This window comes from Astyanax mexicanus, chromosome 24 (genome assembly GCF_023375975.1).
Source record: "Astyanax mexicanus isolate ESR-SI-001 chromosome 24, AstMex3_surface, whole genome shotgun sequence".
NCBI classification, from domain to species: domain Eukaryota; kingdom Metazoa; phylum Chordata; class Actinopteri; order Characiformes; family Acestrorhamphidae; genus Astyanax; species Astyanax mexicanus.
This window is the reverse complement of record NC_064431.1, coordinates 4316885-4447500: the sequence shown is the minus strand read 5'-3', so window position 1 is coordinate 4447500 and position 130616 is coordinate 4316885. Positions and strand designations below refer to the sequence as shown.

The 130616-nt window shown below is 37.9% G+C and overlaps 3 protein-coding genes across 4 annotated transcripts; 1 reads left to right on the top strand and 2 right to left on the bottom strand.

The window, feature by feature from the left end:
* Positions 1-3721: 3721 nt before the first annotated feature.
* LOC103029183 (serine-rich adhesin for platelets) lies at positions 3722-26461 on the bottom strand. Its single transcript, XM_049471986.1, has 11 exons — positions 26070-26461; positions 19780-23532; positions 12418-17454; positions 11619-11740; positions 10064-10128; positions 9752-9951; positions 9485-9650; positions 8112-8279; positions 6708-6781; positions 6505-6605; positions 3722-4263 (listed from the first exon to the last, which is right to left on the bottom strand). The coding sequence occupies exons 1-11, from the start codon at positions 26173-26175 to the stop codon at positions 4222-4224; spliced, it is 9834 nt and encodes a 3277-aa protein (XP_049327943.1). The 5' UTR covers positions 26176-26461; the 3' UTR covers positions 3722-4221.
* A 7698-nt stretch (positions 26462-34159) lies between these two features.
* mrps16 (mitochondrial ribosomal protein S16) lies at positions 34160-37744 on the bottom strand. Its single transcript, XM_022682269.2, has 4 exons — positions 37525-37744; positions 37304-37333; positions 35675-35935; positions 34160-34524 (listed from the first exon to the last, which is right to left on the bottom strand). Exons 2-4 carry the CDS (start codon positions 37314-37316, stop codon positions 34400-34402), a joined length of 399 nt encoding a protein of 132 aa, XP_022537990.1. The 5' UTR covers positions 37317-37333; positions 37525-37744; the 3' UTR covers positions 34160-34399.
* A 15816-nt stretch (positions 37745-53560) lies between these two features.
* Positions 53561-129821, top strand: pax7a (paired box 7a). 2 transcript variants are annotated; one of them, XM_049471639.1, is made up of 9 exons: positions 53561-54289; positions 56308-56543; positions 57108-57237; positions 57865-57993; positions 82232-82431; positions 93475-93640; positions 93750-93946; positions 121047-121296; positions 125509-129821. In XM_049471639.1, the coding sequence occupies exons 1-9, from the start codon at positions 54205-54207 to the stop codon at positions 125622-125624; spliced, it is 1509 nt and encodes a 502-aa protein (XP_049327596.1). In that variant the 5' UTR covers positions 53561-54204; the 3' UTR covers positions 125625-129821. The 2 variants fall into 2 exon arrangements, with proteins under 2 accessions (XP_049327596.1, XP_049327595.1); XM_049471638.1 differs by having other exon boundaries at positions 53562-54289; positions 57108-57252.
* Positions 129822-130616: the final 795 nt, after the last annotated feature.

Here is a 130616-nt window from a genome sequence, read left to right as displayed (position 1 = left end):
TTTTACAGGGTCAGATTTGTTCCCTCTGAAGTACAAAGTCATTCCTAACAGCAATAAGTACAGATTTGTACCATTTAACCTGCAGCCAAAAGATACATTCAGTATACTGTATCACTGCACTAATAAACAATATATATTTTATTTGCACATTTTTTATTTGAAAGCCAGACAATTTTGGATCATCAAGTTTTTGAGCCATATTTAGTTGATGATAATGTTTATAATCTTTATAATCTTTACTGGCATAAAAACCATGGGTACAAAAAAGGACTTTCACTGAAAGGTACTTTTTTGTACCTCAGTATAAGGTACAGCGCCAGCGACAAGCTTTATACTCTTTTCAGTACAAATCTGTACTTACTTTTCTTAGTGTGTAGTCTAGTGTCTCTATGAGCTTTTATACCAATTTTGGCCCTAATCTTAACCTATTCTTCTGCTTAATCCTGCCCATTTATGACTGTATTTGACCCTAATCCCAACCCTGAATCATAAAGTAGTTCTATACTTAATCCTGGTCTAAATTCTAATCTTAATCCTAATGCATTTTTGAGTGAGAATCACCTGTTTTACAGTGAATAGTTTATTCACTGTAACTTACTATAATTATGACATGGCCATATACTAAAATGTCTTTTAGTGTCCAACACATCATACATCACCTATCTTTAGAGCCCATATCTATATATCTATAAGTGTCTTATTTATTATATGTTGATATAATGTATTATTATTTTCCTTAAAAACTACTTAAAACATTTGTCTAGGTTTATGTATCAAAAACAGACATGATTTATTGTACATTACTATTTCCCAATTTGCTATAAAACTGTTCATTGACATTTAAAATCTTTTGACAGATACCATTGTAAAGATAAGAGATAATCAATGTTGTTTATTCATTAATTTATTCATTCATTAATATTAATACTGTGCCTTTAAAGCTGATATGTTTGAATATGCTTTGTTCTGATTGGCTGTCCTACATTAGGTTCAATACTGGTTCAAAAACAGGTCTGGCTCAAACCTCATATCCTCATATGGGGACGTTACATTTCTGCTCCTCTGCACCATGATATTGACCCTTTTGCCTCAAATTGAGACACTACCAATACCATCTAGTGGCCACATGACAATATTACACTGAATTTGTTGAAAACAAGATGGCGGGAATCCCAGTCAAAAGTTTCTACAGCCAGTCCAGACAAAAGAAGGGCCAAGCAAAAATTCTCATTAAATATTATGTTTATTTACTTTACTTTACTTACTGTAAAAAAAAAAAAAAGCTAAAATTTTGTTTTTGGACTAACTGGGTCCTTCTGATCTCAAATGAGATTACTGGGAAAGTCTCCACATGACGAAGTTCAGTTTTTATACTTATTATTTTTTATGTCCTACTAATCTCAAATAGCTAGGAGGTTAAAACCACCAACAGGTGAAGTGAATCATATTGATAAAAGTGATATGTCTGCATATTAGATATATTAGACTACTGATTGGTGGAAACTTCACACTAGACCTCGAGCAGTTTGGACTGTGTGTCTCTCCACTCTTCCTCCAGACTCTGCTCCCTTGATTTACACATGAAATGTAAGATTTACTGATGATCAGTGATGGTTTGAAGAGTCATGTCTGTCATCTGCTGGTGTTGATCCACTGTGTTTTATTATCAAGTCTAAAGTCAGTGCAGTTTTGTTTTCCCACAAAATCTTACAGCACTTCATGCTTCCCCCTGCTACTGACAACTTATATGAAGATGCGGATTTCATTTTCCAGCAGGACTTGGCACACTGCCCACACTGCCAAAAGTACCAATTGGTCTTATATAATATTCAAATTTTCTGAGACACTGATTTTTGGGTTTTCATTGGTTGTAAGCCATAATCATCAACAATAAAAGAAATAAACACTTAAAATTGATCACTATGTGTGTTTAATACATCTATATAATAAATGAGTTTCACATTTTGTTCTGAGCTACTGAAATAAAGTAACTTTTCAATGATATTCGTGATAGTCATGCAAATGTATCTTATGTTAGTACAGACTCTCAATACAAATACGCATCTGAAAACAGGTGTGTCTGACTGATAATGAATTAAATGATTGTTATAATAAACCAGCCTTGAAACATAAACAGTACAGGTCTCATCATCAGTGCAGCAGTGGAGTTTATTTAAAGCTGTTCTCAGATTAACAGAACATTCTGTGCATTTATTCTGTACATTTACTATCATAGAACAAAAGACACATTTATCTGAACTACAGTTTGTACACTATACATATCTAATTGTTTAAAGACACCTGATTATTTTTAGCATTTTATATTTTTTCAGATATATTTCTCTGATGGTGTAGATTTACACTTTGACACTTTAAAAAGTATTGGAACATTGCTGTGAGGAGTCTGACAGAAGTACTGATGAAGGAGGAGCAACACAAGCTATTGATAACGTTTATTGATAAAGTAAATAATAATATTGTTTAACATCATAAAGTTTCTTTGATTTTAACAAATTAAAACCCTCTGGAATATAATCAAGAGGAAGATGGATGATCACAAGCCATCAAACCACCAAACTGAACTGCTTACATTTCTGCACCAGGAGTAAAGCAGCGTATAATTATCCAAAAGCAGTGTGTAAGACTGGTGGAGGAGAACATGATGCCAAGATGCATGAAAACCGTGATTAAAAACAGGGTTATTCCACCAAATATTGATTTCTGAACTTTCAGACTTTTCAAACTTTATGAATATGAATTTGGTTTCTTTGCATTATTTGAGGTCTGAAAGCTCTGCATCTTTTTTTTTATTTTGGCCATTTCTCATTTTCTGCAAATAAATGCTCTAAATGACAATATTTTTATTTGGAATTTGGGAGAAATGTTGTCTGTAGTTTATAGAATTAAACAACAATGTTCATTTTACTCAAACATAAACCTATAAATAGTAACATCAGATAAACTCAAGTGCTCTCTTAAATTCTTCTCTAATTTCTACCTCTACTTTACTGTGATAGAGAGTTTATTAAACAGGTATCTGGAAACTTTTTAACATGCTATGTTTTTGCACTTTTCCATTTCAGTTAATATGAAGATTCTTAAAAAAAAAAAAAAAAAAAAAAACATGCTATTTAGTGATTGGACCATAAGAATCTATTAGCAAATCTATAGTGCCCTCTAGTGATAATATGGTACTACTGCAAAATTGTAATATTAAGCACTAAAATAAACACCATTTTTTTCTTTTTTGTTTTAAGCAGGTAAGAACTGCGTAAACTGCAATTTGTCACTTTATGTGTTATTTAACAAAGTATTTTCATTTGATTGGCACTTCTTCTCCAGTGCATCTCATCTACAATATCTTAATTTTCTACTTTCTGCAGTGAGTCATAACTCATCATTTTGGGAAAGGAGGAAACTGGACCATCCAAGATGCAAAACATCAAAAAAGTATATATGAACCACTTTGAAGCAGAAGCAAATCATTTAAATGACACCTTATATTACACCCGAAACCTATAGACAGATTGTGTAGCCATAGAAGTTACATACAAAAGTAACAGAAGTTAATAGAAAATAAAAAAATAGAGTTTTGTAAAAAATAATAATAATAATAATAATAATAAAATAAGTATATACATTTAAATAAAATTTTGTTTCTGATTAAGTTTTTGATTTACTGAATGCTATTGGGAAATAAAGAGTATTTATACTAAAAATACTAAAACTAACACACATAATCTGGCTATAAAATAGTTTAATACAACTGTATTTAACATCTTCTCTCAAAATTGATGCAGAAAAAAAGCAATCCTGAAGATATGATCAAGCTCATATCTCTCACTTATTCTAAATAATTAATAAATAACATTAAGCTCAACACAATATAACATAACTGTAATTGTAGTACTGTGTATTCTTCAGACAAAAGCAGATTGTGAAACAAAAGTGAGTCAAATTTATTAATGGAGTTAAGGTGCTGAAATAATGACTTTAGTAAAAGTAAAAAAAAGTAAAGTGTAGACGTAGCAGCTCAATCATTTACTTAAATACTGAGTTTGATTTATAATTTACATTCGTAAGTTACAGTTAGTATTTAAGTTAATAGGCTCTGTTTTTATTTAATATAAAACTCGACATTCTGAGGTGTAAGAAGCCACAAAGCACTACTTAAACATTTGAAACTGAAGAAGAAATCCCAGACATTCACTCAAGTGAAAATTAACTTTGGTTAGCTGTGAGTTCTGGTCGTTTTGTGGTCACCTAAAAGAGATCACAAGATAAACAAAAAAAGAACATTTAAAAGTAAATTTTTGCTGCATTTTTATATGTTTTGCAAATGTGTTCTTCAGTTTTTAGCTAGACTTCAGCCATACAACCAGCCTGAACATTTAATTTAATAATAGTGAAGTCAATCAATTTAACGCTTGTGTGGTGTTCATATTTTTGTTACTCGTTTACTTTGTTACTTGTATTTAATTCAGCAAAATTAAGCAATTTTACATTAAAATGCTTTACACATGCTTACTTCATCTAAATTGCAAGCAATATAAACAACTTACATGGTTAATATTTGCCCTTTACCTTTCTTATGTTACATTTCTTTCAAAAAGTGCTACTCTTTTTTTATTAGTTTTTTTAATAAAATGTAAAAGAAAATAAATTAAACTCAAGATATGAGTAGAAAATTTGTTTAGTTTCAAATTTACAAATGAAGCAATGTTTATTAGCCCTTGGCCAAACATACTGTATGTAATATAAATGTGTGTGTGTGTGGGGGGGGGGGGGTTACAGTGTGTGTTTTTTCGAAAATGTGTTTTGATATATGTTTTTCACAAAAAATTAGCCAATGCCAATGAGTTTGAGTTAGAAAAAATATTTTTTTAGTATCATTTGATGAAAAATGACAGACCCGAACACCACACAAGGGTTAAAGTAACGAATTAAATTAATCACAAAATAATTCTGTGATAAATTACACTTCTTTGTCATTAGGACTGAGCTTTTAATAAAGTGTATTCAAATGTGAATAAAAGAATCAGTGTTAGAAACACTGAAGGCCTTATTTTAGTGATCTATAGCGCACTGGTCATGGTATTGTAAGGGCGCAAAAAATACACACCTTGCACGACTCGAAACGTGCAAAGGCATGTGCTAATTCTGTTAATTAATTATGGGTGTGTTTTAAGTGTAACGTGAAATAAACCAATCATTGTGTCACTTGTCATTCCCTTTAAGAGCCAGGTGAGCTCTGGCTTTGGCGCGTTTGTATCTTAACAGCGCGGCGCTTTTGTGTCTCGGCAGTGTCTCGGCAGAGACAGATACTGACCTGTGACCTGTGCGTTCACGCAGTAAAGGTACAGCAGCAGCTCATTTAAGGGAACAGTAATGTTCAGTAATTATTTTATTCTTTATTCTGTTTATTGTCCTTGTAAAAGCTGGATTTGTGACCACAATGCTCCTGCATGGCTAAGATAGGATTGGGCGGCTGACTGTTGACTATTGTCAGGGTTTTAATCAGTCAGTGGAGCAAGTGCATTTTCCACCGCCAAGACAGAAACATGCCAGAAATTTACCTGAACACACCTCACTTCCAGACCACCACGCCCATCAGTGTAGATTTATTCCTGAACTATGACACTATTTTAATTGTATTAATCACAACAATATTCTGTGACTAAATCAAGGATAAAATCATGATATATATATATATATATATATATATATATATATATATATATATATTTTTTTTTTTTTTTTTTTTAATGCTAGTGCTTAACTGTACTTTTAGGAAGGCAGACTAGATCCTTTTTTTACTATATTATATCAGTATAGTTAGTTTTAGTTAGTTAGTTATATCAGTATAGTTAGTTTAGGGTAGTTTTAAGACAGTGAGAGAGAGAAAGAAAGAGAAATAGAGAGAGAAATATATATAGAGAAAGTTAGAAAGACAGAGAAAGATAGAGAGAGAGAAATAGAGAAAAAAAGGGAGAGAAAGAGAAAGATGATTTCACGTTACACCCAAAACACACACATGATTAATTATTTGCAAAAGGTATTATTATTATTATTATTATTATTATTATTATTATTATTATTATTGCTTAGAACTGAAACAAAACTTCTCTTATTTTATATACTTTAGTTTGAACTCAAACACAAAGACAGGGGTTCAGTGTTAAATATCAGTTAATTATAATTACAATAGACAATTACACCCCTGCCTTTTACATATAAAACAATGCACTGTGTAAATATAACTATATTAGTCACTACATGCTATTTGAATCTACGTAGTATGTTAATTAAAATGTACCTGGTTATTCTGAACAATGTTGCCTATTGTTGTTAATTATATCCCTACAGAAATCAGCCCTCACTATAGCCTACAAAATGCAAATTATTTAAAGGTAACTGCACTACACAGCTACAGCTATTCTACAGTTCTCTAAAGCCTGGCCTCTGATGTAAAATGCTAAATATAACCCTCACATCAATACTTACATCTAATGTTGTGTCGACATTCTCAAGATTTGGCCTGAAATCTGCAGCAGAAGTTTTCTCTGTCTCATTTCCTTCTTTATACAGCTGGTATGTCCCATAACCTTAAAAATAATCAGTCAAATAATGTTAGATTTACTGTCTGAAAATTGATTATTAAAAACATACAGTATTTGTGTTGAATAAAAGAGTATAAGGAGATCAACCTGAGCCTCTGAAGTCAAAGAAGACCTCATCAAACATTGACAACCTCTTCAGATTAGACCTGCCAGTCATGGACCTAAAAAAGTGTTGATTTACAATTTAAAATAAAAAAAATGGACACACATTAAATTCAGTGCTATTTCATTATTTTACAATGTTTTAAATCATAGATTAATCCTAAAGTCATTCAAAATCTGAAGAAAAATACAAATGGAATTATTTAGTAAACACAAAAAAATGTTCAACAAACCAGTTTTTTTAAACTTTTTTTTATATATATTATGGCAGTTTTGCACATCTTGGCTGTATTTTCTCAGTTAGTTTATGAGGTAGAATCCCCTGGAAATCAAGCTTTTAGTTAACAGCTGTGTTAAACTGGTCAAGAGTTAACCAATGTGTTTGAGAGCATCAATTGTCCATATTCCAATCCATATTATCAGAAGCAAGAACTACTCAACTAAGTTAAGAAAAGAAGAACTTTCAAAACCATCAAAAACATTATGATGATGAAATTGGCACTCATCAGGACCGAAAGAGCCAGAGTATTCTTTGTTGCAGAGAAGATAAGTTTATCAGAGTTATCAGCCTCAGAAACTACAAGTTTACATCTCCCAAGATAAGAGCACCTAAATGCTTTACAGAGTATTTTGGTTTGTTTAACACTGTTTTTAAGTTACGACATAATTCCTTATGTGTTCCTTCATAGTCTGGATCACTTCACTATTCATTTACTATGTAGAAAAAAATAATAAATAATAATAAAAACATTGCATAAGAAAATATGTCAAAACTGTTGACTGGTAATATATATATTTATAGTTATGTCAAGTACAGAACACTGTTATGTATAAATTTTGAAACTGGTAAACATACATATACAGTATTTAACAACATACTGACATGATTAAAGTCATGTGACAATAAAAAGTATTGTGTATAATGACTTTTGTTGTGTTCCATAAAAGCTAAATAATGCTGCACTGAAGACATGTATAACTGTATATGGATGTAAATTGTTTGTTCACACTGACAATTTGAGCCAGACACTGCCGGTCACAATCATTACCACCCACTGCACTGTCCACTGTGGGTGGTAACGCCTTCTATGACATATCCCTTCAATCTTGTGGATCGAAGAATGTTAAATGAGTGCAGAATTCAGACATGAATGTCATCTTCATCTGACATGCACTACTATTAGGCTTTACACAAACTAGAATGATATTCACACCGCCTTGCCATGAGCACATTGCCCAGTGTTCATCCTCACTTACAAGATAGCATCTCACAACGTATACAGGTGAGGTGTATAAGTATCACAAGCATGCAACTCCTAGATCAGTTTACATTCTGCCAACCCATGACCTTTATCATGCCAGTGTTTACTGTATTTAGTTAAAACATACCATTTCCCCGCATGACGTCTTCGCAGCAGCCAAATTACTATTACCAGAATGAAGAGCAGAAACAGGGCACCCACTAAAGTTCCAAAGAGTACAGCATAAAACCCTGAAGTTCTGCTGTAAAGATCACACCTTGGCCCGTAGTATTCCTCAAAATTACTTGAATAGCATCTGATTGGGAAAAAATAGGATAAAACATTTTTATTTTATTTTAAATGTATTCCTGCCAATACACATGCTCTTTCTTCTTAAATATCATTATTAATTGTGCACTATATTGCCAAAAGTACTAGAGAACACGTCTCCACTGCTCTAGAGTCCAGAGGTGTGTTTTGCACCAGTTCATTCGATGCTTTGCATTGGTGCACTTGGTGATTGGTTGCACAGGTGCTGCATCTTATCCTGGTACCAAGCTGGAATTCACTGGAATCCTGAGAGCGACCTGATCTTTTACTTATGCTTGTAAAAGATTTCAGCATGCATGCGGTCTTGGTTTTATAAATTTGTCGCCATGGAAACGATTCAGTGATTTAGGTCAGGGATGGGCAACTTCCATGATGGAGAGGGCCACATTTTTTTCAGCATGACCATTGGAGGGCCACATGACCTCGCACTTCAAATAATTGAATATGAAAAACGCTACAAATGATTTTCAATAAGAACAAATTTTATATGAATTTATATCTGTATGTTTACAGCACCAACATTTATCAACAACTATTTTCTGCATATTAATGCATTTTAATACGGCAAAAGACAAACCGTTTGCTTAAAAAAAGTGCAAAAAGGAAGTCCTTCATATCAAAGAACAAAAAGTTTGCTTAAAAAACTGATTGCAAATACAGTAGTTCCTCTGTGTAAAATAAGTTCATTATAACAAGTCCTTCATAAGCAACAAGGACAAAACATTTGCTAATAAAAGTGCAAAAGGCATTTGAACTCATTTATAACAAAGAACAAAAAAGATTTAAAAACTGATTGCAAATAGCTCATTCAATAATAGCAGAAAACTAGACCACAGAGGCCCAACATTTATTGAAGCTAATGAGAGAGCTGTGGTTTGGCCTGCTGGCTCACAATGGACTGGATGTCAATGTCAATTTTCGTGGTTGTTTGGCAGCGCCCTCTAGCGGTCAAAAGTAGAATTACGTTTTTTGTTTTTTTGTTTTGTTTTTTTTTTAATTATGAAATTATGAAATTATTTTTGATCTATTCGCGGGCCGCACTGAGTGATGACGAGGGCCGTGTGCGGCCCCCGGGCCGCCAGATGCCCATCCCTGATTTAGGTGGATCGGTGAGTGAACACTTTTGGCAATACAGTGTATTTTATTTATTCAGGTTTGTTATCACCATCAACCTTTGTAAATCATACTTACTCGCACTCTGGTCCATCCTCCCAATTAAAGCACTCCCCATGAAAATTGCAGTAGGAGGGGTCACTTCTGCACAGACCCTCACATACCCACACACCGTCTTCAATGACCAGCGAAAAGTTGGCAAAGTCCAAAGTGCAGTTCAGGTACGGTTTTAATTCTGCAACATCTTTAAAAAAAGATAATAATAAAAAAAAAACAAAGACGTGGGATCTTGTTTTTGGAGCAATCATTTAGAATTAGTATTTAATAACAGAAATGATTAATTACCATTTATTATAGCCTCTGGCATTACAACATCTCCAAAAGAAACATTGGTTTCAAGTTCTTTGCCAAGAATCTCCAATGTATTAGAATCATTAAAGATTTTCCTCAGTTCTTCTTCTAGATTGTTGTTGAGAAAATCAATTTGTGATTGATTGTTGGGATAGATGTATTCCGCACTACTGTTGACGATGACACTTCCTTCCCTGAATAAAACGAATATTAAACAGGTCATGATACCACCTTACATTATGACAAGTAATATACAGATGAAGTAACAGTAGTTTAATAAAAACACACCAGTAAAACATAACCTACCTAAAACTAATAATGTGCACAGCTCTGAAGTTTTGTGGGTTTGCTTTTTTGTAGAAATCATTAAGCTGCAATGCAATAAAAAATAATAGAGGCAGAGTTAGATTAAAAAAATATTAAAATTAGGACGTTTTCACACCTGCATTTCTTTTTTATTCCAGTTTTCACACATAAGTAGGGCACTTAATTTTAGTGATTTATAGCGCATTGTTTTTTTTTAATGCATCGTGTAGCTAAATTTAGGGCGTGTCGGTGTGTGTTTGGTATCGTGAGGGCACCAAAAAGTATAGGGTCACCACACCAGTGGAGAAGATCAGGTTTTTTGTGCATTATTTAGTTAAACACCCCTAGTGAAAAAAAGTAGATTAAAGTATACTAAGCATTACTATGCTATAGTGCACTAAAGTGTTCTTGTAGCCACTTTATTATTAATCAGTATATTTAAAGAGTGATAAAATGGAACAACTTTTTTTGTACTTATTATATACTATATATATTATAAACTTTAATTGTATAAAAAATAATTACAAAATCTTACTTAAATTGTGCTAAAATGTATGTAACTGTACTAAAATGGAACTATTTTAAATATACTTCAGTAACATTTAAACATACTACTTTATGTATGTAACCCCATATTTTAAATATGCTTACAGTAATATTATAATACATTTAAAGAGTATTACAACTGTATCACTATTTATTATACACCAGGTATATTAGAAATGTACTAAAAAAATAATGTTAAATATATTTACATTAGAGTACAAATATGCTTCTTGTTCCTGTCTTTTGTAAGTAGCACACTTCTAGTACTTTTTCTTATTTAAAATTACTTAGTAATAAATAATACTTAGTAATAAATTACTTTTTTAAAAGTTACATGATACATTTTACTTTAAATGAAGTGCTGTTATAGCTGTTTTTATCACATTTGCTTAAAATGTACAAAAGCATATTTGGAAATCAGTATTTTAGAAGTATATTGAATTACATTAAACTAAAAGGGACTATTTTTTAATACACTATATTGTACTTTTTAAAAAAGTATGATCGAATTTTACTTTCAAACATGTGATGAAAGCATAATATTAATGTATGTTTAATATATTTTAAGTAAGTACATAAGTCTGTTAGTATATTTAAAGCATACTTAGACATTTGTCAATATGTTTTAAGTAAAATTAAGCATATATATATATATATTTCATTTAATCAGGGATTACTTCTAATGAGATTTATATCAAACTTTATCAGCAATGTATTATATTTTTCTGAAACAGTAATCTGACCTCAGTTTCTCTCCCTATTTAAATACATAGGATACTGTTTTTGCATGACTGAAAATAGCTGCCTGGCTGTGTTGCAAAGATGAGCAGAATGAAATGACTTTGCTAAAAGGACTTTGGTATTTTAACTGTGTGAAAACAAATAAAACCAAAAGCGAAAAAAAAAAACACTTCAGACTTTGACCAGTGGAACTGATGTGAAAACGCCATTAGAGACAGATCAAAGTTGTATTAATGTAATGCAAACTTTACTGTTTTTCCATACATACCACGGGCATTAAAGTGCTAATCAAGCTTTTGGATTCCGGGGAAGTCAAATTTTCATAGGCAGAAGTGTAATTCTTTTCTATCTTTAGAGAAACAGTTGCATTCCTGACCAGACTTGTCCCAGCTGTAATGAGATTTTTAAAGTTATAAGTGTGTCAAATGTTCATTAGTAAATACAGCTGTTGTACAATGAAACTGAAACACCTGGTTTTAGACCACAGTAATTTATTGTGGTGACGGACAGTTCTGGTGGAAACAGGAGAGTTGAGGTGCACATTGAATTCTGCGTGATTTGATCAGCCGTGGTTTTATGTTTTTTGGATACAATCCGGGTTAGCACCCGAACATCCCTTTCAGATAGCTTCCTCTTACAGCATCCACAGTTAATCTTGTTGGATGTGGTTGGTTCTTCTTGGTGGTATGCTGACATTACCCTGGATACCGTGGCTCTTGATGCATCACAAAGACTTGCTGTCTTGGTCACAGATGCGACAGCAAGACGTGCACCAACAATTTGTCCTCTTTTGAACTCTGGTATGTCACCCATAATGTTGTGTGCATTGCAATATTTAGAGCAGAACTGTGCTCTTACCCTGCTAATTGAACCTTCACACTCTGCTCTTACTGATGCAATGTGCAACTAATGAAGATTGGCCACCAGGCTGCTCCAAATTAGCCATGAAACCTCCCACACTAAAATGACAGGTGTTTCAGTTTCATTGTCAAACCCCTGTAGATAGATAAAGAATACCAATACTACAACTTGCCCAATAATAAACAATCATTCTGAGGTGTACTTACACAATATCACTGTTGCAATGTTGCAGGAACCGCCAGAAGTGAAATTAATGCAATTACTTGGCGTAGTTTCACTCATTAATATGGAAGTATAGGAACTGGTAGTTGGAAGAGATATGGTTGATTTCACTTGAGTGGAAGAGGAGAGTGTCATTTGAGTCACTTTACCAGTGGAAGAGGAATGTAAAGTGGTAAAAGCAGCAGGAGATTTTGAAGACTGATTCGTAAATCCAATGGATGGTTGAGTTGTTAGAGTAGAAGACTGTTTAGTTGTTGTATTCCCAGAAGGTGTCAACATTTCAGTGGTTGGTCTGGACGATATTGTTGCATTTGTGAAAGAAGACGTTGTTTCTGATGTCTGGGTTGGCTTTTCTGTTAAATTTGTAGTCAGTGTTGGGTTTGTAACTGTTGATGAAAGTGTCTCCTTCGTTGTGGGTTCTAGATGAGTAGTAGAAGTAGATTTGGTAAATTCGAAGGAAGGTTGACTCGTTGATGTAGCAACCTTTTCAGTGCTTTTCATTTGAGACTGTGTCACTATTTCAGAAGTAGATCCTGAAAATAATGTTGCATTTGTGGTAGAAGACGTTTTTTCTGCTGTGGTGATAGATGACGTTTGGATTGGTTTTCCAGTTGAATTTGTTACTGATGTTGGGTTGGTTGGGATTGTTGAGGAAGGTGTCTCCTTTGTTGTGTGGTCTGGATGAGTTGGAGCAGTAGATGTAGCAGGTGAAATGAAGTGAGTGGGTTGAGTGGAATGAGAGGCTTCAGTTGTGGAGAAGACAGTGGCTTGTGTGGGTGTTGATGATGTAGGGATAAATGAACTTGCAAATGTTGAAGTTTCTGTTAATTTTGTAGTCAATGATGTGGTTTCTGTGGCGTTTTGGGTTGTGATAGATGTTAAGGTTGTGGTTGAGTTGGTTGATGATAATAAAGTTGGCTTTTCAGCTGTGGTAGAACCTTCAGATTGGGTAGTATTTAAAGTTTCAGTTGTTAAGCTTACTGATGTTGAGAAAGGAGATGATGTTGAATTTGCTTCTTGAGTTGAGAGAACCAGAGGACTCTGTGTAGGTTCTTCTGTTGTAGTTATTGTCACAGATGTTTGTAATGGGTTTGCTGTGGTTGTCATCTCCACTGTAGAGCTAAATTCAGTTGTTAATGTTGAAGAACCAGCTTCAATTGAGACAGTAGATTCTGATGATTGTTGACTTGTCCCACTTGTACGTTCTGACGTTTCTCTTGAAGTATGTTCTGTTGAGCCTACAGTGGTAGAACTTTCAGATTGAGTAGTTATTGAGGTATCAGTTGTTAAGGTTGCTGATGTTGGGAAAGAAGATTTTGAAAGCATTTCTTCAGTTGAGGGAACTAGAGGACTCTGTGTAGGTTCTTCTGTTGTAGTTATTGTCACAAATGTTTGTAATGGGTTTGCTGTGGTTGTCATCTCCACTGTAGAGCTAAATTCAGTTGTTAATGTTGAAGAACCAGCTTCAATTGAGACAGTAGATTCTGATGATTGTTGACTTGTCCCACTTGTACGTTCTGACGTTTCTCTAGAAGTATGTTCTGTTGAGCCCACAGTGGTAGAACTTTCAGATTCAGTATTAGGTGATGTAACAAGTATTGGGTTTGATATAGTAGATGTTAAGGTTGTTGTTGAGTTGCTAGATGGTAATGAAATTGGCTTTTCAGACGTGATAGGACTTTCAGATTCAGATGATGTAGTTGGGCTTATCAATGTGGCCGATGTTAAGAATATTGTTGACTCACTTGATGGTGATGAAAGGGACTCAGCCGTTGGGTAGGACGACACTGAAACTGGAGTTTCAGTTGTAGTATGTTCTATTGAGCTTGCAGTGGTAGGACCTTCAGATTGAGTAGTGATTGTGGTTTCAGTTGTTAAGTTTGTTGATGTCATTCCTGTTGTAGACCTCAGTTCAGTTGTTGAGACTGAAGAACTGGCTTCATCTGATAAAGTAGATTCTGAGTATTGTAGACTTGACCCACTTGTAAGTTCTGAAGTTTCTGAGGATTGTCTAGTTATTTCTGTTGATTTGAGTTCAGTTACAGAACTTTCTGTTGAGCCCACAGTGGTAGAACCTTCAGATTCAGTATTAGTTGATGTAATAAGTATTGGTCTTGATGTGGTAGATGTTAGGGTTGTTGTTGAGTTAGTTGGCGGTAATGAAATTGACTTTTCAGATGTGGTAGAACCTTCAGATTGGGTTGGATTTAAAGTGTCAGTTGTTAAACTTGTTGATGTTGAGACAGGAGATGGTGTTGAAAGTGCTTCTTCAGTTGAGAGGACCAGAGGAGTTTGTGTTGGTTCTTCCTTTGTAGATATTGGCACAGATGATTTTAGTGGGGTTTCTGGTGTTGATGTAATTTCTGCTGTGGAACTCAGTTCAGATGTTGACACACTGGTTTCATCTGATACAGTAGATTCTGATGACTGTTGACTTGTCCCACTTGTATGTTCTGAAGTTTCTCTTGAAGTATGTTCTGTTGAGCCTACAGTGGTAGAACTTTCATATTCAGGTGATGTAGTGGGGCTTATCAATGTGGCCGATGTTAAGAATATTGTTGAGTCACTTGATGGTGATAAAAGAGACTCAGACGTTGGGTAGGACAACACTGAAACTGGAGTTTCAGTTGTAGTATGTTCTATTGAGCTTGCAGTGGTAGGACCTTCAGATTGAGTAGTGATTGTGGTTTCTGTTGTTAAGTTTGTTGATGTCATTCCTGTTGTAGACCTCAGTTCAGTTGTTGATGCTGAAGAACTGGTTTTATCTGATAAAGTAGATTCTGAGAATTGTCTGGTTATTTCTGTTGATTTGAGTTCAGTTACAGAACTTTCTGGTGAGCCCACAGAGGTAGAACCTATAGATTCAGTATTAGGTGATGTAATAGGAGTCTCTGCTGGTTCTGTTGTAGATACTGTCACAAGTGTTTGTAATGAGGTTTCTGGTGTTGGTGCCATTCCCACTGTGGAGCTAAATTCAGTTCTTAATGTTGAAGAACCAGCTTCAACTGAGACAGTAGATTCTGATGTAGTTAGGCTTATTGAAGTGGCCGATGTTAAGAATATTGTTGAGTCACTTGATGGTGATGAAAGGGACTCAGCTGTTGTAAAGGATGACAATGAAACTGAGGTTTCTGGAGTTTCAATTGTAGTATGTTCTATTGAGCTTGCAGTGGTAGGACCTTCAGATTGAGTAGTGATTGCAGTTTCAGTTGTTAGGATTGTTGATGTCATTCCTGTTGTAGACCTCAGTTCAGTTGTTGATGCTGAAGAACTGGGTTCATCTGATGGTAATGAAACTGGCTTTTCAGCTGTAGTAGAACCATCAGATTGGGTAGGATTTGAAGTGTTATTTGTTGAGCTTGTTGATGTTGAGAAAGCAGAGTGTGTTGAATGCACTTCTTCAGTTGAGACAAACAGAGGAGTCTCTGCTGGTTCAGTTGTAGATTCCAATGGTTGTTGACTTGTCCCACTTGTAAGTTCTGAAGTTTCTCTTGAAGTATGTTCTGTTGAGCCCACAGTGATAGGACCTTCAGACTGAGCAGTGATTGAGCTTTCAGTTGTTAAAGTTGTTGATGTTGAGAAAGATGATGGTGTTGAATTTGCCTCAGTTGAGAAGGGAGTCTGTGTAGGTTTTTCTGTTGTTGGTATTGTTAGAGATGTTTGTAGAGGAGTTTCTGATGTTGATGTAAATCCCACTGTGGTCCTCAGTTCAGTTGTTGACTCTGAAGAACTGGTTTCATCTGAGACAGTGGATTCTGATGATTGGTGGCTTGTCCCACTTGAAATTTCTGAAGTTTGTAAGCCAGATGTACAGTTCATTGTTAAGTCAGTGGCTGAAGATGAATGTGGCTCATCTGTTGTGTAAAATGAACTGCTTTGTGTAAATTCCTGGGTTGTTGAGATGGTGGTATTTGATTCAGTTGCAGGTTCTGTTTTGCTTGCGGAGGTAGTGCCTTCAGATTCAGTACTAGGCGATGTATCAGATGTTAAGCTTATAGATGTTGATAGAGGAGATGATGTTGAATGGTCTTCTTCAGTTGAGAGGATGGAATGTGTTGATGTAAGTTCTGCTGTAGATATTGACAAAGATGTGTGTGATTGGGTTTCTGATGTTGGTGTTAATCCCACTGTGGATCTGACTTCAGTTGTTGACAAGGAAGAGCTGGTGTCATCCAAAGAAGTAGATTCTGACGATTGATAAGTTGTCCCATTTGTAAATTCTGATGTTTCTGAGGATTGTCTAGATGTTTGCATTGTAATGTAATCAGGTGTGGCTGAGGATTCAGGCTCTGATGAAGCAGACATGCTTTGTGTAGTAGATGGATAGGTAATTGTTGAATCAGTTAATGAAGATGAATTTGGCTCATCTGTTGTATAAAATGAACTCTTTGTTGTAAATTCCTGTGGTGAAGAAATGGTGGTATTTGATTCAGTTACAGGTTCTGTTGAGCTTGCATTGGTTGAGTCTTTAGACTCAGTACTAGGTGATGTACCAGACGCTAAGCTTATAGATGTTGAGAGAGGAGATAATGTTGAATGGTCTTCTTCAGTTGAGACGATAGACGGAGTCGATGTAGATTCTTCTGCTGTAGATATTGCCACAGATGTTTGCAATGGGGCTTCTGATGTTGGTGTCAATCCCACTGTGGAGCTGAATTCAGTTGTTGACTCTGAAGAACCAACTTCAGTTGTGACAGATGACTCTGATGATTGGTGGCTTGTCCCACTTGAAAGTTCTGAAGTTTGTGAAGAAGAAGAATAGGTAATTGTTGAGTTAGTTGATGAAGATGAATGTGGCTCAACTGTTGTGTAAAATGAACTGCTTTGTGTGAATTCCTGGGTTGTTGAGATGGTGGGACTTGATTCGGTTACATGTTCAGTTAAGCTTGCAGTGGTTGAGTCTTCAGACTCAGTACTAAGAGATGTATCAGGCGCTACGCTTATAGATGTTGAGAGAGGAGATGATGTTGAATGATCTTCTTCAGTTGAGAGGATTGAAGGTGTTGGAGTAGATTCTTCTGCTGTAGATATTGTCACAGATGTTTGTAGTGGGGTTTCTGAAGTTGGTGTCAATCCCAGTGTAGAGCTCAACTCAGTTGTTGACTCTAAAGAACCAACTTCAGTTGTGATGGATGATTCTGAAGATTGTTGGCTTGTTGCACTTCTCCCAGTTGAGTCAGTGGAGGAAGATGAATGTGGCTCATCTGTTGTGTAAAATGAACTACTTGGTGTAAATTCCTGGTTTGTAGAGATTGTGGGACTTGATTCAGTGACAGGTTCCATTGAGCTTGCAGTGGTAGTGCCTTCAGATTCAGTACTTGGGGATGAATCAGATGCTAAGCTTATAGATGTTGAGAGAGAAGATGATGTTGAATGGTCTTCTTCAGTTGAGAGGATTGAAGGTGTTGGTGTAGATTCTTCGGCTGTAGATATTGACTCAGATGTTTGTGGTGGGGTTTCTGAAGTTGGTGTCAATCCCACTGTGGAGCTGAATTCAGTTGTTGACTCTGAAGAACCAACTTCAGTTGTGAAAGATGACTCTGATGATTGGTGGCTTGTCCTACTTGAAAGTTCTGAAGTTTGTGAAGAAGATGAATAGGTAATTGTTGAGTTAGTTGATGAAGATGAACTTGGCTCATCTGTTGTGTAAAATGAACTGCTTTGTGTGAATTCCTGGGTTGTTGAGATGGTAGGATTTGATTCAGTTGCAGGTTCTGTTTTGCTTGCAGTGTTAGTGCCTTCAGATTCAGTACTAGATGATGAATCAGATGTTAAGCTTATAGATGTTGAGAGAGGAGATGATGTTGAATGGTCTTCTTCAGTTGAGAGGATTGAATGTGTCGATGTAGATTCTTCTGCTGTAGATATTGTCACAGATGTTTGTGGTGAGGTTTCTGAAGTTGGTGTCAATCCCACTGTGGAGCTGGAATCTGTTGTTGACTCTGAGAAACTAGCTTCAGTTGTGATGGATGATTCTGAAGATTGTTGGCTTGTCCCAGTTGATGAAAATGAACTTGGATCATCTGTTGTGTAAAATGAACTACTAGGTGTAATTTCCTGGTTTGTTGAGATAGTGAGACTTGATTCAGTTACATGTTCAGTTGATCTTGCAGTGGTTGAGTCTTTAGATTCAGTACTAGGCGATGTACCAGATACTAAGCTTATAGATGTTGAGAGAGGAGATGATGTTGAATGGTCTTCTTCAGTTGAGAGGATTGGAGGTGTCGGTGTAGATTCTTCTGCTGTAGATATTGTCACAGATGTTTGTAGTGGGGTTTCTGAAGTTGGTGTCAATCCCACTGTGTAGCTGAATTCAGTTGTTGACTGTGAAGAATTAACTTCAGTTGTGACAGTTGACTCAGAGGATTGGTGGCTTGTCCTACTTGAAATTTCTGAAGTTTGTAAACCAGATGTATACTTCACTGTTGAGTCAGTTGATGAAGATGAACTTGGATCATCTGTTGTGTAAAATGAACTACTTGGTGTAAATTCCTGGTTTGTAGAGATTGTGGGACTTGATTCAGTGACAGGTTCCGTTGAGCTTGCAGTGGTAGTGCCTTCAGATTCAGTACTTGGGGATGAATCAGATGCTAAGCTTATAGATGTTGAGAGAGAAGATGATGTTGAATGGTCTTCTTCAGTTGAGAGGATTGAAGGTGTTGGTGTAGATTCTTCGGCTGTAGATATTGACTCAGATGTTTGTGGTGGGGTTTCTGAAGTTGGTGTCAATCCCACTGTGGAGCTGAATTCAGTTGTTGACCCTGAAGAACTGGTTTTATCTGAGAAAGTCGATTCTGAAGATTGTTTGCTTGTCCCACTTGAAAGTTCTGAAGTGTGTTCAGTAGATGTATAGGTAATTGTTGAGTCAGTAGATGAAGATGAACGTGGTTCATCTGTTGTGTAAAATGAACTACTTTGTGTAAATTCCTGGTTTGTAGAGATTGTGGGACTTGATTCAGTGACAGGTTCCGTTGAGCTTGCAGTGGTAGTGCCTTCAGATTCAGTACTTGGGGATGAATCAGATGCTAAGCTTATAGATGTTGAGAGAGAAGATGATGGTGAAAGGTTTTCTTTAGTTGAGAGGATTGAAGGTGTTGGAGTAGATTCTTCGGCTGTAGATATTGACTCAGATGTTTGTGGTGGGGTTTTTGAAGTTGGTTTCAATCCCACTGTGGAGCTGAATTCAGTTGTTGACTCTGAAGAACCAACTTCAGTTGTGACAGATGACTCTGATGATTGGTGGCTTGTCCTACTTGAAAGTTCTGAAGTTTGTGAAGAAGACGAATAGGTAATTGTTGAGTTAGTTGATGAAGATGAACTTGGCTCATCTGTTGTGTAAAATGTACTGCTTTGTGTGAATTCCTGGGTCGTTGAGATGGTGGGACTTGATTCGGTTACATGTTCAGTTAAGCTTGCAGTGGTTGAGTCTTCAGACTCAGTACTAAGAGATGTATCAGGCGCTACGCTTATAGATGTTGAGAGAGGAGATGATGTTGAATGATCTTCTTCAGTTGAGAGGATTGAAGGTGTTGGAGTAGATTCTTCTGCTGTAGATATTGTCACAGATGTTTGTAGTGGGGTTTCTGAAGTTGGTGTCAATCCCAGTGTAGAGCTCAACTCAGTTGTTGACTCTAAAGAACCAACTTCAGTTGTGATGGATGATTCTGAAGATTGTTGGCTTGTTGCACTTGCCCCAGTTGAGTCAGTGGAGGAAGATGAATGTGGCTCATCTGTTGCGTAAAATGAACTACTTGGTGTAAATTCATGGTTTGTAAAGATTGTGGGACTTGATTCAGTGACAGGTTCCGTTGAGCTTGTAGTCACTGAGTCTTCAGACTCAGTACTAGGTGATGTTCCAGATGCTAAACTTATAGATGTTGAGAGAGAAGATGATGGTGAAAGGTTTTCTTTAGTTGAGAGGATTGAAGGTGTTGGTGTAGATTCTTCTGCTGTAGATATTGTCACAGATGTTTGTAGTGGGGTTTCTGAAGTTGGTGTCAATCCCACTGTGGAGCTGAATTCAGTTGTTGACTCTGAAGAACTGGTATTATCTGAGATAGTCGATTCTGAAGATTGTTTGCTTGTCCCACTTGAAAGTTCTGAAGTTTGTAAAGTAGATGTATGGTCAATTGTTGAGTCAGTTAATGAAGGTGAATGTGGCTCATCTGTTGTGTACAATGAACTACTTTGTGTAATTTCCTGAGTTGTTGAGATGGTGGGACTTGATTCAGTTACAGGTTCAGTTGAGCTTGTAGTCATTGAGTCTTCAGACTCAGTACTAGGTGATGTTCCAGATGCTAAGCTTATAGATGTTGAGAGAGAAGATAATGGTGAAAGGTTTTCTTTAGTTGAGAGGATTGAAGGTGTTGATGTAAATTCTTCTGCTGTAGATATTGTCACAGATGTTTGTAGTGGGGTTTCTGAAGTTGGTGTCAATCCCACTGTGTAGCTGAATTCAGTTGTTGACTCTGAAGAATCAACTTCAGTTGTGACAGTTGACTCAGAGGATTGGTGGCTTGTCCCACTTGAAATTTCTGAAGTTTGCAAACCAGATGTATACTTCACTGTTGAGTCAGTTGATGAAGATGAACTTGGATCATCTGTTGTGTAAAATGAACTACTTGGTGTAAATTCCTGGTTTGTAGAGATTGTGGGACTTGATTCAGTGACAGGTTCCGTTGAGCTTGCAGTGGTAGTGCCTTCAGATTCAGTACTTGGGGATGAATCAGATGCTAAGCTTATAGATGTTGAGAGAGAAGATGATGTTGAATGGTCTTCTTCAGTTGAGAGGATTGAAGGTGTTGGTGTAGATTCTTCGGCTGTAGATATTGACTCAGATGTTTGTGGTGGGGTTTCTGAAGTTGGTGTCAATCCCACTGTGGAGCTGAATTCAGTTGTTGACTCTGAAGAACCAACTTCAGTTGTGACAGATGACTCTGATGATTGGTGGCTTGTCCTACTTGAAAGTTCTGAAGTTTGTGAAGAAGACGAATAGGTAATTGTTGAGTTAGTTGATGAAGATGAACTTGGCTCATCTGTTGTGTAAAATGAACTGCTTTGTGTGAATTCCTGGGTTGTTGAGATGGTAGGATTTGATTCAGTTGCAGGTTCTGTTTTGCTTGCAGTGTTAGTGCCTTCAGATTCAGTACTAGATGATGAATCAGATGTTAAGCTTATAGATGTTGAGAGAGGAGATGATGTTGAATGGTCTTCTTCAGTTGAGAGGATTGAATGTGTCGATGTAGATTCTTCTGCTGTAGATACTGTCACAGATGTTTGTGGTGAGGTTTCTGAAGTTGGTGTCAATCCCACTGTGGAGCTGGAATCTGTTGTTGACTCTGAGAAACCAGCTTCAGTTGTGATGGATGATTCTGAAGATTGTTGGCTTGTCCCAGTTGATGAAAATGAACTTGGATCATCTGTTGTGTAAAATGAACTACTAGGTGTAATTTCCTGGTTTGTTGAGATAGTGAGACTTGATTCAGTTACATGTTCAGTTGATCTTGCAGTGGTTGAGTCTTTAGATTCAGTACTAGGCGATGTACCAGATACTAAGCTTATAGATGTTGAGAGAGGAGATGATGTTGAATGGTCTTCTTCAGTTGAGAGGATTGGAGGTGTCGGTGTAGATTCTTCTGCTGTAGATATTGTCACAGATGTTTGTAGTGGGGTTTCTGAAGTTGGTGTCAATCCCAGTGTAGAGCTCAATTCTGTTGTTGACTCTGAAGAATCAACTTCAGTTGTTACAGTTGACTCAGAGGATTGTTGGTTTGTCCTACTTGAAATTTCTGAAGTTTGTAAAGTAGATGTATAGTAAATTGTTGAGTCAGTTAATGAAGGTGAATGTGGCTCATCTGTTGTGTAAAATGAACTACTTTGTGTAATTCCCTGAGTTGTTGAGATGGTGGTATTTGATTCAGTTACAGGTTCAGTTGAGCTTGCAGTTGTGGTGCCTTCAGATTCAGTACTTGGTGATGATTCAGATGCTAAACCATTTGATGTTGAGAAAGGAGATACTGTCGAATGGTCTTCTTCCGTTGAGAGGATTGAAGGTGTTGGTGTAGATTCTTCTGCTGTAGATATTGTCACAGATGTTTGTGGTGGGGTTTCTGAATTTGGTGTCAATCCCACTGTGGAGCTGAATTCAGTTGTTGACTCTAAAGAACTGGTTTTATCTGAGACAGTCGATTCTGAAGCTTGTTCGCTTGTCCCACTTGAAAGTTCTGAATTTTGTGAAGTAGCTGTATAGATAATTGTTGAGTCAGTGGATGAAGATGGATGTGGCTCATCTGTTGTGTAAAATGAACTACTATGTGTAATTTCCTGGTTTGTAGAGATGGTGGGACTTGATTCGGTTACATGTTCTGTTGAGCTTGCCGTATTTGTGCCTTTAGATTTAGTACTAGGTGATGGATCAGATGCTAAGCTTATAGATGTTGAGAGAGGAGATGATGGTGAATGGTCTTCTTCAGTTGAGAGGATTGAAGGTGTTGGTGTAGATTCTTCTGCTGTAGATATTGTCACAGATGTTTGTAGTGGGGTTTCTGATGTTGGTGTCAATCCCACTGTGGAGCTGAATTCAGTTGTTGACTCTGAAGAACCAACTTCAGTTGTGACAGATGACTCTGATGATTGGTGGCTTGTCTTACTTGAAAGTTCTGAAGTTTGTGAAGACGAATAGGTAATTGTTGAGTTAGTTGATGAAGATGAACTTGGCTCATCTGTTGTGTAAAATGAACTGCTTTGTGTGAATTCATGGTTTGTAAAGATTGTGGGACTTGATTTAGTGACAGGTTCTGTTGAACTTGCACTGGTAGTGCCTTCAGATTCAGTACTTGGGGATGAATCAGATGCTAAGCTTGTAGATGTTGAGAGAGATGATGTTGAATGGTCTTCTTCAGTTGAGAGGATTAAAGGTGTTGGTGTAGATTCTTCTGCTGTAGATATTGTCACAGATGTTTGTAGTGGGGTTTCTGATGTTGGTGTCAATCCCACTGTGGAGCTTAATTCAGTTGTTGACTCTGAGAGAGTTGACGTCTCGTTTTCTTTCAATTCTGAAGTTTGTGTAGTGAAGTTTGTGAAACTTCCTGTTGTTTCAGCTGGTAAGGAAGAGTTTAAGAGTAACATTGAGTGTTAATATGAATGAAACTGGGTAATACTGTGGTTTGGCTTGTCTGGCTTATAAAAACAGTGAGCTTTGTCTGAAAATGCCCAATAGCGTTACTGTACGTTGGATTTTGCCATTTGTTTACCAAATTACCATCACGCAAATGATGCTGATTTCTTGTAAATGCCCTGTAAAATGTGTACATGCATTTTTAATTCTGGGCATTTAAAGCTCACCAGTTACATTCCAATAGAATATATTTTTATTTGTATTCAAAATGGCTTATTTTAAAGGACCTGTGAAAAAGGAAACCTGACATTGGGAAAAAGCTCTTGTTTATAGTCTAGTCATTGAGTATTTTTCTTCTCTTTAATTTATTAACTGTATTATTTGCACTATATGGCACACATAAACTCCTTTAATTTTCCCAAAAATTGACAGTGCACTTTATAATCTGGTGCGTCTTATGTATGAATATAACCAGTCAGGTATTAAGGAGCTCTAAAGCCACTCCACTGAAGTACAGCATTTTAAGGGTGAGTTTTCAGTGAAGTTTCTTCAGCACTGAGGCTATTATTAGCATTAGCCATATTAGCCATTTAAAGGCAAGTAGTCTGCTTGTTTGCCTTGTTAAAACAAGCTACGTAGGACAAGCCGCTAGATGATTATGGCCTGGATTACCGAAACACTCATGGTTTATCAGTGTAGCTCTGTCGGGCAGCATTTACTAGCGCTAAGCGCTGCTAACCACGGCTAACCACGGCTAGGGAAACGTGGAGACACCCTTGTTCCTTCCTAGTGTCACCTAAAATGCGCCTTATAATCTGGTGCACCTTATGTATGAAAATAGACCAGAAAATAGACGTTTATTGATAGTCCACCTTATAATTCATTTTTTTGTTTTATTTTTCTGTCATGGCAATTCCTTTGTTTTAAGAGCAACAATATGTTTTTGCTTAGTTTACTTTTCTTGCCATTGTCGCTTCTGGCATGCTCAAAAAAAGTTTGGAGCCAAATTTCTGTAAAAATGCTTTGTATAAATTTCAATTTCCTATTTTTCATGATAAAATCAAAATTTAAATAACCTAAAATATTACACAGTCAAACAATGATTACATTATTTTCATGCTGTATATCTATCTGTTATCTGATTAAAAAGAAAAGACATTTTAGACTGTAAATTGTTGTACTATTTGCTGTATTACGTGCGTCTACAAATGATGAAGTGGTGTAGAACAAAGTCAAGTGCTTGGATTTTCAAAAATCTGATTATTCCAAGTTATTTTTCATAACTGACGTAGAAATAGGTTCCAGGCATCAGGTAGCATTTTCATAGACATTTCATGTAATAGCTTTGATCTTTGATGTAGCTTTTAGAGGCAGTTATCTCATATCTCACATATCTGATTGCTGCCGTACACCATCAGCATCAAGCATAACATTATAAACACTTCCTCTTTTCTACAGCCATATTTTTCAGTTCCACTGAACAAATAGAAGCACTTTGTAGTTCTATATTAGTTACAGACTGTAGTTTTATATCCATTTCTCTGTATATTTTATTATTATTATCTTTCTTTCACCCTGTTCTTTTCAGCACTGCAGACACATTGATTGATTAGCATGGTTGTAAGGTGGTGGTGTAGGCTATGATGTGTTAGTAGTGCTGTGTGTTGTGCTGATGGCTAGTGACTGAGTGGATCAGATACTGCAGCAGTGCTGCTGGAGTTTTTAAACACTGTGTTAAATCACTCACTGTCCTCCACTCTATTATACACTCCTAACTACAGTTGAAACACCTTGTAGATAAAGTAAAGTTGGCTAGTTGGTGAGTCTCATATGAAGGTGGACCTGGTTTAGAAGTGACATTGAGATGTTTAGGAATTCACTGCAGTGATAACCAATTATAAGTGTATTTTTCTGTAATTATAAATGTACTTATATACCTATAAAGTGCTCCTATATGCTCAGCAGAGCTAAGAAAATTAATAATTGGTATAATTAGACAGAAAATGCTGAATAAAATCCTTCTATGAGAAATCCTTATGGAAGTATAGATATCAATACTAGTGCATCTCCAAAAATTAGAATATTATTGAAAAGTTACTGTATTTCTAATTCAGTTCAAAATGTGAAACTCTCATATTATTATTTTAAGCTATTTATTATGGCTTAAAGCCAGTGAATTTCCATATGTCAATGTCTCTGAAAATGTGAATATTTAATAAGACCAATGGGTACTTTTTTTGTCAGTGTGAGCAGTGTGCCAATTAAGTCCTGCTGGAAAATGAAATCCACATCTCCACAAACGTTATAAGCAGAGGGAAGCATGAAGTGCTGTAAGATTTTCCAGGAAAACAAAACTGCACTGAATTTAGACTTGATAATAAAACACAGTGGATCAACACCAGCAGATGACAGACACGTCTCTCCAAACCATCACTGATCATCAGTAATTTTTACATTTCATTTAGAAAATCAAGGGACCACAATAGTGTATACTATTGTTAAAAAGTGTTAAAAACTTACCCTGAGATGTTATGGTAAATGCTGGTAGCAGAATGAGTACAGTCAGTAGGATGGCAGAAGGAAGCGTTGGTTTATTACCCAGAAGCAGTTCTTCGAAAGTTCCCATGTTGTCTGATAAAAATCAGTCCTTTTGTTGTTTATTCATTCGGGTTTTCCTCCTTTCTGTAAAGTCTGTCTCTGGAAGAACTCTGAGGTGGCTTCACATCTCTGGCACTGACTGGCTCATGATGGAGGGATGAGTATAGTTCTTTCCGCTGTAGCCAGTGTGTCATCAAGTAGTTGGGAAAGGTAATGTTCCCACCTTAAGTAAACCACTATAATTGGAATGAGCACAGAGACACTCACACCCCACTGAAATATTACTATATCAAAGAGTTAATCTATAAACCATTTCAACAATCCAGTGCGGAGTTAGTTTAATACAGTTTGATATAACAAAGAAAGATATAACTGGAGGTGGAAATAGAAAGTAAACTATTTTCAAAAGTGAAAGAAGAACATGAATTTGAACATTTCCCAAAACTAGTCAATTTAGCATCACCATGGACTAAATAAGACACATTGAACATACATAAAAACTAATATTTACATTTAAAATCTAAACAGAGCCTGACTTTTAGGGTATGTTTTAATATTCAATACTTCCTCTCTACTTTAGACCACTAGCATTGGTTTAAGAGTTGCTAACCCCCAATCAGCACATTCATTCCATAATATTCCTGCTGAAAAACTTATCTTCAAGATCAAATTTTGCTAAGATTTGGTGTCTCATTTGGTCTAAACTGGTCTATGATGGTCAATGTGGTTAAAAAGCTGCTCATTCAAGTAAAATGACTAATTATCAAGCTCTAAACCAGCGTATCGAATGTTTTTTTCTTTAATCCTGGTCATTATTGGTCATCCAGCTTGGTGATACTGGTCATGCTGCACAAACAAGCATGATCTAGCTTGGTCATACCTAACCTGTAGATCAGCTTATATCATGGTTCAAGAGCCAAGCTGGTAAACCATCTCAACCAGGTCTTGTGGTGAAAGACACATAAACATATCAACCTTTAAAGCTTTCTAAAAAAATCACTTAGATTTACACATTTAACATGCAGAATTTCTACTCACAGTGTCTCTGCTTAGATGTAGGCGACCAAGTGTTCACATACAGTATATAAAAAAAAATCAGGGAGAATTCTGTAGCACGTTGCCGGCACCACTGTAGTGATTGTGTGTGCCAAATCCAGACACATAATACAGGGCTTTGGCAATTTGCATAATAGCAGACACCCTGGGTAGACGTAACTTCATGGAGATGCATCAAGCTCTATGCATGTAAATGTCCTTCACAAAATGGAAAATATGTTTGTTTTTTATTGCATTGATTTATTTAGCTCACAACTTAACTGACTAGAGTACGTGCTAGATGCTAATTCTGTTGTTAATTATGCAATTTCAAACAGGTGATATGAACAGATGATAGTAACAATAATTTGTTGCAAAATCAGTATCTATGACTATAAGTCTGAGACTTCAAAGAGGAAAGTTGTATAGAGGATCCTCTGCTTGTCAACAAATGGATATGAAAATTATTAACAAAATTATTAAGTGGAATAGGTTTGCATATTTCTACAACTCCCTTGTATAAAGTACATTTCCTTTACAAAGCAGAAAATTTCGGTACCACTTTCAAATAAGACTACCTTTATAAAGGGTTTATAAATGGTTTACAATCAGTTTATAAATGGTTAGTAATAAGGTTGTAAATGGCTTAAAAATCATTAATAATCAGTTATAACACATACTAAGAGAGGGTAACAATGACCTGTTGTTTGCCGTCTATATTGTTGCCCTTTCGATGTATGTGTTATAACTGATTATTAATGATTTTAAGGCATTTACAGCCTAATTACTAACCATTAATAAACTAATTGTAAACCATTTATAAACCCTTTATAAAGGTAGTCTTATTTTAAAGTGGTACCCAAATTTCTTTTATAACCCAATTCACCAAATTTATATTCTAAATAAAATGTTCACGACATAACAGGTTACAATAAACGTCTTATAAAAGTCTTAGCAAGTGAAATGATCTAGTTTTAAAGCAATAAATCTTATTTCTTGCTTTGATAAAAATGTTTTGTTATTATATATTATATTATATATATTATATATTTAAGCATTGTAAATGTACGATTGTTTTATGAATAGTTATCTTATTCAGTCTTACTCAGAATTGTCACCTTATTTCAAGTAATTTAAACTCAAAATAAACACAAAAAGTCACCAGTCAAGTAATTCTAATACTTGTGTAGAAATTTAAGCTAGAAAATATTTAAAATATTTTTGCTTGTTTTGAGTCTTACTTCACTCATTTTGACGCTTCGTCGTTGCTTATTTTAAGAATACTTTACAAGAAAATGTTGCTTACCCCATTGGCAGATTTTTTTGCTTAATTTAAGCATTTATGTCCCAATTTAAATAGATTTTATCTAGTTTTTGCCAATGGATTTTTTGCAGTGTGTGCCAATATCATATTGAAAATAGAGTAGAGAGTAACCCTAGTCATGTTGCATGTTTTCTTGTTTTTTGAAGTAAAAAAATTGGTATAATTCAATTTAACAATGGCAAATTCAGCATAAATAAAAAAGAACCATGGTAGAAAATGGAAAGCATATTTAGATATCCCCCAAAAAAATCTGTTTTGGAAAATGAAGTGTAATGGGATGGAGTGATACAGACTAGTAGCTCTCCAGCCCAGAGGGTTGTTGAACCCAATTGCAAAACAGTTCATCTCAAAGCAGGTAAACCCAAGAAGAAAGAAAAAAAATAAACACACCGCTTCTCACGCGGGATCGAACCTGTGTCGTCAGGGTCTTGCTCCAATACACTACCGCCACACACCCCGGCTAGTGAATTGGGACACAGCCGGGTAAAAAAAAAACCACCTAGCATTTTCTCAGTCAGCTTTATGAGGTAGAGTCACCTGCAATTCAGGCTCTCAGTTAACAGCTGTGCTGAACTCGTCAAGAGTTAATTACTAAAATTTCTTGTCTCTTAATAAAGTGTTTGAGAGCATCAGTTAAAGTAAAGTAGTGAAGAGGTAGAGTTACAGGTATACAGTAAATAGTGAATATTTGAGTCATGTTCTAAACTATATTATGAGAAGCAAGAAATACTTAGTAAACTTAGTAAAGAAAAAACATACTTTAAGAAATGAAGTCACCGCAAGGACCATCAAAAAATATGGTTATGATGGAACTGGCACTCATCAGGATCACCCCAGGAAAGGAAGAGCAAGAGTTTAGTCTGTTGTACAGGATAAGTTCATCAGTTATCAGAGTTACCAGCCTCAGAAACCACAAGTTAACAGCTCCACAGATACGAGCATTTAAATGCTTCACAGAGTATTGGAATATTGAATTTTTTTTTAAACACTTTTAAGTTTCTACATGATTTCTTTGAGCTCCTTTATAGTCTGGATGACTCTGGATGAGTCTAGGAGGTCTTCAGCCCTGTAAAATGTATAAAGTTAATAAATAATTCACAAGGTTCGTGACACTGTGAGTAAAGGAAACCCATGTGTGTCAATACTCTCAGCTTAATTATCTTAATATCAGTCTCATCTCTCATCCTTGTTCCTGAGGTCGTGTCAGGTAACTGTCCGCACCACCACCACAAACTTTCCAACACTGCATTCCCACACTGCTCTATATAACAACTTCCACCATTTCCATAAAGATGCTAAAAGCAGCTCTCTCATGCATGTGAATGCAATGCCCTTTACCACAATCCTGACCCAGGGTTTAAAGGATTTGCATTGTATTTTATTATATAATAGAGAAGGCTCTTCCTGTTAGTTAGAAGAAGTGATGCTTGTTGTATATAAAACAGTGTGTGATTCAGGAATACTGGTAATACAATGAGAAACCAGAACCAACAAATTTCCTGGATTATAACAGCCATATACGTACGCCTCATAATCAACCTATTCATTTGATCCTTATTAGTGACCAAGTGCCCAACCCCCCCCCCCCCCCGCCCAATGCAGCAAATGCAAAAGTACAATATGTACCAACATGTACCAACATGTATACAAATGTGAACTATCACCTGTATTATGAATCTTGCAAATATTACAGCACAGATCTGTTTCTTAGAAATGAATCAATTGATAATAATAATAGTAATAATAATAATAATAATAATAAGAAGAAGAAGAAGAAGAATTAAAAAATAAATTTACAATCCAAATTAGAGCAAGCATGGACTGTATAATAAGGTTACATTAATTAACAGTACTTACTGCAGAACGTCTCTACTTATTACAAATGAACATAAGTTAATCCATTTTGACATTACAAAATCATTTATTATTATGTATAAAATTATGAAAGTATGTAAGTATGTAATGTTGAAAGTATGTAATGTTGAATAATGTCTTTTAATGTCAATGTATTATTAATTCAGTCATTACTTTATAAATTACTGTCATAAACAATGTTATTTGTGACCAAAAAACGTTTTTTTTTTTTTTTTAATTACAGACAATATGAATACAAGATATGTTGTATGTATTGTCCTGCATTGTAGCCCAAAAACACACTTCAATAAAAGTAGGGACAATGACAATTTAGAGCTAGTTTAAAAAAAAACACTTTGCTTTATAAACATTATTGTGATTTTAATCAGTTGATGTCTAGAGGTGATTTATAATAAATAGATAATAAAGTATCTATCTATCTATCTATCTATCTATCTATCTATCTATCTATCTATCTATCTATCTATCTATCTAAGCTCCAGCAGCTGATGGAAAGCTGCATAACTGGGATCCAGACCAGCAATCTCCCGATCATAATGGCGACACTTTGCACTGCCTTACCACTCGGTGCCCCCATGCAATGATGACCCAACAGCAGCATCAGCATTTAGCTTTTCTAAATAAATGTGACGGATGAGTGCCAACAACCTTCCCTTCCCTTTAGGAGTTAAAGTTAAATAAAACAGAAACCACCTGAAATAAAGGAAAGTCCGTGTTTTCTTGACGTTTACCTCGTTAATGTTCTAAATACGGACATTGACTATTCACGTCAAGCTCATAAAAGGAATGATTAAATTGGACAAACACCAAGAGACAATGCCTCGCCTCTGTTTGCTGTATTTATACAGATCTCTATGGAGATCTTGCTTAAGATCAGTGAAACATTTCCTGGTATTTGTTCACTGATTTTATATCAAAGAAAAGGCCAATTGAAGATTAACTGCGGTTATAAAATTCCCTATGCAGTCATGTGGTTGGACCGCAAATCAGAATTTAAGTGTAGGCACCTTAAGTGTAGTGGTCCAGGCAGCTAAGCGCTGCCACTATGATATGATCAGAAGATCACTGGTTCGAATCCTGGTCATGCAGATTGCCATCAGCTGCCGAAGCCCTAAGAGATCACAATTGGCCTTGCTCTCTGGGTGGGTACAGTAGATGGTGCTCTCTCTCCTCATCACTCCTAGGGTGATGTGGATCAGCACAAGGCTGCGTCTGTGAGCTGATGTATCGGAACTGAGTCGCTGCGCTTTCCTCCGAGCGTTAGCACTGTGATGCTACTCGGCAATGCTGCATCAGCAGCAGTTGAAAAAGAAGCGGAGTCTGACGTTTTATACTTCTAAAATACTTATTTCCAAACATATATTATTTTTACATTTTATTTTTAGTGTGTTAAAAACAACTGTTACAGAAGTTCACTTAAAGTGCAGTGTATTATGTAACTTGTAACATGCTAAAAAGTGTAGTACAGTAGATTAAAATATATTTTTATACCCAACAAAAGTATACAAAAAGTGTGCTACTTACAAAAGACAGAAACAAGAAGCATGTTTGTACTCTAATGTAAATATATTTAACATCAATTCTTGTGCATAATAGTGATACAGTTGTAACACTCATTAAATGTATTATAATTTTACTGTAAGCATATTTAAAATATGGGGTTACATATATGAAGTAGTATGTTTAAATGTTACTTAAGTATATTTAAAATAGTTCCATTTTAGTACAGTTAAGTACACTTAGCACATTTTTGGTAACTCTTTTGTACTATTTTTATACAATAAAAGTATAATAAGTACAAAATAAATTGTTCCATTTTAGCACTTTTTAAATATACTGATTTAATAATAATGTGGCTACAAGTACACTTTAGTACTTTAGTATATAATAATGTTTTCTTTCTTTTTTTACAAGGGAATGCTAAAAATAAAGTGGATTTAACCTGAAAACAGGTGGGTTTTCAGAGAAAAGTCTGTATTACCAAACTGTCCGCTGTTCTACAGATACAGTAAAGTCGGGTAGTTGTTTTTCTGAAACCTGATTTGTTGGTGCTTCTCCTGGGGAATCTCTTCAGTAAAACATGTGGGAGGAACATATTTTCATTATGGGAGGGGAGTGGAACTGTTCCTCCACTGTTATGAAAATGTACAGTAGGTAAAATGATAACACAGTCAGATTTACGTTTGGGTCGTATCTGTAATATCAGTGAGTGCCGGTTCAAAACAAGGAAATCAAGCTGGTTGGACAGTCTGCACACACACACACACACACACACACACACACACAGCTGTAGCCGATCTTTTAATGTACCTAGAGCCACTTTCTCTGCTCTGTTTAGCTTTCATGTTTGAGGAACTGATAAGACCATATCAGATGAACTTAGACAAACAATAGATCCTTATTGATTCCATTGCTCTGCCTTCATTCAGCTTCTTTATATATATATATATATATATATACACACACACACTCAGTGTATAAAAGTGATACAGTTGTAATACTAATTAAAAATATATTATAACTTTACTGTAAGCATATTTAAAATATTATGTTACATACATAAAGTAGTATGTTTAAATGTTACTTATGTATATTTAAAATAGCTCCATTTTACTACAGTTACGTACACTTAGCACAACTTAAGTAACAGTTTTGTACTATTTTTATTTCACTAGAGTGGCTGTGCAAAATTGGGGGAAAAATTAGAGAGAGAAAAAAAAAAAAAAATATATATATATATATATATATATATATATATATATATATATATATATATATATATATATATATATATATATATTTTTTTTTTTTTTTTTCCCTCTATTTCTTTTCCCATTTTCTCCATATGTTTGCACAGCCACCCTAGTGAAAAAAAGTAGATGAAATTATAATAAGCATTACGATGCTATAGTGCACTATAGTGTTCTTGTAGCCACATTATTAATCAGTATATTTAAAGAAAACAAAGTGCTAAAATGGAACAACTTTTTTGTACTTATTAAACTTTAATTGTATAAAAATAGTACAAAAGTCCTACTTAAATTGTGCTAAGTGTACTTAACTATCGTAAAATGGAACTATTTTAAATATACTTAAAGTAACATTTATATATATATTTTATTATAAAATACTTAAGTATTTTAAATATGCCTACTGTAAAATTATAACACAGTTAATGAGTATTATTATTTATAACTGCATCACTATTAAACACTGAGTATATTTGGAATGTATTAAGAATTAATGTTAAATATATTTTATTTACATTAGAGTACAAATATGCGTTTTGTTCCTGTTTTTTTGTAGTTAGAACACTTGTAGTATACTTTGTTGGACATAAAAATACATTTAAATATATTGTACTACAATTTGTAGCGTGTTACAAACTTACTTTATTTTTTTTTGACATTTAAATGTTAGTTAACACTGTATTCTATAATTTACTTATATTTATATTTTCTTAATTATAATTACAGAGCATTGAAATGCATTTTAACTGTTTTAATGTAATACCTAAATATATATATATATATATTTTTAATATTTTACCAATGTAGTAATTTGTTTTTAACACACTTTGCTAAAAATGTACAAAAGTCCCAACTTTCTCAGTAATACAACTTTCGTGAGATTTTTTTTTTTTTTATTAATTTTGAAACAAACAGCTTAAAACATGGTGCTAGCACAAGCCTTGCAGAAGCTTTAACTTGCATTAAATTTTAACTTTTAATACAAGAAAAATAGGAAGAATCATGAATAGACAGACTTATTGAGTTAATTAAGTTACTAGTGGTATAAAATATGCTGTTTATTGTCTTTCTGACATTCATTACATTATATAGCAACCGCTCAAAATGCATGTTCAGATCTATGCAAGCACTGGAGAACAAAATCATCCACAGACGTGTATTTAGGTAGTAAGACATGACAGTCTAACATTATTCTGACACCGCAAGAACAGTTCATCTGAGATAATAACCAAAGGCAGGCTGTGCTCAGACACCGGAGAGAATACAGTCTACTGTTCTGCCTGTTTTTCTTCCTCATCTTCTTCTTCTTCTTTCTGTGTTTTAGCTTCAGATTTTATCCTGCGCTCAGCCTCCGTGATGGTCATGGGATGCAGAGGGAAAAATCCAGCCAGCCCTGCAATTTATAAAATTCAGAAATAAGAGACATACATACATTACTTTTACACAAAGATCAATCTCTCAAGTTAGGATGCTTTTACTAGTCTCAAGGTTCAAACATTTGTCAGTTGCACAATATGGACATCTGAGCTTTATTTAAACATTTGCATGATGGAGCTCATATGACTGAACAAATGAAACTAAATAAATGACTAACATAACCATAAGTTGTAAAATGTAATGAACAAAAAATTATTTATTCATTTATTGTAAGGAAAAGGTAAGGTTAGGACACCCTATGCTGTAATAGCTGGTATTTTACCCCCTTTGGCTGAAATAACCTTAACTACACATTTACAATAACTAACTAGCAGTCTTTGAAATCGACTTTCCCACTCCTCCATGCAGGATTCTTTCAGCTGTGTAATGTTTGAGGAGTTTCAAGCATGAAACAGACCAGCTTGCTTCATCTCATTCGCTCGTGATGCTGCCGCCGCCGCTCTCTATAGAGAACAGTGGGAGGCGGAGCGAAAAACGTATATTACGTTTTGAATGTACTGTTAGAGCTCTACAGCACTGTCATTACAGAAAAAAGCTTTTGAAGCCTTATCTGGACAGGATAAGTTTATTAGGGGGTTCTGGGGTCATTTTCTCTTTTATGGGGAGTCTTTTGTAATTTAATTCACATCCGGAATGACCATGTACGTATTTTTCTCAGACGTCCCCTGAAAGAAAAAAAAAAAAAATATATATATATATATATAGGCTGAATTATCTACTGTTTTTCTTGAACTCCGTGGTCCTCTGGTAATTTTATTCCTGTCTGGGTCCACATCTCTGAGTTTCATCTCCTCGCGTTTAATAAAATAGCTTTTTGTCCACTGCCGCGCACCGTAATTACACTTTGGGTGCACGTTTCCACAAAGATCCAGGTAAACACAACAGCTAATGAAAATGGAGGAGCTACTGAACACGATCACATAATGTCATGATGTCATGTGATCGAGAAAGCCAAAAAAACCTCACTGGTCCTCCTGTTTTTTCAATTGCAGTCCAGATGCAGGAGTTTTATCACTGAATAGAAGTGTGAAATATTTTTCAGAGACGTCCCCCTGAGAAGCTAATCCTGTTCATATAGGGCTTAAGCACAAAACTCCAACACTCACCTAAGAGTTTGGCCACAGGTTTGGTGGGATGAGCCCCGCAGCCCATCCAGTACTTGATTCGGTCGAAGTTGAAGCTGACGAGTTTTTCGTTGTAGATGTTTGGGAGGGGATCATATGATCCCAGCTGCTCGATGTATTTGCCATCCCGGGACCGTTTGTTGTAGGCGGCCACTATTCGGTAGAATGGCCTGTTGGTGGCCCCGCCCAGTGCCAGCCGGATGGCCACATGACCTCCATGGTACTTTCTGAGCAGTAATGATGCTGATGTTGTAATCAGCGCACATACACATACAGACACACACTTTAGTAAAAATGGAAAATAAACCTACAAAAATCTACATGCTCAACAAAATTACACCCATTTAACAAATATCCTGCTACAGTTAGATACACAACTTAAAAAATATATATAATATCTATTCTGAAATCTCAGTATGGTGACTCAATACAAAAACACTACACAAGCCCAAATGCCACCAGAGATACAGGATTAAGACACAAGATACAGCTACTACAGAAATACAGTTAAAAAGATATACAATAATCTGTTATATTATTACCTACACACTATAATGAACGATATCTATATCTGTTTAGATATTACCTCTAAAAATCCAGAGCCATTTCTGAATATAGATGCCAAATAAAAAAAAATCAATCTGATGAATTCAGCAAGCAGCTAATTCATGTTTCTTTTTTTTTTGTATTGTGGGCACATGACTAAATATTTTAAGGTTAAAATCCTGATGTAACGAGACTAACAACATTTCATAAGTATTTGAATATTATGTTCTAGAAATACTGTAAAATAATGTTCTACAGTAGAACTATTTATACACAATGTATTTACTTTAAATTTAGAGTACTATCACAACACACTGTCCTGTAGTGATGCTCACAGGACATTCATGCATTAAAGTGAAGGACAGAGTACTGTAAGGAACTTTACACAGCATTTAAAAGGGTCTGTGTTTCACAAACCATCATTTCATTGGTAAATCAAGGGACCAGAGTCTGGAGGAAGAGTGGAGAGACACACAGTCCAAACTGCTCGAGGTCTAGTGTGAAGTTTCCACCAATCAGTGATGTGTTGGGGAGACATGTCTGTCATCTGCTGGTGTTGATCCACTGTGTTTTATTATCAAGTCTAAATTCAGTGCAGTTTTGTTTTCCCACAAAATCTTACAGCTCTTCATGCTTCCCTCTGCTACTGATAACTTTTATAGAGACGGGGATTTCATTTTCCAGCAGGACTTGGCACACTGCCCACACTGCCAAAGGTACCAATTAGTCTTAAATAATATTCAAATTTTCTGAGAGACAGATTTTTGGGTTTTCATTGTCTGTAAGCCATAATCATCAACAATAAAATGAATAAACGCTTAAAATAGATCACTCTGTTTGTTTAATACATCTATATAATATATGAGTTTCACATTTTGAACTGAATTACTGAAATAAAGTATATTTTCTATTCTAATTTTATTTTTTTGAGATGCACCTGTACATTTTTTTACTATTAGTACCTGAATTATGGTTTAAACCTCTGGTGGCATTTCAGGATAAAATGTTTATTCATAAAAAATACGAATTTTGTGCTTTATTATCTAATAGACTGTGAATACTTACACAGATGGACCATAGCTCGTGTTTTCGTATCTGAGGAAATAAAGGTAAGAGGTAAAAAATGATTAGTTTTAGTCTGTATAACACAGAATAACAGAGCAGAGAGAAACTAAACTACAGATTATAGCTGTAAACAGACAGCTCAGCTAAACTAACTACCATCAGTCGGCCCATCAGCTCCAGCTCTCCAGAGTTTTTAGTTCATCTTTTAGATCATTTTTTACCTCAGACTCCAGCAGACCGCATGCAGAAAGAGATCAGGATGTTAAACTGCAGGATTTCTCCGCCAGAAACACGAGCAGCTTCTCGTGAAACTCCGCACACCCCAACAACATGACATTCACAAGGGCGCAGCCATGTTTCTGTAGCCCGGATATTCAACCAGCGCCGCTCCTCAGAGACCCAGCTGCAGTTCCTCACATCAACCACACGAGGGAGACAGAGAGCCGCAGTACAAACCCACACTGCTGGATGGATGGATGGATGGATGGATGGATGGATGGATGGATGGATGGATGGATGGATGGATGGATGGATGGATGGATGATTGAATGGATGGATGAGTGAATAAATGGATAGATTGATGGGTGGATTGATGAGTGAATGGATGGATGGATGGATGGATGGATGGATGGATGAGTGAGTGAACAAATGGATGGATTGATGGGTGGATTGATGAGTGAATAAATGGATGGATTGATGGGTGGCTTGATGAGTGAATGGATGGATGGATTGATTAGTGAATACATGGATGGATGGATGGATGGATGGACGAACTGATAAATGGATGGAGTCATGGATTGATTAATGGATGGATGCATAGGTCGAAAGTCAAATGTATAGAAATGGCTTTGCAGTAGTAAATAAAATCTAATAATATTACAGAATTTATTTATTTCTGTGTTAATTCACAGCCATTCAAAGAAACGTATATATATATATATATATATATATATATATATATATATATATATATACACTCTTTGTTTTCTGTATTCTTAAGGATAAAATATCGAAAAATATATATGCTGTATGTATATTGTTGTAAACATTTACTTGTCATCCAGAAGCTGAACTGAATGCGGTTTGTCACTAGACGGCGCCATCGTACCGCGTTTTAAATCCCCTCTACAAAAGGAACCACTCTCAGAGGTGATTTCACTCTCTTTCCCTTTTTCATTCTTTCCATTTCTCTTCTTTATTTGTGAAACTGGTCCTGTTTAAAACAAACGTGTAAAATATATTATAAAAGAAATATTTACATTCACAATCATTTATTCCCCCTTCCTAATTTTGCTAATGCCACTGGCAGCAACACCAAATTAAAGCCTGACACATCCACCCCCATGCTTCACATTATTATAAAGATCCTTTATTTCTGCAAACCTATTTTTAGCTTCATTTCACAAACGACTTTTATCTTTTTAACTTTGTCAGCCCAGATCTCATCTTGACTTCCACAGTTCCCATGAACTGACATTTCTGTAGAAACTGCAAGCTGGAAACATTTGTCATCTACTTTTTGTAGCCATGTACCTTTTGTGCTTAAATTTAATATCATATAATTATACATAGAGTACACAGGAGTATACATTTGGGGGAAAAAATGAGAGAAAAAAAAAAATATATATATATATTAGCAAATAAATATTAGGTTTAATGGTTTATTGGTGGGCTGTTATATGGTGGTGTGTTAACCCTATTTATATTTTATATTCTTGTAAATTTAATGCCTATTGCATTTTTATTGTTCTTAATGTTTTATTTTTTTTTTTAGGATATTTAAATATTTATATATTACTATTTATATTCTAATGTCTGAATATTTTAAACAGTTGCAGTTACAGTCTTTAAAAGGGTGCACAGTAACTGCATTGTTTTGCTATTATATTATCACTAAATCAGTGGCATAACATGATATAATAATATTTTTTTATCTTAATGCTTTCAGTTTCCTAGACAATGTATTGTCCAAACAAAAGCAGTTATAGCGACTGTGCTAATAATAAATTGTACATATTGCTAATAAAAAAATATTAAAGTGTACATGCTTGCAAATATCACAATTCACCCTGTACATATCGGACTGTCCCATACTTATCCCACATACAGCATTCTGCACCCTGTACTTCCCACACAACTCAGTTATTCTGTCACCTATTGGACTATTTCCTCACTTCCACACACACATTCTAGACATCTGTTCATTTATATAGCATAGTATATTTATATTAACATATTTCTGTGCATTACCTTCAATATGTCAATATGTCTATAGTGTAAGTTATTGTATGTATTGTTATTGTGTTTGTTGTGTATACTATAAAGTTATCTGTATATTCTATTTCAATTTTATTATTCTATTTTATTTTAGACATTGTTCTCTGCACACTACACTCTAAAAAACAGAGGAACAATATGAGTACTTTTTTGTACTCAAAGGTACATTCTTAATAATTGTACTCTCAAAGGTAGAATATTGGTCTTTACAATGTCAGATTTGTTCCCTCTAAAGTACAAAGTCTTTTCTAACAGCAATAAGTACAAATTTGTACAATTTAACCAGACAAAAGGACTGTAATAATAAACAATATATATTTAAATTGCACGTTTTTCATTTGAAAGCCAGACAATTTTGAATCATCAAGTTTTTGAGCCATATTTAGTTGATGATAATGTTTATAATCTTTATAATCTTTACTGGCACGAAAAACATGGCTACAAAAAAGGACTTTCACTGAAAGGTACTTTTTTGTACCTCAAAATAAGGTACAGCCCCAGCGACAAGCTTTATACTCTTTTAAGTACTTCACTCACCTGTACTCCTGTACACCTGTACTCTGTGACCTGACAATAAAAATCATGACTCTTGACCAGTCAGTATGATTACACTGGAATCTGGATCCACATGTAAAGAACAAAACCAGGCCAATGACTTTACACTGACATTTTGAGGAAAATCATGTGATAAATTGAGCGTTCTCTGAGATCCACAGCAAACCAAATGCATCTTACATGGTGAAGCTGCTGAGCAGCATCCTCTGAAACACAGCCATTGACTGCACTTGTGGCTGATGCTCTCGTGATGAACACCCCATGCTCTCTCAGATGCCAAGACTAACAGATCCGGCCCTAATCGCCTGTGACAGCCCGGTTAGGGATGCTCAGATGACCAGATGATGCACCGGAGGACAAAACATTCCTCAGTTATGAACAAGGTCCAGCTCTGATATACAGCGTAAATCAGGAAAACTAAATTTACCTTTTTTTAATTAACTTGGTAACAATTTTTCAATAAGTCTCACAAATAAAAGTACTTACCATAGTATTAAACATTGTTAAATAATTCAGTAACGTTAGTTAAGAGACTATTAAACATTACTAAATTATAAGGCATAAGAATATTGTAAATAATAATGAATTAAGACATTAGATAAAAATAAATTTTATGATTAGCTACTGTCAGTTAATAATTAATTAGGACATTCTGTTAATTAATGTACCCTTATTGTAAAGTATTACCAATAACTTTATAAAAAAATAGCTTAGTACCCTTTTTAAAACATATATGTTGCTCACACACAGTGGCAAATTTACAGTGCTTTACATAAACAAGGCATCAATGTCAGTATAAAATGTCTTTTATGTCACAGCATATTTTAATAGTTTAAATTTCACTTCAAAGAATTTTCACTATTTATTACATTTGAAAAAAAAAAACAGATATTTAGAAAACAAAGCTACAAACAAAACTTAAAACTTTAAATCCAAAGTATCAGCACATTTCTGAAAGTTAGAGAAAACTTACACTTTAAGTAAAAGGAACACTCAAACATGCATCACTCTTTTTATCTCTCTCTCTCACACTCTCACACACTCTTAGGGCTACATTCACACAGGGACAGACAAGGAACACCTGGCAAAGATAACAAGAGGGCTGGGCTATAAATGAAACACAGACAGGGCTAGGTTGGAGACAAGACAGAAACAAAAACAGAGCTATGTGCTAGAAGCAGATGGTAAACAAAAATGGAGCTATAAGAAACTCACAGACAGGCCAAAAAAGGCACAAATATTTGACAAAATGTATTTACCTTTCATGTCCAAAGCAACCTGGTTTAGTAAAATTATTCTTTTAAGCTGTTGAGAAAAACAAATGGTATATTAAACATTATAATAGTTTTTAATGTTTTTCAATGTTTTAAAGATGTTTTATTTATAATTTAGGCCTTTTAATGAATTATTTAGCTATTTTTATCAAAAAATATACTAAAATAAATTAAGCTATTTAAATATGTCCAGGAAATCCCAGCCCACCCTGTCATCTTACTTTAAAATAGTAACTTTGTGACTTAGTGACATCCCTACCTTCATACTGTTTAATGTTCAAGGGACTGCGGATGCTTGCTGCTGCATGTTCAGCATTAATTTATATTAAATATTTATTTTACTTAATATTTCTCAAATATGTGAAGGTAATTAAAAGAACAGTCGCCAAGAACAGTTCAACATGTCTGCAACTCAAGGTTAATAATGTTTCCCTCAAATGCCAATTTTTTTGTAAAATTGTCCATATAAAAAGTGAAAATAAAAAGTAATTAAGTTGGAAGATATGATTTCTGTAAACTCTGAAGTCAAAATAATTCCAATTTTTGAGTCATTTTTTATAAGTTGTGAGGCGCCAAAAACAAAAAGAAAAAAAAACGACACCTTAGGAGATGCAAAACTGAGCTCTAAAATATAATTTGACCTCTGTCTGCAGTAAAATCTCAGACATTTGAGAATTTCACAATCACAGTCACGACAAATTATCACAGGTCCTCCTTTAACCTTCAGGTTAGGAAGACTCGAGTTCCCATCTGCTGTTTTATGGTCATGCAATGTCCAGTTAGCAGACTATAGCGGTAATTGGCCTTTTATGTCAAATCCAATGTAGAATTTCATGCTGAATTTGCCACATCGTGATTTATCCACCATTTTCTGTCCCAAATGTCCATTTAATGTGTCAGATTAATAAAATAACCGTAAGGCCGAGGCAGATTGATGGAGCTTTTGTCCACAATGTCCGTCACTAACAAGATAATGAAGGCTTCCCCTCCGTTTAACCATCTTCAGTTTGATTAGCTAACATTTACCCTGCACACTCTGACTTAGCCCTCAGAAATTAGCCAACGAGCCTGGTGATTTATACAGGAAAAAACAACAACAGAGAGAGAGAGAGAGAGAGAGAGACAGAGAGAGAGACAGAGAGAGAGAGAGAGAGAGAGAGAGAGAGAGAGAATGAGGGAGAGACTGAGAGAGAGACTGAAATAATGAGAGAGAGGCTGAGAGACTGAAAGAGAGAGTGAGAGGGAGAGAGTGTAAGAGAAAGAGGCAGAAAGAAAGAGTCAGAGAGAGAGATATATAGAGAGAGAGAATGAGGGAGAGACTGAGAGAGTAAGAGAGAGACAGACTAAGTGAGAGAGATGGAGAGAAAGAGTAAGTGAGAAAGAGACTGAGAGAGAGAGTACGTCTCAGCTCTACACCATCACAGAAATCAGCTTAAACAGTCTAATCGCAACTCTTCTTAAATAATTACAACTAAAAACACTGCCAATAAAGCTATTTTACATTAAAAAAGAATGAATAAGAAAGAGAATCTAAAAGAGAGAGTGAGAAAGAGAGAGAGAGAGGGTGAATGATAGAGTGAGAGAGGGTTTGTGGTGATTCAGTTTCCATCTGACACTTATCTCGAAGGTTATGAGCAGTGTTATGTAACCACTTGTCCTTAAGTTTAATTTTACGTAATGTTGTATTTAAGGTTATGTAATGTTCATTACTTTTGATTGCGGAGATAAATAGATTTTAACTGTTTTATATAATAACTATAGATCTCTAATAAAATCAACAATGTTAAGACCCTGAGACCAGATTTACAAAAGTGTCTTAATTAAATATTAAATAAATACATTTTCCTCAACTTTTTTTTCTGAAGCATGAAGTTAATATACATAGTTATTCTCTTAAGAACTTTCTTATTTTCATTTTGACCATACACAAGAAAACATGTAACAACTACTGGTATTTTCGAACAAAATGTCCTAAATACTTTTTTAACCTTGAAATAGCCTCACACTTGCTGTTGACCGTACTTCCTAGACAGGAATTAAAGCATAGTGAACCCAGTCCTAAGAGTTCAGAATAGTAGCCCTAAAATAGGCAGTTCAATGAATAAAATAGCTAGAATTAATGTATAATTTAGTGTATTAATAAATAATTCTTAAGAATATTTAGGATTCTTAGGAAGGATTTTTTTTTTTTGAGAATTGCATTTAAAACAATCTTATGAACTTCTCAGTATTTATCTAAATATAAGTCGTTTTTTAAATTCAGCTTATGGTTGGCTCGTCACAAATTTTCTATGGTTTGCTTCACACAAATATTGTCCGATAACAAGAAATATAATAAAAACCAGGAAAACAAGGAATTTTGTGTTTTTAATGTGGATCTCCATGGAAACGTGCACCCAAAGTATAATTACGGTGCGCAGCAGTGGACAAATAGCTATTTTATTAAACATGATGTGATGAAACTCAGAGATGTGCGTTCGGACGGGACTAAAATTACCGGAGGACCACGAAAAGAGTTCAGCGAAAAACAGTAGATAATTCAGCCTGTAATTTTCTCAGAGGACGTCTTAAAAAAAAAAAAAAACACATAAATGGTCGTTCCAGACGGGAATAAAATCCCAGAGAACCCCTATAAAAGAGACAATTACCCCAGGACCTCCTGAAAAACTAACCCCATCCAGATAGGTCTATAGATGCTGCTTAAATATTCATTTACATTTACATTTATGGCATTTCTCTCTTATCCAGAGCAACTTACAACGTTATTCCTATTGCAGAGTTGGGCCAATATAGTGTTAGGAGTTTTGCCCAAGGACTCTTATTGGTGTAGCACAGCATAGTTACCCAGACCAGGAATTTAACCCCAGTCTCCCACATGGATGCTCACAAGGGGCAGGTGGTTGTGTTATGGGTCTTACTGAAACCCAAAGAAGACTTTTAAAAAAAAGTTCTATCTCTAAATGTACCCTAATCAATATAAACACACAAAGTAAACTCCCTCTGAAAAGCTTTACACTTGGACTCTTTTCCTCACATGGACTCGATATCAAATGATCTTTTTAATCTGCTATGGTGCTGAGGCTGTGTTTGCTGAGACTAATCCTGACTAACACTTTCATCCCAGACAGAACAGAGACTTTATTCTCTTCAATTTGTTTTTCACAGTAAAGACCATCCTAACTGATTAACAGCAAAAATGCAGTGAGTCCATCACATGCCATAAAGCCTTAATGTGTCTCACATGAGTCTTTTAATAAAATTTTACTTTTTCTCTATTATCAGAAAGCAATACCGCTGCTCAGACATCCTGGAATAAGGCTTTTGGTCTGCTGTTATATACATCCATCAACCATAATATGACCTGTGTTAAATCTGACATTTTAAACATTAATTTAGAAGGAAACAACTTGTTTTTGTGCAAAGATGTACTGGAATAAAGGCGTCCTGAGCAGAAAATGAAGTCACACTCCCTCTGTGTGTGATGTTCTTTGGTCTTTCTGTTATTTTTTTTCATATGCAGTGTGAACTCTTTAGTTGAATGCAACTGTCCAAATGTTTAAAATATTCTAGGAACTAGTCAGGATTGACATAGTGGGACATGGCGGTTAGCCAACTTGCTAACAGTCAGGCTCAACAGTGAGGGAGCCGTGATGCTATCAGAGACATCATCCAGGGTGCACATAATGCTAGCAGCCAGACTTTAACAGCAGTTTAGAAGATGTGTTGGCACCAGGGACAGTGGTAACTTTCGGTTTTCTTTTTCTGAGGTGGTCCTGATGAGAGCTGCATTTGAAATGTTTTGGATTGAATGTTTATTTTTTTAAGTATTTTTTTTCCTTTACTTTTTTGAGTAGTTCTTGCTTCTCATAATCTGGATTAGAACATTACTTAAATAAAGCTATTTACTGTATACCTGTAACTCTACCTCTTCACTACTTTACAACTGATGCTCTTAAACACATTAAGAGGCAAGAAATTCGAGTAATAAACTCTTGATGAGTTCAGCACAGCTGTTAACTGAAAGCCTGAATTTCAGGAGACTCTACCTCATAAAGCTGCCTGAGAAAATCCAGACAAGATGTGCAAAACTGTCTATTCTAAGCAAGATGTGTCTACTTGAGAGGCATCTATAATATAAAACATATTCTGGTATGTTTAACCCTTTTTTTGTGTATTGAATAATTCTATAGGTTTTTTTCTTCATAGCTTGCGTGACTTTAATATTAATCTACAATACAGAAAGTTTAAAAATAAAGAAAAAACACTGAATTAAAGATGTGCCCAAACTTTTAATGATACTTACCGTGTGTCCAAATATTTATGCACATAGTCTGATGCCCTGATGAGTATTAGAGAAAAGTACCGGCAATACAATAGAATACAACTTTGGCATAGAATGACTTCCTGGAACTATACTGAATGCATGACAGACCATGGTCTAGAGAATATATACATATATATATAAAGCCCCCCAGCGATAAGTTATGTTGCAATTAAATAACTGTGTTCTCTGGCATGATGGTGCTCCATCCAACACTTCTTTTAGGATGATTTGTGGGGTTGAGTTGGGTGAGGTGGTGATAATCCAACATCCTGACCTCACTAATGCTCTTGGAATCAATAAATGCAGTCAAATTCTCACAGCAATGCTCTAAAAACTCTAGTTAAAAGGCTGTCTTTGACGGTTAAGACAGTAAAAGGGAAGCCTGGACTGCTTCAACAAAAGCAGGATTTTTTTTTTTTTAATTTATGAAGAAACAATGAATAAATCAGCAGGTGTTCAACGATATTGCACATTGGCATGACCTGAAGAGGCAGCACTCGTTTACTTTTCGCACATAAAAGCCATTTTTAGTCGGTTAGACAGACGAATTCCTTGAGCTGCAGGGCGGCCTGAGCCAGACAGCGAAGGACAGTCATACTTAATTACAGATAAGAGCTTTTGGCCCCGTGTTTGAGGAGGACACTTAACTCAGCGTGGCCTGCCTACTGGGTCGTGACCGTACGTCCAGACCCCATGTGTGGAGAAAGGTGTTAAAGGTCAGACCGGTTTGATTGCAGAACAGGGAAGAGAGTAGCGGCTTGTTTGATCATTGAAGTAGTGGACAGACACATTTTAGATAAAGTCTTATATTAATTAAAGTTATTTACTTTTGTATGTGTTTCTGTTGTTGGTTCATACTGATCAGACAAAAGCTTAGGCTTGTCACAATAATTACGATATTGACTTATTGTATAACATATAGACATAAGCTAGACAAAGCTCAGCAGGGTTGGAATAGGTTAGCCATAATGCTAACAGCCAGGCTCAGCAGAGTTGGACCAGGTTAGCCGTAATGCTAAAAGCCACTCTCAGCAGAGTTGAACCAGGTTAGCTGTAATGCTAAAAGCCAGGCTCAGCAGAGTTAGACCAGGTTAGCCACAATGCTAAAAGCCAGGCTCAGCAGAGTTGAAGCTGTGATGCTACCAGGGACAGCCACTAGGATCTGCAGGATTAGAGCAGGTATGCCATGATGCTAACAGCTGGCTTCGGCAGGGTTGGAGGCAGGAGAGCCTATTAAATAAGGATATTAAAAAGGATATTTAAACATTGCTAATATTCCCAATTTCCATTTTTTTTAATTCTTTTTGTACTTTTAACAGGGTTGTTATATTGTTATTTTATCTATATTTCAATGGCATAACATGTCTTAAAAGGTCCTGTAAGTTGTCAGGTGGGTGGGGCCTACAAGAGGATTAATATTAGGAGTTTTGCATCCATGACCTTGAAACCAATTGTCCTGCTATACCTGCTTTATACGAGATGTTCTAACTAATGTAAGAATGCGTTGATATATCCAAGTACACAATTCTTTGGCTTTCTACAGTAGTAAATAAACTAGTTTCAAACATAGAATTGGGAAGTTTTCCCTGGCCGATGTTTCTGTCTAAACTGGCTGTAGAAACTTTTGATTGGGATTCCCAACATTTTATTTTTAAATTAACTGAGTATAATGTTGTGATGTGACCACTAGATGGTTTAGGCAGTGTCTCCATATAATGCCAAAGTGTCAACATTTAAAAATGTGTGTTTTTAATACTATGACAGTTTTCCTAAAACCTGATTTAAGCAATGGCAATATAATCTTATCACCAAGTTCCTGCCAATACACAGACCTACTTCACTTACAACACATCAGCTTCAAGAACTTACTATTCACTTGCAGCCTAATGTACATATCCGATCTATTGGCAGGTGCCACTAGAACCAGATAATCAGCGTAATTCGCTACACCAGTCAATGGTTTTGATATTATGGTGGGTGGGTGTAGATCTGGCCTTAGTCATATTGTTTATTATTATTTTTTTGTATTGTTTTTAATTATTTTGGTTAAAAAAAGATAATTATTTTATACTTATTGTTATAAATGACTCTGTATTCTGAGCTGTTATGTGTGTATGAGAGCCAAACATCCATATAGCGATTATAAAGGTGTATCAGCACTTTCAGATGGTGTGATATAATTTAGGGAGAAAAACGGTTCTCGTCTGATTGGATGATTTTTAAGAATTGGCTCATTTTTGTGAAAATTACCATTTAAACCCCCCGCAAGGACTTCAAAAGGGGTAATCAGGAACCCAGCGGGGTCTTAATTCGGGTCAATGGATCTTGATACTGGTTTAATTTCCATGCAATACTGGTCAGAGCAATTACTTATTTTCAGGGAAATTGTGTCTACTCCTCATCGCTACTGGACTGCTTATCACGCTGCAGATCTCTGTATATTTCAGTGCTGGACTGTCTGACTTGTGTGTCTAGGTTTAATGTGAATGTGTGCATGTTTGTTATGATTTTTATATATATTTATAACACAAAATATACTGGAAATTGTGTGGTATTTATTAATAATTCAATTTTAAACATGTTAATTGCTAAATGCTATATACTTTTACTTTTTATTAGATTTTTTTACTGTAGTTTCATGATGAAAATAAAAAGTCAGAAATAATTAATTATGTTAAGCTTTATTGCAAAGCAAAGTTCCTAATATTTTCTTAAAAAAAAAAAGAAGGCATAAAATGACTTCACAATTTACACTTCAATTATGCACAGGAGGATGAATAAAATATTCATGAGGATACTGTAATGCACACACATACTTGCACTGATCCGTGGTGGCATTAATAGTTATCAGATTATAAGTTAAAAAAAATCTTATTAAAGACTATGAGTGTCATTCTGAAAACTGCAACAAGTCCATGCACAAAATTGATATAATTTTAGGGGGCAATAGGTTAACATGTATGATGCATGCTATTGCAGATTTCAGATATGGTGGAGAAAATGGCGATAATCAGATAAGCTACATTTCAATTATATTAAAATTAAAGCTCCTCTTTCATGAGCTTCTAGACTAAAAAATTTGAATTTCTGGTCTTATATGCAAAAACAAAAACAGCTTTTTGGCTTATTCGGTTCAAGCTTACTGCATGGGACCATGGCTCTCAGGTACTTACTGCTAAAAAATAATGTCAGAACCTCACCAAAGCAATGGGCTTTAAGCTTTTCCTGCAGGTGTTTGGGTAGAACTTATGCTTTTTGCTGTACTGGGATGAGCTACCTCAACAAGTAGACTAGATAAATCTGTTAAGGGGTGAGCAAATGTAGGAAGAATTTGAGCCAGTGTTGTTGTAATGGCTAGATGATCGCCAGAACATCACCCAGATGGAGCATGGAGCGGGCAGGTGTTAGTGACTCGTCCAGGGTTAGGGTTAGGCAGGCAGTAGGTATAGATCCCTCTGTCAGATGAGGTCTGCTGGCTGATCTTGCTGTGCGCCCGTTTCCTTTTATGGAGCGGCCCGCGAGGTATTTTAGAAATAGAATGAAAGTTGGCCCGCTGTTAAGCAGGTTTTTATTATAATGTGAGATTCAAAGTTTGAACGCTAGGTGTCAGAAACGGGCCAAAGAGTTTAAAGCGGAGAGGGTGCGCATTTCTAGCGCAGAAAAACGGGGTAAAACAGTCTAAAAGCGGAGAGGGTGCGCATTTTTAGCACAGAAAATTAAGGAGTTTAATATTAAGAGACATCATGAAATTAAACATCAATTTGAAAAATCTTAGTTTACACAACACTGTCAAAGTGTGGCCAGTGACTTCAAATATATTTCTCCTTCTGGCCCCCAACAAAAAAAGTTTGGCCACCCCTGATCTAGCCGCTTGCTAGTCGAGCCAGGCTCTGCATCATAAAGATGTGAATCTCTGACCCGCTCCCTGTCATTAATGAAAGTGTGAAACTTAACAAGCAGAGGCCTTCTGCTACATGACATCTTACACTGCCACACTTGCCGTCCGGATAAAATAATTCTGGTGAGGAAGCAATAACACATTGACATAATTCTCAGCAGATGTGAGCGTGCCTCAGCAAGTTAACAAGAGTCCGCGGGGAGGGCCCACAGCGGCCTCCACAGCAATCTGTGCCTGGTGTGCTGGGCTGGGCTGGGCCGTGGAGATTTGGCAGCAGAGTTTGGGAGTTCAGACGGGGTCCATCCTTGGCTTTACTGACTCAGGAGACAACTGGCACGGTGTAACTTTGAGGAACAGTGTTGCACTTTAATTGGGAGCCGACCTCATGGTCCCTTTTGGATCTTTTGACGTGTAAATTGATTTTTTACTCCTGAAAGAAGGCTTTATTTCTTATGTAAGTGACCCTATGCTTGAATGTCTTAAACTATTAACGTTTATAATTTAAATGTATAATATTTATTTAAATTCCTTTGTACTCAAAAATGCACAACAATTAGAAGTAAACACATTTTAAAAGGCTCCTCCAAAAGCCATATACCAATATTTCTAGTATGTCATAAAGAAGAACAATGTAATCCAGCAAAGATGCTCATTTGAGTATTTAAATAGTTTGAGGAGTTTAAGATGTCAGGGTTCTCAACAGTAAAGAAATGTTAAAAACACTTTTTTAAAATCCATTAAAAATCCTTTTCTGAAGTGTATCTTACTTTTATAGTAGAGTAGTACTCTGCACAGTCTTTGTTTTATTTTAAGCATATATTATACACTTAATCCATAGCAGTAAAATGTCAACGTGTTAATTGAACTCCATTATTAAATCAGTTGTTAAAATAGGGCTGAATTAAATTGTTTTATTGAGATTTTTTCTATTTAAAATGGTGATGCACTGCATTGGCTTGATTCATTTGATTGTACATCATGTTTACATTAATACAATATTAATACACAATACATTAAATCCACGTGTTTAAGGGTTTTAGGCCTATGTATCTATAAATTAAATTTATAAGTAGAATAAACTTTATAAATGTAGAAATGTTGTAGGATAAGAATTTAGTAAATGATCATTATTGGATTACTTACATATGTAAAATAAAGCCTTGGGTGCCCATAATCCTGCTATCGGTTCATTGGTTGTATTTTTTAAAGAACATTTGGTAGGTACTGACCACTGCATACTTTTACATTTGTCCATTTTTTCTACTTCCAACACAGCATCAAAAATTGACACTTGCTAACTAATTGTGTGGAATCCCCGTTTGTTAAAAGGTGCCATTATAGTCAGGTAATGTTATTGTCTTCACTTCACCTGTTAACACATAATAAGGCTGATTGGTATAAATTATTCTTTCAAATGGACTATGTTTAATAAGATATAGATGGTTGTCACATAAATGCTGTGTTTCTTGAATTTAGTCATGGGAAAATTTGATAATATAATAATGTAATGGGCAGACTAATGGACAGTTCATGTATGTCTATTTGGAAGTTTGTCCATTAAAGCTGGTTAACTGATTGAAATGGACTGAACCTGCTGTGTCTTAACCCCAAACCTGTACTTGGATTTACCTGCTGGACTAAGCGTTAAAGCATTGAAGCAGTTTGTGCAAAAGTCTCATTGTTTGATTTGGGAGATTTCTTTAGGAATTGAATTACACAATAACACTGTAGTCCATCTCAAATCAATTAAATGGTCTGGAGCTATTACTGTATACTATAAAAAGAACTGGTGTATTTCTGTTTCACGAAGAGACAAGCTGAGTAATGCTCTTATCTACAGCAACTAAATTAGCTGCAAACAAATAAATAAAGCCATAATGGAATTACAATCTATTACAACTTTGTTATCTTGAACTATATTCATTACAGACACAATGCCATGTTGCAATTTCATGGGCTTTAAAACCAGTATTCGTGCTGTTGTTATTATTGCTGTTGGTATATTTTTGGCAATATCTTAATAATAAATAGTAATAAAAATGCAAGTAAAGAAAGTGGAAACAGAAGACTTTCTGGGTGTTCTACTTTGTCAACTTTTGAACTTTACTTGTAGTGGATTGTGTCTCCACTTTAAAACCCTCAGATGTTAAATAAATCTCTGGGTTGAATTTATTCAATTTATTCATTTTTTTTGGAATATATATTTGATCATTTCGTATATAGCTTAACTATGCAGATTTAATTCAAACTTAATTCAACATTTGTGATTTTACTGTTTGCAAAGGCCAGGCTTTGGAGAGAGTGAGTGTGAAAGAAAGAGAGAGATAGAGAGAGAGGGGAGAGAGAGAGAGAGAGAGAGAGAGACCCTTGGAAAAAGGTAAAAAGGAAGGTTTCTCATGAAAGGCCGCTGTGCTGGGTTTCATTTGCCTGATGCTGGACTTTAATGTGGTGCAGTGCAGATCTTTGACCAAAGCAGGAGCTCTTAAGGGGTCAGGACCATGTGCACGGGCTCAGGGTCTTCCCCCACCAGCGCATCTGCATGTGAAATCGCCATTTCACCCCTGCACACTCCCTAATTGTTGTAAAAAATTATTTGTGAAATTGCTTTCCACCAGGAGAGCTCTCCACGGCCGAGCTGGCACATGGCTTCCTATTCACTAAGGCTCCTACAGAGATCACACACTCACACTGGTATTTTATACAAAGTAAGGACATGAGGCTCATACATATATCCTATATGTATCACATATATTGCCAGAAAATTTAAAACAGCAAAAAGAGAGAACTTGAGAACTTTTTTTAGTGAACGTATTAAAATTTGAGATTTTAGAAGAACAGCGTTAGTGGTTGTAGGTTTAGTTGCAGACTGATCTGTGAACTTCAGCCACCATATGGATTTGTTCAGTTCCACCAACAGCTCACCTTATTCACTTTAATGAAGAATTAATTAAATAGACTATGTTTTGGAGCAGAATTCTAAATGGTGTTCTTCCTAAAAGAGAGATCACTCAAAACAGCAATGTACTTTTTTTTTTTTTTACAAAATAAATTCCTTTTTACTACGTCTAGTTTTCTTTAAATGTTTCGAACAGTATATATATCATAGGCTATATGTAAACAACTTATAGCGGTTATAGCGGCCTTATATATGATAAAAAACAATATGTCCATAGATCAATATGCATGCTAAGTAAATAATTTTCAATCTGTAAAAGGAAATGTGTAACTTACTCATTAAGTAGTAACAAAAATAAAAATAAAATATTGATTAAAAAACGACATAAAATCTCAGTAAACGACATTTTCATTTAATAATAATAATAATAATAATAATAATAATAATAATAATAATAATAATAATAATAATAATAACAACTGTATGGTATACAGATGCGTATTACAAAACATCGGAGACATCTTAAGCACTTCATAAAGAGAGCGCATCTGCACATTTGATAAAATATTACTAAGAAACAATGTATCTAAAATAAAAACGTGCCTCGTTGTATGTTTACTTACCACGAGGTCTATTTCCTGATTTTAGTAAGAGCCCCTACAACAGTCTTCATGTATTTCGTTCAAAATAGTCATATTAAAACACAATATTGTCGCAGTGGAGCAAAAATATCCGTTTTTTCTTTTGCACATTTGGATTTAAGTTAAAATGTGTATGTTCCTTATATTATATTTAAAAATATGTAATGAACTGGACATGTGGAAATTTTGACTTCAATTGACAAAAATGTTAATATTTTGGAGAAATACAAGCACGAGGCAGCTCGACGATATGCTTAATACTATGTCTGGCCAATCAGTTTAATATTTAGTGTTGTGTAAGAGCCTCAGCATATTTGTGTGTGTGTGTGTGTGTGCGTTCCAGGCGTGCCAGTGCATTTTCTGTGTGTGTGTGTGTCAGTGAGTATATATATGCGTGATTAGCGCGCTCTCTGCCGTCCACCTCCAATCACTCATGAATGAAAACGCCATTTAACATTTCCTGCGCTTGGTCTGATTAGGACTGCGTGGGAGGGCAACGAGTCCAGTGTGTGTGTGTTTATGTGTGTGTATGAGAGTGTGTTTCTTCCTCGCTGCTTAATCTCATTGGTCGCCTTTGTCCAGGCCCCGCCTCCTCTCTCTCAAAGCCAATAGCTGCCTCCCCCCCCACCCATATCTTGTTCCAAAGTTGGACCACTTTAACTCCCCCCAGCAATGGGCAAGAGCAGCTACGAGCACTAACACACCCCACACTTACTTACACACACATAAACACAAACACACACACTTAAACAGTTTACACTGCTGTCCTAAAAGCTGTGGTCCCAGTCCCCTCTGCCCTGCACTTTCCACTCCTCCCTGTTTCCCTTTCATCCCAAAAAAGAAAACTCACTTCCCCCTAATTTCCTGGGTGCTGTGTCCACTGCTGTGGCTGGACTTTCGTTTTTAGGCTTCTTTTTGGTGAAAAATCTGGATCTGTTGTTGTTTTTTTTCTTGCGAAGGCGAGACTGGACCTATCCGTGTAACTGCTTTTTTCCTCTCTGGTTCAGTTTATTTTTTTCTTTTTGGAGTAGCTGAAATGGCTACTTTACCAGGAACCGTTCCTCGTATGGTCCGGCCAGCACCGGGTCAGAACTACCCTCGCACCGGATTCCCACTGGAAGGTAACTTTTATGACTTTATATCTTAAAATAGAGTTGACTGTGCTTTTACAAATAGTGTATATAGTTTGTATTTTACATGTAATAATTGTAGATTGTTTAGTAATTTAAAAAGTTTATTAAAAGATCGTAGAGGTGTTTTTTCTTCGAAATCTGCGGGCGCGAACAGAACTATGATTTTTTGGAATTTTATCCTTCTTTTATCCTTCTTATAAACAGAATTATTGAATGAGTTTTCAAAAAAAAAAAAACTCGTAACTTTAAAACAGAAGCAAAAAAACTTTCAGTCGAAAAAAAGTAAATAAAAATATTTTATAATTCTAATTCATTTAGGGCATTTCCGTTATTTCTATCCTGTCTGTTTATCACTAACAGATTAAAATAAAGATCTGCTAGTTTGAAATATGAAAATTTTTTAATGCGCTGCAGTGACGATATATTACATCATAAATTTCGGCCAAAATTCAGTAAATGATGCAATATATTTTATTCACGTGGAAATTATGTCCAGATAAAAATCATGTAAATTCAGCATGGTTATTTTGGCGCGTGTAACATGTAAACAACTTTGCGGCACATTTAAACAGTATTTTAATTACTATCACTTTATGGTTAAAACACTTACACTCACTAACGTTACATTATATTATCCAGCATGTGTCAAACCTTCAGTAGATGAAATCGAATTGTATGACTTCAATTGTTTGAATATTGTATGAATATCAGTGAAACTGAAAGCTGTAAACTATTTTTAAATGTGCATCAATTACGCTTCTAATTAATGTTACATTTCTAAAATAAAAACAATGGATGATTTTATAAGTAGCCTAACCTTTGTTGATAATCCAATAAATAAAGTAATTTGATTCACTTTTATTACATGTCTTTTGAGCATTTTCATTGGCCATATAAATATGCTATAATGTAAAGTACTAAATTCACATAACAGCAGAAAATGGCAAAAATCAAATGAAAAAAAAAAAAAGCTTATTGCATGACAGCGACACTTGGGATTTACTTGTTTTGAAGCCCAAAAACTGTTTAGTAACTGATGAGACATTCAAACATCCAGAGAAAAGAGAGAGAGAGAGAGAGAGAGAGAGAGAGATTCGTGCTTAAGAGTCGCTGAGGAAAAACGCTCCAGCTCACGAATTCTACAACTCAAGCTACGGGATTGACTGAAGAGTCCTGCTGATATAAAACACACAGCTAAGAGATGGCTCAAAGGATCACGCCAATATTTGCTCTGCATGACTACGAATAATCAAGGTGTAAAAGTGCAGCATCTTCAGATGCTCTTGAATGGGTAATGGGAGTGTTGGTGTTGGGGAGGGGGGTCCTGAAGTGTTGTAGAGCTTCACATTATAACACGACGAAGGACAAATCTACCAGGGGAGGGTCTGGCACGAGTCCGTTTGGGGGAAAACACTCTTCACACGAATTTGGTAATGACGGGATATGATTAGATGCTTCTTTGTTTAATGTTATGATGTTTATTTGGTTATAATATGAGCTAAGGGATGTATAGTGGTGAAGGTGCAGATACCACATAACCATAGACTCTTTAAACAGTAGTTTGGAACGGTATATACTGTAAATCCACGACAATGGTTGCCACCTTCACACTTCACCTTCACCTAAGTTTCCTAGAGCTAATGGGTCTTAATATGAGCGGGAATTTGGAAATGATGTCACGACCTTCATAATTACTTGAGTCTGATGCTAAACAGCAAATCAAGCCTGTCACATTGGCCTATAGAGTCTGTAACTGTGACATTTTACAGCAACAGATTATTTAAAAAAAAACTTTAACAAACAAAAAAGCAAATAGACTCAGTTTTCTCAATTATTTTTTTTTATTTTAAGGACTGATAGAATGTTGATATATTTTCTTAGAAATAAGAAGTGAAATTTTGCTTGGTCGACACAAACACACTTTCAAAGGAGTTTAACGTGTGTGTGTGTGTGCGCGTGTGTGTGTGTGTGTGTGTGTGTGTGTGTGTGTGTTTGTCCCGGGACAGTGTCGACACCCTTGGGCCAAGGCCGCGTGAATCAGCTCGGCGGCGTTTTCATCAACGGCAGGCCGCTGCCCAACCACATACGCCACAAGATCGTAGAGATGGCGCACCACGGCATCAGGCCCTGTGTCATCTCCCGCCAGCTGCGCGTGTCCCACGGCTGTGTCTCTAAAATCCTGTGCCGCTACCAAGAAACCGGCTCCATTCGGCCAGGGGCCATCGGGGGAAGTAAGCCTAGGGTGAGTGGACACAGGTTCAGCCTTTTCACCTCAAGGCAGAAGAAACAGCAAAAATCTGCGTCTATATTTGTGTTTTTTATTAGAAATTAGAAATAGATATAAATGACAAAACTGTATGTTTTTTTTTAATATATTCCAAAAACTTACTTCATTTTCAAACTTCAAAAACTTGAAAAGTTGTATTAGTCTTTAGTCTAGACCCATCTCAGGGTATTTTGTTTTGAGACTGATCTTAATCTTAAGTACTTCTTATAAATAAAAATAAATCAAGACATTTAGAGATATTTTTCTGACAACGTTTTCACTGTTTTAATTTGGCAGTGAAGTTTTGTATTTAACAAATCAATACTTTACCCTTTCAGTATACCGTCGTTGTCACGCAAAACGTTGTTTAAAATGTTCAAAATGACAAATTTGCAGAAAAAGGAAAACTTTCGATTCATTTTCAATATAATTGCATATAATATATAAAACTGTTCCTATTCACGCATGCTTAATTAAAATGCATTGCATTTTTCTTTTTTATGTTTTTTTTTTCCAAACGCTGCTGGTTGACCACTGCAGCAGGTGGCCACGCCAGACGTGGAGAAAAGGATCGAGGAATATAAGCGCGAGAACCCGGGAATGTTCAGCTGGGAGATTCGGGACAAGCTGCTGAAGGACGGGGTGTGTGACAGAGGCACGGTTCCTTCAGGTGAGGCCTCATCTGGTAAGCAACCCCCCCTTTTCTTTTTTTTACTGAGACTGCACTGTAACTAAAATTATAGTTTATTTAAAAAAAGATTTGTTAAGCTATGTTATTTAAAGTTCATTAATAATTAAGATGGCGACAGAAGTTTGTGAAACTTGTTAACGGCTGGTCAAAATTTCAGTTAAGTGGCCTTAAAAACAAGAATTAATTTAAATAATTAGTATTTATTTAGATCGCCTAAAATATTGCTTTGATTAAAATCAACTGACTGACATTGAGCTTTAAAGTAAATCCAGTAAATTTGGATTACACATTTGAGGGGCCTTTTGAGTGTGATAATTAAGCTGTAAAAATAAGCATTCTGGTTTTACATTTCTAGAATTGAAACGGCTTTAAAATTTTGTGTCAATTAAGATCAGCTAACAATGTATTCATCAAATAATGGAAAAATAAACTGCTTAAATGCTTAAAATGATGCAGTTATGTAAAAACAATAATGTGTAAAAAATATATATTATTTAGAGTTTGGTACTAGTTTAGACTATGCTAGTGGGTCTCTAAAAGGCAATACTGATTTTAAATATATATAGTTAATTGTTGGTGTGTTTGTCTGTGTGTACCTTATGTTAGTGAGTTCCATTAGTCGGGTTTTGAGAGCGCGCTTTGGGAAGAAGGATGACGATGATGACTGTGATAAGAAAGATGAAGACGGAGAGAAGAAAACGAAGCACAGCATCGACGGGATCCTCGGGGATAAAGGTGAGTGAAATCAGCTGCTGGGGTTTTGATCGTTGGCATGTCGGGTCGTTTTTATGCACCACGTCTGTTGGCTCGTGGGTGCATATGTGCATGTTATTGGAAATATTTACTGGATATTGGGAATACTGGTGTGTATTTTGTGTAATGTCTGGGTATGTAAAGCTTTGGAATTTTATATTATAATAAACAAATATAATCGCCTGTTAGTCTCAGATTTTAGAGCCTATTGGAACGCCCCCCGTCCAGTTAGAGTGAAAGAGCTTTTGAAGAACTTTGATAATGTGAGAACACACACGCTGTAATATGTGCTGTTTACACTGCGGGGTTAATTGGTGGTAAATAGGCAATGGCTGAGTGGTCAGCAGCTCGTTACTCTGTTATTTATGTGGACCTCCTGTAAGACCCCCATCCTCGTAAATTAATTTGTGGAGCTCGTGTTCCCGCGCGCACTCACTCCACTTCATGTTAACGAGTCTCCCGAACACAGCTGGCACAACAGCAGCAAACACATGACATATTCCTTTTAAATTTAGAATATTACAATTATTATTAATGGCAGTGTGTATTTACATTTAATCTAATACAAAATATGAAATATAAGAGTCTCTCTATCTAGTATAATGTATAATGTATACGCGTGTATAATGTATAAAAATCTCTCAGTCTAATAAACAGTCTGTATATTTTAATGTAATGTATAATCAGTTTAATATATTGTGTAAAAAAAGTTAAAAGAGGTCAGTATAAACTGTGATGAACTTCATGTGCTAGAATCGAAAATCACACTTAGGTAAAGCACATTTTATAATACGTATTTGTTTTGTTTTATTATTGTGTAAGTTTTAAATACATAAATAAATGAGCTACTATAACCAAAATATATCTAAGGTATAACTAAAACGTGATCCAAAATGTTTTTTTTTTCTTTTCAAATTTCGATGGGTGTCGATTTTCTTTTTGTAATAATAATATCAGTGTTTTGGCACGTGGTGCAGGCGTGTGTCCTTAGCTTGGCTTGGTTGACCTGTTATATACCTGAGTGATATGCAGTGGAGCTGCAATGTAAAATGTGTTTAAAGCAATGTGTAAAGCAGTGTGTTTGTAAAGAAGTTTGTTTGTGTGCGTGTGTGTGTTTGTGTGTGTTTAATATAGTGTGTTCATTATTGCTGCAAACCTCTGTTAATGCCAGCGCGCGCGTCCAGCTTTAAAGATGCCGCTCAGTTCTTGAAAAGATTCGTTTAAGTTTCCCCTCGATCCAAACGGCACCTAGTAATGTTAAGACTTATTAGTGTGTGTGTGTGTGCGTGTGTGTGAAGGAAGGCTGTAATAGCCCCTGGCTATGGTAGCAAACGCATTTATCCCCCATCAGCCCCGCGCGCTCGCGCTGTGTGAGTGTTGAAGGGGTTTTAAGGCCGATTAAAGCGGAGCTCTTTATTTCTCTCCACTTTCATCTCTAAACGCTCTCTGTGGCCCAGAGCTCCTCACACACTTCACTCCATTCTGCAGCGCGAGCTAGCGCACTTTTTTTTTTATTTATGCATTTACGTGTCTTTCCATATGCTTATCCGCTCACCTGCATGTGTTTGTTTTTCTTTCTAAACTTTTTAAACACAATTTGTTTGTGTAGCATTCTATCTCTATGTTATGTTTTCTGTTTGTTTATTTGTTTGTTTGCATACTTATTAATGCATTGCTTTATTTTTTAAAATACGTTTTCTAAACTTTTTTCCCATGCATCTAATCAGCTGTCTATGTGTTTATTTCTGTGTTTATGTGCAGTTTTTTTATTTTATTTTACTAGCTGTTTGTTTTGGATGACTTTTTATACATTTATAAAAATATTCTTCATATCTTTTTCTCTCTTTCTGTTTTTCTCTGCTCTTCTTTTTGTCTCTCACTTTTAGTCATCACTCATTTTCTGCATCTGCATCTGAAGTTTTGCACTGCAGACTTCTCTTTAAGACTTTAGGGCTCTCTCTTTCTCTCGTTCTCTATGTATGTGTGTTGTGAGTAGGTTCACCTGTAATGTTTAGCCTCACAGAGAGGAGCTGATGGGATTGGACGGTTCTGGGCTGAAGGGGCGGCTCAGGGGGCAGGAGGGGAGACTGTGGGCTGTCAGAGAGCCTCGAGCTCCAGGGCTAAGTGACACTGTTCATATTCAATTAGAGAGAGAGAGAGAGATGTAGGGAGAGAGATAGTTAGGTAGAAGCTTAAATATAAAACACATATATAAAGAACAGTAGAACGTTGCTGACACAGATGTGTACATGCGCACACAAAACTTGTCTGGTCCCGGCAGAGAAGTATTGATAATAAAATATAACCCACTGGAGCAGATAAACATAAACCTGGTGTGGGCTAAAGTGGTATAAAGCCCGCCAGCATTGAGCTGTGGAGCTGTGAAAGATCTGCGTTCTCAGGAATGAAGATGCTTCATCCAGTATGGCTTGTGGAGTTATTGGTGTGGTGAGGTGGAGGTGATCATCCCCATTGTGATTTCACTGATGCTCTTAATGTAGCTTAAAGTAACAGTGCTTGTAGATAGCCTTTTCTGGACAGTAGAGACAGAGCAGTAAAGAAAAACAAAAGTATAACTTTTTTTAATGCCCTTGATTTTAGAAAAAAATGAATGAGCAGATGAGTCACAATACTTTTGTCCATGAAGTGTATGTGTATATAAAGCATCACACTATAATGCCAACGTTGCCTTTATCTCTTTTTTTCTTTATTTTTTTCTTTATTTTTTGTTGCTATTGTGGTTTCAGTGCAAATTTATATGGACATGTGAAAAATGTAAAGTCTCTCCTTCGAAAGATAAGAACAAAAAAAATCCAGAGAGAGAGGGAAAAAAGAGCTACAGAGAAAGAAGTAGAGAGTAAGACAGCGGTAGTTAGAAAGAGAGAGAGCGAGAGAGAGAGAGAGAGAGAGAGAGAGAGAGAGAGAGAGAAAGAGGAAGAGTGGGTTGAGTGGAAGTATATGAGTATGGTGAAGTTGTTTAGTTATTAATAGAGCGCTCCTCGGGCTCTCTCTCTCTCCAGCTGCTCTTTTCTGCCGGTTGAAATTGACGGAGCTCTGAATGCTGGGCAGAGATAAGCGCGCGGCTCTGAGTGGACCTGCATTAAACTGGGATTAACCTCCTCTACTGCTGCTCTTTGCCATTTATACCAACACACACTCACACTCTCACACTGCCCCTCCACTATATTATTATTATCATTATTATTATCATTATTATTATCATTATTATTATTATTATTATTATTATTATTATTATTATTATTATTATTATTATTAGTAGTAGTAGTAGTAGTAGTAGTAGTAGTAGTATTACCAGGCTGTATAAATATTGCTGTATTATTTTCAGATCCATCGTATTATTGTAACATTCTTAAGTTGCAGGAGCAGATTTTGAGCTGATATAATATTAAAAATCTGTCAGGAAAGTATTAAAACGGTTTAATATGTTGAAATTGGATTAGTAACAGCCGCAGCGTTTACACCTATAGTTTCGTAATCATGCGAATTATTTATTTTCGTGAAAAGTAAATATTTACTGGGTTGTGATTTTAAATGTAAAAAAAAACATTCAAATGATGCATTTAACTATATTAATGGTAATATAAAAATATTTTGAAACATCGCTAAACTATTAACACGAATTTCAAAATAAATTATAAATTATAAAAGATCAATATTAGCAGTAGATTTTATATTCTTGTTCTTCGTCTTCTTCTTCTTCTTATTATTATTATTATTATTATTATTATTATTTTTATTATTTCATTTTTTTATGATTATTTGTTTGTTTGCTTGGCCTTTAATATATATATTTTTTTTTAACATCCTGTTGGTCATTTCGATCAATTTGTCTTGTCAGTGACGCTGTGACGCAGTTCCCTCGTGAGTAATTAGCCTGCTGGCCGGCGCTCAGATGTAGTTAATGTCTGCAGGAGCGCGCGGTGCACAATGGATTCTGACACGCGAAGATTTCCGTTTAGGCTCTCTCTCCTCCTCTGTGTGATTTGTGAGGGTGGGTCACACACTTGAAACACACACACACACACATAAACACGGATGGAGCTGAGGCGGTTTGTGTGTGTTGGGGCGGGACTTGAGGTAAAGAGGTGAACTGAAGTGAGGAGTGTACGGGAAGGTATAGGGGTTAGTTAAGTATACAATGCAAAAAAGTGACGTTTACTAATTTAGATCACAGGGTCTGCAGAGCGCACGCGCGCAAAAGCCTACTTTAACAACTAGACTGAAGTCTGATGTGTATTTAAATCGTATTTATTTTTTGTTCACATTTGTATTTGTTTGTTTGGGTCACCGTGGCTCATTAACAGATTGCGCGCGCGGCAGTAATTAACAGGCTGTGTAAACGCCCCTCATCGGTTTTCTCGTTTGCTGTACTTTATTGACTGGCTGGGGGTCTGCGGGGGGCGGGCGCGCGGACCGGAGGCCTGTGGATGGCTCTAATTCAGCGTTTCGCTCCCGTTGGCCGCCGTTTGAAAGATCAGCTCAAGTGGTCATTAAAGAACAATAGCGGATCCCGGGTTGCCAGAAGGAGTCCAAAAATCACTCTCAGTTGAAGAGATCATCTCGCCTCAGCGCGCTTTAAGGAGCTCAACCCGCCGCTGATCTGGCAACAAGTAGCATCACTAAACCATTATAGCACCGTTATAGCCAAGAAGCAACATCCAGTGAACACATTGGGTTAAATACCTCTTGTTTTTAACTCTTTTAAAGACGCAATTGGACGTAAATTGGATCTAAAGTATTTTACTATAGAACACGTACAGTTGTATGAGAAAATATGGAGACCTTTGTTCGAATGACAAGAAAAATATTTAGACTAATTTCCTGAATTTAACCTTCTGGAAATGTTGAGTGCATATATACGCACGCTGATACGTTAGCAAAAATAAAATATATACTAATTATTGCTGCATCAAAACCATTATGTTTTTTTAAACAGCCATACTACTACTACTACTACTCATAATAATAATAATAATAATAATAATAATAATAATAATAATAATAATAATAATAATAATAATAATTATTATTATTATTATTATTATTATTATTATTATTATTATTATTATTATTATTATTATCAGCACTGTTGATCTTGTTATTATAAACTAACAACAACAAAAAGAACAATACCATTTACAATAATCACAATAAACGTAATTTAATGTTACAAAATCAGAAATCTGGTTTTATAGACAATGGTCTATAATTTTAGTTATACGAAAAAAATATTTTATGTAATAAAAATAGTTTGTTTAGCTCCAGGTTCGCTGTTGTAAGCTTGGTTCAGGCTCAGTTCAGCGCACGCTGTTTTCCGATGCTCTTTTGCAGCTTGTCTTTGACTAAACGCTCAATTAGGCGCAGAAAGAGGAGCTGACACGGCCGGGCGGCGCGGGGAGCATCTGCTGGAGATCTGACTCGGAACTCATAAGTTGACCAGCTTTTCTTCTCATGAACCCAACGCGCTGAACTTGTCAGATGTGATTAGGGCGTGTAAGCGCGCACACGCTCCCGCAGAAACAGTAGGCGGCGGAGAACAGCGGCCAGAAGACTGTGCAGGTCTCTCTCTCTCTCTCTTTCTCTCTCTCTCTCTCTCTCTCTCTCTCTCTCTCTCTCTCTCTCTCTCTCTCTCTCTCTCTCTCTCTTTCACATGGCGGGCTTGACAGCAGTAAAGAGGTGCGGTGATATTAGCGCTGTAGTTAATGGCCATACAGAAACTGTTTTCTCCCGCTAAAAGGCCAGAACCCCGGCGAGGTCTGCATGTGGCGATTCCCACCTAATTGAGTATGAAATTAATTAGGGCATGCGTTCCTTTAAGACCTTCAACTTTTCACACACTTTAAAGGTAGAACAGTGGATTAATGGCTTATAGCCAATATTACACATTTATTGCTGCTTTCAATTTTGCATTGAGCTCTGAACGCAGTCTGAAGGACCAATAAAATCAGAAATCCTTATTTTTTAAATGATAAAAAACAGCCTCCTTTTTCTTAAAACAATAGCTCCACACTCTGGACCTGGATAAATCCCTGCCCGGCAAGACATTTTTCAAAGTTTGAATAATATCGGCAGCATGATATGATTTAAATAAGAAATAATAATTAGATGAACCGAAACACTATTTTAAAGTGTAAAATATTTAGGAATGTTCTTCACTCTTACAAAAATTCCTCAAGGAAATTTGGATTTCAATCCTTCAAAATCAGGGTTGGAAACCAATCCCCCTGAAGATACCCTGTAACATAATGTAAATTATTTCTGTACCAGGTTGTAAGTTCGAGAACTTTAACATGCTGTAGATGTTCTTTTAACTAATATACTTCACTCTCCCACACTGTCAAACAGTAGTGGTTTCCACAGACTGGTCCTGGACAAGGGGTACTCCAAAACCAGCTTGGGAAACAGTGGCATAAATAACTATTTTTATAACGTGAGTGTACTTTTTGATAATAAACTAAATAAACTAAGAAAGCTTATTTACTCTTATTTTTAAAAGGCAGATGTGTTCCAAATAACACTTTTTTATTTTAAGGGTAGTTCTTTTATCTTACTACCTTAAGGCCTCCGTCTTTGCCTTGCAATGGAGATCATCTTGGGATGATCCTTATTCTTCAGAATATTCCATTGTGAATACTAAAGAAAAGCATGCTTTTGGAAGCCCATTGTGTCAATTTTATCATTTGTCCTCTTCTTTTTTTTGCACTTTGTGCAGCTCTGAATGTATGTTTTTCTCCTTTTGAATAAGATATGGAGGGAGCGCTTGAATCATCCTCCATCCAGCCTGAATGGAGAGAAAATTCGATTGTCTTCTTCGTTTTTTTATGAGAAGCATTTTGTTCTTTAATTGAATGCTGGCTCTTTTTTCTCCCTCTTCTCCGTGTTGGGCCTAAGACCTCTCTGAAGTCTGACAGCCTCCTCTCTCCATTGTCAGAGTAAACTCCTGCAAGAAAGGGGGAAAAGAGAGAAAGAGAAAAAGAGGAGGAGGAGGAGGGAGGGTGAAGAAAAGAGCCCTCTGTTATTTTGTGTCTTGAGATTCAACGACGCATTCTATTCAGGCGAGTTGATGAACTCCTTCTAAAAGTTTATTAAGGCGAGGAAGACAATGCGGACTAAAGCTCGCGGGCTAGCGCGCAGACAGTTTATAAACTAGCAGCCATTGTGCCTCAAAGGCAGATGCATGAATACTTTTGAATGGGGGCTTCAAACTGACACGATCCGGCTGGACAGCAACATGTTAAAAGGAGAGAAAAAGAGACACTGAAAAAGAAAGAGATGGTGTGGATCAATGTTTTTTGCATAAATGTACATGTTGGGAGTGAATCCACTTCAAGCTTTATAACCCAATCTGCAAATCTTTATTTTTTACACAGTAAATTTACCATTTTAAAATCAACACTATTACGGTTAAATTAACATTGTGAGTAAAATGTTAATTTAGTACTGGCCATTTTTTTGCAAAAGTATTTGTTTGATGCATCTTTGGTAAAATGTGCTGAATTTTCACATTTGAAAATTTAAAATTAAAATCCAGATTATAATTTAATTTTTATTTGTTTGCTAAAATTTCCCATGGCATTAAATTAATTCTAAATTGCTGGGATTCGGGTTTTTGTACACTCCTAACTGCAGAATGTGTGTATATATATTATATGTTGTATATTTTCTATTTATACATATTTGTTTATTATGTGTTTTTTTTAAACCAGTCCCGTTCATATAACTTCCCCTATCACAAGCAATGCTCTACAAGGAATTTGAACACTTGAACACTCCTCTAATATATGAATAGAGTCTTCTCCTTTCTTTTAAACTGCAAGCGCGCTCAGAGGAAAGCTAATGCTAATGCTGTAAGTTTAATTAACTTCTTATGGCTGAAAGGCACCAAAGATACAGTTAATGTAGGGTAAGAATCAAAAAGTCAATATTCTTTATTTTATTTGTTATACGTTAAGGTGTGTTTTGAGTTCCATTTGAAAAACTGAACTTATAAAGTTACATCTTTCCACTCATTGTCCTCCCAATTCAGGCTGGACCTCGAACTTCAGCCATCAGAAGGATGCCTGTGATTTGTGACCACGCTAACCCGTCCTTAATCTTCCATAAAGAGATTGCCTATAGTGAAAAGGTGATTGCGGACTGGCTATGATGGGACTCTAATACTGCCCCTCTTCCCGCCCTAAACTGGCAGGTGTCAACATTAGCAACACAATTGGAAACTAGAGCCTTACCCCTATAGCACTGCGGTTAACTTCGGCTGCATAAGGCGCGGGGAGACAAAAAGAAAAAAGGGGCCCGGGACGGGAGGAGGGTCCAAGCAGTGAGAGATTACACTCGTAGACAGCTATTAGCAGGGATGAAGCACCTCTAAACAAACAACTGAGGTGAAAAAACTAGATAAAAAATCAATAACGCGTTAGTTGACGAAGCCAGACTGCGACGGCGGTGCGGCGACCCTGGGTCTTTATTTATCTTCTTTATTGTTGTTTTGTTCTTTAATATCATATCAATGTGTTCTCCAAAATCTAGTCCATACTTTTTCTGACGTCTAGGAGTAAGAACACTAAGCTATTATCTTTAAAATAAATGTTCCTAATAGGTTATTGGCTTGGATGTTTCTAAGATTTCTTTTATAATGCCAGCTTAAAAAAGTGTTTTCAGTACAAACTCTTTTTCAGTTTCCAACCCTTTGAGTTACCTTCTTGCAGACATTGTATTCATTTATTTACTGCCTTATAATTCGTTGATAATCTGAATGGGGTGAGTAAGATTTGGGTTGTATTTGATACCTGCAGGTGGCTCTCCAGGCGAATAGTTCACAACCACTATAGAGTATATAAAGGTTCTTAACACTTACAAATTTCCCACATTTTAAATAGCTTTGGTGTCACTTAAAAGAAAAATATCTCTGTGTGTTTTTTTAAGGTTTATGACATTTGTCTAGAGAACCCTGTTAAGCCCATTTTTTTGTAAAATCAGTTGTACGTGCCAATTGCACACTAAATAGTAATACTAATTAGTTTTATGTAATCTAGATTGTAGTACATAATATAGGTAAAAGTGTCAAAGCTGAGTATACTTAAATATTCATTACACATTTTCAGAACTCATCTGTTTTTGATTGTCTTGGAAATTTTGAAAAAAGAAATCAGATAACAGTGTAAATGCAGCAGCACTGACAGCAGGGGAATTTGTAGTGGCACATGTTGGCACAGCAATTTTTAATCACTTCCTGTTAGTTAGAACAATAATATTTCACATACTAACTTATTAAACCCACACTATTTGGTTAAGCAGATGCCATACAGTATTAGTGTGTAGTATGCAATTGGGACAAAGCCCATGTCTCATAAATTCATTGAATTCTATTTAGTGTTATATTAAAAGAGACAACCTGATTTGATTGCTTTGGAAAGTTTGATAAATACGGGTCATTGTTGGTATTGGCAATCTAATTTACACATTTCGATACTCAATTGATGATTTGTTGTTCTTGAGGTTGGCTTGAACTTTCTGTCCTCAGTTGTCTAGGCCTTGTCAGTTAATGACTTTAGATTTGTGCTTTGAAAGCTCCTGAAACAGGGCAAAATTCAGAATGATAGTGATGGCTAGCAAAGCGGGTCGATATGCCCTCGGGATTAGGTCTCTGCTTTCATTAGACAAAGGTTTTATTGCACCGTAGGAGGAGGAACCACCAGAGCAATGAGTTAACATTGGGGTTGCTGGCTTTTGTCACTTTCAAGTAGGTGTTTGTCCTGACAAGAAAATAAAACATGTCTCAGAAGGCCATTTCTCCATCTTCCCATCTCCCTCTGGTAATTCCTGACCATGCCTTTGGACAGGACAAGGGTTCTCAGCGCTGCAGATTAGTTCCCAAAGGGGTTTTGACACCAACCTGTATTTGCTGCTGGAGTGGAGGCAATTCTCATTTAATTGGATGTTTTAGAACTGTTTTCTTGTCACACACTCCAAACGGCTCTCAGAAAACAAATGGAAAGCAAAGGGCCTCTTGTCAGAGGTTTTGTTTGAAGCACATCTCATGAAGTGAGTGGTTTGATTGCTTTGTATTATGTGCTTTGGATGATTTTGAAAGATATTATATGAAAGAAGGATGTATTTGGTTGCTATTTTTGACATTAATGCTTACTGTAGTACTAAAACAGATTTTTAGCTGATATTTACATATCTGAATCCTTGTTAATGTAAGTAACACATAATCAGCATTAAAATATTTTATTTTTGAGCAGCGTATGCTAAAGGGAACTTCAATAAGTACATTTTATTATAAATAGGCATAAATAGTCATTCAAACTGTGTTTGATGTGAAATGGTTAATTGTATACAAACTTTTAAACTCTCTTTACATTGGTGTTCATATGAAAAATGGTTCACTTTGACAGCAATACAAATAAAGCCATTGTTTAATTATAGTAAATTATATGGAAAGTAATTATATATATAATAATAGGGGGTTTCTTTTACTTTTACTGAAATCTGGCATTGTATTTATTTTCCAATACATTTCTATGGAGAATCAGTTGGAATTCATCTGAATTATACAGAATGTATATAGATTTGTCAGTTAAATATTTTTTAAGTTTTACTTAATATGTATGGACTGTTTTTTTATATGTTACTATTAAGACACATTGTCTTTATCACAAAGAAATAGCTAGAATCTGCAATCTTTTAATAGACAACAAAAAATGTGACATGAAAACTAACTGACGTTAAAAACGGTTTTCGTTCTCCCGTAAAGTTGTGCTTTTGGACATGCAAAGATTTTGGCGATATATGTAGCTTATCTCACTGTATCTCCACATTTTAGTATAAGTTCAGTGGAAGTCGGTGTAAAATACTTATTTACAGTCATTTTAATCATTTCAATTTGTCCGTTTATCGTGAAGTGTGGCAAAATGTGTATATTGCCAGTTTGAAAAATTGTGTAAAAATGTAAAAAATGTCAGCAATATAAGCGATAATCTTTGCATCCTCTATTTCTTTTTGCTATGCTTATTGAAACGATTATATACTGAGCATACCTCTATCTCCTATTAATGTCTTTAACAAAAGAGCCCATTCATAATGGCTTGCGCTCGTCCTGTAAATGATTTTAAACTTGCGCCATCTCCAATTTTTGCCGCCTGCCAGAGATGTCAAAGTTTTTGACAGCTGGCACGGCCGGGGACAGTGTGGCGGATTAGCAGCGAGAGGCGGACTGGAAAAGACAACAGGCATTTCTCCCTAATTTCATTACAATGGAGAAAATGCCCCCCACATAATGTGCAACACTAATTAAGTTTAGAGCCGTGCGGCCCGGCCTGAACACTGATGAATTAGAGTCATTCACACCATGCTCGGCTGCTTTAAAATCACCATTAGAGCATGCTACTTAGGGCCATAACATTGCCCATTTTATGCTTTTGATCTCCTTCACAAATGGAATCTTCATTATTTTCATTTAACATGTGGCCATTTTTAAGGGACAAGAAGGGGGTTGGGGGGGTTACGGCCCACCAAGACAATAAACATGTTTCTAGAGTGTTGCAAATCAGAAATATGTATTTTCTTTCCACCAAGTTAGGAAAAAGGGGAAAAACGATTGTGGCCGGTGAGCTCAGAGACGGGCAAAGTCCCGTACGTTCAAACGGGAAAATGACTCGCTCCTATTTTTAACTAATGGGCTTATTTATGCATCGTCTGTCGCTCCCTCCTCAGGGGAATGCGCGCTCTCATTTCCAAATGCTCCCCTCCTTTTACATGCGAAAGCCACAATATGGAGCGCTGATCTGACATCAAGCACTGTGACGGGTTACAGTAACCTCCAAACCCAGAGAATATCAAAAAGCGCTCGATGGGCCAAATAGTATCTGGAGAATTTTTTGATTTAATACATGTAACCGTCTAATGCACAAGCATGAAAAAAGTATTTCATTAAACGCTAATTTGGACAGTATTTCCAAAACGGTTATTTTTATGCTACGCTTCAGTAGAGTAATGGAACTGGTGGCACTACGACGTTGCAATTTTAAAAAAATTCACCAAGAGTAAACATCTTTATTTAAATCAAAATTATCAAAAAATATGTTCATCCTCCAAAATCAAACTTTCCCAAACTAAGAAATAAAATCTTTGCAAAAAAAACCCCAAAACATATACACCATTATAGGTGAGAGGTGGGTATCTAATTGATTGACACGGTCTTGCATTAAAAATTAAGTTAATTAAATATGTAAAAGAGTTTTTTTATTGTTCGTGGTAACTCCAAGGCTCAAATTATGTCACTTCTTTTTTGTTGTGTCATTTAAAGCAACAGTACCTTACTTATAAATACTACAAAACAAGCCAATATGTGAAGGGATGGCGAGGGGTGCACACAAAGCAATACATATTTTTTACAAAAAAATAAGGTTTGTATTTTGAATGAATATATACTTGTAAAGATGGTCACTCTTCTAACAATAAGTGTTGTGGGCACAAATAACACACATTTTTTGATTAACAACATATATTTGTAAATATTAGTTTAGTTAATCAAATAAACTACTTGATTTATAAATACCACTAAAAATACTGCAGCACCGTTTATTGCAATAACTCTATAGCACCCAACTCTGTGGTAGACAGTCTCCTCAATATGTTTGGTCTTTCCTTTGCACATTATGTATTAACCGTAAGTTATCTGTATTGAATTTGTTGAAAGCAGAAACCTTGAGGTACATGTCTCACTGTCTTTTCTTGTACATTCCTTTTCTTCCGTAAACTCCGTCCTGTACATTCTTGAGGAAAAATAAGTTTGCCCATCTTGTGGCATTTCGCCCAAAGCCCCTAGAGTTAGTATTTGATTTCCTGTGCTGCCTCTTTACAGGGCCTCCAAAGGGGCTACTCAGGCCTGTGTGCTAGCTGGTATGCCCAACCCCCCTTCCTCGGCTCCCCTTTCTTACTTTTGTTGTCCTTCTTAATTTCATTGCTTCAGCTGTGACCTTAATTAGCAGGGACTCCACCCCAGGAAATGAAATTCTATTTTTTGTCGTTTAAAAAGAATATGTCTGGAGGACGTGACGTATACTAAAGCCCCTCACTACGTCTGAGTGGCAGGTAAGGCAGGGTGAGTTACCCGCAGAAACACAGCTGGGAGTGGTGTCGTTTATTGTTGGTTTTGTTGTCCTGCCGGGCGAGGAATTTTTGAATAGGAAAAAACTGTGTTCCAAGCAAACATGTCAAGACAAAAATTAGCACCACTTGAGGATCCTTTTGAGATTTTCCCTCAGAATGTCTGTTTCTCTCAGAACCTTTTTTTTACTCTTTTGTATTAGACAAAATCTGTTTTATTGCATCCAAAAAATAGCTAACCCAGCTGGCACATAATAGACCTTTAACGTTGAAATGTGGTTGAAATATGATTAAACTAATGTCTGTTGTTGTTTCAACGTTGTAACAACGTTAAATCAACGCTTAATGTTAAATGGTTGTGCAAACGGTAAAATTTTAACGTTGAATCAACAAAATGTCCTCAAACTTCTGCCTTTTTAATTAGCATTTTACATCTCCATATAATTTCTAAAAAAGGTTGAATGGAGGAATGAAAAAGTGTTTACTTTTATTTGCAATTATTAACCATATCTGGAGGTGTGTTCATGTTCTATTTCTTTTACTGTTTTAGTGTTTTTGAGATCAGATGTTGAATCAGAGTGTTGGGTAACTTTCTTTTTACTCAGTTTTACTACAGTGATGTAAGTTTATCGTTAACACTCTGTTAATCATAGGATTTTCTAATTTTAGTGAGCTATAGTTTATTAAAGGTTAAACCTATGACGTTAAATCAGCGTTGCTATATTAAAGTTGATTCTCTTTTCAAATAAACACGTTGAAACGTTGAAATGCCAGCTGGGAATTGTCCAATAAACAAAGAATTTGCAAATTTACATTTTTTACAAAAGTACATTTTTGGAAAATAATACGCAAAACGTATCCATTAATTTCTTTAGGCTTACTTTTTAAAAAGTTTAACCCTCAAGGTTTCAGGGAAACTGTTAATTAGCCACAACTTGGTTATTCCAGAATAACTAGTCCAGTTATCCTCCCTCGCAAAACACTAAACTTTCTAAAAGGTGTTTTTTCTAGCCGTGGAAGGAGGGTGGAGATAATCCCACCCTTCATGCCCATCACGCTTTCATATTCAGGCATGCCTGTCCCCTGGCACTCAGGCATAGGGAGTCAATATGTCAGCGTTTATCGATACCCCACCAAGCCGCGCGGCCCTGTCAGCGGCCTATTCAGGTCCTAATGGCCCCCTGAGGTGCGGCGTCTATGCGGGGCTAAAAGGAGCCGGGAGGCCCTGCGCCCGCGCTGTTGTTGGAGGTTGAGGCGTGTGCTCCCACGGCAGCGCCGCGCCTTCACACACATGACAGCAGCCATAAAAGACCAGCGCCTCTGCCGCTTCTCTTGGTCTTCTCTCTCTTTCTCTCTCTCTTTCTTTTTAAAACCTCCTTTTTCTCTGTACCTCACTGAAAGAAAAAAAGGTCTAATTGTTTGTTGTGGGAGCCAAAGATTATAGACTCTCCCCTCTTTTGGCTCTTTTCTTTTTTTCTTTTTCTTTTTTTTCTTTTTTTACCTCTCAGGCCTTGTCTTCTTCGCTTGGCGCTCTTGTCATTTCCAAAAGGATGCGAGTTTTATCCCAATGTCGGGAAAGGGGGAGGAAAGCATAGGAATTTTCTTCGGGAATGCTGGAAGATGAGCAAGTGCGCATGTTCTACAATGAGGCTCACAAGGACATTTGGCATTTTGAGGCTGTTGGGAAGCAGGTTTTACTAGGTTTTACTTCTTTTCAGTATGTTTTTTTCATTGCAAATAAAAGTGAAATAAATTGGACGTTCACAGACTCTTTAAAGTTTTTACATAATTCAATCATTAAATTGTAAAACAAGTCATTCTGAAAGGTTTTAATAGATATGCTTATTTATAGATACACTGAATGACAGACTTCCTGACTTCAACAGCCTTTATAAAGCCATGTGTTTTGTAAAGAAAAAAGTTTAGACTCTAAACTCACTTTGCAGTTGCTCCTCCACCCCACATAGAGTTAAAAAAAAATAAGTATAATAATCCTAGGCAAAATCTTATCACTGAACTATTATAACACTTTCTCAGGCATCAAGCTTTGAGTTTTTGGATTCTTTTTCACAGTGGCGGTAATGGGAACCAGGTATTATTCAAATCTACCTGTAATGGAGAATATTTTACTGAACAAAATTCTCTTAAAATAATTAATAAAATGTCTGTTTCGTAGTGAACAAGACTCATTCTATCAGTAGATTTCTCTAGAATGGTGCAAAAGACTTGAGACTTGAAAGCAAATATGAATGACATTGCTTACATCTTAATAATGCACAAATTTTAAACCTTAAGTGGACGTCTCCTTCCTAATATTTCTCTTTATAATGTGGCCCATAGCATTTGCTCTCTCCAAATCAATTAACCAAAAGGAGCACAGTTTACTTGAGGAGTCAATAGGGGAAGTGTTAGTCGTCTGAGCAGAACACAGGAGTTGCCCATTGAGTTTGTGTGCATAAGCATCTGGTCAGCTCTGGGCAGCAGTGAGGCCACTGAATGGATGAATGAACAACACTCAATGGGGGTTGTGTTGGGATATAAAGTAGGCCACCACAGTGAGACAGAAAGATACAGAAAGAGAGAGATGCTGAGCTCTGGCATATTGAGAACATGCCCATGTCTCTACTGTAGAATCGTAAAGAGAGAGAGAGATGTAGAGAGAAAGAGAGAGAGAGAGAAAGAAAGGAGGCAAGACTAGTGCTCTTTATTTCGTCTCATTGTCGGCGCGCAAATTTGAGTCATAGGACACGTTCATTTAAATCTTTTCTTCTCTTCTTTTTATAGAAGTCTTTCAGCCACACTGTTTCATCATCTCTTCAGGCTTGATGAGGTTTTTGGCACAAACACTTTTTTTTAAGGAAAGAAATGGAAAGATCTGGAAAAATGCAAATGACTCCCCTGTCAGTGATTTGATCTTGTCAGAACTCTACCCCCATACCCCTCCACCCACCCCTCCTACTTTATCTTTCTCTGTGGGCACACCACCAGTATCTGAGGTTCGATCCCCTAAACAAACCTGAGGACAAGCAAAAGAGAGAGTGCTTTTTTACATAAATGTATATGTGTATATATGTATATATATATATTCAGGCCGCAAGCCAGAGAGATTGCTGAGAGAGGCAGATGGATGTCAGAGATAGCAAATCAGATCGCTAAAGCAAAACTATGCCTCGATCTGGGGGCTGCTTGTATAATGACACCCCCCTACACACAGCCCCATCCCCTCCGTATACCCCCTCCCTTGCTCGACGTTGACTGACAAAAAGTGTAATTGCAACAACAACTCAGATAAAAGGCGTGCACAAAATAAACATGTGAACAAAACAAAAAAAGAAGACGAAAGATGGAAGGAAGAGATGCTGTGCTGTTATTTTTGGCCTATGGGCATGTGTGGGGGGAAATGGAATTGAGAGGGAGGGGAGACTGTGGCGGTGCTGGAGGTGGTGATCGGCGGTGATTGGTGGTGGTGGTTGTGATGTGGTTGGGGATGAGTGCTGGGGGTGGTGGGGGGGCTTGTTGTTGTTGATGTCATTTACACTCAACTGGTGTCATTCGCTGCTCCAAGGCTGGTCCCTTTGAATGCCTGTAAAATAGCAAGTGTGAGGGCCTGATTGTAATTATGCTGGAACTAATATGCTTTTCAAAATGAGCCATTATGAGCTAATGCTGCACTGCAAGCCCTGTCTGTTTTTGTCCCTCTGTCTTGGGTAGTTTTGCAAGGTACGGCTGATATCGAGGCCATTGGTTACGGTATTAAAAAAAGGCTCCATGGAATCTCGCTGTAATGTCGAGCTAATACTGATTCAAAGGCAATCACCGCAGATGAGGAGGCATCGACTTGCCTCTACCTCCCTCTCACCATGTCGTGGAAGCTTTTTATCATCCTTTATCCCTGACTAATTCACAGGATTCCGGGTGATGTTGAAATCTGCACTTGCTGTACGAGCTCTGACATATTGTTCAATTGTCGTGTTTTCTTTATTTTTAGTGCTCGGATGTTGTAATATTGCATTGAACTCTAAGACTCTGTTATTTTCCAGATGTTGTCTTCTGCTGATGTTATTTAGCAGGTATCTTATGCAATTAGCATCTAGAGGCTGGGCTTTGGTTGGTCTTTTAGGTTTCTGTTTACTGGTTTGGGTTATTGTGAGGTGGTTTAGGGGAACACATTAAGCAAAACTCACTTTATGCATGCTTTTATATTTCGACTTGGGTCTCATTTGTGACTATAAACACTCACGCAAACAGCACGAACATAATCCATCCATTTGTTTTTTTTGAATCAGCTGAAAGTTTTAAAAGAGGTGTCGGGAATCATATGCTTCTATGAGCTGTTTTAATGGCTTCCTTATTGTGACATCACAATGAACCACCCTGGCGACCCCCCTCCCCCTTACCTGTCAACCCCCACCAGAGCCCCACCTACAAGATCAGTTGAAAATCCGCCATTTCAGTCTGCTTGTTGAGAAGTTTAAACAGTACAGAGCAGATTTGCTAGACGTTGTCTGAGGGAGGCATCTGTACCTACTGCCCATAGCAAGTCAGCAGATGACGGAAATTTAAGTGCAGATAAGCATGAACCAGCCTGTTCATGTTTTGCAGTTTAGCACAAGGTAAATTAAGCTTAGCTTTTTAACAGCACAGGGTGTTTTTTTGTTTGAGTCTGATGGTTTGTTTAACTGCTCTACAAACATAATAAATCCGAATCAGGCTAAACAAAAAGTAAGATAAAGGTGCTGGTTGACCAGCATTGTAATGCATGACCAAGATGGCAAGGACAAGCAACAAGACAATGCTTGCTGATACATAACTATTCTGGTTAAGAGCTGGTTAAACAGAATATTGTAAAGCGTAACTATCTTACCATCAAAGACCAGCTACCTGCAAAAACTAATCTTCAGCTTTGCAGTGTACAAAGTTACTATATCTTCTGTCTTCTTCTACATGAATGTGTAGAAAGTAGCTAAAGATCTACATCAAAGAGTCTACAACTCTAATATCTTCTTGATGGCTAGATAGACACTAAAATAGTGTTTACTTTTCGCAAGATAGCCATTACAGATTAACACCAGGATGGACTTGAACTTCCCTTCTGGCTCAGCCTTTTTATGGACTGTCCAGCTGTGAGGTGGAGTTGATCAAGGCTGTATTAGCGCTCACTTTACTCAGGGCCTCAGCTGAAAAGGTCCCGGGAGAGATGGGGAAAGAGAAAAGGCATAAAAAGGACAACAGGGAGGGGTGGGCTGGAAAGAGGAGGAGTTTTAAGGCGGTGATGGATATCCCATCTATCTGAAGTCAGAGCAGAATGGCAGAATGTATGCAGGGGCTTGAACATGAGCTCCGCTAGGAAAGTGGTCTAGCTAAATGCACTGTTTTTTTAGCTAACATGTGGAGAAGCTTTCAGCAACCAAGATAAACTTTGGTTAATGTTTCTGAAACTGAACTGAAGTCCATAATGCCAACCATTATGAGTAAAGAGCCCAGAGGGAACATGGCGTTGTTCTGGTGTTTTTTAAATCGCTAGATTTTGGATGCCACTTTAGCTAACATAACATTTTCAGCATTAAAAAAAATTGCTTTGTAAAATAAAACATTATTGTATATTATTTTAACCACTGAATCTAGCACAAAATCTCTTCAGAGCTATTCATTTAAATTGTTACTCTTTGTTAGCTGTCTTTTTGAAGCAATTTTAACTAACGTAGCTAGCTATAAGTTAGCAATTTAAAAAAATTACTGTTACTACTGTACCTGTCAAAATATCTCTTTAGAGTTAGTGAATTAAATCACAGTTTTAGCTTATTTATGTAATTTTAGCTAATTTAGCTAGCATACAAACCTTCTCCGAGATAAAGTCTTCTCAGATTAGCAATAGCAATTGTTTATAAATTGTTGGAGATTCTTTTTTTTTTAAGTGACAAATATATTAATGCATTTGTTTACTTCTGTATATGTTGTTACCTGGTTGTTAGCAATATAGTAGTACTAAAACACACACACAAAAAAAATGCTAACTTGCTACTTCTACACTGATTTGCAAAATGCTAAACGCTCTGAATGTAGCACAAGTGAATCACAAACAGCATGTTTGACTGAATTCCTTGAGGTTGGTTGGCATGTCTTATATAACCATACGACTGCAAGATAAAGCCTCATTGGATAAATTGCGTGATAAAATTTTATAGACACCCTTTTTATCCCTGTGTTTCCATTGTAGTCTACTCTTGCACTGATCAACAAAGCATTCAGGGTTTTATGTCCGATGTATAAAAATCATAATAAAAAGCATACTGGTTATGATTTAGAGAATTCTACTGCCAAGTACAATAACACCTTGATGATTCATTGCAGAACGTCTGTGATAAAATTCCCCCAAAAATTGTAAAACAGTGTAAAAGTATTCTCTTAAAACACTGCACATGTATGGTATTCATCTTGTTGGCAATATCTCCTCCTCGTAGTGTTGCTGTAATCGAAACAGATTCGTTTTAAATAATGCATCGTGCATCGTTAGGAGTCTAAGTGATCCCACCGGGGAACTCAGGGCCTGCTCTTAATTAATGAGACTACTCAATTCAGCAAACAATTCTGTGTGTTTGGCACTAGTTTATCTAGCTTCACATTTTATTGGTCCATGAGGGTTTGCTCTGAATGGGGTACGATCTGAAACTCTGACAGAACATCTGTTTTCCACCTGATTCAATCCCAAATTAAATTTCGCCTAACGTCAATATTTAGTTAAAGATCGCTTTGGGCCCTGGAGGAAAACACATCCTGGCTATAGCACTGACTGAATGGAACATAATTAGGCTTTAATTGCTTGATAAGTGAGCAGGCACCGGCTTGAGGACTTTATCAATATCCCCAGAACCTTCAAATGGAATTACAGCGCAGTCATTATGTGGAGGATTAATCAGGATGTACCTTATTGTTTTAGAACAGCGAACTGTGTTTGTGAATTGACCTCATCATCCGCAGGGATTATTATTTTTTTTTTCAATGAAGGTGATAATTATAATAATCACCGTTTTCTCCTGCACTGGTATTTCTGCAAACAAGCAAGCCGACTCGAAAAACCGCTCACGACAAACCATTTGAGGTAGAAGCTTCACATTTCAAAGAAGCTAACCCTAGGTGAGTCAAGATCCCTGGATGGATTACTGTATCGGTGATTCTACCTATACTCTCAGACTTTGTGTCTAATCTCTTCTTGGCCTTTTTGTGACCCAACCCACATGTCTAATGTCAAGTCACACTCTAATAAAATTCAGGGGTGTCTGCTATAACTCCTGATTAACATCCAGCTCCATCAATCCCCAAACCAGGCAGCTCTGTCACCCCAGGCTCCCCTCACAACCTAGCTGGGATGGCAGGCTTTAGCCATATTACTAGTCTGCCATAATCCATTCTAGACTACCAGAGGTTCCTGGCCCCTCGATAAAAACCCAGCATCCCAATCAGAGGATCTCGCTGGGACAGAGATGGGGCTCGTATCGTGCCCCTCTCTCTCTCTCTCTCTCTTTCTCTCTCTCTGCTCTATCAGCGCTAGCGTCTGTTTCATTACCATAATCCTTTGCTCATTGTCAAGGGACCCTGTTGACCTTCAGTCCTGGGCACGCTGTCCAAACTTCTCAGAGCTACTGAAATCGAGGTTTGTGACACCATTCGAGGAAGCTGAAGCACTTCCCCAGCGGCACTTTTCTCAACGCAGGTTACAGGTTATGTAGACTGTAAACAAACAACTTGTTTGAACTAAAATAAAGTCTAAAAGTAAGTCTGTTCTATGTAAAATTGGATATTTTCAAACATTACTCAAATACTTTGATGAATACTTTGGTAAATATGTGTGGCCAAATATACATATGTATATTCAAATCTTCGATATGGTATCTGAAGTGTTAAATCAACTAAATCATCAGTTGCCACTGCCAGTTTTTTTCTATTGGCTTCTGGTCCCATATATTTGAGGTTGGAGGATGTGTCCTACAGTTCCTCACTGTCTCACTGTCAGTGGATAGTCATTCTCCCCAGGCTTCCCTATAGGTAAACTTGTAGATCATGTCTATTTTGTATTATGATTAACTACTAATTACAAAGTGTTGTTGTAGGCTGTAAAACCAACCATCATTTTCTAAGCTGTTGACCCTTGAGTCTTATGGTGTTCACTCTATAGCATTTTATTTCTACATTTAATTTACTACAAGCATTTCAAATCTATCTACTTTTAGTTAAATTAAGCCAAAAAGAAGACTATATACAAATCTATTTCATTCACCTGACCATGGAATTTGAAATTTGAAGTAGAATCATTGTGCAAAGCAATTAATTTCATTTGAATTGTAATTTAATTTTAATCAGTCGTAACTGATTTTCTCCACTTATTCAAGTAAATTCAACATATCCAGGCTTACAGTGTAGATGTTCTGGACCATGGTTCTGGAAGTGATTGAAGTAAAAAGTGTTACATTTATGTTAACCTGAAGGTCCGGGTGTGTATATATATATATATATATTTATATATGCCTAAGAACATGCAAACTAATTGAGACATGTAGACTCAAAGTGTTCAAGACCCGAATCATTTCAGAACAGAATCCATCTTCATTCGTCTTCACTCAGGATCCTTCGGCAACCTCAAGAACAAAAAAAACCCTAAAAACTAAACAAAACACACACACAGCAGCAGCTCATGCTCCCTTCCCCCTCAGGAGGCCAAGGTGACTTTGGAAAGTGATCTACAGACCACTGCGCCGGTCTCAAGTGTTGTCACGGCGCATTAGCGGGCAAATCACTGTGCCGCATCCTCATGAAAACCAACAAAGGGATATTCCCGGATATGTACATATTCAACTTTGTATGTTCAAGGGTATCTTTTGCTGGAGTGCAGGGGCCGGCTGCTAGAAAAATCAATCTTTATTAAAAGATGGGAAGACGGAAGAATTGATTTAATGAATGCGGACTCATGTCCTGCGGCCGCATGTAATCCGTTGAGAATCATTGAGCCGCAGCTCGGGGGAGACAAAAAAGACGTTCGGCGAAGACTCCTCGAGTGGCCCGTAATGATAGTCTCCATATAATCCCCTAATTCCTTGTTTAATTAAACTCCAGAGCCGGCCTTGAGACTGAGCCAGTTTGGTTGTTCTTTTATTTTTCTATTAACACTGTTGTTTTTCTTGAATTATTTTCTTAAATCTTCTTGAATTGGGGTGCATGTTAAAAAAAACATACTTACACATGCATGGAGAGCATGCACACACGAGGGGCCTTTTTGTCACCTCGTTTGGAGGTTGGCACTGTTGGCACTGTGGCTGTAGCAGCAGCAGGAACAGCAGTCGTGTAGCAGTTCTGGCAGATGGGAGGGGGTGTTGGTTGGTGTTTGAGGGTTGATCTGCTCCACGTTCTGGCAAAAAAGGGAGAAAAGGAGCTGAGGAAAAGAAGAAGGAGGAGGGGAATGCTGCTGCTGTGAAGTGGTCCAGCCATGTAGAGGTGGGCACAGAGCACACATGCCGTCTCTAAAGGAGATTTGCCTTCTCCGTGGCAGCTGTGGCATTGCGGGGGAAGGTGCTCGGAGGCCCTCTTCGTCTCCGTCTCCGTCTAACTCTCTTGCTTTCCTTCTCTCCATCTCTCTCCTTCTCTCTCCTGCTCTCGCTCCCTCCTTTTTTCTCTTTCTTCCCTCGCCTTTTCTCTCCTTTCCCTCTGGATGATGCAAGAGCGCAGGGCCTGGAGCAACGCTTCCGTGTTCCGCCACTTGTCAACACTCTGCCATTTACAGCCAGCAAATGCGCGAGTGTGATTTTTGTGACAGGACCTTTCAAAAGCCTTGCTGCCTTCGTGAATAGATACACAGAGGTGGCACGGGAATACAGTATGATGCAATTTTAGACACAATTATCATGGTAATGTGCCGCAGTAGTATAACTAAGCGCACTCCCGTATCTCTGCTCACAAATGCTCCTCTTGGCCTGAACCGTAATGGAGCTTGGCTTTGTACAGCCCCAAATACATCCCAAGCTGAAACGTGAGAAAAAAAAAAAACGCCAACTGCAATCTGTACTTGTACTGAATTTGACAGTGTATGTGTCTAGGGGAGGAAAGGGTGTAAAAAAAAAAAAAAGAGAAAAAGGTAATGTACAATTTGCTTGTAATATGTTTTGAACCCGAGCTCCAAAACACAAAGACTGGGGAATTCAATGGCCCAGAAGTAATGCAGTATCGTACATACTTATTTCAAGCACTTGCCTCTTAGCGGCTAGCCTCGGGCCGGCGTCGGGAGAATAAGGGGGATGCAGAATGGCAAGGTGTCCTGTGTAGATTACCCTAACCCTCCGAGCGATCGTCCTCAGGCCTCCAGAGCTCAGTGGCAGGATTATGCTTCTGAAGACTCCACTCTTGTGAATAAGAGCCATATGAAGTGAACTGTAGCCTGGGCTCTATGTGAAGATAACAGAACATTAATACTGATGCGACTGCTGTGACTGCTGCCACTGCTGTGACTCCCTGGGTTGTGCGTTGTGAAAATTTGGGATATTTGTATATTTTTCCCAGTGATTTCTACCATTTCTAAGCTTCTTTGTGCTAAATATCATGTTCTTTGATGTATTAGTTTATAAATTGAATGTAAATCAACTGAATCCTTGAATGACATGCTTATTATACAGTTATTAACGTCTATTACTTAGTAATAACTATAAATGATCTGATAGCTGGTACAAAGCTAATATATATATAAAGTTATGTAGTTAGAAAAAGGGTGTTTAAATCTGGGATTTATTTGAAAATAAATATTTGCGGTGTAAGTTGTTTGATTTGAATGTAAACTAGTTGAAACTTAGAATTAGAATTAGCTTATTTAATAGTTGTTGTGATTATGTGTATTACTTAGTAATTACTTTAAATAATATGGTAACTACAATAAATGTAATGTTTGTTCAGTTATGTGGTTTGAAAAAGGGAATCCAAAATGGAATATGCTAAAAAAAGAGGGTCCAAATATGGAATAGTTTTGTGAAAACAATATTGAGTGAAATAATGGGCCCCTGATAGCATATATATGTGTATTAAATTATTAATTTCTCCATCTGCATGGCAGGTCACCGTACAGACGAGGGTTCGGACGTGGAGTCAGAGCCGGACCTGCCGCTGAAAAGGAAGCAGAGGCGCAGCCGCACCACCTTCACTGCTGAACAGCTGGAGGAGCTAGAGAAAGCCTTCGAGAGAACACACTACCCAGATATCTACACCCGAGAGGAGCTGGCCCAGAGAACCAAACTGACGGAGGCCCGTGTGCAGGTGAGACATATATATATATATATATATATACACATATACACACCAAAAAAATATTTGGACATTTTTACAGTTTCTCTTTACACTGTGTCAAAAATACCATGATAAAGGGATGTGTTTTCAATAGACAATTGCATGGAATTAAATGGTTTTACATTGAAAAGTTCTTTAAAAAGACTTTTCCTTCTTCTGTAAAGTTCCTAGAAATTCCTACAACTCACCCAAACAAAGTATCTATGGCCTCAGATCAGACGATACTCCATGGAATTAAATGGTTTTACATTGAAAAGTTCTATGAAAAGTTAAAAAGGCTTTTCCTTCTTCTGTAAAGTTCCTAGAAATTCCTAGAACTCACCCAAACAAAGTATCTATGGCCTCAGATCAGACGATACTCCATGGAATCTGAGGCACAAATTAAGCCTCCTACCCAACCCACCCTGGTGCATTTTTTCCATACACCCCTGAAAAATGGCCAGTGATGAATGATAATGTTTTTGACTGATAGGTAACTCTCTTTAGCCAGGTTCAAACAGCTGGGCTTTGGAATCATTCTCACCACTGCTTATCTGTTATCTGTCAGTTTCATGCTCCCTGTCGGTTTAAAAGATCCAGTAGCTTGTAGTAGCTTGCAATTGGTGTAGCATAGTAGTGGATAACAACACCACCATCTATATGGCAGAGTAAGATTTAATTTCACTACTGTAGAAGCTCACCATTAATACACCAATATCAGACATGCAGTACATGTGCAACATGTTATTCGCTGGATGAGCTAATGAGTAATAAGACAAGCCATTTAGCCAGTTAGATCAGTAGGGCTCCTCCAGACCTCCAGAACTTAAATCAGTTCAGATTCTTCCTCAGTTAAGTTAATGAGCGAGACGAAGAATGTTAACAGTGAAAACCTTTTAATTCCAGGACTCTGGTGCAAATATGTGCACAATAGTTTAAAGTACAAATTATTATGGTGCCAGCAAAAACCTTGTATTTATCTCCAAAACAACCTAATATTTAACTTTCTTTCGATAGAAATCAATGTTAAAAGGATTTTTTACTAGACATTTTTTAACTTTTCTATTTATCCATTCATTAATGGTTGCTGTTGTCTATTTTTTTGTGTGATGGACCACGCTCTAGATATTATGCACCATACTCAAACTGACTATATTTTATGGACACTGTCATTTCACATTCACATTTATGATCCAGTTCTAATTCTAATTCTATTCTAACATACATGTAAACTTGCGTTGGCTTCTATCTACTTTAGCATCTGCAAGCTTTCTTTGTGCAGTTGTATTTCAGTATGCCTCCAGTGGACCATAATGTGTTTTTGCAGTTTTTGTTTATTTAAATTTTTACCCTTAAACATTTTTTCATCGCATTCCAAGAGCGCTTAAATCAAAGCAGCCAATTTGTTCTTAACATAATTGTGGAAAGGCGACATCTGCCAAGCATATTTGCATAAAGGCAATCGGATATATAACCAAACTCCCAAAGCTCACCAGACTGACCTCGAGATCTTCTTCTTTTTCGCATCTGTTCTCATGCCTCGTGTTTATCATCTTTATCTGATACATATTTGTCCAAGCGAGACTGGCTGTTTTGACCTCTGGGACCTAAGGGAATGCATCGCTCTAAGTCTGTCTGGGAAGCCTCTCTTGCGTTTGAGTCTCCGAGGTGTTTTTGACAGCTTTTGCACCCTGCAGTTTTATGTAACACCGAAAAGCAAATACAGTAGAGTTATAGCAGCAGCTGCTCTCTGAGAGAAGGTGGAGTTGGGGAGTTGGAGGGGGGCAAACAGACAGCAAGCAAAAGAAAAAGAGACGAAATGCATTCCTGATGGGTTTCTCATCTCCCTCCCTGGCCCGGGATCTCTTCCTTGCACTTAAAAGCCACCCGTCTCTTGTAAACCCCTCTTCATATCTCTCTTACCCTCTTACCCACAACAACATTAATCAATCAAGAGCTTAAATAAAAAAGGAAGGGTGGTCCAGGGCTCTCGCTCGCTCTTTTCTCCCAGCCATTTCAGCCTTCATTCCATCTCTCTCTCCTGGCCCTTCATGGAGCCCCTGTTCCTTGCACTCCTTGTGCTCACAGTCCCCATCAAAAGGGTAACGGATTCCACATATGTCTCTCTCTCTGTCTCCCAGTGCTCAAGGAAGAAGACATATGTGTCTAAACGGTTGCTTCCCCACTCTTGGGAGGATGCTGAGGGATTTATTCTACGCTTGTTGTTCCACAATATTTTACACTTGAAATTGTCTTCCTAGACATATTTCAATTCAGGGACGCAGGTACATTGACTCTCACTCTCAGAACTGATGGCCGGTACATTGATGCATTGTCCAACCTTCTGTTTTCTGAGCTGGGAAAGAGGTCAACAAGACAAGTCTGTTCCCAAAGATTTGAAATTATGGATAAAACACTTAAGAAAACAAACAGAAAACATATTTTCTTGTGGGTACACTTACAGTATATATCTTGTTAATGGGAATTCCATTCTCTTTCTCTTTTTGAGTCACAAATATTGCCGTCAATGGCAATAACAGCATGCACCATATCATCAGCACCTGCAAATGGTCAATGTAAAGCCAATAGAAAGTGTCCTCACAAAACGATGGTCCATCCTAGATCCATCCTAGATCCTAGTAAGGTAATCATTGATTACTTTGAGCCATACTTAACTGTCCTTTAGACAATTCAGGGCCAGCATGCATAGATATCTTGCAAGGGAGGCATTTACAGTCTACAGTCTAGAGTTTACGTTTCGCTTATTTCTGGCAACTGATGCAAATGAGAGGAGACTGAACATGAAGAAAAGATTGGACAAGGCAAAGAACTAAAAGGACATTTCTCTTCCCTCCCCGTCCTGGCGGATAATGGAGCTAAAGGATGTCATGTGAAAAGCTGAGGTATTCGAGTCATGGATATAATTTGTTAATGCAATTTTCCTCATAATCTAATTCTGGAACACTTTGAAAATCTGAAAAGGTCAACTCAAACTTAATTTTCTTAAAAGGTCACTCTAAGAAAGTGACTCTGGTTAACCAAAGTAAATAATAGCCATAGGTCTTCAATGTTGTTCGGCCAAAAGCCTGGGGGCGGGGGAGGGTCTGGCTCGGGACCATGGAGATGATTGTGGAAGTCCCCCTTTTTTCCCTTCCTCATGTCATGTGTGGTTTTGTTGCAGGGTCTGTTCCACACCATCAGCAGAGTCAAACTAACTGACTGCTGGAGTCGTCAGAGCGATACTATATTTTGGCTTTGGCTTTTAGAGAAGTTTAACCATCCAAAGGTAGACAGAGTTCAACAAGACCAACAAGTGTTGCAGAAGGAACAACAAATTGGAACCAAGGCTTTTGCAAGCCTACAATAGCAGATATAAATCAACAACTACCATACTATTCAATTGCATACCTTGGCAAATCAGTGAAGGTCAATTTATGCTTTAGCACTGAATCGAAGTAAGTAACAACCCCTATAAGTCACATAAGATTTCTGTGGTAGAATTTTACAGAATATCTCTGGTCTGCCTGGGCAAAGTTGGAATGTTTTTCACTGTTAGACTCACCCAAACTGAGCTTTGCCCGGACCTTTGGCCAAGCTTATGACCTGCTTCTTCACAGCTGTGCAGACCCATCCAGCAGATGTCAATTTAGTGGGACTGGAGGAGAGGGCAGTGGGGTGAGAAAGAGGCCAAGAGAGGGGCCTCACCACTCCTGAATCATCTGCTCCAGGCTCAGAGCACATCAGGACAGTGCTCCCTCTGTAGACCCTTGACCATCTTCATATTCAAGGGCCGGGTGACTGCAGGAGAGAGTCCCTGTAATGTGGTCTGGCTTGTAAACTGGTTGGCTTGATTCTTCAAAAGCAAATTAAAGCTATTAGATTGTCATGCCAATGGTTTGGAAGATATCTTTAAAGCTTTGGGAATAGTATATCACAACTCCATAGCTGTACAACACATCTATAGAGAGAGACACTGACAGCAATAAGAACTGACTGCTTTGATAACCTTCTAGCCCCTTTCTCACCATTAAGCAGCATCTCCAGTGTCAGATCCCCAGCCAGCGCCTTCTTGCGAGGCTCCCCATCCCATCCATCTTCATCCACCGGCAGGCCTCCCTACTGCAGAGCCCTACTGGAGTTTTAGCGTTCCGACTGACAAATTGTGGGATCAGATCCATATCGGTTCCAGGCTGGCGTGACGGGGAGCTGGGAGACTTGGGTGCAGTTATGGATATATGTCGTAGAACCTAGTCTGGCTTTTCTTTCTCCAGTTTCTGGCTCCACAGTACTTGTATAGTTGAGCTGAGCTAAAGGTCTAACTCCTGAGTCATTTCCCAGACGTTTAGGGCACCGAGAAAGTAAGAGAGAAAGAGAGAGCTCACTTGTTGCCTCTCTTTGAAATGCTAGCTGGGTTAAACATAAAATCCTGGGGCGTTTTGAAGGTAAGACCACTGCAGAGGAGCAGCAGCAGCAGGGAGCAGGAGATGAAGAGCCTGGCGACTAGTGTAAATCAGTTATTTTCCCTCCCATTGAAAGTGAATTACATTCGCTTCTTATTTAGGCTGAAGTATTTAAGAGGCTGTGGCAGACTCCACATCAGTTAGCGCTCATCAGAGAGCCATGAAGCCGCTTGCTCTGCGCTCCCACCACATAGATCCTCTTTCAGTACCAGTGAACATTTCGCATGAAGCTATTATAGTTTAGGGGAATCTAATAAGGTATAAGCATTGCCTTTTATGAAGTGTAAAAATCAATTTGGCAAGTAGTTAGCCTGCCGTTATCAGGGAGTTGTGCAAGCAAGTATCTTCATGCTAGCTGTTGGCTAGCAACTGCAGAGCTAAGGTTATCTTGTGCTATCTTGTCAGTGTTCCAGAGTTTCTCAAACAATGTTCAGAGTTTTTAACACTATATGACCAAATCTAGAAAGATAGCATGCATTGGTAAGAACTGCTCCATGTATTGTAGATAAAGATTAAAATACAGAAAAACCTTGTCATACATACTATAATCAGCTAATTGCTGTAAAAAAAAAAAAGATAAAATAAAATAAACAAACAAATAAGTAAGCGAGCTATAGTCAACACTTGGAATCCTCAGTAATGGAGAATAGTATTTGCATGGATGAAGCTTGCTAGCTTCCATGGTTAATTGTCAATTAAAGTAGCAGAGAAAATATATACAGATCAGAACCTAACAAATCAATCAATTTAATAAAAGAAAATAACAATAAGCAAGACATTGGTTAGGTTGATTAGCCCTCTCTGGTTTTAATTGGCTGGTGTGTTCTGTTGGGCTTGGTGCTTCATCAAAGTTGTTGCCCCCAGGACAGCCACAACTTGGTACAACCAAGAGGTGCACTAGAGTACTCTACTAATGATTTAGATCTGCATCACTGGTATCTTCTTGCATCGTTTAGCCCTGCCTGTAGTGGGCTAGCTCTGATCCATTGAATTCAGCAGTGATTAATCAGTGTTCAGACTGATGTACTGTATGAATAAAGTGAATTGTGCACTAGTCCCTTGTAGTGAAACCAGGGCAGCAGCATAACAGAAATCCCACCCAGCCCAACAGGCAAGCTCTTTTCCTGGGAGCCCAGGCTTACACGCCATAAAAGAATAAATAGGATTTATGTAGATTGCAGAAGAGCAAAATTGTTGCAATGCATCAGTGTGAATGTTCGAACAGTTTCTTATTATTAGAATTTAAATGACTTTCTTTCAGTGGCTCTGTATTCTTTGATACTTATCAGGCTAATCCTACTCTCCTCTCTGCGATCCGCACTCCCAGCTACATTAATTAGCATAGTGCCAGTCTGGCAGGCACAGAAAGAGAGGGAGTGAGAAGGAGTGAGAGAGAGAGAGCAAAAGAGAGAGAGAAAGAGAGAGAGAGCACATTGCATAGCACAGAGTTTTGCATCATTGCTGTTAGATTTAGTCAGCGCACATCGCTGGTTTGAATGAAATAGCTTCAATTCTATGTGAGGGTAATAAAAATAGCTGCGTCTTGTTTAATCCCAGCCTCTTTCATTCACAGTGTAAACGCCTCAGCATTAGTATTGTAGCCAGGATCCGATCCAACACCCTGCTCGATTTCTGTGAAACAAGCCTGGCTGAACAGACAGTAGCGCTATATATTTGCGTGGAGTTGCCAGTCCAGACTGTGGCTGCTCTCGCAAACACAGGACAGTAAACAGCCTGAAAGAAGGGATGGGGAATAGAAAAAGCTGTGCGTGTGTGTGTGCAATATTATCCCATTTATGCGTGACAGGTGTGTGCCGTAAACACAAATCTCTGTAGACGCCTGCGCTGGACAGAAGGGAACAGGTTCGGATCCCTGAATTTGGGCTAGACTAGCAATGATTCACGCCAACTCACTAGCACTGCAGACACATTCATTGAAAAGCATTTACCAAAGTAGACACAAAGAAAAGTGGTGACATTAGCATAGCATATACATTAGCGTTTTACTGTACCCACAGAAAATTTAAATATTTGCATTATATTCACAATATATTTGCATAAATATTTTATGATTCATAAATATATAGGTGTGCTGGTAAATCTTAATAGGTTATGTTTAGGTTAAGAGGGAATAGGTTAGGTTTAGGTTAAATTGAGGGTAGTAGGTTAGGTTTAAGTTTAGAGTGAGGCTTGATAGGTTAGGTTTAGGTCGAGGGGTAGTAGGTTAAATTTAGGTGTAGAGTGAGGGGTAGTAGGTTAGGTTTAAGTTTAGTTGATAGGTAAGGTTTAGGGGTAGTAGGATAGGTTTAGATTTAAATTGAGGGGTACTATATTAAATTAAGCTTTAGGTTAAGGGTTAATATGTTAAGTTTAGGTTTAGGTTGAGGTGTAGTAGGTTAGGTTTAGGTGTAGATTGAGGGGTCCTAGATTAAACTGAGGTTTAGAGTGAGGGTTAATAGGTTAAGTTTAGGTTTAGGTTGAGGGTAGTAGGTTAGATTTCGGTATAGATTGAGGGGTAGCAGGTTAAGTTTAGGTGTAGGGGTTAAGGGATAGTAGGTTAGATTTAGGATTAGGTTGAGGCGGAGTAGGTAAGGTTAACGTATAGACTGAGGGCTATAATATTAAATATTATGTATAGGATTACACTGTAGGTGTAGGCTAAGTTTAGGTTTAGGTTGAGGGGTAAAGAGTTAAGTTAAGGTTTGGGTTGAGGTTTAGGTCACAAATTTTAATTTCTATTGTTCTATTCCATAATTCCAGGAAGACAAATCTTTTCATGGTAGTGGCGCCATAAAAGACAATGTAAGCATATTGAAATAAGCCCTTCTAATACCATTTATTATACTTGTACATCTTTACAGTACAGCTAAAATGCTTTCTTAGCACATTCCAGCTAAGAAAGTGAGGATGGATGAAGAGACCAGTTCGAATACAGGGTCATGCTGCTTGCCATCAGCAGCCAGAGTCAGAGAGAGCACAGTGAGATTTGCACTCTTTGGATGGATGAATAGTACTCTCTCCCCACATCTCTGTTGGTATGATGTTGGTTATCACAGGTGTCTTCACCCTTCGCCCTCCTAGTTTTGGGGGCACTACTAGAGATTGTGTTGAGTTTAAGTTGGTTGAGTTAATTTGGCCTTCCAAATTATTAAGAAAAGGGAGTAAAATTAGAAACAAAAGATAATAAGTTATTTGGCCACCAGGTCAGCTACTACAATTTAATCAACAGATATATTATAATAAAAATAGTTTACAGTATAGTAACAATGAACCATCCACTACTCTCAAACTGCATCCATGATGCAGTGTGTGTTTGTCACTCCGCGTCCTCCCCAGGAAGCAGTATAGCTGTAGACAAGCAGTGCTGAGGGAGCCCAGGGGCAGCACTGAAGCCCTTCCACACACAGCCTCCACAGGGGGAGGGATGAGGCGCGTCTCTGCGGAGGAATTAGACTGGATTGTGGAGTGCGGGAATCTGGGACTGTCCAAGGTGACTTTGTGATCGGGTTCCAGAGCGGAGAGCCCCAAATCCAGCTCACAGGCAACGGCTGGTGTGGCCTAAACCCAAGCAGCATCCTTGCACACACATTCTGAGGCATTTGCTGATGCACTCATCTCTTACCCTCCCCACCTCCATCCACACTAAACAGAACCTTTTTTATGCGGCCACAACATAGCCCTCAATGTTTGGCAGCTTTAACTCGATAGAGCAGTGGACCGCTGGCATTCCAGTTAACTTGTGTTCCTGAGCGACGCCGCTTTCAATTCAAAGGGTTTGTTGCAAATTCACTTAGACAGATCGGCTTCACCGGCTCCTCTTATGATTAAGGCAGACGGGTGTCCGCATGGCCTGGGCACAAGATCTAGAGTCAGAGTCATTGTCTCGGCTTGCAGATTGCAAACATGAAGAGTCTCCAGTGTGAGAGTGAGAAGAGGATTTCAAATCTCTTTATAGATTAGGGCAAGAATTGCAGGGTAGTCTTCTGTAGCCCAGATTGTGTGGTTTAAAGGCATGTTCCCCACCAGTAGTCCCTAGTTCACGGAAATTCTTCTAAAGTTCTGAGGTAGAAAAGGCAGCTGAAACTCCTGCCCAAGAATGAATTTTAACCACATTAGTAATACAAAAAAAAAGATTTGTTTTGGTTAGACATTTAGGGGTTCTTCAATTTTAAACTGTGGAGGAACCAATTAATGGGTTTTGGGAAGGCTTCAAGAAAGTTTAAGCTGCTTCAAATAACATTTTCTTCCAAAAACCTTATCTGGAATGTTCCTCAGAGCACCATAAATGGGTGTATATGATCCTTGAGGAACTTTTAGAGGTTCTTTAATCTGAAACTGTGAAAGAACCATTTAAGATGCTTCGATGAACCTTAAAGTGTTCTTTTCCTCTACAAACCTTGAAGGGTTATCAAAAAACCATAAAGGGTTCCTCCATATTTTCAAATCAAGTAACCCCTAAAAAATCATCAAGTAACTTTTTAGGTCCTGGAAAATTAAATGTTCTGAGGTCCTGGAAGGATTCCTGCTGTGGAAACATGCCCGCAACCTCCAACGTGCACTTGCATGGACTGAAGAAAAGACAGCAGGCCACAAGAAAAATGAAGATTAAGAACATCTTTAAGATGCATAAAGTGTATGCTTGTATGCGTCTCTGCTGTGATGATTCAGGACCATGACATCTCAGCCTTTTGGGTGGAGAAGAAGGAAGACAGTTGCTGTGGAGATGAAAGGCTGGCAAGGTCAGGAGTTGGGTCCTAGGGTCGTAGGTCAGGTGGGACTGCATGGTTGACTGCTATTTGGAGCTCCTTGGGGAAAGGAAGTGGTGCATCCCAGCTTCCGTGCCCCTGGGCCAGGCAAACTGTTTGTCCAGCCCCGGTAGGAGGTCAGTTCAAGCCCAGCCACCCGCTCCAGCGCACTCTTAGGGAGCCACTCAAGGACAAGGGACTTACTTTCGTTGTCTTTTTCCTGCCAAGGGGGCTTGGGTTAAGGCTCAGGACTGGCTTAAGGAAGGGGGAGACACCCCTTTTGGAAGCTTTTGGGAGGAAAAGTAGGGGGGAAGGGTGGGCAGTGCTTTCTGAAAGTAAAGAATAAAGGAGGTTTGAACGGAACACTTGACAGATGGGTAAGAGTCATCTTTAGTCGCATCAAACGTTAAAGATCCATTGAAGCCGTTCTGAATGAGATGCTAGATGCTAGCGGCTTGACAGTTTTGCACACGGACAATATACAAATACCGCTTTGTAAGGGGAGGGAGGCGGGTTGGCGAGAGTGTGTGTTTGTGTGTGTGTGTGTTTCTGTGTGTGCGTGTGTGTGTGTTTTGTCGAGTGTGTCTGCGGTGTCGTTGTCTCCGAATAGAGTGTGTCCTTGTGTGCATACCATGAAAGTGGGACTCTTAAAGGCCTGTTTAAAAAGGGACGCCCACTCTTTGTGGCCAGTGTTCGGTCTGGCGTATTGAGAGGCCTTTGTCCCCCACTTTCATCTGGCCTCACAATGGACCGGCCCGTTTGAAACACAACAGTAGATGAACTGCGCTGACAGTGTATTAAGTGCGGATGAATTGCCAGAGCGAGGCATAGATCAATGTCGTTCAACCTTTGGCGCACACGGGGCCCCGGCCTTGTCCCGGAGAAATAGAGCAGGTTGCCGTCTGTACGGGCCAAGCCTTTTCACAACCTCTAATTATATTCATGTTTTGGTGAAGCAGAAGCCTTTTTACAATGTGTAAATTACCCCCGGTTAAAGAGGAGCGTCTAGAGTCGCTTTGGCTTCTGTGAGAGCTTATTTTGTAGTTTGATGACAATGAGTTGCAGAAAAGAGGATTTGGTCGATAACGGTGGATACTTTTTCTCTTGCGGTACAAACATACCATGTTTACTTTCTTTGGGAGGGGTGCCTATGCTTTCAGGGGTGTACCACTTTTGATTTCATTCCTAATGGTCTTAAGACTGGAGTTCCTTGTTGATGATCATAATATATGCACCAAATATACTAAATATATTTATCTACATATTACAAATTTCTTGGGGTAGAGTTTCATGAGATCTTATTGACTCTTAAGATTTCAAGACTGAGAAAGTGTGTGTTCAGCACTGTGCAAGCAGTGTTTCTTTCTTGTGCCGACCATAAAAGTGTGTGGCAGGTTGATAAACAGTTGAGCTGGGCATTGGGGAGATGTGTGGCCTACCTCCGACCCCCATAACCGCTCAGCCTCTCTGATGATGGCTTAGGGAGGCTTGTTTACATAGATCACAGCCTCAGCCACTTAGCAAGAACAACAGAGGCCTCGCTGAGTGCTAGAGCACAGGTTCCCACAGGGACACAGTTTCAATCACACACTCATACAGAGGATGTACATTGAGTAAATGTACGGTTAGAATAATTACGGTGGGTGGGATGTTAATTTTGGATGCTTCACATTTGGGAACAGTAGGGATAATAGCAAACAAGCACAAACTATGCTAGCAGTTTCATGTGTCTTTACTTTTTGACCCAAGTCGATCAGTCAAAAGTTCTCCAAATTTGATAGTTCTTTCAAAATCTTCTTCATTTACTGTATGTTCATTTTCATTCCCAGGTTTGGTTTAGCAACCGAAGAGCCAGATGGCGCAAGCAGGCCGGAGCCAATCAGCTGGCTGCTTTCAACCACCTGTTACCTGGAGGCTTCCCTCCAACTGGGATGCCAACTTTACCAACCTATCAGCTTCCAGAGACCACTTACCCCAGCACGACCCTTTCACAGGGTAAGGACCAATCGACTACTTCACCACCAATTTCTGATTTCTGGCGTCTAATTTCATCTTGTGTCGCGTTAGTTTACTGATCTTATACAGTATTACCTTTACATTTCAGATGTCAGCAGTACATTGCATCGACCCCAGCCACTCCCACCTTCTTCCATGCACCAGGGTGGGCTCTCGGCCGACAGCAGCTCTGCTTACGGCCTCTCGTCCAATCGCCACACCTTCTCCAGCTACTCGGACACCTTCATGAGCCCCTCGGCTTCGAGCAACCACATGAACCCAGTCAGCAATGGCCTCTCCCCACAGGTCGGTACAACAGTAGGGGTATTTGGCTTGGGTCTGGTTTGGGCCAGGGGCATTTTAGGGTAGAAACTAGGTGCAGTAATGTCCCTGCTGGCTTGGTTGGGCCAATGTAAGTTTGAGTTTGAATATGTGATTTACTTATGGTATATTGATATAATATGATACTACATTAACCGTGAGGCAAACTGCATGGGAGGAGTTCCATTCTCTACTGTAGTTGTTCTGGTTCTGGTGTAGTTGTTGAAAGCAAACAACTCTAACCAGTGTGTATGAATGCCACCGCTTGGCGTAGATTTCTTTAAATCCTGTTTGGCCTACAATAGAGCGGATGTTTTATGTGGGACAAAGCCCATGAGAAGATCAGCTTAGGTGGCCTGCCAGAGTTCCCAGGGACATTGATATTGCTTGAGGAGAACTCAGAAAAACATCTAAGAAGAATGACAAAACAAAATGCAAAATGTTTAAAGATAAGTAGAAGTAAATTTACTGTGTATTCTGATCCATTGCTGGTCCACTATGTGTTTCACTGTGGACCACAGTAAAGATACTGGTAAACATTGTCTTTCTCATTCTCTCTTCTCTGCAAAAGGACTTAGCAGAGTATTAGAGAATGCGATTTGATGCTTCGCTACCTTAATTGCCATTGGAGTCAATAGGCATCATTAGATTAGCCTTTGACTGCCGAGTTTCTTCCGAGCCACATGCTTTGCAGCCCTCATTGTGCGTTCGGGATGCGATTGTGCATGTTGTGTGGCAGTTTGTGGATAATGTGTGTGTTCTTTCTTCACCTTATCCTCTTTAGCACCCTTTGCTTAATGACGAGCACTGGGGGAAGCTCCTCGGCGGGCCCTCTTTAAAATAACGGGTGATGAAAAATGGCGCGTATTGATGCAAATCGCATGTGAAGAGTGAATTATACACAATTACCCATCAATACTGGGCAGTCTTGCCGACCCTCATCAACAAGATGTGGCTAACAGGCAGAAAATAAGATTGAAATGGTGTGTAAAGAGTTGAAAATGAATTTCAATGCCGCATTTGTCCACAATTACCCCCTCGTTCACACATGTTTTATTGGGAGTTTTTCTCTTTCTCTCTCTCTCTCTCTCTCTCTCTCTCTAGCTCTTTAGCTCTTTAGCTCTCTCTCTCTCTCTCTCTCTTACTTAGTCTCTCTCTCTCTCTCTTTCTTTTTTTTCCTTTTCTCAAAGCAGATTGGGAAACATTCTTGGTATTACCCCTTTCTTTACGTCCCCCCCAAGAAGAAAGAATTAAGGATTTGATGACACAAAAAAAGAGCTTTTCCTCTCGTCGCTCCAGCATCATAGGGATAACATGGGCTCCTCGCAGTGTGTGTGTGATTGTTAATCGTGGCACAGAGAGGTTTTAAGCGCTAATGCTCTCCTGCTCAACCTGCGTAAATGCCACAGAACACGGAGAACCAACCACCCCACCCCACCCCACCCCACTCCACTCCGCTCTATTAACGTTGGCTCTTTAATACCAACAGCGGAAGCACGTTGAAATTCCCTTCGATAATAAATAATAAGCCCGTTCCATTCCACCCCATTCCAGGCTAAAACTGAGGATTAAGACGGGAGCCTTTGGGCTAGAGGAAGAATTGAGGAATTGGAAATTAATTTTCGATATTCTTCCATTTTTTCATGTCAAGGACACCTTTTCGTCAACATTTCTGAGAGAAAAACACTATTTCCTAAAACAACGACCCCTGTTTCTTTTCAAACACTCCGTCCACATCAAAGGCAAAAATTCAATTAGTCGTTTCAGCGAGGCTCAAATCACTGTGGGGTAAATTGCTAATAATATTGGGTACACTGTAGTTTGTTTAATTGCATCACGCAGCCTAATCTTTTTAGAGCCTATAAGGCCATAACCAAATGGAGCGCCGATGCGTCGGAATGAGTTTTGCACCCCTTGTGTGCGTTCCTATACATCAAGCCGAGACTGCTGAAGAATGAGGATGAGGGATGAGGGGGAAATATCTCTCTCTCTCTCTCTTTCTCTCCCTCTTTCTTTCTCAGAGCCATGTGGAAGAGCCATCAGGCTCTCATTGGGCTGGAGATATATGTCCGTCCTGACAGCGGAGGCAGAGTTCAGGCTCAACTCAAACCCTCTGAGCGGTCCCTGCCAGCGGTTTCACACGAAACGTCCGGCCTCCCTACCGCACACGAGGCCCAGGAGCATCTGCTGCAGTCACTTACCCGCCCAACCCCTCTTCCTAACCCTAAACTCCTGATGCTTCTACAGCACAGCACGGCCCAATCTGGGCAAAGACTTAAAAGCGCACAATTGTTCCCCTTTTACTGCAAAGCCAAGACATGTGTAGCATCGGACGTTGGCTTCTTCAGTTTTGCGCTTAAGCTCCAATGAATTTCCAAACAAGGGAGGATTGTCAGAGACCAAAGATCTAGATTTTGAAACTCCAAACTATAAAGAGCCTATCTGAGTTTGACCTACTACGAAAACATCATTGTTAAGATTTCAACTTGACTAGTACTCATTCTTCAGCTCATACAGTCCACATATGAAAACTATGCTCCAAAAAAGGCAGTTCAACCTACAGCAATTTAGCTCTTCCCATTCACACCTTGAAGTTATACGGTGTGTTTCAACACTAGTGTTTGGATGAGGGTTAAATACAATATAACATGATCTATAATCAGCACAGAGTGCAATTGTGTATCATCACTATTTCACATATTTAGAGTCTGGAAATTTTGGAAAAATCTTTATTTACTTTGTTTGGACATTTTATGATGACTGGACCAATAAGACAATGACTTAGCATCTTGAAATGATTTATTGTGTTTTATATATATATATATATATATATATTAAAAATATTCAGTTTGATTTTGTTTAAATAACTACTTGTTTCTCAGGAATATGATATATTTTGTCATGATAACAGTCACCCCAAGAAGAACAGTCATTAAAATAGTCTTTTAAGATAGTCATTAAAACATCTTTTTTAATGATTATATTTGAGCTGTGTTAATAAATGTGTTGGAAATGTGTTAATATGGGTAAACTGTGGGGTTAAGGTGTCAGAAGAGGTGCTTGAAATTCCATCAGTGTTTTCCATTTAAGGCTCTGCTTGAGAAAAGGAAAACCCTGTACATCAGCGCTTTGAAGAAGTTCTGACCCGATGTCCTCGGATATAGTTCTTCTCCTCTCAGCTGGCCTGAAGAAAAAAAAATCCAATTCAAAAAGAGGTTGTGCATCTCCGCTCTTGGAGATGAAAAATAACTCTGCTATATTGAACCTCTTCAGACAACATCTGTTCGGCGGAGATAGGCCCCTGTGTGCTCGCACAAGCGAGCCATTTCTGCCGGTGATGGGCTGGCGGTGGCTGGTAAAGATTGACTTGAATTTCGTGATTCCTGGGCAAATGGGTTGCGGTGGCCCAGTGGCCGGCGGTAATGGATCCCCGCTGATCCTGGGACGGCCGTCCTCCTTCCAATCCCGTAACCCATCCAGACAACGCCGCACATTTTCTCATTACGGGCCGGGCGGAAAAGCCATCCGCGTTGGACGACCTATCGGTTGTTGTTGTCGCCACTTGTTAGAAAGTTTGAGGGTGGACTGTGTCAGAATGAGATCCATTAAGCCGTGCTTGGCTGGGCCAGAGGTATGGACCCATTTCTTTCTGGCCTTTCCTTTTTTTTCCTTTGGCCTCTTTTCATTTTGCAGCACAGCAGGTGTTGGATGGGGGGTGGATGCAGAAAGGGCCGGCAGCTCACTGGTGAAAGCGTGGGTCAGAAAAATAACAAGGAAAACACTTTTTCCCCTTTCCTTCCTTACAACAGAGGCCATTTCTCCTCGGGGGGATGGGTTTTCAGGGTTTTGGAAGGGGTCCGAAAAGACGTGCCGCCAGCGAGACAGAACAAAGGCCAAAAGTTTTGATCAGGAAGATCTCCAGCGGTGTTTGTTTTCCAAACTTCAGCACCACTCTATCAGATATCTGCTCTGATGGAGCTAATACTGTTCCACGGGCCGCCATAACTAAGCAGAAAATCAGTAATTGATGTTATCTTGGGAAGATATGCGCAAGTTTACTGCGTTTCTGCAGCTGGGACAGGGCTGGTGGAGCGAGTAGGGGGGTGGGAAGCTGCGCCAGGGACGGCTCTACTCCTCTGTTCCGCAGAGCCGTAGATGTAGCAGGTAATAGAAGACCCATGCTCACCATTAAGTCTCTTTAAATGGGTTTTTAAACTCCGCTCTTGGGAGCTGTGTTCCTTGGCAAACGTGTCGGAATGGATTCCTCTGCACTGCTTGACAGGGACACCTGCTGGGAGAGAGAGGGAAACAACAGCACACAGGGGCTTTTTGATGGCACCTATACACTGCAAATGCCTTTTCAGAGACTAAAATGATGCTTTTGATTAAAGATGAACCTTCGGGCCAATATAATAGAAATATATGTTTTATATATATATAGTATATGATTAATATATAAATATTTTTTTTTATATTTTGGTTGCTGAGATATAAAGGGGAGTTCTTCAGTGTACAATTGTTTGATTATTCAATAATATAGCTAATTTTATTTACAGTCCAGGTAATAAAAGGGTCATGATTCAATATATTTATATTCTTAACAAGGCTATATATTTTGCAATGTTGAGTATGAAATACAGTAAATAATACAGTACTATTCAAAAGGTGGGACAAACCTTGAATCCCTTCTGCACTGTAGATTAATACTGAAGCCATCCAGCCAGCAGTTTTATGAGGTAGAGTAACCTGGAATTTAGGCTTTCAGTTAACAGCTGTGCTGATCCCGTCAAGAGTTAATTACTTGATTTTCTTGTCTCTTAATGTGTTTGAAAGCATCAGTTGTAAAGTAGTGAAGAGGTAGAGTTACAGGTATACAGTGAATAGTGAATATGTGAGTAATGTTCTAATACATGTTATGAGAAGCAAGAACTACTCAACTAAATAAAGAAACAAATCAATTGAAGAAAAAAAATCAAGAACTTTGAAAGTATCCTCAAGAGCACTCACAAAGACCAACATAAACATTCTGATGAAACTGGCACTCATCAGGACCACCTCAGGATAGTAAGACCAAGAGTTACCTCTGAAACTAAATACTTCTCAGTAGAGTAGAAGCATTTTTTTGAAGCAAGAGTATTTTGGGTTGTTTAACACTTTTAAGTAACTATTTGATTTCTTGTGTATTAGTAGTCTGGTTGACTTCAGTATCTATTTAAAAAAAAATAAAAAAATAATGAAAACATTAAATAAAAAAGAGGTGTCCAAACTTTTGACCGGTGCTAGAAGCCGAAAGAAAATGAAGATTATCCGTTCGGAGAACTTGAGACAAACAAAGCTTTTTACTATATTTACATACTTCTAAAATACATTCATTCTCAATGGGTTACCTCTTACAGACTAACAGGTAGCCTAGTACATGCCATAAGCACATTATAGTCATTATGGCTTTTAGAAAAATGTGTTTTTGGGGGGCTTTTATCCTTAATGGCTTTATTTTTCCCCTTACATTACTTTTACTTTTATACTTTAAGTATAAAGTACTTTAAGTAGTTTTGAAAGCAGTACTTTTACACCTTTTACTTGAGTTAATGCTTCTTCAGCTTCTACAGAAGTATCTTAAACCCTAGTCTGTGCATAAGTAGTGTATAACACTGTAATAAACATGTACTACTGTAGAAATTGCATGCTTGTGCATGCAGTGGAATGAGGGATGTGAAGTGATGTATAGAGTAAGGTGGTGGTGTTGGTGTGGATGTGTAAATGGTGGATTGGTTGGGAGGGGGTCTGTTTGACTGGGCCAAGCATGGCGTGGTCTGCGTGTGCACACGCTCGGGCCTACACCTCAGGGATGAGAAGAGAGAGAGAGAGAGAGAGAGAGAAAGAGAGAGCCGGGGCGCTTCACCCCTCTCTTTCGCTGGTGCGCTTCTGCGCTTCTTCCCTTTGATCCGTGTCCCCGGGCCTGCGCAGTGCTGCCTGCGTACGCTAACGCCAGCCTCTCCTCACCCACTGTCTGACAGAGATAAGGCACGAGAGACTCCAGCGCTGCTCCAACCCCGCCATCCCCTCTCTTCCATTAGCCACATATGCGCAGCCCCCTTCTTTAAGCGAAGCCGGGATGAATTACGTTTAAGAACCTCATGCTGGCGTTGCCAAAAATAAGAAGAAAGCTAACAAACAGTTTCCAGCAACCAAGGCGCTCCGCCGTCTCCCTCGACGACTTTTTGACGAGACGTTATTCTCCTGAATATCAATGAGCGCATGTAATACTGCCACCCCCCTCCCCCTTCCAGATATACACCCCCCCCCCCCTCTCAACCAATACCCCGGCATTATTCAAAAAAAAAAAAAAAAACTTGTGCATTAAGCTGTAGACTGGGCACCGTGTCAGCTGGCACGCTCTCCTGACGACGAATCAAAGCGGATGAGCACGAGAGGCACATATCTGTATACCCCTGTACACTCTCAAAGGCAAGGGGGGCACAGATACTTAATAATTAGAAGCCATATTAAAGCAGATACTGTTTATATTTGGCTATAATAGAAAAAAGACACATAAGAGGCTTTAGGGAGGAGGGTGGTAGGGAAGGGGAAGGGGGGGGGGGGGTTAAAGGAAGGAGAGTCCCAAGCTGCCAAAAAATGTGGTTAGCCAGGAGTCATAAGCGTAAAAAAAAAAAAAAAAAAAAAAAAAAACACGAAAAGCTACTGTACTTTTGACATTAAGGGGTTTCTATTTAAGGGTCTTGATGTTTTTATGACTATTATTGCAGGCCTACAACTAAATCCAAACAATTGCAATAAAGTTATTTAAGAAAAAACTTTTAAGGAAGAGTTTTAAGTTTTAAGAGTTTTTTGGCTCCAGCCAAAATTATAATTAGACCTTCCTTGTGGTTCTTTTGAAGCATCACATGCTCAAAGAAGCTTTTGGGTCATTTTTTGTTTAAACTATAAAAGTGTTTAAAATCATACATCTTCACAATTGTTTTTTTCATGGGGCTTAATGGCAGTAAAATCTTAGACTCATAGACTTATCATAGACTGATAAAAATGTCCCACTTCTTGTCCTGATTTATTTGGATATTTAAACAAACATAAAGAAAAAACTATTGTAAATGGTTCTTTATTGAGTAGTTGAGTGTTGAGTAGTATTCACTATTGTTAGAATACAGTTGGGTCAAAAACTATTTTCAGCGCTATATACAGTACAACCCTTTTTGGCTCTTTAGTGAAAGCTATAGTCTGTCAGGTTCAACTCAGGCAAACCAACAGTCTGTAATAAAAATAGCAACACATTTTCTATTTGAGGGGCGTTTAGAGAGTGTCCCATCCCAATGTTCTCTTCAGTAGAGCCAACGGAGGCGAGAGCAGCTACCTTTTAAGCTTCAGCCATTTGTATATTTATTTCTTTTACACTTTTTTATATATTTTATTTAGTATCATCAATACCAACTACTTTGCTTTTCCTTTTTCCTTTCCTCACTCTCTCTCTCTTTCTCTCTTTTCCTCTCTTTTTCTTTCTCTCTCTCGCTTCCCTGGAGAGGAGGAAACGTTTTTTTTTTTTTTTTCCCCGCCGCTCGGATGAAAGGCTACGGCGGACAATAAAAATGCTATTTAAATGCAAGGCTGTTTGTATGCCGGGTGAGAGATATTTTCCCTCGCCGAAAAAAGTGAGCCGCTGCATCCCGATAAATAGCAAATATAAGGGAATGCGATTTACATTTATCTTGCAGAGGCAGCCAATATAAATTTCAGCAAATCCTAGAAGACGGAGGATTTAAAGGAGGGAACGATTGAGAGCGATTCGCACGCTGTGTGTCCCACGCAAGTGGAAGTGCCTGCAAAATAGAGAAGGGTGGTGGTGGTGGTGGTGATGGTGGTGGAGTTGGGGGGGAAGGGGGGTGTGTTGGGTGGGATTGAGTGGGGGATAGTGTGGTGTTTGTATGTGGTGTGTGTGATCATATCTCCATTGCCGGTTACACTGAGAGAGATGTAGTTAGTTTTTCTTTTTTTAGTCAAGAATCTCGATTTTGGCCAGAGATCTCGGCTTCGATTTCTTCCCTAAAGGCCAACTCATTCACTGCTGTTGTTGTAAAGTAGGCTACCTTGTCTACTTAGCGAAACGTGAGCTTATTTAGCTAATCGAAAAAGAAGAAGAAGGAGGAAATGATTTTGTGAACAATCTCAATCTCATTTACACCATTTCTTCTTATTTTTATTTTTTTAAGTCTAAATGTAGTCAGTTGGCCAGGAAATGTTTGGGATCTGAAGGTTGAAGTGCTTCTTTAGCTTTAGCTAAAGTAAGGCTAATGTACTTTAGCTTAAATGCTGTAACTGTGGAGTAAATCAGTAAACCATATCATATCATACTCTTGCTTAAAATCATGTTTGAGTTGTTGAGTCATTTTAAAAACACATTATAAACATATTATGTCATTTCTGACACTTTAAAATGCACTTTTAGCCGAACAAAAATCGCTAAAAACATATTAGCATGGCTACAAATAAGGGAAGCTACATTAGCTACATTCTAAAGTGCTTATCATAAACAAACAAAGGTTAGCATGCTAAAATAGCATAGTAGAAACACCATATTTCTCTCACACAAAAAACTGCTGGTCAACTGTTAGATAAATATATATACAGTACCAGTCCAAAATCATTGATGTTTCTTCTTTATTTTTTATTATTTTCTGTATTGTAGGTTAATATTTAATGCATCTAAACTATAAAGGAACACATATGCAATTATAAAGTAAACGAAAAATGAAAGCTAAAATATATTTTATTCTTTCTTAAGAAGTGCCACCTTTTGCTTTGATGCCAACTTTACCCACTTTTGGCCATGCATTATTTTCTCAGTCAGATTCATAAGGTAGAACCTAGGTAGGAATGGTTCTAGAGGTTCTGAGCTTCAACTCATCCCAAACCACTTGGGCTGGGTTTATATATCAGGTGTTCGTTGGATGTCAAACACTTTTTTGTCTACTACCTACAGTAATTACATATAACTCTTTAATATTAATCTACAATGTAGTATCTAATGCATCATATTATGAGAATGTGTGTCCAAACTTTTGACTGGTACCATAAGCCTAATCTAAAAATAAAGTTGTAATATTTACATTAAGCTCTTTATATTTCCTATATTTAACTTAAGCCTATTATGAGAAAAAAAGCCGAGCCTGGCTTAGCATGCGAACACAAGACCTAAGAACACTAAATCTCTCTCATGTATTACTGTTATACTTGGCATAACAAGTACATATAGGAGTGTTTATGGCAGATTAACGGTGATATGTGACAGAAATGTGCTCCCAGGTCATTGTTTCAGCTCGTTAAACCATGTCAAGCTCTTAAACTCAAGCTTATATAGCATTATTATAGTTCTCTATAGGGAAGATTAGGGTAAAAAAATATATATAACCTTATTTTTGGATTATAGGTCAGTTTTCAATTAAGAATACCTCATGCCTCATGTCTTTTAGTATGTAGCAGTATAGCAGCAGCAGTCTTCAAGCATGGGTTTTATTTGTATTTTGTAATTTTTCAATCACTATAAGCTATTCTTTTTGAGATTAATTAACAGTTTCACACATTCTGAGACATAGACACTCTGACCTTTGATTAGCAGAATAGCTTTAGTGTAGCTTTTGTGAGCTACATTAGCTTTCTAGCTCCAGTGCAAAACTAAAGAAGCACACACCAAATTTTTTAAAACACAAAAGAGCCAATTTAAAAGAGCTTTGACTTTGTCAGTCATTTTTTAATCTCACAATTTTTAAAAGATCGGGAGTCCCTGTGCATATATCAAATATATATCAATTTATACATATATTTCTATTTTTGACTTTTGATCATAAACTGAGGGTTTAAACAAAGATTAAATAAAGATTTTGAATTTTAGAGCAAGGAAGCACCAGAGACAGGAGTGGTCCACCTGCATAAATTTGCCCCCCCCCCCCCCCCCAAAAAAAAAACAATTAAACGTATTATTATTATTTGCATAATGAGTCTGCCCCCCAATCTTAATTAACCATTAGTGCCTGGCCAACGTGTTGTTGGCTATAAGAGCAAGCTACCATCTTTTCTACAGTCAATTTAGACAAAGTTTTGGCAATGCACTGAGAACTGCAGTTCAGGATTCAAAAGTTCCCATGCAGAGAAAAAAATATAAAATATATACTGGCAGGACATAAGCTGGGATGTTTTATCCTGTATTAGAAACCAAAAACACAAGCTTACCTCACATGAATATTAATTAAATAATAAATAGTTGACATATCAGTTGAATAATCTTTTTAATAACTCGTTTGAGTGTTAACGTAACAATTTAGGGCTCTAAATTGTTAAATGAAAGAAAAGAAAACTTCAGTTTCTGAATCAGTTTCTCTGATTTTGCTATTTATATATGTTTAAGTAAAATGAATATTGATGTTTTATTCTATAAACTACAGCCAACATTTCTCCCAAATTCCAAATTAAAATATTGTAATATAGAGCATTTATTTGCAGAAAAAGAAAAATGGCTGAAATAACAAAAGAGATGCAGAGCTTTCAGACCTCAAATAACGCAAAGAAACAAATTAATATTCATAAAGTTTGAATAGAGTTTAGAAATCAATATTTGGTGGAATCATTATGTCCTCCTCTACCAGTCTTACACACTGCTTTTGGATAACTTTATGCTGCTTTACTCCTGGTGCAAAAATTCAACCAATTCAGTTTGGTTTGGTGGTTTGATGGCTTGTGATCATCCATCTTCCTCTTGATTATATTCCAGTGTTTTTCAATTTGGTAAAATCAAACTCTCTTTGAGAGTAAATTCAACACTTGACTTTTTGATGTGTGATTGCATTTTTAATTTGGTGTCAATTATGGGTTAAACAATCAATTTTACAGCTTGATCTTTGAGTAAGTGTAGGCTAGAAACAGACCTGGAGCTCCAGTGTTCTGGACACAGGTGGCTCTGGACCCAGCCGTGCCCTCAGAGCAGTGGGTCACAGGGTCATGAGGTTGTGGGGTCACTGTGTGCCGGGGCAGACGTGGGTGAACCTGCCCCGATAGCCCCGGCCCTGTTGGCTGGCGTCCCTCTCCAATGTGCTTCCTGTTAGTTCCACATGCCACTCTGACAGGTGCATGGACGTGATTAATACTGCAACCAGCACTCTCTCTCTCTCTCTCTCTCTCTCTCTCTCTCTCACACTCTCTCTCTCTCTCTTTCTCTCACTCTCTCACACACACCACCCAACCCACCCACCCACACACTCTCTCTCTTTCCCTCACACACACACACACACACACACACACACACACACAGTGGCACCCTGCTGTTAGGAGCCCACAGCTCCTTCACTTTCCCTTCTTTTCCCACTTTCCAGTCTTCCTCCGCTGTGGAATGACCTCTAGTGAAGCAGCAAAGCCACAGATTGAATTCTAATGCCCTTTGAGCCTGAGATACCTAATATTAAAGAAGGATATAGTGGCTATGTAAATATACTTCAATGCAAGTTCAATTTCTGTAAGAAAATCTTAACTTACGGTTTCAATGCAGTAGAATGCAATAGAACTCACACACCTCCATACTGTAAATAAATGCACAATATTAGGCCAATAAACATATACAGTATAGTCATAAAGGTTTAAAAACACTTTTATTCGTACATTTAACACAATGTAAAGTGTCATATAAGACAGTTTAAAAGGAGGAAACCGGTTGCCTTAAAAAAGCTAAGTAATGGGTAATAAAAACTTAAGTTAGCATAACTTAGAACATCAAGTTATTACAACTAAAAGGGAAGTTGATTTATCTTTCTTTTATTTTTGTTATACTGTAAGACCAGATAAGTTGAGTTCAGCCGATTTGCTCAATTTTTTTAAGCAATGGGGAATGAAAACTTGAGTTAGCATGAATTAAAACATCAAGTTATTACAACTAGTGAAACTTGTGAAACTTGATTTATTTCTAAGGTAGCCCAGGGGGAATCACTACACACTGATGGTGAGTGTTAGTCAGAAACTGTTGGACACACCCAGTATGCAAATAGATTGGGACAGAAACCAATGGAAATTAATCTGTTAATGGAAACAGACTAAACTTTAAAAGTTATTATAAGTTGGTTCAACTAAAAAAGATCTCAGTTTGAATAGTACAGTATGTGTGCCCACAAATGTTCAGCTAACTCAAAATAGTTGAGTATTGTTTAGAAATATCCAATTTTATGTAAAACAGACTCAAATCAAAACTTCAGTGTTTACAGTGTGTATATCAACATAATATATAGTACATTTAAACCTACTACATACTGTAGTTGAACCTATCACCTACTATAGATGAACTCACTGTATAGCATAGTGTATGTTAAAAGTAAGTGAGCAAAGTGTGTAGAGTAATGGGACCTGTATACTGTATACTCTAAACAAACATATAATGTAAATGAACCTAAAATAAAATTATATTGTGCAAATTTAAACCCATCACATACTGTAAATGAACATGCAATATAGGGCATATTCTGCACTCTAAAAAACAGAGGTACGATATGAGTACTTTTTTGTACTCAAAGGTACATTCTTCATAATTGTACCCTCAAAGGTACAATACTGGTCTTTACAGGGTCAGATTTGTTCCCTTCGAAGTACAAAGTGTTTTCTAACAGCAATAAGTACAGATTTGTACCATTTAACCAGCCAAAAGGTACATACTGTATTCTGTATCACTGCACTAATAAACAATATATTTTTAATTTGAAAGACAGATAATTTTGGATCATCAAGTTTTTGACACATATTTAGTTGATGATAATGTTTATAATCTTTATAATCTTTACTGGCACAAAAAATATGGGTACAAAAAAAGGACTTTCATTGAAAGGTACTTTTTTGTACCTCAATATAAGATACAGCCCCAGCGACAAGCTTTATACTCTTTTAAGTACAAATCTGTACTTACTTTTCTTAGTGTGTGAAGCAAAAAAATTACAAACTGAGTACATACTGTACATACAGTACAATATGTGCAGTTTTCAGTTGGAGTAGTTCTACAAGAGCTGATGATAAATTAGTAATTTAAAGTTAAAAATTAGTTAAAAAGTTTAATAATAAGATCAACCGATGAAGGAATTGGCACAATAAAACATGAGATTAGTGTGACTTTAGTAGGCTCTATGTATGTTTACAAATAAGTAATATTGCTCCTCAGCTCTATAGGTATAGTTTATTAGTTTTAAAGGATAACCTATTTCTTATTTTTTACAGAACTTGGGTTATTGACTGTCTCATATCTTCTCTGTTTATCTGTCAGTCTGTCTGTCTGTTTATCCGTCAGTCTGTCTGTCTGTCTGTCTGTCTCTGTTGTGTAAAATGAGTGTGTGTGGGGTTTGGGTCCCCAGCTGGCGGCTCGTGGAAGCAGCCCTCTGCTGTCTGTCTCCAGCTGAGAGCTATTTCACTATTTATTTACATGTAATTATCGCTATGAGGTGCAGATATTAACACTGTCAAGAACAATTTGACCTGACATTTTTCACTGGGATGCTCCCCTGCTGTTTTCAGCAAACAAACCCCCCCCTCCCCAAAACTCTCTGCCACACACACTCTCTCTCTGTCTGTAAGCGCTCTTCTGGAATCATAAAATCAGCCGGTTAATTTGGCAGAGGAATCACTGCGAAGTGAGAACTGTGTGTGTGGGTGCGTGGGTGTGTGTGTGTGTGAGGTAAGGTGAGGGGCCATCTCCCGTTCCTGTTGGTTGAATCCATCCCACAGCCAGTCAAGCATATCACTAGCGGAGAATAGAGGATCATGCCCCACACACTCTGACACTGCCCCAATACGAGATGCATTAACCCTTTAAACTCCAAGCATCTGTATGATGATCTAAACATCAGTTCATAACTATCACAACCACATAAACTGCATAATGTACAGTTTCATGTTAACCCCTTAACAGGCCAGTTTTTTGTTAATTGTCTGCCTGACATTAAATCCCTAAATCTTTACATAAAAATCTGTCATGTTTGATAAAGAACATTACTAAAAATTATAATTGTAATTGTAATAGAAAACATAAATAGAAAGTAAATCTGCTAATGACAAAATATAATGAATAAGATTTTAAAATTGGCTACTTCCTGAACTTTTTACATTTTAAAATCAATATTTTCCCCAAAACAACTCAAACAGTTCATGTCCTCAAAACCTTTAGTTTTGTTATGTTTGTCTAGTTTTTACGTCTATTTTCGAACATACAGTATTTGGTTGATTCCTGTTACTGATCTGGAATTATTAAGTGGAGTAGAGAGAAAACAGGCAGCTTCTCCAAGTGTAAATAATTAATTTTCCTGCAGAAAAAAAAGATTTTGTATAGCATACACCTGTAGCCTCTATACGAGACAAAACGTTTTAAGGGTTTCTCATATTTGAATTAACTACAGAATATTTTTTAAGAATATTAGTGCTTAAGGAGTTAAACTGCTGCCTCTCAAAAAGCCTCCATTATTAACAATAGTTAGCCCCTTTCCGCCCAATATGTCCATCATGTGGGGCTTACATATGTGAAAGGTTTTAAGGGCTAGGTTGGTTTCAATTGGGCATGGGCTCTGACCCACCCAATGAGCCCCATCATTACAGCCCACCCTCAACTCAAATGGTTCCCATCTAAGGGCATTTTCACACCTGTAGTTGGTTTCTATGATCCGGATCAGTTGATAAGTTTGTTTTTTTTGGTCTGACAAAGGCAAAATGTGCACCAATAAACCACGCAAGCTCGTTGTCTCCTCTGATTGGTCAGAGCTGTCTAAAAAAAAAGCTGAAAACGGCGCTTTCAAAAACAGTGTTTTTTAATAGGATGTGCAGCACAGATGTACACATAGTAAACCGAGTCGTGCAGCTGCAAGTAATGAACGTAGTAGAGATTACCGAACCCACAGAAAAAAATTTTCTGGTTCTCAGTTGGGCCATCCATAGATAGTCGAAAAAGGAAAACCTATGGAGATCAAAGCATGCTTTGTATTTATGGCAGTGGTGTAAAAGTGGTGCAAAATATCAGTACTTGCATACTGCTGCTTTAAGTTGTCCCAATTTTTTTCTATGATTGTTCAGTTCCTATTGTCATTTCAGACTGTACGGTTTATATGATTGATTTATATCAGTGTAAACATGGCATGTTTGTAAACAACCCCAGGGCAGGAGGACTCTTCTGTGTTTTTTTAAGCTTTCAAATTCTGGCAGAAGTTTTTAAAAGATCTTTGAAAGATCAGATCATGCTGTTTTAGCTGGAAATTAATCTGGTAACCACCATGGAAAGTGTTGGTGTACAGTGGCTATGATAGGTGACAAAACCTTCAAGCAATATAAATTTGTTTTACCATGTTTGGTATAAATAATGTACTGTTGCTTTAAATGACATCACAAAGAAGAAGTGACATCATTTCTAACTTTGGAACAGCTAACACCAAAAAAAAAAAAAAAAAAATTGAACATTTTATTGGAACTACGGCTTTTTTTTGTCAGAAAATATATTAGCTTTGTCAGGAGAATGGACATATGTTTTATGCTGTCAATTTTTATAAAAGTGTTTTTTCTTTTTTTGGTAATGAAAATGTTGAAAATTGCAACGCAGAGTGACTAATCAAATATTATGTCTAGGTGAGTTTACCGTGAGCAACAGTTAATCGATACAAGTGCAAAACTGTGAGGGGGCACGTGTCAAGGTTGTGTGTGATTGGTACTGGCTCTTTTCCAGCTTTTATTAGTGTAGAAGATGGGTTCAGTCGAGCAGGGGAGAAAGAGAGAGAGAGAGAGAGAGAGAGAGAGAGAGAGAACCTTGGCGAGGGGGAGCCATATGCGGCCTGTTTGATGCAGTTAAGCTGCTGTGAGGAGTGACAGCTTGTTCCAATGGCGGCTAATGGCTCTCATCTGTGCCTGGCCTTGTCAGTGCCCAGATTCTGTCAGTGCCAATCAGAGTCCTAATTGTACACAATTATCACACCTTCGCTTCATCCCTTCAGCACCTCGCAGGTCAGTTAGCGTCTATTTCCTATCCTTCTCTTTCTCTCTCTCTCCCTCTCTCTCTCTCTCTCTCTCTCTCTCTCTCTCTCCGTCCCCTCCACCCTCCCTCTTTCCCCGTTCCCGCTCTCGCCCCTCTCTCCTAGACGGAAGCTTCTTTTCACTTTTGATTAATGTGCTGCGGCCAATTAAGGCGCTGACACCCAGCTCGGCCCCCGTCATCTGCTCCCTGCCACCAGTCGGCTCGGTTGGGCCGCTTGCAGGCCTGTTAATTGCCCTGTGCTCGCTTTCCACCGTGACCAAAAGCCCCCTAATTGAATTTATGCAACCACTGTTATTTTTAAATAGTCATTTTGTCTCCTCAGATGGGGGCTGTGCTAGGACAGCCAGCCGGCATTGGCACGGGGGTTGAGGGGGTTGAGGGGGTTGGTAGAGATTTCTCTGTGGCAGATTTCTTACAAAATGCCTGATCACCAGTTGATAAAACCTGGAGTTGAAATGTGAGGGCAGGGCAAGGCTGCGGTGTGTGCGAGTGCGTGCAATACTTCTATATTTGAATAAACACTGTAAATTTGTGGTCATACATTATCAACCTTTTCACTTATTCTCTTTAAACTGCTTTATATTTAGTTATTAGTAATAAAGCTAGAACTTACAAGTAAGAAATTACTATTAATTCATCAAAACTTGAACTAGTGTGTAATAAATTGAATATAGATAGACAGAAGCTCTGAATCTGTTGCTGCTCAGTTTGTGTGCTGGTCATCCACTAGTCCTTCATCAGTGCTCACATGATGCTGCCTACAGGACACTGTTGGCTGAAGATGTTTGGTTGGTGGACTATTCTCACTTCAGCAGTGACACTGAGCTGCATCTGATTCATTTGTAGCACCAGAGCAAATTAATAAACTATACAATAACACACCACCTCAATGCCCACTACTCAAATAATACCTCTAATAGCTCTGTGGGGGAGAATATGTTATATGACACTAAATATCACTGAAATACAGCTCTGGAAAAAGTAAGAGAACACTTAAAAACGATGAGTTTCTTTGATGGAACATAATCAAGAGGAAGATGGATGATTACAAGCCATCAATCCAAGCTGAATAAAGTTATCCAAAAGCAGTGTGTAAGACTGGTGGAGGAGAACATGATGCCAAGGATGCCTGAAAACTGTGATTAAAAACCAGGATTATTCTACCAAATATTGACTAATAAAAAATGTTAAACTTTATAAATATTTTTTTTGTTTTCTTTGCATTATTTGAGGTCTGAAAGCTCTGCATCTTTTTTATTATTTCAACCATTTCTCACTTTCTGTAAATAAATGCTCTAAATGACAATATTTTTATTTGGAATTTGGCAGAAATGTTGTCTGTAGTTTATAGAATAAAACAGCAATGTATATTTAACTCAAACATAAACCTATAAATAGCAAAATCAGATAAACTGATTCAGAAACTGAAGTGTTCTCTAATTTGTTTTCCAGAGCTGTATATCATTGACATATGTACATATATGTCTAAATAGTTCAATATGTAGTTTGTGGTTGAAGGGTGATGCTGAACTGGAGAAAGACTATGAGTTGCCCATAAGGCTCAGGCTGGCAAATTAAAGCAATTAAAGGAATTCTTATTTATAATACTACAAACCACTCCCAGCCCCCCCCCCCCCCCCCCCCAAACTAACACCACACCCCACCGTCCCGACTCTAATCACCCCCTCAGGTCTTCCTTTTATAACATCAACCCGCGTGCGATAGCAACTACGAAGGGAGGGGGGTTGGGGGGGGGAATAAAATCTTTTGCAATTTCCAGCCGAGGCGGGCGGGTATCAGGCTGGCAGATCAGTGAAGGTGCGAGATGTTATTCTGCTCGTCTCCGATAACTCAGGATCGCATGCACACATGCGTGCACCCGCACACACTCGCAGGGCGTATTCTCCGCGCTTTGCCCCCCTGACCTCCGCTAAACTTGAAGGTACTACCGGAGGGCAGTGGGGACTGCGAGAGGGGGAGATAGCAGCGACAAGGGCTTCATAATCCACTGTGGGCCAGATTAGGAGAGTATAAGTGTGTGTGAGAGAGAGTGTGTGTGTGTGTGTGTGTGAGAGAGTGTGTGTGTGTGTGTGTGTGTGTGTGTGTTTTGGCACACAGGCTGGTATTGGGAACTGAGGCCTCTGCTATCTTCTCTGCAGGCAGGCTAGTCCTGAGGCTAACTCAGTCCCACTGAAGCCTTTGTACTTCACACCCCCATCCACCACCAATCCACCAGCAGTCTGCTGGTGCTCCTACTGCCGCCGTCTCTATCTGCTGCCTCCCTCTGACGCTTTCATAAACTCCACACTCAGCCACTGCTTTTGTTTTATACGCTGCAACAAAAATCTCTTATATCTTGAAAAGGGAAATAAAAAGGGTTTAAATCTAGTTTATATAGTATTTAGTGTTTCTTATTAAGATATAGCTGTAAGAATATTGTAGCGTGTACTCTACTCTACTTATGTACTCTACTTATTTTAAGCTATTATAAGTTATATTAATACAAACAGACCATCTGCATGCACTCTAAAAAACAGAGGTACGATATAAGTACTTTTTTGTACTCAAAGCTACACTCTTCATAATTGTACCCTCAAAGCTACAATATTGGTCTTTACAGGGTCAGATTTGTTCCCTCTGAAGTACAAAGTAATTTCTTACAGCAATAAGTACAAATTGGTACCATTTAAGCAGCCAAATGGTACATTCAGTATTCTGTATCACTGTACTAATAAACAATATATATTTCAATTGCACATTTTTTATTTAAAAGCCAGACAATTTTGGATTTTTTGGCAGTTTTTGAGCCATATGTAGTTGATGATAATGTTTATAATCTTTATAATCTTTACTGGCACAAAAACCATGGGTACAAAAAAGGACTTTCACTGAAAGGTACTTTTTGTACCTCATAAGGTACAGCCCCAGCGACAAGCTTTGTACTCTTTTCAGTACAAATCTGTACTTACTTTTCTTAGTGTGTGCATAAAAAACACCTGGAAGATACTGGAAGATATACAGCATCTCCTACAACACACCTACCAAGCACCAGAGATCATGAAGAATGACATTTTGGGCTAAATCTGTTGGGTCCAACAGGCTTTTTTTAATTTAGCCCAGAAATAGTTGTGGGTTGAGTTTAGTTAATCTGATTTGGTGGAAAACCATGCAGCAGCAATTTTAAACTAAATCTGGTCAGTCCATCAGGCTCTATATTTAACCAAAAAAATTGTATTCGGAAATTTGGCCTGTAGTTTAGTTCGTCTGGTCCAAAATTAACACAGAATAGACGTCAATGCTCAAAAGAGAATGCTTTGGTTACCTGTTTTTAAGGTGACCTTTTACTTCTACTCATTTACTTTTACATTTTCACACAATTATCTGTACTTTCTACTATGTACATTTAAAAATAACATCGTTACTCCTATTTCATTCCGGCTTCTCATCGCTTAAAAAAACTAAAAACTATCCATATAAATCTCTCCATCCAGATGAACATAAACGCCGTCACGCCGTCACACTCCAGCAAGAACATAGCAGACATTCATGCTAGTATGAAGATGTTCTTGCTAGTATGTAGCCTAGTATGAAGATGATCGGTGCAGTGACTTGAAAGAACTCCAGACAAACTCCAGTCCAACGAAGCTTCATTAATATATTTACATTCTACTAAAATATATGAATTTCTAATAAGCATATATGCAGCTAAAACAGCTAACAGCCTAGTGCATCCCAATTTTATCAATATGAACATTTTAAAATTATGGTTCGGGGAGATGGGATGGGGCACTTTAAGCAATGCTATGCCCCTATCACTAGCATATAGCATATAAGACTGTTGGGAGCATCAGATAAAACCCTTGTATTTAGGAATGCTGGGGATGAATGGAGATGGACTATTTGAAGATGGACAAAAGTTTGTACTCTTTATCATGTTTCACTACAAACCAAGTCCATTTCACAATGGATTTCTCCTTTAAGTCAAAGTCACGCTCAGATTTATGGACCATTTGTGTGACTTTTCCGTTTTCTTAGTGTCAAAAGTCAAATCAAATTTTGCGTAGCTTTAAAAATAGCTCGAACAATAGTCAGCTACTTATAATTCAAACTCCTCCACTCCCACTTGGTGTAAAGAATGTAATCTAGTAGGCTGGTGCGCTGCTTCTGACAAAGGCTTAGCATTCGCCTTTTGGTTAAATTGCCTTTCGCAACATCCTTATATGTATCGTACAGACTCCTCTTCTTTTTCCAGCCTGTCAGTTGTCGAGCTATTTTCTGGAGCTGAACCGCACGCGAGAAAGACTCGTCAAACATCGAAGCGCACAAAAAAATGCATAATTGCGACTGTTAGGGAAATTAGACGGGTATGAAAGAATCCCTTTCTGTGTGTTGCGAATGGACTGTTTGTTTATCTGAAAGGATGCACATTGTATCAATTTACGGCTCGGCGCTCCAGACGCCTGCAGGCTGGAGGCTCTCAGAAGTTGGGAGAATTAATTAGTTTTTTTTTTTTCACTATTATTATTTATTGAGTAATCTATCGGGGGAGTGGGAAAGAGAGAGAAACAGAAAGAGAGAGAGAGAGAGAGAGAGAGACAGAGAGGGAGAGAGAGAGAGAAAAAGAGGGTTGAGAGGCAAGGGACGCCCTGAGGCGGTGTCCTTTAAACACTGGAGTACTGCACCGGTTATCTGCACCGCACACAGCTCACACAAAGTCTGACAACAAATGAGAAAAAGCGCTATAGAAGAAGATAGAACTGGATAAAGAGAGAGGGAAGAGGGAGGGAGAGAGGGAGGGAGGATGGGACACTATTCTGAGGAGGACTGAACAGTAAAGTATGGCTAGAGATGGGCAGCTTTAACCCGAATGACTAAATTCATATCAGTTCCAAAGATTCTTAAAACCCCTTAACATTTGGTACCACTTTAAAATAAGACTACCTTTATAAAGGGTTTATAAATGGTTTACAATTAGTTTATTAATGGTTAATAATTAGGTTTTAAATGCCTTAAAATCATTAATAATCAGTTATAACACATACATAGAAAGGGCAACAATATAGAAGGCTGTGGGTTCACTATTTGGCAAACAACAGGTCATTGTTGCCCTTTCTATTAATAATCTACTGATTATTAATGATTTTTAAGGCATTAACAACCTAATTAGTAACCATTAATAAACTAATTGTAAACCATTTATAAACCCTTTATAAAGGTAGTCTTATTTTAAAGTGGTACCAACATTTCTTGTCTTGTATATAGCATACAGGTTAAGTGATACAAATCTCTTTTTTTCTGCAGTAAAATAACTTTTAAAAATAAATGTACATTTTGAAATCTCCCACAGGACACTTGGAGAAGCTCCCTCTCTTTGTTTTCTCTCTACTTCACTTAATAATTCCAGATCAGTAACAATTAATCAGGAATCAAACCAAAAATTCTGCAGGTTTGAAAATGGATGTAAAAACTAGACAAATACAACTAAACTAAAGGTTTGGAGGACATGAACTGTTTGATTTGTACTCAGTAAAATATTCATTTTAAAATAAAGTCCAGAAAAGAGCCAATTTTATGATTTTATTCAAAATATTTTTACATTAGTAGATTTACTTACTTACTTTTTTATATTTTCTATTACAATTACAATTATGCTTGTCAGTAATGTTCCTTATGAATCATGAAAGCTTTTTATATAGAGCTTGAATAAAAATCCTCAAGCTTTAGTGGTGTAATGTCAAGCAGACAATTACAAAAATCCTGGCCTGTTAAGGGGTTAAAGAGATCTCCTAAGCACCTTAATGAGTTCAGCACAGCTGTTACCTGAAAGCCTGAATTCCAGGTGACTCTACCTCATAAAGCTGACTGAGAAAATCCAGCCAAGATGTGCAAAACTGTCCTTTAAACAAGATGTACTACAACACATTCTGGTTTGTTTAAAAGGGTTTTCTTAAATAAATAATTCCAATATGCTTTTCTTCATAGTTCTAACGGCTTTATTATTAATCTGAACATTTTAAAATAATTTAAAAAACCCTGACTAAACTTAATTTTATCTCAAAAGCCTATTCCTTACCCCTTTCATAAAACAAGCACTATCCTATCATTAACCTCAACTCAAAGCCTAAAACTAACCTTACCATAATCCAGAACCAAATTAAGAATAATTTGATCACCAGCAAAGAAGTCCAGAATGAAATTAAACCAAAAAGAAAATTGATATTTTAATAAGAATGTAAAAAACAACCTGTTCTAAAATATAAACATTTAAAACTCTTACTCGAGCTCAAGCACATGTACTTCTGTAAACGGAAGCTGTTTATTTGCTACCCACCTCTAAACTCAGCTCATCTTTTGTCTGCTTCCCCTGAGCTTTTATCGGCGCCGGAGTAGCGATAGCCACCGGTGGCCTGGGGTGCTTGTTTTTCCTACTCCAACTGGAGATATTTCAGATTAGGCTCAGCTCTCATATCAGATTAGGAGTGGGAATGCTATTGATTTTTGTTTATTTAGCTACATTAGCGTCCCAGGGCGAGCAGATTTGTAATGATATCTCGGCTCAGCTGAAGGGTCTAATCTCCCGCCTGCAGCGAGAGTGCAGCGTTTATATTATATGTTTGGCCAAGGTCAAACCACCCCACACCCAACCTGAAGCATCTTTCACAACTTCACAGCAGAAATCTGCAGAAAGAGTTTACAGGATGGTTGTACTCGTTTGGGAGAATGTGAAGTGTTGGACTGGTGGTCTGCTGTCCGTCAGTGAGAGATACAGTAGAAGATGCACACTTTAGCTCATTTGCTATCTCTAACTGCCACTGTCAGTGGCATGGTGGACTCGCCCCCATGCTTCACAGATAGCAAGGTGTTCTTTTTCGACATATGCAATTCCTACTTTTGGCCAGAGTTATCTATTTTAACTATTCTTATCTATTTTAGTTCTCTACACTTCTTTTGAAAACTGAGTTATCTGAAGCATATTAAGTGTACTTCAGATGTTGAATTATGTTTATGCGGGCAAAGCTGCACAGTAGAACAGTGCACCACCCTCTTGGTTCAGCTGTTATGCACTTTTATGCCAGTCACATGGTTAGTTGGATGGTAAAGCACTTTTTTCTTCAGATTCCTTGGTATTCCAGATCTAATATTGACTTCCACAGTTCCCCTGAACTGCTATTTGTTAAAAACACATTGCTGTCATCTTTGCAGTCTTTCTTTAAATCTTTCTTTTGATTACTTTGTTTACTTTCATTTTCAGAAAAATACCATACCAATACCATTCTAGAGGAACTGTTAGTTACAAATGCTGCTAACCTACCCTTCCATCTTAAATGCTGCTGTGGCAAAAAAAAAAAAAACATGCTTTAGGCTGAAGAAATTTTTTTATGCGTTTAAACATAACATCTTAACATCTTCAGCTTTTAAGGTGGAACAGGATATTAAAATATGCACTCTGCATATACTGCAGACACATTATAACATATACACCTTTTTAAGGTGGAAGGGAAATATGTTTTAATGCCCACACCTGTACAAGTTGTAAGGTGTTATCTTGTAAGTGAGGTTGAACACTGGCCAACGTGCTCATGGCAAGACAATGTGGTTTATTACTGGGGTTGGTGTAAGGCCTGATAGTAGGTGACAGAACAGATATGACACCCACATTTAATATCTCACAGGTCAGTGTAGCGTTCATTAGCTTTCATTGAACATGGCAAAAGTCATGGGACACGATACTAATTCCTGTCAGTTTCAAGTGTGCACTAGTCCAGCTTCTGTTTCTACTGCTGTTTCAGTGGAGCTGCAAAGGAAGTTACTTCCCAGTCGCTCTCCAAAAGAGGTCATTTCTCCCCCCCTCCTGTTGAGGAACTCCTCGAGAAGTCGCCGCCTTATAATTAGAAGCACTGATAGAGGAATGGGCCTTGATTGTCTGCCGCTTTTTAATTTAATGTGCATATAAAAAAGGAAGCGGTGTAATCAAGCTTCAATTAACTGATGACTAAATCTGTCCCACCCCTCCAGCTGCTTTCTCTGGACCCCCGACGAGCCAGCCAGTCCCACATCCCCACCAGCGCCACCCCATACTCTCTCTCTCTTTCTCTCTCTTTTACTCTCTCTCTTTCTCTTTTACTCTCTCTCTTTTACTCTCTCTCTCTTTCGACGACAAGGGCTACTTGTGCTCTCGCGCTCACACTAATCCATTTTAATCAGGAAACGGACCAATCTCTCGCCCAAATGGGTGCGTCACATGTGTCCTGACTGAATGGTGGTGTTGGGGGGGGGGGGGGGGGGGGTATATGAAACTCTGGCTTATGTGGATCCATGTCACATGTGTTCTCTATGTGTGTGAGGGGGGATATGGTGAGGAAGGGGTGTGAAGAGGGGGGGCTTCCATACTGATAGAATTAACATGAGGAAATGGCTAACCAGCTTTCAGGCTCTGATGTGCCTCAAGTGCTTCATATTTCCTGGGAGAAGCATTTTGTGGAATATTAATCATAATATGATTAATTCGGTTGCTCCGGAGCACGTGTGCTGTTTCCACAAAGGCGGCTTGAATGGCGACTCTCGGGGTCCGCAGTTTTTTTTTTTTTTTCTTCACTTCCCCGCCGCAGGCTGTTGAGTTTAAACTGTGTTTAAAACTCACTCTGAGAGGAGGCGTCGGAGGGAAGTGTGTGTGTGTGTGTGTGTGTCCGTGGGAAGTGTGAGTCCAAGGTTGTGTCTACATGTGGATATATGTGTGTGTGTGTCTGTATGTGTGTGTGTGTGTGTGTGTGTGTTTAAGCGGCTCCATGATGGACTAATTGGTTTAGCAGCCAGGGAGGCCAAAGGCCAGCACAGCGTAGCGAGAGACAATGTGAACCTGATGTGGGGCGAGAGAGAAAGAGAAAGAGAGAGAAAGAGAGAGAGAAAGAGAGAGAGATCATGTGTGAGGCATCTCTCCATCCCTCTTTCTCCATGATCTATCCTTTCTGTCTCTGTTTTCAGAGACCATCTCCCAGGACGTTTAAAGGGCCAGGCCCATAAAAGCCTCAAAACTATGCTGTGATGTGCACTGCAGGTTAAAGATTTAGGATCTTGTTTGTAGGACAGGTCCAGGGTGTTTTTCGGCCTTGCTAAACAGTTTCCCTCCGCTTCGAGCCTCTGTCTGCCCAACATCTGGGGTTACTCTACTGCATCTCTACTGCAATAACCCTAGCAACACTCGTTTAAAACTGTAAGGTTTCATCCATCAATCCAGTTACCATTCGGTAGCTGATATACTGTAGGATCTGATGTTGTTTGTTATGGATGTTCATATGTATCCTGTTTAGTTCAGCCCAAAATTTCAGGTGTGAAAGATGATCATCCACTCAATAAGAGTAGAAGAAAGAAAAAATGAACCAATCACGCAACCCTACACGCAGCACCAGGAGCAGATAGCTTCTGCAATTGCAGCAGACCATACCAAATAAAGTGGATCCCAGGCCACTAATCGTAATCGTAACTCTGGACACTCCCAAGCTTGAAAGAAGCTTTTACACTTGACCAAACGTACCAAACTCATAGAGCAAGCATGTAAAAACGCCTTTTAATGAGTGAAATGTTTGTGATATGGTCAGAGTACTTCAGGAATCAAGCTTTTTAGACAGGGTGAAATGGGAAACAAAAGCTGTTGTGCTTGGAATATCCTATAGGTTACCGCAGTTCAGTACTATCCAGTACTCGCTCACACCGTCGTATTTAAATGATCTGTCCTCGGACAAAACAGGATCTTCTGCAGTGGAGGAGGGTTTGAGCTGAAACGGGTTGAATGAAGTGTTCTGGCCATTGATTGGGACTGGAGAGACACGTACTTGGCTGGGTTTGGGCCTCTGTGCTCTCTCCTCATTATTATTCATGAGAGCGGGGCTTTCGGGGTGCTCGGCGGGTGGGATTAGGCTCGTCCCTCAGCGCTTGTTGAGCCGGAGGCCTCGGGACAGGGGGCTGGCTGACACTGCTGATGGAGTATGATGGGCCTGGCTCTTGCTTCTCTTTCTTTCTCGCTCAACCTCGCTCTTGCTTTGCTGGCATTTCTCAGCGCCTGGCACTCTGGCACTCTGGTTTTCTCTTGGTTGCTCTTACATCACTCTGTTAGGGGATGGATGATACCTCTGATCTGTCCACCTCTGTCCTCTGTGAACAGTGACAGGAGGACATGAACAATGGAGTGGTAGGCAGAGATTGCTGTTGGTGACAAGAAGGCAATGAGGGTAAAGGACTATAATCAAGCGTGGCCCAAAACCCAAAACCATCATCAATGGCCCAGTACTATAACTGAAGCCACCACTGCTTTATGGCCATGTTTTCAAGCCACAATCATTGAAGAGCTCTATCTACCTTCTAGGCCAGGGGTCAGCAATTAAATTTGCCCACGGGCCAAATATTTTCCAAGCCATTACGTGGCGGGCCACAAAAAAATTTGTTTTGGAAAATGAAGTGTATTGAGACTGAGTGCTAAAGACTAGTAGCTCTCCAGCCTAGAGGGTTGTTGAACCCAATTGCAAAGCAGTTCACACCAAACCAGGTAAACCCAAAAAAAGAATAAATGTATTAATTAACACACCACTCCTTTTGCAACATCGAACTCTTGTCATCAGAGTTGCGTTCCAATACACTATCGCTGCCCCGGCTAGTGAATGAGACACGGCTGGGAAAAATGCCCTTATATGGAGAATGGGTGGAAGAATGGAGAATGGAGAATGGGTGGAAAAACTAGACAGAGAGACAGGGTGTAATGGAAACAAAAGCTTGCCAGAGATGCATTTTTTTTTTTTTTTTCACTATCGTTAATTATAGTTCAAACTACCTCATGGGCCACATGCCCATGCTTGTATGCCTGCGGCCGCCTATTTCCGACCCCTGTTATGGGCCACTATATATATGCCTATATAGATCTAAACTGTAGCCCTGTATCTGCTGTAATGCAGATAAATTGGTCACAACCTCTACACCATCCATCACTGAACACTAGTTGACCTAACCTATTCTCTCTCTCTCTCTTCTCTCTTGTCTCTCTTCTTTTCTCCGCAGGTGATGAGTATCCTGAGTAACCCCAGTGCCATGCCCACTCAGCCCCAGCACGACTTCTCCATCTCTCCACTCCACGGCAGCCTGGACTCCTCCAACCCCATCTCGGCCAGCTGCAGCCAGCGCTCTGACCCCATCAAGAGCGTGGACAGCCTGGCCTCCTCGCAGTCCTACTGCCCTCCCACCTACAGCGCCACTAGTTACAGCGTGGACCCCGTCACCGCCGGCTACCAGTATAGCCAGTACGGCCAGAGTGAGTAGCTATATCCTGTCACAAATACACATTCTGTGTCTGCATTAAGCTTGAAGGGTCATACATCAATGACATCAAGTCTGACGTCAAAACCAGTCCAGCACAATGTCCAACACACCTGTACTGGACTAATCACTTCCATGACAAGGTTAAACACCCAAGGTTTGAGTATAAACGATTGGAGAACCATGACTATTAGAAGCAGGCCTTCAGTTGGTTAAAAAAAATAGCACTCCTAAGCTAGTCAGAATGTTTGCACTTTTAGCAATGCTAGCTGTAACATCAATACTTAATGAACATTCTGTATTAAATAAAAAAATGGTGCTACTTATTGCTACCAATACAGATTGGATAGATTGCATTATACCTTCTTAATTACAATGTCCCATTTATCTGGCACCCTCAATTGTTAATTGATAACAACTGATAGCTAGCCTTAATCCTATAGCAGATGTTTAACCTCACTTACAGCTTATACAAGTGTGAGTATTTCCAATGATCAATTTAATACAATCCCATTACTTTTGACACATTTGGGATTGGACATCTTCAACTCCTTAAGGCTTAACCATAAGGTTATTTTTATATTTTTAAATCTACCTGTTTACCACACAGAAAAAAAAACCTATGTGATTGTTCGGTGTTTTATGAGGTATTTCAAGAATTATATTTATTTAATAGAACTTAATGATATAATGAGAATATTGACAATGTTTGAAACATTTATATTGGTCCATTCATCACATTGAGTCAAAAAGTGAGAATATACAAGAATCTCTTAAATGTAGAAAGCCTTGATGCATCAAATTGGGAAATAATAGATGTGATGTATTGGTTAAAATTGTACTTAATTCATTGAATAATCTAAATGATTAGTCTAAATGATTAAAGTCCACTATGAAAGCTTAATTTATTAGTTATTACTTTTTAATGTGTACATCAGTAGGACACAGACCATTCTGTGGTCCAGTCATATTTGCTTATGTAGTATAACCATTGTGAATCAGCCAGATGAACTAAATCAAATTCAATTGTGGTGAAATCTGTGATTTTATGATGCACAAGAACCATAATTGAATCTAATGTCTGTGAGCTCAGAGTCCATTAATACATCTATAAACGATGATTTGCTGCCAGTGCTGGTGTTAAATCAGGGCCTAAACGACGAGGCTAATTTCATTATCACCTGGCCACTTCAGCAATTCTAATATACAGTCATTCAGCAGAGGTTACTAATTGGTTTCCTTTCACCTGCAGCAGCTCATCAGCGTTTTCGCCCAGTGGCACCAGTAGGCCTTATCCTTATCCAGTCCCAGCAATCCTAATTGCTTCCTTTAGGGGCAGTCAGGGTGCTGAGTCGGGGGGCGATCAGCGTCCGAATCTCCAGCCCTCTCCTGCCCTGACCCCTGTGGCCAGAGCGGCAGACACATGCTCCTGATAAAGTGCTGCTCTGCTGCCCCGGGGGCAAGTGGGTTAGTCACACTGGTTTGTGCTCCACTGGGAATACGGGCACAGGGGCCACTTCAAAGCCAGCCCCTTACACCCTGAGGGTGCCACTGTCCTCTTAGCCACCTCCTTCACACATGTATACACACACACACATGCACACACACCCTGGCAAAACACACTCGCTGGCTCAAATGCGCGCCTCAGGGCAGGAAAGGACTGATTGATTGAATTAGCATAATCAGAGGCTGATGTTGTCACTTGGGTAGAGCGGAGTGGTGGTTCTACACCCGTCTCCTCAGTGTGGTAAAGAGCAGTAAAGCCACTCCGCTGAAGTACAGCATTATAACGGTGAGTTTTGAGTGAAGTTTCTCCAGCACTAAGGCTGGGTGCAGCAGCATAAGCATTACCTGCTAACCACATCACTAGCTCTTTCACCATTTAGAGGCGAGTTTATTGCTGTGTTAAAACAAGCTACGTGGGATGAACTGCTGCTATTTACGCAGTATTTACGCCTTATTAGTGTTATGGTTAGCGGCTAATGCTAATGCTGCTGCACCTAGCCTTAGTGCTGGAGAAACTTTACTGAAAACTTACACTTAGACACTTAGAAAAATATTGTAAATATAAGCTTACTGTAAAAAAAAAAACGGAAGTGTTTTAGTCACTCAAATGAACGGCTTTCAGAAGAGAAAGAAACTTTTTAAAGACTTAAGAATTAAAAGACTTTTTAAGAATTACAGTTTTCGAAGGGAAACATGGCGACACCCTTGCTCACTTCGATGTAGGCATCCTTACTAGTGTCACTTAAGGTGTGTGTGTGCGTGTGAGAGTTTGTGTAAGAGAAATAGAGAGTTTGTGTGTGTATGGATACAGGAATATAATGCTTGATCAATATGAAGGTGGCAGGGCAGCTGGAGGCCGGCTGATGAGCGAGTGTCAGGTTAATTACGGGAGAGATTGAGCGACGTGGGCTGCTTAATGACTGGGGGATGCAGTCCTGAAAGGGGTTTGATGAGGAAAATGAAGGGGGGATGAGGAGTGTGTGGGGCATGAAATCCAAGATGCCAAGAGTAATAAAGAGTGGCACACACACACCCAAATACACACACACAAACACACACACACACACATACTTCATCATTACTTAATGCCCCATGCTTTTATGCTTCTTCGACACCAGTACTGAACTATTGTACTGCAACAGGCAGCTTAATTCCAGTTTTTACAGTTATTATGGGGTAAGGGGTATTAAGGGGTCCCCCCTTAAATGTGAGTCTTGGTCCTCCCAAGGTTTCTTCCTCCTCCTGCAGCTCTGAGGGAGTTTTTCCTTGCCTCCGCACTCACTGGGGGTTCTGTATTCTGTATTTTCTATATGTAATGTTTTGCCTGATTCTTTGTCCTGTAATCATGTTTCTGTAAAGCTGCTTTGTGCCAACACCTGTTGTAAAAAGCGCTATACAAATAAATTTGATTTGATTTGATTATTTACTTTTATCAGTTTGTTATTATTTTCTATGGCTTGGTGAAATAGGATTTCTGCAGGATCACTAGTACCTGCACTTATTCATTTATGGAATATTTAAATACTGTATTTTTCGGGCTATAAGGCACATTTAAATCCCTTTAATTTTCCCAAAAATCGATAATGTGCTTTAAAATCTGATGCGCCTTATGTATGAATTTTACCAGTCACATATTAAAGAGCAGTAAAGCCACTCCACTGAAGTACAGCGTTATAAGGGTAAGTTTTCAGAGAAGTTTTTTCAGCACTAAGGCTGGGTGCAGCAGCAGCAGCATTAGCATTCTAGCATGCTAACCGCAGCGCTAGCTCTTTCACCGTTCAGAGGCGAATATGTTGCTGTGTTAAAACAAGCTACATGGGACAAATAGCTAGCTGATAGCGCCCTGGGTTACCGGAACACTCAGGGTTCCTCTGTCTAGCGCTATCTGCCAGCATTTGCGTCCCGCTAGTGCTGCGGTTAGCAGCTAATGCTAATGCTGCTGCACTCAGCCTTAGTGCTGGAGAAACTTCACTGAAAACTTACCCTTATAGACAAAAGATTGGAAATCTAAGCTTACTGTAAAACAATAGAAGCTCTTTACTCACCCAAATAAACATTTTTCAGGAGAGAAATCTGTGTAGGTTAACATCCAGTGCTCATTTGACTTTGAAAGAAAATGTATTTTTTTAAGAATTACAGTTTTATATAATTAGGCGCTTCCCCCAGCTTCCCCATTAGAAGGGAAGCATGGCGACACCCTTGCTCACTTTGATTTAGGCATCCTTACTAGTGTCGCTTAATGCTCTTTATAATCCGGTGTTCCTTATGTTTGAAAATAGACATGATGTTGATAGTGCTCCTTAAAGGAGTTCCTGGAGGTGCTGAACAATAGCTTCTGCTTTTCCTTCACGCTGTGAAGCTCCAGCTCATCCCAATTAAATCACCTCAAATCACCATCTCAGTTCATCAGGTTTAGATCAGGGGATTAATGTGGAGGACTAACACTTTTCTTTTTTACTGTTTACTACGTAATTCCATATGTGTCCCTTAATTGTTTGAACATATTTAATAATAATGTACTATGTAAAACTAGGTTAAGAAATAAAGAAAGGCATTGAATGAGAAGGTGTGTAGTATTGTGTATATTTATGTATTATACATTGTGAAGGTGTAGCCTTTGACTTTTTTCAGATGTCTGTGCTCATCACTATCTGTATCTCTCTCTCTCTCTCTCTCTGTGTGTGTGTGTGTGTGTGTGTAGGTGCAGTGGACTACCTGGCTAAGAACGTGAGTTTGTCCGCCCAGCGGAGGATGAAGCTGGGCGATCACTCCGCTGTCCTGGGACTTCTGCAGGTGGAGACAGGACAGGCCTACTGATCCCCACTGGACCCGACACAAGCGCTCATATTAACACACACAGCTCCGTCTCGGACCAGTCTCGGACCAGCCCAACATCCTGGAAATCTGGGAAATCTTTTGAAAAAAAAAAAAAAAAACAGTACAAAACAAAATAAAAAACTGGTCCAATGTAACGTTACCCCATTCCAGTTGCCGAGGCCAGCCTCAGAATGGGTAGAAACGCCCTCAGCCACTCCAATCAGTGACTGCTACGTTTAGCATTCCTGTCTGTATTTCCATTATGCTGTAAATAGTTGTCTATGAATTCTGATTTAATTCAAATTGATAATCTTTTTTTTTTTTGCTATTGATATTGTTCTAATAATTATCCTCTTCATAGTTGTTGTAATTACGATGATTGTACTTTTTTTTTTTTTGCTTTCCTAACATAACATGTCTGCACCATTCTGCTCCTCCTCTTTCTCCTCGCCGAAGCTAAAAACATCATGTGAAATGCTAGCTCTCGTGCTCTGCTAGCATGCTAGCGTGCTGCTGATGGTTTTTCACTTTCCCCACGTCCCGGAGCCCCAGTGCTCCTGAGCGATTTGACCTTCACTTTCATATTTCACTTGACATTCCATACGAACTTGGCCACTCTGTGGGAAGTCTGGCTAAGTGCATTCTGCTGGGAATTAGCGTCGTCTTTTTGCAAGACAAATGTTCTTTTCCCCACCCCTCCCATGACCGTCCTGTCCTTAGCTGTCCTGGGGGAAAGGGCATTGTCTTAGGAAAGAGGATTTGGGGGGAAACATTGTGCATTTGATGTTGTTTGTTAAGGCGGAATCTAAGTCGCTAAACACTAGCCGCTAACACTAGCCCATACCTCAAACTTAAATTTGGTGTTTCTAAAGTTTGCTTTTTAGTCGGTAACCATAACAATAGAAGTAATCTCAAACCTAAGCCTCGTTTTGAAGGAACATTTGTGCAAAATAACAGAAATGCACAGGTCTCTACAGTTTGCTTTTTTCTTGCTAACACACGCTAGCCCTTGTCACAACCTCAAGCCTCATTTTAAAAGAGAAGTCGCATTGAAAATAATTCAAAAACGTACAATTTTTTTCACTTTCTCCCAAATTTGGAGTCTTTGAATTTTGCTTCCTAGTCGCTAAACAATAAAAAAAATTCTCGGACACAATTTTAGTGTTTCAAAAGTTTTTTAATTCTTTTTAATTGCTAACCACAACATTAGCCCCTGACTCCAACTGAAGCTTCATTTTAAAAGCACGGTTGCGCTAAAAATAATTCAAACATGCCCAGTTTTCCACTTTCTCTGAACATTTCTCCATGTTTGGAGTCTTTGAATTTTGCTTACTAGTTGCTAAACACAGTGTCGCAACCCTAAACCTTGTTTTAAAGAAACATTGTGCAAGAAACTGCAAACACACAGTTTTCTACTTTTCCTAAATATTTGTTTTTCTTTCTAACCACAATGCTAGCCCTTTTCCTTAAACTTAGGCTTCATTTTAAAGGAACAGTTGCGCTAAAAGCTGAATATTTCTCAAGACAGGTTTGCTGTGTCTGATGTTTGCTTCTTTGTCGCTAACCACAATGCTAGTCCTTGCTTCCAAGTTGAGCCTTATTTTAAAGGATTTAAAACAATTCAAACATACGCAGTGTTCCACTTTCTCTGAATATTTTTCCATGTTTGATATCCCTGAAGTTTGCTTCCTAGACGCTAAACACAACCTCAAACCCTTAAAACTCGTTTTAAAGGAACGTTCGTGCTGAAAACTAAACAAAAAGGCAAACGCAAACAGTTTTTAACTTTTCTTGAACCTGTCTCTAAGTTTAGCGTCTCTGCAGTTTTTGCTTTTTTTCTTGCTAAACACAACACTAGCCCTTACCTTAAAATTAAGCCTCATTTTAAAGAAACATTCAGTGCATCCAGCTTTTCTTCTTCAGTTTTCTCTGAATATTTCTGTGAAGTTTTTAGCTTTTAACTTTTTAACTTAGTACCGGAGCTAGAAAGCCAGTATAAAGTTAATGAACGCAATTAGCATAACAAGCAATTAGCATCACACAAACTGCATGCCTGAACCATCGCGAGCTCGCCTCAAAGCGTGTCGAGTTGATAGGTAATCTCAAATAGACTTGCTTATGTGGCTCCTGACACGGCGTGACACACTGTTATCTATAAAAAATGGACGAAATTCACACGTCGAGATGAAAGAACACCTTTGCACATGTGGAGTTTTGTGACCAAGTATGAATTTCTGGAGCATTCCACTTTTTTATATATTTTTTATAAGCGGGTAACCCCCCCACACAACACACACACTCTTCACCCCCACCCTCTTTCAACGCTCCTGGGAAGCGTATAGAGAGGCCCACAGGCTATGGCATTCACATGCACTTTGGCAAATCAAATAATCCTCTCGACCAGCTAAAGGGCACCGGTAGCGGCACATCAAATTCTCACTCATATTTCCATTTCTCCTGCCTTTCTTTCATTTCCTGTGGTGCCACTCTTCTACTCTCCTCTCTCTCTCACACACTCTCTCTCACTCTCTTTCTCTCTCTTTCTTTCTCCATCGCTTTTTCTCCTCTCCTGCATCAGCCATCTATAGAACCAACCAACCAGCCAATCAGTCAGCAGGGCTTCTTTAATTCTTTAATTTATCCTCTTCTCTTCTTTTTCACACTCATGTACAAAATCTGCTTTCTTTTTTTCTTTCCCTCCCTAAATAAACTAGTGAATTTTGACCTCTGTGTAGCCCTGTTAGATCACACCTCAACACAGTCTGTTTAGTTGCTTATAAATGGAATTGTACAGTAGACCAAGCAGATTGTTTATTGTTTGTTTATAAAGAGTATGTTTTATACTAAAACAAAAAAAATGATGTTCAGTGGTAGATGAAACAAGGGATCTGCGTGAGTCTTCTAATGTATTTTTTTTTTGTTTTTGTTTTTATTTTTTGGGGATCTAAAGTTTATGTGTTGCCTTTACTGTTTTTCTACTTCTTTGCTATTGCTCGATATATCGATCGATGTATCACTTACGAATAGAAAGATACACTGACATGCCATAAGTCATGGGACAGCTGTGAGTGAAATGAAAGTTGTGAGGTGTGGTCTTGTGGTCTTGTTAGTGAGGGTGAACACTGGCCAGCATGTTCATTGAAAGGTAACAGCACATTCGATTTCTGAAATTTTGCCACGTGTGTTTGGGGAATGCATCATAAAAGGACACACACACACACACACACACACACACACACACAAGCCAAGTATCCCACAAGCCAGTGCAGCATTATTTAGCTTCTGTGGGACATGACAAAAGTCATGGGACATGACACAATTCATGGGACACAATACTAATCACAATACTGACCCATGGCATGTGGCATGTCAGTGTAAAGTGTATTATCTTTGATTACTGTGGTAAAATCTTGATGAAATATGATACAGAATCCATGCATTCCCAAATTTTCCAAACGATTGTGGAAAAAAAACCCATACTTTTTGGACGCTTCTTAAGCACCATTAGAACCGAACAGATGGAATACGTGGATCTCATCCCTGACGGCAAACGGACAGAACGCTCTTCATGAACTGAAAAAAGTGAATCGCTCGTACTTTATGATGAAGGACTGATGAAAAAATGACTCATATCAGAAAGAATGAATCGTCTGCTGGACCAATAAGACTGTGGAGGGAACACAGCCATGCTTGGTGCTGCTGGGGTCGCCGGTGTCTCAAAGGACTGAGCATAAGAACTCCTTTTAAAGGCCTCGGCGTGTAGTAAGACTTGTACTGATGACAGCACTGGTCGAAGGATGATCCATCTGCCCCCCCCCCCCCCCCCCCTTATCCCTGATTCTGATCCTGTACATTTTTACCAAGAACCTGATTAAGGAACCTGACTAAAGTGCTTCAGGCATCGACCACCCGTGGCTAACATGCGTTAATCAACATTTGGATATTAAAAGTGCATCACCTTCCCCCGACTCTGAGCCCCAGCCCCCCGACAGTTCTTAAACATTTTGGTTAGGATTTGTGTTTATGCTTTCTTCCCTTTGGGTTCAGCATGTGTGTGTACGTTCTCATGGTATAATTTATTCTGCTGTATGACGTAGTAGAGTAGTGGGAAAATTGTATTTGGTAATTTCCTTCAGCCTGTTGGTGTCTTTCCTGTAACACTGGCGTAAATGTTACCAATTAAAGCTCTTAAACAGACCTGGGAGTATTCATTATTTTGTGTTATTGCGCATTGACAGTTGTTTCTGATATATGATTTAAAATATGAATTAATAAAAAAGAGTTTATGACAAATTACTCAACAAAATTGGATATTATAACCATAGTCTGGAAACAATTTTTGATATTACTAGTTATTAACTATTAATACCCAGATTTCTCTGGATCCAGGTTCAATAACTGTAAAACATTTAGCCAAAAGGCTATGATGTCTGCATGAGTTTTTAGAAGCTCAATAAATAAAAATAAAAAATACTGTACAACAACACTGTTATCAGAATTCCCCTTTAAGGCGGCGCCTCCCACTAGTTCCCAACAGTAGAATACAACCAGACTGGAACATGTTCAGCAGTATCCATGCACACCATCTAGTCTAACACTAGAACAGATAAACCTATTCTTTATATATGGTATACATTATGGTACCACTTTAAAATAAGGCTCCTTTATAAATATTTTATAAATCATTTATAAATAAAGGAGTTTATTAATATTTATTAATTAGGTAATAAACACCTAATAAGCAGTTTGAACATGAAAACATAAATAGGAAGGACAACAGTGGCCTGACGTATAACAAATAGTGATTCCACATTCGTTTTTTTTTTTTACATTTCTGTTAATAACTTTTATAATATTCATTTAACTATAATAACATGTTAAATGACTAAACTGACTTCCTGTATTATTTTATTAGATATGTTTAAAAAGTAATTGTCACTGTTGTTCTTTCTTTTTATATGTTGAAAGTGCTTTATTAACTATTAATTAACT

Coding starts and splice junctions, on each gene's coding strand:
- LOC103029183 (XM_049471986.1), bottom strand. CDS start 26,175: ATGGGAACTTTCGAAGAACTGCTTCTGGGTAATAAACCAACGCTTCCT. Junction 10,129..11,618: donor TTAGCACTTTAATGCCCGTG/GTATGTATGGAA, acceptor ATTGCATTGCAG/CTTAATGATTTCTACAAAAA. Junction 9,651..9,751: donor GCCAGAGGCTATAATAAATG/GTAATTAATCAT, acceptor CTTTTTTTAAAG/ATGTTGCAGAATTAAAACCG.
- mrps16 (XM_022682269.2), bottom strand. Junction 34,525..35,674: donor ACCTGTGGCCAAACTCTTAG/GTGAGTGTTGGA, acceptor TATAAATTGCAG/GGCTGGCTGGATTTTTCCCT.
- pax7a (XM_049471638.1), top strand. CDS start 54,205: ATGGCTACTTTACCAGGAACCGTTCCTCGTATGGTCCGGCCAGCACCG. Junction 82,432..93,474: donor TGACGGAGGCCCGTGTGCAG/GTGAGACATATA, acceptor TTTCATTCCCAG/GTTTGGTTTAGCAACCGAAG. Junction 121,297..125,508: donor GTATAGCCAGTACGGCCAGA/GTGAGTAGCTAT, acceptor GTGTGTGTGTAG/GTGCAGTGGACTACCTGGCT.